At 46.9% G+C, this 137779-nt stretch overlaps 1 protein-coding gene across 12 annotated transcripts; it reads left to right on the top strand.

Annotated features, from left to right (window-relative positions):
• Positions 1-17166: 17166 nt before the first annotated feature.
• Positions 17167-136578, top strand: ST6GAL1 (ST6 beta-galactoside alpha-2,6-sialyltransferase 1). Of its 12 annotated transcripts, XM_040621473.1 has the most exons (11): positions 17167-20120; positions 48062-48200; positions 80582-80684; positions 88851-89340; positions 97071-97195; positions 105666-105801; positions 109524-110159; positions 117005-117102; positions 131833-131931; positions 133028-133202; positions 133658-136578. In XM_040621473.1, exons 7-11 carry the CDS (start codon positions 109574-109576, stop codon positions 133897-133899), a joined length of 1200 nt encoding a protein of 399 aa, XP_040477407.1. In that variant the 5' UTR covers positions 17167-20120; positions 48062-48200; positions 80582-80684; positions 88851-89340; positions 97071-97195; positions 105666-105801; positions 109524-109573; the 3' UTR covers positions 133900-136578. The 12 variants fall into 12 exon arrangements, with proteins under 12 accessions (XP_040477407.1, XP_008703401.1, XP_008703402.1 ...); XM_008705179.2 differs by lacking the exon at positions 88851-89340; XM_008705180.2 differs by lacking the exons at positions 88851-89340; positions 97071-97195 and adding an exon at positions 75081-75395.
• Positions 136579-137779: the final 1201 nt, after the last annotated feature.

The raw sequence follows: 137779 nt of genomic DNA, 5'->3' as shown, positions 1-137779 counted from the left end.
CGGCTTCTTGGGAAGGAAGTATGAGATTATGATGCACGTGGCACCACGTCAGAACTTTTTGTTCCTTTCTTCCTTTGTTTCTTCTTTTTCAATGTTCATGGCATAAAGTGGAACCTCTTTCCTTGTTAGTGGTGGTGGATTTTTAAAAATGCCTTTACTTTACCTCCATTTTGGATATTTTTAATGAATATAGAATTCTTGGCTGTTAAGGGCTTCTTTTTCCTTTCCCATCTGTGGATGTTCCACTGTCTTCTGGTCTCCATTATGTCTAATAAGAATTCAGCAGTGACTCACATGACTCTTCCACTATGTGATGTATCTTCTTCCCCCTGACTCTGGCTGCTTTCCAAAGCTTCTCCTTACTTCAGTTTCCAGCAGTTTGACTAGGATATGCCTCTGTGTGTCTTTATTTACAATTAACGCTGCATGCAGTTCACTGAAGTTCTTAAATCTATAAATGTATGTCTTTCTACAAATTGGGAAAAATTGAAGCCATTATTTCTCCAAATATGTTTTTCTGGCCTCATTCTCTCATTCTTCCACTTTTAGAATTCAAATTACATGTACCTAGATATTGTCACATTATTCTACAGGTCCCTGACTCTGTTCCTATTTTTCAATGTTTTTTCTTTGTGTCATTCAGATAGAAAATTTCTATTGCTCTATCTTCAAGTTCTTAGAAACTACATTTTTTTTTCACATCGCAAATGTTTATTTATTTGTTTATTTATTTATTTTTATAATTTTTATTTTGTTATATTAGTCACCATACAGTACATCCCCAGTTTTTGATGCAATGTTCCATGATTCATTATTTGCATGTAACACCCAGTGCACCATGCAATATGTGCCTTCCTTAATACCCATCACCAGCCTATCCCAATCCCCTACCCCCCCTCCCCTCTGAAGCCCTCAGTTTGTTTCCCAGAGTCCACAGTCTCTCATGGTTCATTCCCCCTTCTGTTTACCCCCCCTTCATTCTTCCCTGCCTTCTCCTACTAATCTTCCTATTTCTTATGTTCCATAAATGAGTGAAATAAGTCAAGCAGAGAAACTACATTTTAAAAGAATCATTGGAAATGCTTGAACTGAAAAATACAATGTTTGAAATTAAAAATTTCTGGATAAACTTAATAAAAAAAAGAGTCAATTTCTCATCTGTGATGTCCTACCTTTCATTCATTAAAAGCATATTGTCCTAGGGGCACCTGGGTGGCTCAGTCAGTTAAGTGTCTAACTCTTGATTTTGGCTCAGGTCATGATTGCAGGATTTGAGATAGACACCCCCCCACCCCCCCACCCCTGCCAGCCATATCAGTCTCTGCATTGGGCAGAGAACCTGCTTAAGATTCTCTCTCTCCCTTCCCCTCTGTCTCTCTCCCACCCCCTGCTCACACAAACATGCTCTCTCTCTCTCTCAAAAATAAAAACATTTATTTTCCTTGACTTCACTGAGCATATTTTTTTTAATTTAAATTCAATTAATTAACATAATGTATTATTCGTTTCAGAGATAGAGGTCAGTGATTCATCAGTCTTATATAATACCCAGTGCTCATTACATCACGTGCCCTCCTTAATGTCCATTACCCAGTTACCCCATCTCCCCATGCTTCTCCCCTCCAGCAGCCCTCAGTTTGTTTCCTATGATTAAAAATCTTTTATGCTTTGTCTCCCTCTCTGATGTCATCTTGTTTTGCTTTTTCCTCTCTTCCCCTGTGATCCTGTGTTTTGTTTCTTAAATTCCACATATCAGTGAGATCATGTGATAATTGTCTTTTTCAGATTGACTTATTTCACTTAGCATAATACCCTCTAGTTCCATCCACGTCATTGCAAATGGCAAGATTTCATTTTTTTGATGGCCGAGTAGTATTCCATTGTATATATACACCACATCTTCTTTATCCATTCATTTGTTGATGGACGTCTGGGCTCTTTCCATAGTTTGGCTAGAGTGGACATTGCTGCATTGGGGTTCAGGTACCCCTTCGGATCACTACATTTGTATCTTTGCGGTAAATACATGGTAGTGCAATTGCTGGGTCGTAGGGTAGCTCTATTTTCAACTTTTTGAGGACCCTCCATACTGTTTGCCAGATTGGCTGCACCAGCTTGCATTCCCACCAACAGTGTGAGAGGGTTCCCCTTTCTCCACATCCTCGCCAACATCTGTCGTTTCCTGACTTGTTAATTTTAGCCATTGACTGGTGTGAGGTGGTATCCCATTGTGGTTTTGATTTGTATTTCCCTGATGCCAAGTGATGTGGAGCATTTTTTCAGTTGTCTGTTGGCCATTTGGATGTCGTCTTTGGAGAGAAATGTCTATTCATGTCTTCTGCCCATTTCTTGATTGGATTATTTGTTTTTTGGGTATTGAGTTTGATAAGTTCTTTATAGATTTTGAATACTAGCCCTTTATCTGATAAGACATTTGCAAGTATCTTCTCTCATTCTGTCAGTTGTCTTTTGTTTTATCAACTCTTTCCTTTGCTGTGCAAAAACTTTTTATCTTGATGAAGTCCCACTAGTTCATTTTTGCCTTTGTTTTCCTTGCCTTTGGAGACGTGTCTAGCAAGAAGTTTCTGTGGCCAAGGTCACAGAGGTTGCTGCCTGTGTTCTCCTCTAGGATTTTGATGGATTTGTCTCACATTTAGGTCTTTCATCCATTTTGAGTCTATTTCTGTGTATGGTGTAAGGAAACGGTCCAGTTTCATTCTTCTGCATGTGGCTGTCCAGTTTTCCCAACACCATTTGTTGGAAAGACTATCCTTTTTCCATTGGATATTCTTCCCTGCTTTGTCGAAGATTAGTTGACCATAGAGTTGAGGGTCCATTTCTGGGCTCTCTATTCTGTTCCATTGATCTATGAGTCTGTTTTTATATCAGTACCATACTGTCTTGATGATTACAGTTTTGTAATAGAGCTTGAAGTCTGGAATTGTGATGCCACCAGCTTTGGTTTTCTTTTTCAACATTCCTTTGGATGTTTGGGGTCTTTTCTGGTTCCATACAAATTGTAGGATTATTTGTTCCAGCTCTGTGAAAAAAGTTGATGGTATTTTGGTAGGGATTGCATTGAATATATAGATTGCTCTAGGTAGCATAGACATTTTAATAATATTTGTTCTTCCAATCCATGAGAATGGAACATTTTTCCATTTCTTTGTGTCTTCCTTAATTCCTTTCATGAGTGTTCTATAATTTTCTGAGTACAGATCCTTTGTCTCTTTGGTTGGGTTAATTCCTAGGTATCTTATGGTTTTTGGTGCAATTGTAAATGGGATCAACTTCTTAATTTCTCTTTATTCTGTCTCATTGTTAATGTATAGAAGTGCAACTGATTTCGGGACATTCACTTTGCTGAATTCCTCTATGAGTTCTAGCAATTTTGGGGTGGAGTCTTTTGGGTTTACCACATAGAGTATCATGTCATCTGTGAAGAGTGAGGGTTTGACTTCTGTGCTGATTGGATGCCTTTTATTTCTTTTTGTTTTCTGATTGCTGAGGCTAGGACTTCTAGTACTAATTTGAATAACGGTGGTGCTAGTGGACATCCCTCCCATGTTCCTGACCTCAGGGGAAAAGCTCTCACGTTTCCACATTGAGAATGATATTTGCTGTGGGCTTTTCATATATTGTTTTGATGATATTGAGGTATGTTACCTCTATCCCTACGCTATGAAGAGTTTTAATCAAGAAAGGATACTGTATGTTGTCAAATGCTTTTTCTGCATCTATTGAGAGGATCATATGGTTCTTGTCTTTTCTTTTTATTAATGTAGTGTATCACATTGATGGATTTGCGGATGTTGAACTACCCTTGCAACCCAGGAATAAATCCCACTTGGTTGTGGTAAATGATCCTTTTAATGTACTGTTGGATCCTATTGGTTAGTATCTTGGTGAGAATTTTAACATCCATGTTCATCAGGAATGTTGGTCTGTAACTCCCCTTCTTGATGGGGTCTTTGTGTGGTTTCAGGATCAAGGTAATGCTGACCTCATAGAAAGAGTTTGGAAGTTTTCTTTCCATTTCTATTTTTTGAAACAGCTTCAGTAGAATAAATATTAATTCTTCTATTAATGTTTGGTAGAAATCCCCTGGGAAGCCATCTGGCCCTAAGCTCTTGTTTGTTGGGAGATTTTTGATTACTACTTCAGTTTCCTTGCTGATTATTGTTCTGTTCAAGATTTCTATTTCTTCCTGTTTCAGTTTTGGTAGTTTATACATCTCTAAGAATGCATCCATTTCTTCCACATTGACTAATTTGTTGGCATATAGTAGCTCATAATATGTTCTTATAGTTGTTTGTATTTCTTTGGTGTTGGTTGTGATCTCTCTTCTTTCATTCATGATTTTATTTATTTGGGTCCTTCCTCTTTTCTTTTTGGTGAGTCTGTCCAGGGGTTTATCAATCTTATTAATTCTTTCAAAGAACCAACTCCTAGTTTCGTTGATCTGTTCTACTGTTCTTTTGTTTCTATTTCATTGATTTCTGCTCTAATCTTTATTAATTTTCTTCTCCTGCTGGGTTTAGGCTTTATTTGCTGTTCTTTCTCCAGCTCCTTTAGATGTAAGGTTAGGTTATGTATTTGAAACCTTTCTTGTTTCTTGAGAAAGGCTTATATTGCTATATACTTTCCTTTTATGACTGCCTTTGCTGCATCCCAAAGGTTTTGAAGAGTTGTGTTTTCATTTTCCTTTGTTTCCATGAGTTTTTTGATTCTCCTTTAATTTCCTGGTACCCATTCTTTAGTAGGATGCTCTTTAGCCTCCATGTATTGGAGTTCTTTCCAAATTTCCTCTTGTGATTGAGTTTCAATTTCAAAGCATTGTGGTCTGAAAATACTCAGGGAATGATCCCAATCTTTTGGTACTGGTTGAGACCTGATTTGTGACCCAGTATGCAATCTATTCTGGAGAATGTTCCACGTGCACTTGAGAAGAATGTGTATTCTGTTGCTTTAGGATGGAATGCTCTAAATATATCTGTGAAGTGCATCTGGTACAGTGTGTCATTCAAAGCCCATATTCCTTTGTTGATCTTCTGCTTAGATAATCTGTCCATTGCAGTGAGTGAGGTGTTAAAGTCCCCTACTATTATTGTATTATTATCGATGTGTTTCTTTACTTTTGTTATTAATTGGTTTACACAATTGGCTGCTCCCATGTTAGGGGCATAAATATTTACAATTGTTAGATCTTCTTGTTAGACCCTTTAATTATGGTATAGTGTCCTTTCTCATCTTTTATTACAGTCTTTGGTTTAAAATCTAATTTGTCTGATATAAGGATTGCTACCACAGCTTTCTTTTGATGTCCATTAGCATGATAAATGGTTTTCCACCCCCTCACTTTAAATCTGGAGGTGTCTTTGGGTCTAAAATGAGTCTCTTGCAGACAGCACATCGATGGGTCTTGCTTTTTCATGCAATGATACACTGTGTCTTTTGACTGGGGCATTTGGCCATTTACATTCAGTGTAACTATTCAAAGATATGAATTTAGTTCTGTTGTATTACCTGTAAAGTCACTATTTCTGTATATGGTCTCTGTTCCTTTCTGCTCTGTTACTTTTGGGCTTGCTCTTTGCTTAAAGGATCCCCTTTAATATTTTTTGCAGGGCTGGTTTAATGATTACAAATTCTTTTAGTTTCTGTTTGTCCTGGGAGCTTTCTATCTTTCCTTCTATTCTGATTGACATCTTTGCTGGATAAAGTATTCTTGGCTGCGTATTTTTCTCATTTAGCAACCTGAATATATCATGCCAGTCCTTTCTGGTCTGCCAGGTCTCTGTGATAGGTCTGCTGCCAATCTGATGTTTCTACCCTTGTAGGTTATGGACCTCTTGTCCCACGCGCTGCTTCCAGGATTTTCTCTTTGACTCTGAGATTTGCAAGTTTCACTATTGTATGTTGAGGTGTTGACCTATTTTTATTGATTTTGAAGGAGGTTCTCTGTGCCTCCTCGACTTGGATGCCTGTTTTCTTCCCCAGATTAGGGAAGTTCTCCACTATAATTTGCTCCAATATACCTTCTGCCCCCCGCTTCTTCTGGGATCTCAATTATTCTAATATCGTTTCACTTTATGGTATCACTTATCTCTTGAATTCTCCCATTGTGATCCAGTAGTTGTTTATCTCTCTTTTTCTCAGCTTCTTTATTCTCCATCATTTTGTCTTCTATATCACTAATTCTCTCTTCTGCCTCATTTATCTAAGAAGTTAGAGCCTCCATTTTTGATTAAATCTCATTAATAGCCTTTTTTATTTCATATTGATTAGATTTTGGTTCTTTTATTTCTCCAGAAAGGGATTGTTTTGCGTCTTCTATGCTTTTTTTGAGCCCAGCTGGTATCTTTATAATCATTATTCTGAACTCTAGTTCTGACATCTTACTTATACCCATACCAAGTAGGTCCCTGGCAGTCAGTACTGCCTCTTGTTCTCTTTTTTTTTTTATGATTTTTTATTATATTATGTTAGTCACCATACAGTACATCCCTGGTTTCCGATGTAAGGCTCAATGATCTTTTTCTCTTTTTTGAGGTGTTTTTCTGTCTTGTCATTCTTGCAGAAAGTGGTTGCTTTTCTACTTGTAGAGTGTTACAGCTGTTCTTTTCTTAGATATCCAGTTAAGTTTGCAGATGTTCAGAATGATTTGATAGCTATCTAGCAGAGTTCCTGGGACCAGACAAAACTAAGGTCTCTTATCTCTCTGCCATCTTGGACTCTCTCCCACTGAGCATAATTGTAATAGCTGCTTGACAATCCTTATCTAATTGCAACATCTGGATCATATTGGGGTTGGTGTCAGTTGATTGTCTTTTCTTTTCAGCCTGAATTATATTCCCTGGTTCTTTGAATGTTGACTCATTTTGAATTCTATCTTAGGCATTAGGAATTTGATGTTATGGAGATTCTATGTCTTATCGTAGTCTTCTGAGAGAGTTGATGTTTTGGTTTAGGAAGCAAATAAACTTAGGTGGATCCAAACTGCAAAGCTGCCCTTTGGGGTGCAACTCAATTCAGCTCATCTCCCCTGTCTTTGGCTTGGTTACACTGAGTCTGCTTAATGCTTGAGTGGTTTGGGATCTGTCAGAAACTTGGTCAGGGTTTACACACAGAATTTGGGGCTCTCTCTCTTTGGATCGTTCCTTTCCCATATTTCCCCTTTCTTCTTGCTTTCCAGCATATTCTATCTTCTGGTTCTTTAGGACAGAAGGACTGTGAACTTTTTAAAATTTAGGTTTTAGCCACCCCACATGGTGCTGACTCCAGCCTATTTGCAGGTGGAAAACTACAAAAATAGGTAGTTCACTCCTCGCCATGACACTCTTCTAAGATTTGATTCCCCTTCAGATTCTGTTTGCTTCTGTTTATTCTCTTGTCCCTTCAGGTTGTTGTTATTCATATTTCATCCAGAGTGTACAGGTGTTATCTGTGGGAGAGCATGGTCTGGTGGGTGCTTATTAGTAGAAATTACTGATAATTTCTTTTGCTGTTTTATGGTTTTTACTTTTGCTGTTTATTGTGTTAAATGTTGGGAGAGAGAGGTGTTCTAATTTAGAGTTACTTTTCCGCCTTTACCCAGAAGTGCTTCTGTGCAAGTGTCTTATTCTTCCTGAGCCTCAGCTCTGTAATCTGTAAAATGGGGGGAACAGTCCCTTTTGTATGGAGTTGTTATAAGGGTTAAATGGGATAGCACAGGTGAAGCTTTTCAGCACAGTGCTTGGCAGTTAATAAGATTATTGCCATTACCTTTGGTGGCAGTATCTCATCCCTAACGTAGTCCCTGGTATATGAAAGAGGTGAAAAATGATCTTTGAGTAAATGAATTAGACTCATGGAAATGGAAGAGGAAGAGAATGGATATAAGAAGTGGTGGGATTGGGGTGCCTGGGTGGCTCAGTCGTTAAGCGTCTGCCTTCGGCTCAGGGCATGATCCCGACGTTCTGGGATCGAGCCCCACATTGGGCTCCTCTGTTGGGAGCCTGCTTCTTCCTCTCCCACTCCCCCTGCTCGTGTTCCCTCTCTCGCTGGCTGTCTCTCTCTCTCTGTCAAATAAATAAATAAAATCTTAAAAAAAAAAAAAAGAAGAAGAAGTGGTGGGATTGTAGGGAAGCTGAGGAGCAACTTCAAGATGAGCCTTTTCCCCTCGGACATGGGCACGCAGCAGACACGCAGGCCTGAGGCCAGGTAGCTCTTCCCTCTGGCCAGGCTTCTCTTTCACAAGGTGTTCTAACTCATGGGTGATTCATTATGCAAGCTGCAGCATGAGGCCAAGCCTTCAGAAGTAGGTGAAGAGGCTCCACATCCCCACTTTGCGTACTTTCCAGGAGGCACAGGGGGACTTTTTGGGATTCTGGAGCCTGAGGGGGGACCCCCCGCCCCCGTCCGATTTGTGAGCACTGGAGGAAATGGCTGGAAGTTGCATTTGTGTGGAACAGTATCGGAGACAAAATGAAGAGACCTGGGGATGGGGGAGGCCGCTCGTTGTCCAGACATGACAAGCCTGTTAACACCCTGACTTTAGGGAGGAATAATTCTCCACACGGGAGGGCCGAAGCGCCAACCCTCAGCAGGCAGTTACATGTTTCAAAATCCTAATGGTGTTTTCCAGGACAAAGGGGTTGGTTGGGGTGCTCGGGCACGAGAAGTGGCCATGTTTCCCCTCGGCATCTGGGGGGCCGCTCTGACAGGATGGCAGTGTGAACAAGGCCCTGGGCCTGGGACTCTTGTTCACCCGAGAAAAATATAAGACTTCAAAAAATATTATTAATTGAACTGGACAGGTAAAAATGGTTAAAATGGCAAATTTTATATTTTACCGCAACTAAAAACAAACACAATTATTAAAATAATACATATCCATTGTAGAATGTTTGTAAAACTAAGAAAGATTTAAAGAAACAAAATTATCCATATCCCTTCTTTCTAACACTTTGATAATTTCGTTTCTTTCTTTTTATAGGCAAATGGTGTTTTTACTTAGTTGAGATTATTCTATGAATAATGTGTGGTGGGTTTTTTTGACTCTTACAATCTGAACATATTTGTTATTCACTATTGTTTGAAAATATCATTTTAATGGATTAAAAGTAATTTATTTTATAGATTTATCAAATTGTTTTTGATTTCCTCAGTGGCTATTTAGGCTGTTTCCAGTATTTTACAAAAAAAAAAAAATTAACACTTTAATAAACATCTTTAGATGTTAAGTCTTTGTCTAAGAGATCTTCTGAAAGTGTAAACATTTTTCTTTTCTTTCTGTTTCATCCTGCTCAGATCCTACACTTTCTTAAATGCCTGGCTCAGGTCTGGCCTCTGCTAGGACACCTTCCCTGAGCACTTCAGCCTGCAAAAATCCCTTCCTTCTCTGACTCCAACTGCATTCATTCACTTCATTCCATCATTCATTCATTTATTCATCAACTATCATTTGATGGCATATCAAGTATGCACACATATATGTATATATATATACTCATCAAATACTAATTTCTTCTGTAATAATGTGATTGTTTAGAATACTAATTATGGTTAATGTCCTTTGAGTATTTACCCTGTGCTGGCACTTTTTAAATACTTTACATGGGTTATCTCATTTCATCTTTATAATACTATGCATGCTTTACTATGGGAAAATTGAAGCACAGAGAGATTAAGTCACTTGCCCAAGATTGCTCAGCTATTCCTTGAGTGACCTGGGATTCAATTCTAGCCCCTGTGGCTCCAGAGTCCATTAACTGCATTAACAATATACGTGCTGCCTCAGTGGAACTATTCTAAGGACGGGGGATGGAACAGTGAACGGAACAAGTATACTTCCTGTACCATGGAGTTTGCCCCACTTAGCTCTGGATCATGAAAGTCTTGAGGTGTCCCGTCATGGCTGTGCCTTTTGCTTCCCCATCCTGTGAACTCCTGCAGGGCTGGGGCCCTGGCTCCCGCTGCCTTGCACCCCTGGGAGCTAGTGTGCAAGGAGTACTCAGTAATGCCTTTAAACTGATGGGCAGAGGGGTGAAAGAAATCTGGTTTTGCCTGGGCAACACAGGAGAGGATTCGCTATCACTCTGCTGCTTGTTTCCTCATGAGGGAAATGAGATAATCTTTGACATTCTACGAATGTAGTAAAATCTCCAGTAACACCTTCGGTTTTTCTCACAGAGGGATGAGTAGCCGCTACTACGAGACCTTCCTGTGGCCTCCAGCTCTCTGATTCAGTCCAAGGCCTGTCATTTTAAGGTTAAATGTGAGAACGTTGTCTCCATGTTGCTTCTTTTTCAAAATGGCAGATATGAGCAGCAATCGTTTAGAAGCTGAAAAGCGGTGCTAATTTTCTCATGGACAAATCTGTTCAGGCTGCTATAACTAAACTACGAGAGGCTGGGTGGCTTACAAAGAACAGAAGTGTATTTGTTGCAGTTTTAGAGGCCAAGCAGTCCACAGCTAAGGCACCGGCAGCCTCAGTGTCTAGCAAGGGTTAGCTTCCTGGTTGACAGATGGTCATCTTTTTTGCTGTGTCCTCATGCGGTGGAAGGGCAAGGGAGCTTTCTCAGGCAGCTTTCACAAGGGCACGAATCCCATTTGTGAGGGCTTCGGCCTCATGACCTCATGACCACCCAAAGGCCCACCTCCTACCATCACCTGGGGCGTTAGGTTTTCAACATGTGAATTTTGGAGGGACACAAACAGGTAATTGAAGTTACAATGTTTAATTTTTAATGGGATTTGGAGAGAAGGAAGAGAAGAAGGAGGCATTTTAGGCAAGACCAAAAGCATTTATCTTTTTTTCTGAATTGGCCCCAGGGAAGTTAGTTGTTTGCCTCCTTTTGATTGGGGGTCACATTTCACAATCGCAATAGCTGTCATCTCTTGAGTACCTATTTGGTGCTCATAATAGCATTATTGCTGATCTTTACCGTGATCTTTCAAACCTTATAGTGTTCCCACTTCATGGGCTCAGAGGGGTTAAGGGTCTTTCCCGAAGCCACCTGGCTAGTAAAAAGCATTGCAGGGGTCACACTCCATTTTGCTTGACCCCAAAGCCCGCTGAAATGCCACTACCACACAGACAGCTCCTGTCTCATGAGTTATTTAGGGAACGAGCTGTGGCACTAGCCTGCTGGAGAGGCACGGCCTTTCTGGAATTTTTTTTAAAGACCTTGGAGAGGCTCAGAGAGGAAAATGTCAGCTAAGAGGAGCAGGTCTGTTTCTTGGCCATGGGTGAAACCAGGAGGGACCCCCCGCTTCCATACCTCTATGATTCTGGGTTCACATCTGGGGGATGGCTTAGAAGAAGATTCTGTACTGAATCAATTCACATCTCTGAATCTGTTAAAGGAAATTTTGTCCTGATTTGTGGATTGATTAATATAGAACAGTGTTTCTATGAAATATCTAATGCATATTTATTTGAAAGTATATAAAAAAACCCAACCTCATTTAGTTTTATATTTCATGAATGAAAAAAAAAAAAAAAACGGCCCTGGGAAATTCTACAAGTGTTTCTAAGACTTTAGAGAAGGAAGAAATGGTTTTGGACTCCAGGCTTCCTGCAGCAGCTCAGGGTTGAATTAGACTTTAGCGGAGGGGTTGTGTTCATGCAGTCAGAGTGAGACGAAGAGGACATTTCAGAGAACTGAAAAGGTAAAAGCGAGCGCTAGCGGCAGAGATAATGGGGAGGTGAGTCAGGCCAACCTCACATCACTTTGCCTCCAAGGAAAAACTGATGATGAGCACGGTGGTTAAAGAGTGGCTTTGAAGTCATGTACACGTTGGTTCAATCCCCGGCTCTGCCAGTTACAAGACACGTGGCCTTTGGCCAATTATTCAAACCCTTTAAGCCTTAGCTATCTCCTTTGTAACTGCTCGTAATGACGCACGCGCACGGGTCTTTGTGAGGATTAACGATGGCATGGTTCCATTGGCGGCTCAGTAATTTGAGGAAGTCATTATTATCTCTCAGATCATCCTGGAATATCCAGATCCTAATCTTAGCACGCTCTGTTTCACCTCAGTAATCAATAACTGAGAATTATTATTTCTTCCAGCTCACGAGATCTCCGAAGCAGGGAGGCCACCTCACCCTCTGCGCCAAAAACGCTGAGGCGAAGGAAATGTACTATCGGGGGTCTAGCCTCACACAAATGATGAGTGACTTCCTTCTTCCCAGCAGAAACAATAACATTCCACCAGGCTTCTGGCCATTCTCTACCATGCCATTAATCGCTTTCTTAGCCCTTTGAAGAGACAGGCTGAAAACCCAGCCTAATGATCCCTGACCGCTCTGAAGAGTTGGAAAATAATGAGCAGGGCCTGATTCCTCTCAGGGGTCTCATTATGGGGGGCTGGCCCACAGCAGTTTCTGCTTTTTAAGCCTCTGGTTCTCTCTATACTTTCCGGGCTGCCCTGTGGCCCCTTATTAGCATCTATAACAGAGTCAGAAGATGTAGGCTCTAGTCCAAACTTTGCCACTTATTAGCTAGGTAATCTTTGCCAGGCCATTTGAGTTTCTAGGCCTCAGCTGATTTATCTGCAAAATAGAGATCAGTTGAAAGATGTACAGCAGAGCACCTTGGGAGTCCTCTAAGTGAGGAACACATTTTAAAGGGGGTAGATTAAAATCAAGTGGGTGCTCTGTGGCCCTTTCTTCTTAACCCAACCTGGGATGAGGCCCAGAGTCTACAAACAAAAATCTCTCCTGTACAGTTAGTTCCCTCTGAATGTGGACTTAGGAACTTTGCATCTATTTGGGGCAAGGAAATGAGTTTCTTACTCTCTGTCCTTTCTGTGAGCTTGAGGAAGTCCTCATAGAGGAACTGCATAGAGAGGTATGATAAATGGTATCCCTTGCTCCCTGCAATTACAGCTCATGTGATAGGACCCCAAGCCGATCTGATACAATAATATTATGGTATCTATTTAATACAAGTGCCTGTACTCCCCCTCCTTCAAACCCTCAGGAACGCACACAAATCTTCGGCCTAAGGGGGCCTGCCCTGGTGTCCCTGACTTTTGGATGGAGTCATTCTGAGGCCTTCAGGTCATGACTCTGCAGTGCTCTGAGCCATTGGAGTTGAGCGATACAGGCTCTTATTCTCATTTTAGACCACCTGCTTGCTAATTGAACTTGACAGTTGAGTACTTTATGTTATCAGCGAAGGAAGACTGTAATGGATAATGTGGCATTGTTCAGGGGCTATTTCCTGCACTGAGCCTTATCAGTGCTCCTCAAATGCCTATCTGATTTTGCACACGCTTAGACCTTAGCAGAGCTCCTTATGGATTAATTCAAATCGCCAGTGCCCACACCAACTCCTGGCAGGGTCACGTTGTAGCTGTACACTCAGGTTTCTCCTGGGAAGTACCAAAGTTTTTGTGTTGTACCCGACACAAGGAGGGTCTAGAAAGCTCATGCTGCTTTCCAGGAGACATTTGACCTTAGGAGCTGTGCCAGTGATGGAGAAATGTGGCCCTTTCCATAGGCTATTGTCCAGCGGTTGGTGGTGCATTAACTATTGGTGATGATTGTCAACAAGAACGTGGCTGAGGCTGTGGCCATGTCTGAGCCATCCAAAGCTCACAGTCCCTTGGCAGAAGGTCCCTCACTCGGGGTGCTATTGAGAGAGAGGGCTCCCGTGGTCATGGAGCACCATGGTGCTTAGGCACGGTTGGTGGCTTTTTATCCTGTTCCTTTGGGACAAGTTAGAAAGAAAGAGCCTTAGGTGAAACCTTGTCGACTCATCTGTCAACCCTGCCCATCATCAGCACTGCCTGGGGACCATGTTAACAATTACAGATACCCAAGTTCTGACCCCCGAACCGCTGAAATGTTGGGGGGAGAAGAGAATTTATTATTTTACATGATTTCTGCATGTGATTTCAAAGGTCTACTCGGTTGAGAAACTACTAATTTAGTCCAACTGCCCTCATTTCAGAGTAGCAAAGGGGAAGTCCCTGATCTGATTTCTGCAGTCTGAATCGTGAATGTTGGGGGTAGAATTCAGGCCTGCTGACTCAGAGATTAGGGCACTCTGTGTGGTGTAGCTTCTCTCATGAAATGCCAGTTCTCTTTGGGGAGAAGCTGGTGAAGGACGATAATCAATGGCGTGATCCTTTGAATGTCTAAACCACCCGAATTCAACCCTGGCTATTGGCTTGCTGTCATTAATCAAATGCCTGGGTTAAGAATCCAGCTTCACCGCTTACTCCTGGTGTGACCCTGGTTAAGTCACTCATTTCTTTGTTTCCTCCTCTCTAAAATATGAATGATAAAGTTGATTGTCTCTCCCTAACAGGGTTGCTGCAAGTGTGCCATGATGGAATGTTTAGAAAGTACTTAACGTAGTACCTGGCACTTGGCAAGTGCTCAGTAAATATCAGCTATTCGTTTTTTGAGTCTCTGCCATGTACCAGACATTAGACTAAGGGCTTCATGAATGCCATCTCTAGTGTCACAACACTTCTGAGAAACAGGCATTTTTTCTTTTTTAAGATTTTATTTATTTGAGAGGGAGAGAGAGAGTGAGCGAGAGAGAGAGAGAGAGCAGGAGCAGGGTGAGAGGTAGAAGAAGCAGGCTCCCCACTGAGCAGGGAGCCCAATGTGGGGCTCGTTCCCAAGACTCCGGGATCATGACCTGAGCCAAAGGCAGATGCTTAATGGACTGAGCCACCCAAGCACCCCAAGAAACAGACATTCTTGATCAAGCCTTCTCAAAGAGGGTGTGAAGGGAGGACTGGCCGAGTTCGTACTCTCTGCTGTATTGTCATTTGAAATGAGGCGTTCTCTAATTCCTGCACACGTAGGTGATAATGCAGAACTATGTCACGGTGGAAATTTACTCCTGGACATAACAGCTGTGACAGTTTCGTAACTGACCAAAGGTCCTGGAGAGTCGGGCCTGTCTCTTGCTTGTCTCGCTGTCCCCTGTTCATCTCGGTGTTTCCTGACCTGGCCTAGACCCTTTCTGGCCCACAGAGCTCAACAGATGTTTGCCACGTACAATTAAATGTCATCTCTTCAAATTGATTGGATGTCTCCTTCCAAGGTGAGTTTTTCTCCTGGGTCGTTTATCCAGAATTTCTTAATTCTTAATGTCTTATCTTGGCACTCAAATGTTTTCACAGCAGAATCTCAATCTACCTTTCCTCCCCTGATGCATGCAGTCAACGGTTTATAAGGCTATTTATAATCGTGGGAGAATTGGAAGCAATGTTAATGTCCAGCTGCCGGAGAATAGTTGAATAATTTATGGTGCAACCACATAACCATATATTGCTAATAGCCACTCCTTAGTGCTTACCATGACATCTACTATTCTAAGCACTTTTCATGTAATTAACTCATTTCATCTTTAGGATCACTTTGTGAAGTAGATACTACTATCCTCGTTTTATAGGTTAGGAGATGGAGCCAGAGAGGTTAATTAACTGGTCCAAGGTCACGCAACTAGGATGTGGCAGAATCAGGATTCAAACCCAGGCAGCCTGACTCCAGAGTCAGTAAGTACTCTTAGTCCCTAAACTGTCTCTTTTCCAACCAACAAATGGTGCAAATACACCAATAACAACTTGACTCAGAATGCTTGCCTTGCATCTAATAAGGGCTGAGGTGAATGAATAAATTTATTATGACATACATACAGGCAATGCTTATGTTATACTCTCCACGGGGGAAAAACCTGGATATCAATGATATAGATTATGATCTCAACTATGGAAAGCTGTAGAAAAATATATAGCAAATAAGCAGAAGAAAATAGGCCAAAAGGTTAATTCTGCCTGTGGCTGATGGGCTGACAATATTTCCCCCTTGCTTCTTTTTTTTTGTTGTTAAAAGATTTTATTTATTTATTTGACAGAGAGAGACAGCCATCGAGAGAGGGAACACAAGCAGGGGGAGTGGGAGAGGAAGAAGCAGGCTCATAGCGGAGGAGCCTGATGTGGGGCTCGATCCCAGAACGCTGGGATCACGCCCTGAGCCGAAGGCAGATGCTTAACCGCTGTGCCACCCAGGCGCCCCAACATTTGTTAATTTCAGAGAGTTTCACTGCCCCTCACACTCTTCTTGCACACAGACTGACCCTTACTGTAGGTCTTCTGAGGGTCATTCTCAGGTAATAAATACACAGGAGGCAGCTTCCAATTTGGTGATTCTTTCCTTGAAAGAAGAAAATTTCCTGGAACTTTTTGAGGGCATTTATTACAAGCATCTTTGATTTCTGAGTCCTTTCGCCCCTGCACTTCCTTCCATTGCTAGTGAGTGAGATCTCCTGAGCACAGCTTCTGAGTCCTGCCCTGGGGCCCCAGGGCAGCAGTTTGGGCAGGCAGCAGTGCGTGAAGTGTTACTGACAGTCTGATGTGCCCCTCCAGGCTTTTGCAGCCCTGGGCCACATGTGGTAGGAAGGAAAGAGGACTTGGTTTCAGGGCATCGCTCAACACGCACTGATGGACTTTAGGCAATTCGCTTTACCTCTGAGCCTCAGTTTTCTCATCTGTAAGTGGGGATGATAAGGAGCCATACTCACCTCCCAGGCTATTGTGAGTCTGCAAAGGGCTCAAATGGGGTAATGTATATGTAAGCCATTTGTAATGTAGAGATCTATATTCACGTGCATTGTCTTTATTTTTCTTGCAGCTTCCCACTCTTTTTCTCATACCTTTTGGAGTTGCAGAGAGAGGCTAGTTCAAATTAAGGAAAACCTCTAGAGGGAAGGACTTGGGAAGTGGGAGGGAGCTGGAGGAGTATCACGGGAGGGTGAGGGATGCTGAGGAGGCAGGTAGAGAAATGTGAGAAGGTGATGTCAGGAGTCGACATCAGAGAAAGGGATGTTGTAAGCAGATATTTAGGAAGCCTTGCATCTTGATGTTTGGTGTGACCCCATTTTGTCTCCTTAAGAAACCTGCAGGAAAGACCTCTCTCCCTTTGTCATGGTCTTGGAATGAGATTTGTAGCCATCCCCTTGCCTCCTGTACATTAATTTCATGCTAAGATTGGCCTTAAGGCAAGAACAGGAGGAGTCATCTAAGAGGACTTAGGTACACCAGGGTTCTAGAACGATACCCCCTCTGCCAAGTGAGGATTAAACGAGAACAGGCACATAGATTGCCTTGCATACAGGAGGTGTTCAGTACATGGCAACTGTTATTATTATGAACCAAAAGATATTTGGCTCAACCATCAATGATTTGAGAATTGAGACTTGGTTTCTGCTCGTATCTCCTAGGACAGGGCTGGACACTGAGGTTGATTGGGCGAAGCGCAGTCCAACGACACCTGTGCCCACAGGATACATCCATTTCTCTGACCACACCTACTCATACTATGCCCATATCACACTCTGAGGTCTTGGTGCTGTACTGCTTGCTGTACTAGGCACGGTCAGGCTAGCCACTTCCCGGTCCTGTGGCTGTGGTCCTCCCCGAGGCCTGTCTCTGGTGTCCAGCCTCTGCCTGTCTCTGGTGTCCAGCCTCTGCCCCCTAGTGTTGTTCTCCTAGAGATGCTGTGACTCTACTTCTATTTTCTGCTTTGGGCTCCATAGACTTAGCTGTGTATAGGTATCTTTATCTTTGAGGCTGAGAGCACCGAGGCCCAGGGTAGGGGGTACAGACCGACCACAGGGTGGTTCCTTTAGCCCTGAGCCCACCCTTATATTGGACAATGGGTGCTGAAGGGGTGCAGAGAAGAACCTCGGGGGCTGTCAAAGATTCTATGTGAGCAGGTAGAGTGGGATAAAGAAGAAGGGTTTGGGAGGATATTTTCAACCCTTTGTGCTTTCTTTATTCCTTGCAAGACTGTGTAATAGCACCACCTCCAATTCAAGAGTGCTATGAAAATACTGTGAGTGGATTGTTGCAAATGAACATTATAAAGTATGGCATTATTTGTATTAGTCGGGAGAGTGCCTAAAAGGATGACCAAGAAAGGCATTACCTAAAATATAATTCATGAGCGGAGACTGAGTTCATGGGGGGGGAGGTGGGGAGCTGGAGATAGTGTCCAGAGCGAAATTAGGTATCTGTACTTCAACGAAAAAGAGCCTGTCAAGGCAGGGGCCCCAGAGAGAATACATGGTAAAGCCTCCTGGACAGGCTGGGGAGGACAGGACCACCCACTTCCTGCCTCTCACTTACAGGTCAGAAGGCCCCAGCTGCAACCCTGAGGGAGTAGCCCCCAAAGGGAATGGCTCCACAGCTGCTCCCACCCTGGACATCTTGCAGGGGCATCTTCCCTACCTGCCCACTCATCTGCCTCATAGCCCCAGAAACTTCTTGGCCGTTTCATGTCATCTCCGGTCATCGGGGTCCTGAGGAAATTCAAAGTCAGCCTCTTCCTTTGTTTTCTCCATAATTCGGCTGTAGTTCTCCTTGTAAAGACTGCTATGGAGCGGGACTGGAGAACCTTCTAGAAAAGCCTCTCCTCTGTTTCTTGTTCTTTCTTTCTTTCTTTATTTATTTATTTTTAGTAATCTCTATACTTGTGGGGCTCGAACTCATTACCCCAGATCAAGAGTCGCATGCTCTTTTGACTGAGCCAGCCAGCTACCCCCTTGTTGTTGGTTCTTAAGTAGTGTTGACACAAAAGTGATACTGAGGGAGGAAATGATTAAGGCTTTCCATTAATGTGGAAGAGGGTTCAAATTCTAGCTCTTCCATTTTCCTTGGTGACTTCAATTTTCTCATCCATACAATGGGGCTAAGGCCATCACATATCTTATGACAAGGAGAGACAATATAATAAGGCGAAACGCCTTTGCTCCCCAAATGGTAGGTTTTATTTGCATGTCTTTTCTTCATTCCTGCTGTCATTGCCTCAGCTCCTGTTATATCTCCCCGGACGGCAGTTTGCAAGCTGGTCTCTATGGTCCATGCTCACAGTCCCTGCTCCTGCCATCCATTTTCCAGTAAGCTATCAGAAAAATCAGTATAAAACACCAGGATGCCTGCCATGCCCCTGCATGAGATCTTTTAAGAGTTTCCGATTTTTTGAGACTAAAGCTTGAAATCTTCAATATGGCATCCTCCCAGAAACAGTCTTATGAGTTTGTCTACTTCCACTCGTTCACTCATACATTTTACTGTTACGAACACCTCTACATGCCAGATAGTAAGCTAAAGGCTTCATAGAGCTTGTTTCACATAATCCTGAAAACAACACTGTCATTAATATCTCCACCATACAGAAGAGGAGAGGTTCAAAGAGACTCAGAGAGGTTGAGGAACTCAAACCAACACACAGCTAGTTGGTCACAGAGATTTGAATTCGCTCTGCTTGGCACCTCATCCCACTGGAGCTCTCTGCACTGAGCAGTAATGCTTCCTCAGCTCCTGGGAAGGGCAGGCAGCATAGCAGGAGGGGTCCAGGATCTGGGAAGGGAGGAAGCAATATTTGGAAGAAGGGTGATGGAGTTGAGATGAGGATGTGAGCTCCTTTTTCTCAAGTGGGTGGTGGCGAGTGGTCACCTCGATTTGGAGAGAGTTCTATGTCTGGGCTTCAAGGACTGGTACTTGCGTCCTCCACATTGTGTCCCCAGAGGACCTAGACTACCTTCCACTCTGCCCTTCCCTCCAAGCACAGAGCCTGGTGCGAAGTGGGTGCTCAAAATACATTCAGGCGATGATTACTGCATTGGTAGTCCCATCCTGTCTATGGGGACCGGAGTGGCAGCCCAAAGCTGCTTCTGGCCTTCCTGTAGGGCGGCTTTCTGTGGTTAGTATACCAATGTGATGCTTGCTCAACCTGCAACCTGCCGTTTCCTCTCGCCTCCCCCTGGAAGCCCCTGATCAGCCTCAGTGAAGGGACGGAATCTCACTCCTTCACCGCCCTACCTGAGGCTTCCGGTCCCCCAGCCTGCAGACAGCTCGGGCCCACACTCCCCTTTTGCATTTGCGGTGTTTGAAAGGCACGTGCCACGCCTGATGCTGGGAGGTTCTGGTCAAACCCCGTGAAAGAGATTTTGTATTTTCATATTCTACATAAGAATAGTTCAGAGAGGCTAAGTGACTTGCTCAGGGTCACGCGGTCAGTCGGTAGCAGAGCCAGGATTTATAGTTCCCCTTGAAAGGCCCGAGAGAGTGTCGGATTCAACCCTCCGGACCTGCGGACCCGGGAGGTGAGCCAGCATTTGGGGATCCCGGCCCAGCCGCGTCGCCCCTCCCCCTGTTCCCCCGTCCGGCCTCCTCAGCAGGAGGCAGGGTCCCAGCATCACGCGTTGCGCTCCCCGGCACCCCTCATCCGGAGGCCCGCTTACTAGAGACCCCCGGAGGGCCACGCCAGGGGGTTTGGGGCACCGTGAAACCGGGGACCCACCCCGTCGGCCCGACAATTTGCATAACGGAGCCCGTCGCTTCCCCCGCCCCTCTGCCGCGCTCTTCTCCCCTCCTTCGCCGTCCCCTCCACCCCTCAGCCCCGGTCCCCCACCCGTCCCCAGCAGACCCTCCCGCCGGGACTTGGCGCCGGGCTCCCAGCGGCCAGGCTCCCCTGCGGCCGCGGGGAGCCGAGTCGGGCGGCACCTGGGGGAGGGGAGTGCAGGGCAGGGCCGGGCCGGGGAAGACGCCTGGGGCACTGCCCGGCGCTAACAAAGGGAGCGGCTGCCGGCCGGCGAGGGCGCGGAGCGGGCGGAGCAGCCGCAGCCCGGGCGGCTGAGCGCGCAGCGAGTGAGTAGGGGTGCGCAGGGCGGCGGCGCGGCCCGGGGTCCGGGCGGAGGCGCGCGAAGGGGCTCGGGAGGGGAGCGGGGCGGCGGGGCCCGGGGCGCGCCGAGCCGGTGCCCTGCGCCGCCTCAGCCGTCTCGCCGGCGGGCCGGCCACCATTTGGGCCGGGGTGTCTGTGTGTCGGTCCCGGCCCGGGGACAGCCCTGGCGTCCCCCGGGCTCCGCGAGCCTGCGGACCCACAACAAACCCACGTGCGCTCGGCCCCCGGGAGCCCCGCTTTCTGCACCGCACCGTCGGGAAGGTGTGGGACGCCTCGCCGACTCCGGCGTCCTGGGGATCCCGACAGCTTGTTCTGCAGACCGGGAGCTGAGGCCTGCGGCGGGGGTGGGGGCTCAGGCACCACAACAAACGCACGTGCGCTCTACCCTGGGATCCCGGCGCCTCGCTGGCCCTGGAAGGGCCGCTCTGCGGAACCTGGCCATTGTCTCGAGCCGCGGGGGAGGGAGCGGCGCGCGGGGCGCCACTTGCCGGAGGAGGACGACAAGAGACATTGAAAAGGTACCACTTGGCCGTCAGACTAAACTGCCAGACTGAAAAACGGGGAAACGAAAAACACGAAAGCGGTTACAAAAAGCTTACCCCAGGCCAAGAGCCTGTCCCCGGCCGTGGTGCATTACTTGATGTGACCAGGACAGCCCCTCACTTCCACCGCACGTCTTAAAGACCCGGTTGAGTTAAGGGTCCATGGGTTCCCCTCCAAAAGAAGACCGTGTCTAGCGCACCATTGTCCCCGCACTCTGGCGACTGCCCCTGCTGGGAGATCGCGAGCGCCTCCCCAGCCTGCAGAAAGAACGGTCCAGTTTAAACAGCGCCCAGCGCTGTCTAGGTCTTCTCGGCCTTTTGCTTGCCTTGTAGGTCCTTTCCCTGTGTCTAGTCAGCCCGGGTGTCGTTGGCTCCGTTTGGCTTGGGGCTTGTTATGTGTTTTTACAAGCAAGGCTAGCCTCTTGTTCTGGGGAGGGACGCTCGTATCTTCAGTTCTATCAGTTTGAGAGAAATTCTGAGGTCCAGAGAGGAGAGGGCGCTTGTTTGTTTTGCTTTTTCTTTGCTCCCGTATGCTCAGCTCAGCTTGGCAGATTTTAGTTGATCAGACCTGTTCCGGCAGTAGTGACGTGGGTGGGAGGGTGAATTGGCCTTACAGGTGATGGTGTTGGCGCAGAGGCAAGCCCCTAAGGTGTGGGAGTGGGTGGTTGGTGTGTGCAGGAATGGGGGCAACCGCTGCCAGAGCGTGTTTGCTGAGCCATCCGGCTGCCAGGACCTATGGAAATTAAACCTGTCCCTGGGGAGAACTGGAGGGCCTTCAGCCCTAAACCCCTGCTACTGAGGATCTAGAGGGAATCTAGTGAACCCTCTTCTTTTACAGGCAGGAAATGGAGGCCTGGAAGGTGCAGCCACTTGTCTGAGTTTAAACCAAGTGAAATTGGAGAGAGCGAGGATTTGAGTCCAGGTCTCCCAACTCCCACACTGCCCCCAGGCCTTGCCAGCAACCAAAGGCAAAACCAGGATGCTGGGTTGGTGTACAAGTCTGTGACCATAGGCAGAACAGAGTTAAACAAAGAAAGTAATTCAGATTGAAAGCTGCACCCTTCCATTATCCCTTTCAAGAGTTCTTTATTCACTTGAGAAACGATAGATTTAGTAATTCTTGACTCTTCTCCTAGCCTTTCAAAAGCTTAGTTATTTTTCTCTCCTCGCTGCCCCTTTCCCCTCAGATTGGAATAGGGCCAGTTGTGGAGACCTAGATGTTTTGCCTCTCATCCCTGTGCCAGGAGGCCTTTGTTTGGGCCTAAGCATTGGGCTGTTGACATCAGCCCCGCAGGGAAGAAAGTGTCTCTAAGCGGGATACTCCTGAGCCACTTGTGGGAGAACAAAGCATTATTTTCATTGATTTTATTTAATTAAATTCTTTTTGAGAGTTCCACGGAAGTAGCTGCCTATTTTTATATTTGGCAGAGGAAAAGTTGGAAAACCAAAAGAACACTTCGAGTCCGGGTTTCCCCAAAGCTAATGTGCTGTTTCGTCCTGTCCTTGTTATCTCCTGGCTACACTTGTTTCTTTTCTTAGGGGTTCTAGAGGGTTTCATTTTTGTGGTAATTCCACAGGGCGCTTTGAGTATAGTTTTCTTATCAGGATGCTCGCCTTAGAAATCCCCTGGCCAGACCCTTCTATTTTCCAGATGGGAACACTGAGGACCTGAAGCCAGGTGTCTGGTTTTAGTGTCTCTTTTTGCGTAAAAGAGTTGTTGTTGGTAACCCAGAGTAAAGTCAAAGTTATGATGGTTTTTATAACAACACCCTTTAAGACAGAGAATGAATTCCTTAAGGATTTAAGTAGGTGTCGGTTATTAAACAAAGCCATGGATCCCAATGGTCGCTATGGTAAGGAGTATTACAGTTATCATCAGGGATCAGTTTTCCGTAGTGTTTACTAAGTGGTTTACTTTCCCCCTGTCCTGGCCTCCTCCACATTCTCCTGTCTATTGCTTGCTTGCCCGTAGGGAGCTGCCTTGAGTATCATCATACAGCAAAAGGCATCAAGAAGCCAGAAGCCAGAGACCCCACTTAGCTTTTTGTGCTACTTACCTTCCTGGGCTGCAGTTTCCTCCCTTGTACAGTGAAAGTCTTTCCTGCCCAGTCTCTGCACAGGCTGTACTAGTGGGATGGGAGATGGTTGGGCCCTGGAATCAGAGGAGCGGGTGTGAGTCAACCCTTCTTTCCTGTGTTCCTTGAGGATATGATTATATAATGTGAAGGGAAGAATGAGTATGTGTGTCCTGGACTTGTTTTGGGTATCAAGTCATGTGACACATGCTTAGGACCACTCAGACCTCTTGGCAGGCTTGGGTGCTCACCCGCTTTTTAAGTGGTAGAGAATGGTGGTGGGAGAGGAACCCCAGAGGGTAAGCCCTCTGCTCAAATTAGGGGACCCTACCTAGTTAGCAAAGAGGTGTAAATGTCTGCCAAACTGTAAAGGGGGCCTTTGAGTAGTTGCGAAGTATGTGTGATTCTAAGGTAAACAAACCTAGTAAAAAACAAATAAAAAACAAAACCATAACATTCACGCCCAAGTTGTGCAATCTAAAGTGATTCCATCCCTTCATTCCCTATTTACTGAGAAGTAGACAGGCTCGGGGTGGCGTCCCATGCTGACCTGGAGTTACAAAGAAGCAGATCCATTCTTTGCCCATCACCCGTGCTCAGAACGCGTTTGGATCTCCCTTTAGAAATTGTCCTCAGAAACCCACAGAAAAGAGATCTAATTTATCTCAATATTGAGCTGGGGGGTGAAGGGTTCCCCTTTTCTTCATGAGTCAAACAAGAGCAGGTGGTAAATGAGCCAGTGGAAGAGGAAAGGCTTCAAAGAGCATGTAGCTCTCTACTATCGTGAGGCTGTGGCTGCTTTAAAACATGACAGGGAGAGTTCATTAATGAAATTCGCAGTAATCTTCTGGAACGTTAGAATACTGAGAATTTGCTTACACCCGGCATCAGTGATTTGTTCAGTAAAAACTGAGTTGGGGCAAAACACCTTTTTTCTTGCTTGTGTGCATGTATACTGAAACGACATGGTGGCATTCTGATTCCAATAGATGGACTTTTTATAGTTTTATCTGTAACAGTAACACAGTAAGCAATGCGGTTTCAAAGTCATTACTAGGGTAGTGGGTAGGGTTCAGAGTAGCCTTCAGAATCCGTTTGCTGATTTAAATTTTATTTACTGTTCTGATTATAAAAATCAAGTATGCCCATTGAGGACGATTTGAAAAGTACAAAAAAGTATAGAGAAACAGAAAAAGATTCCATCATTCAAAGGTAACCACTGTTAACATTTGGTAATTTTCCCTCTGTTTTTTGTTTGTTTGTTTTTGTTTTTTTACTTTTAAATGGATTTGTTTTCTCTAAATGGTTGAGAACATACTGTATGCACAGTTACCTTTTGCCTTTCTTGCTTAACCTTCTCAGATACACGTGTCATGGTTTACATCAGCCATTAAAGTTGCGTCTTTCATTCATCACCCATATCAGCTGCTCAGCATGTCCGAGGTCACTTGGCCCATGGGATCTGATCACTTCAGTGATATTTCAGTGAAGGCCTGTGGGGGAAAGAGCTTTCAGCAGCCTCCCCCTAGCCCAACCTGCCTCAAACGTTCAAACTCGAGCCTTTATTTTTTTTTTTTTTAAGAGAGAGAGAGAGCCGCATGCACACGAGGGTGGAAGGGGAGAGGGAGAGAGAGAATCTTAAGCAGACTCCACGCCCAGCACGGAGCCTGACACAGGGCTCCATCTCATGACCCTGAGAGCGTGACCTGAGCGGAAGCCAAGAGTCAGACGCTTAACTGACTGAGCCACCCAGGCGCTCCTGAGCTCCGGCATTTTTATGTAATTTTTTATTTTAGAAAAAGTTTAAAGTCTAAGATGAAGGGGGAAGGGCCCTGCATGTGTGACCTTGGGTTCTACTCCTGCTCTTGTGACTTCCAACAACTTGAACAGTTTCTGTAGGTATTAAATAAGCAACTCCATAGTCATTTACTAATTCAGTCCTCACATATTCGAGTGCCCACTCTAAACCAAAGACGTGTGAGAAGAGCTCAGCCATTTAAGGAAGCTCACGGTCCAGTGGAGGAGACCGGAGAACAAGAGACTGGTACAGGGTGCCCTGGGAGCACGGAGGAAGGGCAAGCACCCAACACTGGAGCGGGGGGAAGGCTTCTGGGATGGGGGATAACCCAACCACTTCTAATTTGCCCTCTGGTAATTGATGCTGTGATTAACATGTTTTTTTTTTTTTTTTAAAGATTTTATTTATTCATTTGACAGAGAGAGAGAGACAGCCAGCGAGAGAGGGAACACAAGCAGGGGGAGTGGGAGAGGAAGAAGCAGGCTCATAGCAGAGGAGCCTGATGCGGGGCTCGATCCCAGAACGCCGGGATCACGCCCTGAGCCGAAGGCAGACGCTTAACGACTGAGCCACCCAGGCACCCCTGTGATTAACATGTTTGTGAATAAATCTCTGTCTATATTCCAAGTTTCCATAGGATAGAATCCTAAGGTTAAAATGACTGGATCACATTTTAAAGGATATGATCATTTAAAAACTTCGTAGGGGCGTCTGGGTGGCTCAGTCAGTCAAGTATCTGACTTTGGCTCAGGTCATGATCTCGGGGTCCTGGGGTCAAAAGAGCCCCATGCCAGGCACCCCGCTCAGAGGGGAGTCTGCTTGTCCTTCTGCCCCTACCCCCTCTAGTGCTCGCTCTCTCTCAAATAAATAAATAAATAAATAAATAAATAAATAAATAAAATCTTAAAAAAAAAAAAACCCTCATAGATTTGGTCCCAATTACGTATAATGTCTTAAAGTACTGAAGTAGTACCTATTGTGGGAGCAGTGGAAATTAAGAGCACAAGTAATTCAGGATTTGATTTGTTTTGACTGAGGTATAATTGACATAAAACATTATATTAGTTTCAGCTGTACAAGTTAGTGATTTGACATTTGTGTAAATTGTGAAATGATCCCCATAATATGTCTAGTTAAGGGGCACCTGGGTGGCTCAGTTGGTTAAGCATCTGACTTTTGGTTTCGGCTCAGGTCATGATCTTGGGTCGTGAGATGGAGCCCTGCGTCAGACTCTGTGCTGAGCGCGGAGTCTGCTGGTCTCGCTCCCTCTGCTCCTCCCTCTGCACCTGCTCTCTCTCTCTGTCATAAATACACAAACAAACAGACAAAAAATCTTAAAAATAATCCATCACCACACATAGTTACAGAATTCTGTTTTCTTGTGATGAAGGATTTGAATTCTTGCTCATCATTTATCACAGGTGGAGACCTGGACAAGCTGGTTTAAGGTCACTGAACTTCAGTTTCCTTCTCTGTAAAATGGGCAGCACAGCCCTTCCTTCACTGGGCCATTGTAAGGATTAAATGAAACATAGCTAAAGGGGCCAGTACAGTGACAGGTATACAGGCAGCAGTCGCTAAGTGATGGTTCTTATTGTTATAATTGAGATTTTTTTCACAACCTGCAGAAACTTTGCCCCTAATATTTTTTCTTAACATGATAGCAAGCCATTATGTGGCTTTCTGTGCTGAGGGAAGCAGAGAGTTCATTAAAATGGAACGGCCTACCAGGTGCCAGATTGAGACGGAATGATCCACTTGCATGATGCATTATAAAAAATTCTTCCTCTTCCTCTTCTTCCCCTTCTTCTTCCTCTTCTTCTCCCTCCTTTTCCTCCTCCCCTTCTTCTCCTTCTTCTCTTTCTCCTTCTCCTTCCTTCTTCCTTCCTTCTTTCTTCTTTCTTTTTCTTCTTCTTCTTCTTCTTCTTCTTCTTCTTCTTCTTCTTCTTCTTCTTCTTCTTCTTCTTCTTCTTCTCCTTCTTCTTCTTCTTCTCCTTCTCCTTCTCTCCGTGCCCAGTGTGGAGCCCAATGCAGGGTTTGAACTCAACAACCCTGAGATCAAGACCTGAGCAGAGATCAAGAGTGGATGCCTAACTGACTGAACCCCCAAAAGGTCTTCTTAAGGACAATTTCAAACGTACAAAAGTAGAATGAATAATGTAATGAACCCCTGTAAGCAATCACTTATCTTCAGCAGTTGCTAAAATTCATAGCCAATCTGTAGCCCCCACAGTCTGCCCCAGATAACTTGGAAGCACATCCCAGACATCTTATCAGCAAGATGCATATTCGAAACATTGAGTGGTCCTGCGCTTGGAGCCTGTTTCTGCTGTCGCTGTTATAAACCCGTGTGTGTGTGTGTGTGTGTGTGTGTGTGCGTGTGTGTGTGATGGAGGGAGAGGGAGAGAGAGCAAGAGTGCCAACTGGAGAACTTCTTAAGTCTTACAACTCAAGCGAGGAGGCTCGGTGGCATCCCAAACTGACAGGATAGAAGGAGCGCTGAATTTAGAGTCAGGAGCCCTAATTTTGCAGAATGGCCCCACCCTTTACCAGTTGTGTGCTTTTGAGCACATTTATAAAAGTTTGGCATGCATGAGGTCATCCATGTGATAGCCCAAGCAGCTCGACGTTAGGTGGACCTGAGTCAGACTGGACTCCAGGCTTCCCTTCCTGAGAGGCAGAGTTTCCATAGGGAGTTAAGGTCACAGACGACGGCCCCGCCACCCAGGATGCATTCAGGGAGTGTTGTTGCCAGTCTCATTCTGAGAATGTGCTGGAGGCTCAGAGAAGCACCTGGCCCACAGGGCACCCCGTGCCGGTGAGTCTCGCCTTGTCCCCTCTCACTTAGCCTTTCCCTCCGATTTATAGATGAGGGCAAGGAGGGCCTGAGAAGGGAGGGCCTGCCAGCTGTGCCTGAGTGACAGGCCCTGTCTGAGACCCTTTCCCTCCAGGTTCCATGAGCTTGGTTTCTTCTATCAGGCTGTTCACCCAAGTAGGAATTTCTGACTCAACTAAAAGAAGAAAGTTGATTTGTTTTAGTAATTAAGTTGACGCCCTCTCTTTAATCCTCTGGGGGTCCCACTGTGTCGGCACTATGCCCGCACCATGATTTGTGGGCTCCGGCTCTCGCTAGCTAGCGGTGTGTTAGGCAAGATGCGGGCCACCCTGGGCACCCCACCTTAGGGACCCAACTTGTAGCTGTCCAGACCCCTTCCAGCTCTGAGATGATCGATGACAAAGGGGGACATGTTGACCTAAGGTCAGGGGGGCTTCCTCATACACGTAGTAAATGGAGTCTGTTTCAGTATTCAAACAGGGTAAAAAATGAACCCCCTCCCTTTTTGCCATTTTCCCTGATCCCACTTCTCTCTGACATGACTACCGTTTGCACTTTGTGGGTCCTTAAGCCCCTTTGGTGTATACATTTATGTGTGTGTTCATGGTTATATGCAGATACATTTAAAAAATTCAGTAAATAAGAGCACCTGGGTGGCTCAGTGGGTTAAGCGTCTGCCTTCGGCTCAGGTCATGATCTCAGGGTCCCGGGATCGAGCCCCATATCGGGCTCCCTGCTCAGTGGGGAGCCTGCTTCTCCCTCTCCCTCTGCCTGCCACTCCCCTGCTGGTGCTCGCTCTCTCACACATGATCTCTCTCTCTCAAATAAATAAATAAAAGTCTTCAAAAAAAAAAAACCAAAGAAATAAAAACTCAGTAAAAAGATTCCATTTTAACTGCCACTTTACAAACCTGCCCTTTTCACTTTACTATACATATTGGAGATCTTTCCCTGTCAGTGTATGCAGATATTTTTCTCATAGCTGCATTACACTCTATATTATGATCTTTACTTAACCATAAAAATATATTTCCAAGTGTATTTAGACCCTCGACATGGAACAATGGTTGTAAAGGTCAGTGGTTAAATGAAGCCAGTCCATAAAGCTCTGGAAAGGGTGGCGAGGGAATGGAACAGACGGGCACAGGGATGCTGAGGACCACACCCTGGAAAGCTAGAACAGAGGGCTCCTGGGAAATTACTAAGAGGCTGAGTGTTTGGATGGGGTTATTTTTGGAGATAGCCTGCCTGCTGGGGTGCCCTAGGCTGCAAGGGCAAGACACCAAGCTGCGTCATCACCTTCTCCTCCTCCTTGCACTGTCCCGGGCACTGCCAAGTTTGTTTCTGTTCCCAGGGCCTGAGGAGAGACCCAGGGGGAGGCCTGGAACTGGAGGGTGAGGGATGGAGGAGGGAGAAGGGAAGGAGAGGAGTATTTGATGGCAGGCTTGGAGGAGGGAGTGCAGCAGTGCTACTCTGCCCTGTCTGCCTGATCAGACCCATCTGGAGTGTTCTGTTTCCCTGGCTCTGATACAGATCATGGTAACATGCAGCACACCCAGAGATGGGCTACTTGGAACACAGAGGCCAGCCTATTGGAGGTACGATGAATGTGGAAATGGGCTTCTAGCCTGTAGGAGATAAGAAGAGGCACCTTCTTCATGTGAAAAAAGGACCAGAGGCACACTGGGGGTCCTGTGCAGGGGAGAACCAACACAGGTTGGGGGAGACGTGGTGGCAAGGCGGATAAGGAAGAACTTACCCACCAGAACTGCGCAACCGTGGAGCCAGCTGTGTCACCGGGCAGCGAACTCCCCGTCGTGGGAGTATTCCAGCAAGCGTTGCATGTGAACTTGTCTGCCGTTGGAAGATTCCTGCTTTGCAGACCCGTTGACTTAAATGCCTGCGAAGAAGGCCCCTTCCAGCATTGGGAGTCTATGACCGTGACAGGGGAAGCAGAAAGAGGCAAAGTAGGACTGCGGGGTTGGGCCAAGCTTTGGAGGACGTAATGGGAGCAGTTCTCACCTGCTTTGTAAAGGGGGAAAAATGGACGCCTTCAAAGGAGGCTTAAACATTGTTTCCCATGGATCTTGGCAACCCTCCTCCTGTTCTGTCCTTGGCTTCAGCCTGCTTGACTTTATATTCATAAATTATTTCCACAGTAATAAATATATCACATACACTTTAGATGACCAGGAAATCTGGCAACCAGAAAAGAACTACATGTCCCAGGAGGATGATTGTAAATTTTTTTTCATTACGGTCTTTCTAAATCTGCATCCATCTCCTGGTTTCCCTAGCTCAGTGCTGAGATGTCATTCAGCTTTAATTTTAGCAACACTCTACCCTGTGCAACCTCTTGAAGGTCCTCCTGGTTAGAGCTGACAGCACCCACCATGTTTAATGCTTGTCCCTTTCTTTCCTGAGGATGAGGAAGAGCCTCTTGAACTTAAGTGTCAGTCGAGTCTGGGTGAGGGCGACATAGCACGTTTACCATGTTCTGGGCTTTTGCTGTGCTCCCGGCCCTGATGAAGCACCGTGAAGGTTCTCTCATCCAGTCCTCACAGAGACATTCTGTGTCCTGGTATCATTAGCTCCATTTTACAGATGAGAAAACTGAGCTTCAGAGAGGAATAGAGACTCACCCAAAGATTCACTGCTGCTAAGGCCTGAGCCTGGCATGGAGCATAGCTTTTTCTCTGGGTTATGTTACAGGTTTTTCCACTGCTGATAATTCTAAGTCCTTGGAGTCTGAGAAGTGGTTCATTCTTAGTTTCACCGGAGGCTTGGCTGAATTTCTCCCTAGAGGGGCTGATGGAAGTTTTCTATCTTTCCCCTGAGAACATATGAAGGAAAGAATTCATGGGAGAGTCATGTGTGGATAGCATTTGCTCATTCCCCTTTTTGGTAAGAGTTTGTGTCAAGCTTGGTTTGCCCTTTTAAAAACTTTTTTGCTTGCCCTTTAAAGCTGGGATATCCACCTGACTCATTATCTGGTTATGACTGGTCATAAACACTGGTGGTGAGTATGGCCACAGATTGGTGGTTACCACCACTCGGCTCCCTCACATGCCTTTAGCTTATAAATGCAACTCAATGTAGGCATTGTGAAGGGCTTATCTTGCACCTGTGGTTCTGGGCTCTTAAACAGTTTCTTCTCTTTTGAAGTGTACTCAACATTAATTTAGTCATCAAACATTTCTTGAGTGCCTATTATGTGCTAGTCATTGTGCGAGGCATTAGGAATATTTACAGAAAGAGCCCATGTTGTAGATAACACGCACACACGCATTCAGTGTAAGGAGCAGGGCTTTGGAGGTCAGTGGCGACAGACTTCCTGTGTCACCCTCTTCCTCTTCTCAGAGTCCTTGCTTTGTTCATTCATTCAACCAACTTTGAATGTCTGCTGTAGCCTGTGTCCAATGTGCATTTTTAGAACGGAGACCCAAACATTCCCACAGTTCTGTTCTTCAGGAGCTTAGTTGGAGGAGGGCATGCAGATGTTAATGACAATATTGTGTGATAAATATTATGAAGCGGGGAAGAACGTATAGCGAGTTTGAGAAAGCTTTCTGGAGCAGGTGACGCCTAAGCTGGGCCTTGGAGGGCAGTGGCTGGTAGCCTCCAGGGAAAGGGCATTTTTTTTTTTTAAGATTTTATTTATTTATTTGACAGAGAGACAGCCAGCGAGAGAGGGAACACAAGCAGGGGGAGCGGGAGAGGAAGAAGCAGGCTCCCAGTGGAGGAGCCCGATGTGGGGCTCGATCCCAGGACCCTGGGATCATGCCCCGAGCCGAAGGCAGACGCTTAACCACGGAGCCACCCAGGCGCCCCTGGGAAAGGGCATTTGAAGGAGAAGGGGTTGAGGGAGCAAAGGTGTGGGGTGAAAAATGGCTCGCTGCATATGGGGGGGAGCCACTAGCAGGTTGGTGTTTCTGGAAAGGAGCACATAAGGCAGGAAGTGGTGGGGATGGGGCTGGACCATTATGGCATTATCTATAATTTTCATAACTTCCCTACGTGGGATACGTACCTTCCTCATCTCCATTTAGTAGGTGAGGAAGCAAAGGCTGAGGGAGGTTCAGTGACTTGCTCGGAGTCATCCAGGGAGCGAATTGAGGTGCTTGTACTTGGATACAGGCCTAATCAGCTCCCACAGCAGTGCCTGCAGAGGCAGGTTGGGAAGGTCTGGCTTGCTGGCTAAGGTGCTTGTTCCTTCTCTTTTGATCTTTTAAGGGTAATATCCTGCTGAATCTTCTTTCTTCCACGTGCATTATGGTGTTTTCCAACATATATTAAATTGGGACTAGCGGGTGTGGTGGTGAAGGCTTCCTCTGAGTATTGGTTCTAGTTTTTGCCCTCCTTTTCATTTAGAAAATCAGTACTCCAGAAGTCTTCAAAGAAAACCTTGATGTGCCTAACCATGTATGAAAAGGGAGATGAAGATTCATGCCCTTTCTCAAAAGTTCCAGGTTTCCTTAGTAGCCCAACTATCACCTGTGAATGTTTAGTTCAGAGAAACCCCTGGGGACTGGAGAAAGAGCAGTCAGTCTGGGCTAGAAGAGTCTGGAACAGGTGGGTCTTGAGGAAGAATGAGTAGGATCAGGAAGGTGGATGACTCACAGATGACCTAAGAGTAAAATTATTCTGTCTCTCCCAGTGAAAAATGGCATCCCATTGACCTATTCTCCCCACCTCTCAAGCTAATTTCTGGCTTGGAGTGGGCTCTTGGGTTGGAGAGACAGTATCCATTCAAGCATTCAAATAAAGTTTTTTGAAAAGTAATCAATAGAGAGCTCAGAGACAAGATGACTGAACTCTGAAATGAGATAAAGAATAAGGAAACAAATGAGGATACAGACATCACTAGGGAAAAGTTAATAAAGGAACAAAGCAGCACACACTGAAAATGAAATTGTTCAAGAGGGACGGCTTCAGGAGAATCACAGTATATGCTGAGAATGGTAAGGAAATTAATCAGAGAAAACCAGAGATCTAGAAGTCCTCCGGAGGTGATCTCTCAGAACAGTAATTGGGGCCTCCGCAGAGACACACGTCACTTCTGCTCACGGTCTGTTCACCAAAACGTGGACACACCTGTCTGTCAAGGAGTCTGGAAGAACATCTCCAGCTGGGGGCTGGGCACCCTCTGAAAACTCCGGTTTCGAGAAGGCCTTCTATAACAAAAAGGAAGAAGAGGAAAATGGATATTGGGAGCCATTTGTCTCTGCACAGAGAAAAAAGTCCTGTTGGCCTCAGGCTTGATCAGCAGCAGGAGAAACCTTGAGAAGGCGGAGAAGAAATATTCAGGGCTCTGAGGGAAAGGCAGCGTGACTGAGGACTTCTGCCCTGACGTAACTCACTCCACAAGGATAAGGCGGGTGGCCCGTTCTCAAGGTGCAAGAACTCAGGGAATGGAGCACGAAGGAGCCTTTCTTGGGAAAACCTACTTGCCGATGAAAAGGGTGAATCCGGAGGGCCGCTGGGAAGGCATGGTTAAGGGTCGTTTGTGAGCCCCCGCCCTTTTTTTGTTTTTTTTTTTTTTAAGATTATTTATTTTAGAGAAAGAGAGAGAGAGAGAGTGGTGAGCCCTTAATCCACTCAGAGAGAAGTGAAGCAAGGGTGGGCAGGAAGGCTGAGGAATAGAATGTGAGAAGTAGCAAGAAGGTGAGGGAAGTGGAAGCTTGGGGGGAGGACGTGGGAGCCCACGTACGTGCTAACTTTCCCGCTCTCGTACTGTCTAAAGGAAAGGGTCATGGCTCCAACCTTTCAACTCATTCTCTTCTTAAACTTGGAGGGATCTTAAATAATATCTGTTTTGGTGGAGAAACATTTATGAGAAGTCCAGCTTTTTAAAAATTTTACTTTTCTCTAGAATGGAAATAAAATACAATTTAAAAATAAAAAATAGCTATTTTATCAAGCCTTTCCAGCCATCCTCGTTTCATGCATTCTGCCCTCCTCCACGCTTCCATCCACATGTAAATGCAAAGAGTGATACTAATCTATTTTTTTTTTTTCTGGATGGTGGCATCTTGGGTGGCTTTTAGTTCTGTACAATTTTGTGTTAGGTTATCAAAAGGTATTGTTGGGGTGCCTGGGTGGCTCAATTGGTTAAGGATCTGACTCTTGGTTTCAGTTTAGGTCATGATCTCAGGGTCTTGAGATTGAACCCCGTGTGGGACTCCCTGCTCAGCTTCGAGTCTGCTTGTCCCGCTCCATCTGCCCCACCCCCAACTCATGCTCCCTCCCTCCCTCTCTCTCTCTCTCTCACTCTCAAATCAATAAAATCTTTTTTTAAAAAAAGGTATTGTTAAATACTGATGCTCAATGTGTGGAGAGCAGGTGGGAGATACAATGGATGAACAAGACATTCTCGTCGTGGGGAAGTTGGCGGGCCAGTTACGTGAACACTGAACTCTAGGCAGAATGAGCCACTGTAAACCAGGTGACCCAGTGCGTCCTGGGGCCCAGAGGATGAAGGGGAAGGTTTCACCGAGGAGATAGAGTTTGAACGGGATGCTGAAGAATGCAAAGAGTTCTGATGGGTGGAGAATGGGAGAAGGGCATCCCTGGCCTAGCGGGGAGCAATGAAGGTATGGCATGTCTGGGTAGCCGTGAGTAACTGGTGGCGGTTGGAGAACAAAGGATGGGTGAAAGAGTAGCCAGTGTTCATTTCGTGCGCCCAGCGTGCCAGGTATGACGCACCGTATCTCTAAGCTGCCCAACAGCCCTATTATAGAAAGGACATCATTATCCCTGTGGTAGAGATGGGGAAACTTGAAGTTAAGAGAGATTTATTTGCCCGAAGTTGCGCAATGGGAGACTGCGGCTTGAACCCCCCGAGCTGCCATGGTTCTTCTACTGCGCTGTGATTGGTGGCCCGCAGAAGACCTGAAGAGGCCAGCTTTGTGAAACATAAAATATAAAAATACAAATAAATATAAAAATATTTTTTATAGATATACTTTCTAGATAACTATACTTTATGTATTTTACCTACATGAGAGACTTATGAAATCTAAATCTCTTTTCCATGTAAGTTTTAGGTAAATATAAAAGCCTAATTGTGGTCCAGACTGTAGCTGTGTGTAGCCTCAAGCTACTTAATCCTAACCCTAATTTCCTTATCCATAAAAGGGGATAATAATTGTGGGGCTGCCTACCCTCAGATTTGTTTTTATGTTCAAATGAGATCATAGATGTGAAAAGATGACAAAGAATAAAGAGCCACACAGAAGGGTTTGTTATTGCTGGCACACCCCTTGCCCTTCTGAGAACTTACAGACATCTGTTAGAGCACCCACAGGTGTCCATAAAAACTCCCACAGTCACGGATATGCGCTATGATTGGAGCAGCGGAGAGGGAGGGAGGTGGGTCCTCCGTGTGGGTCTTCCCATTGCCAGCAGCGGAGAGGAGCCTCCTGCCTGCCTTCCTGGTTGCTGGCAAAGTCTGGGCCAGAGTTGAGTCGAGACAGCTGTGAACAGCTTGGTGAGTTATCCAGAGCAGAGAAGGGTGTTCCAGACACGCCAGGCTACAGGAAGGAATGTCGGAGCTGCCAGGCGAGCGGGCCCCTGCCATGTCTGTCTGGTAGAGGCTTGTGGTCTGGAAAAGGGACAGGAGGGACAGAGATGCCAGGGGCCTCTGGAGCAGTCTTTACTTTTCAGGAGTGCTGACGAGAACAAGGCAGGGCCCTGGCCTCAGAAAAATTGGTCTCTAACACAATACATCAGGGTGGGCTGACAGCCAGACCTCAGGACTGAGCTAGTGTGGCCTGAGGCAACTCATATTTGCCCCGGGAAGGATTGGGATTGTTCTAGGGTCTGGAGTGGGGCCTACCATGCCCCTGGGGGGGTCCAAAAGCCCTGTTGTGTGTGTTGTATCTGGGGTGATGGGCTGGTTTTAGAGAGAGCCAAGCTACTCCTTACTGTTGAAGAAACCAGTTTCTTCATCCTACTGGTGTCTCTGCGATGCTGACACAGGCCTGTGAGCTCAGCATCAGCTCCGGATGGGCCCCTCCAGTTACTGGCCCCTACAGCAAAGAGAAGACCCTTCATCTTATACACTGTATTTCTGTGTTAGACAGCGGCCCCCTGGATGGCAGGATGCTGCTGGGGTTCTCCACACAGCCCAGGCCCAGCACAGTGCCCGGCCCTCCCTGGGCTTGCCCTCTGCCCGCCGAGACCAGAGTGCAGTCAACCCCAGTGAGCATGAGCGGGTGCTCGCTAGGGAAGGTCAAGGTGCGAGGGCACAGTGGGAGATGCAGGAGCCCAGGGTGGGGAACACGCAGGGCAGTCCTTTTTCACCGGCCACTTCTGGCCTTGGAAGTGAGACCCAAGCAGCAAGATGAAGTAGGAAATATTCTCTGGACTGGTCCGTGGAGCTGAGCCCTAGGGCGGGTGGAGGCAGGTTTAGGACCTTGCTCTTCTTTTTCTCATCCTGTTGGGAACCAGGGTCATGGGAATTTGTCCCAGGTGAGAGGGGGGCAGGGCAGTGAGGGAGCTCTGACAAAAGCAGTTGGGTTGGACCTTCATTTATCCAAGCAGGCAGCCTTTGTCAATTGTGTGATGTTGGGAGGATGCTGGCCCGGGGCCTGAGCTGGGCGTGGTTAATGACAGTATTAGGAATAAATCCCCAGAAGCCGCTTCCTGCCAGACCGCTTGTGGCGGTTCCTTTTTTTGCTCTACACAATGACCATTTTATTCTGGCCTATAAATCGGGAGGAGAGAAAGATCAGGTAAGGAGGAGACGGGTGAAAGGCACCTCCCAGGGACATGCTTCTGCACTGGGAGAGTCTTACTCTTGTCTCCCAGGCCGTCCAGGTGACGCCCAGGGTGGGGGCAGGAGGTGACTCCCTGGCTTCCCCATTACCATCTGCAGGGTCTTCTTTCTCAGACAGTCCTAGCATGCTGTGAAAAACATCACATGCTCTACGGCCAGATAGACTTGGCTTTAATTCCAGATGTGCCTCTTCCTCCTCTTCTTCCTCTTCCTCTCCTTCTCCTCCCCCTCTTCCTTCACTTCCTCCTCCTCCTCCTCCTTCTCCTTCTTTTTTTTGGGGGGCGGCCACTTCTTCACTGTATGAACTCGGAAACTCACCTTCTCTGACCCTCAGTTTCTCATCTGTAATCTGTATTAATCATTGCTACCTCATAGCATTGGTGCGAGTCCTGTGTGTAGGGCCAGCACGTAATTGGTGATAATAAATGGTGGCGATTTTTAATGTCATAGTGATTTTCAGTTATTGGCCACCCAACGGGCCTGACACCCTGCTAGGCACTGTGGATATGAAGCTACGTGAGGTCCAGTCTCTCCCTGGAGGAGCCTCTGTCCAGGAGGAGAAGTGGCTATAGAATCAGGACACAGATGAATGGGAGCTGCAATGGTGGAGCAAGAGGCAGGGGTGGGGCGTGGCGGGGCCAGAGAGGACCAGGTGAGATCGCAGTGAGGGGGGGCGGTTTGCCTGGGCAGTTAGGGTAGGGTGGAAAGAAGTTCACACCCTGGATTTGGCGTGAGATCCACTGATAAGGAGGGGCAGGAGCTGACAGTAGGGGACAGTGGGGGACCAGGAGGGGAGCCCACAGGGCTTCTGCCCTCTGCTGGCATTCAAGCTCTCACAGTTTAGGCTCAGGATGGAGTCTGTAGTCTTTTTCCAGCTGTTGGGTAGACATGGACAGGGTCCTAGCCAAGATTGGCTCGGGGAGGGGCTATTGAGAGGGCACTTTTCACCACAGAGATCTCTCTAGGTTCTGGGCTAAAATCAAGAGTGGACCTTCCCAGAGGGAGTAGCACAGATCACCAGACAGGAATTGCATATATGGAACCCCTGAAATGCAGGCTCTAGGTGGTGTGGACTGGAGATGGGCTGCACAAAAGTTTGGCACAGAACTGTTGTTATCACACTGGGATTCAGGGAGGCTGGGGTGGGAGGGGTGACCAGTGAATTCCAGTGATCTCATATGTAGTGCTCAGTGTCACAAACAGAACCGCAGGACACCTCCTTGATATTTCAGGATATACATTTGTGATTTTAGTTATTTGCAAATGACTTCAAAACCCTGTGATAGATACAAATTGGGTGAATCATTTGGGTGAGCGAAAAACAAAATTGTATTCTGTATTTGCTACAAGAGTAGTTTATGTCACTTTGCTGGTGATAAAAAAAAAACAATAGCTTTCATTTACTGAACTCTTACCATGTGCACCTTATAGGTCTCTCACGTAACCCTGGTTACCTCCAGCTCGCTCTCCCCACCACGCCTGCTGCCCACGGCTGAGTGCCACGGTAGAAAAGCAGAGTGATGTCCTGACTGCTCCCGCTAATTCGCGACCACGATCCTTCAGTGGACGTTAGCGTTGTCAGGTCACCTTTCTCCATTCCCTGGGGCCAGTGGCTCTCAACTCTGGCTTCCATTAGCATTACCTGGGGGAGATCATAAGAGGTACTGCTGCCTGAATGCCTTCTAGAATGAGTGAATTCAAAGTCTTCATGGAGTGGACCTGGACACCAGTACCTTTTTTTTTAAAGATTTTATTTATTTATTTGACAGAGACAGCCAGCGAGAGAGGGAACACAAGCAGGGGAAGGGGGAGAGGAAGAAGCAGGCTCCCAGCAGAGGAGCCTGATGTGGGGCTCGATCCCGGAACGCCGGGATTGCGCCTTGAGCCGAAGGCAGACGCTTAACGACTGAGCCACCCAGGCGCCCCACCAGTACCTTTTTTAAAGCTCGGCTGTTGGTTCCAGTGGGCAGTCTTGGCTGAGCACCACTGCTATTCTCTCTAATCTAGGTGACTGTTCACACCTCTTTCTCGGTCTCCAAACCTTTATCGCCTCCTCTCCCATCCTTACCCTCAGTCAGAACCTTGTTTCCCACTTACCTGAGAAAGTGATGTCAGTCAGAGAACTTTCACACTGTTCTGCCACCAAACGTACACCCATAAGTTCTACTTTCTGCCTGCTACTGTGGATGATGAATTATTTCTTCTCCTATTTAAGACCAGCCCCTCCCCTCGTGTGCTGCATCCTATCCCCTTAATTAAGGACATGACTCCAGTGATAGTCCCTTCTCTTTCCAGTGTTTCTCTCTCTCTGCTGGACCATTCCCATCTGCCCGCCCCATCTGTCTATCTATGGCTGTTGTTTTTCTCCCACTGAAACCCACCCACACGCATATGCACACGCACTTCTTCCCCTGACCTCATCTCCCCCTCCAGCTGCTGCCTCATATCTTTGTTCCTTGAAAGAATCATTTGCTCCCTGTAGTTCCTCTTCTCTCATGATTTAAACCCAGTCGAATCAGTACTTTGCCTCCATCACTCCACAAAAACCACACCTGTCAGGGGCACCAGTGAGCTCCATATTGTCAATCCCAATGGTCAAATGTCAGTCCTTATCTTGATTTATCAGCAGCGTTTGATATGGTTGGTTATTCCATTTCTCTTGAAAAAGTGTTTTCTCTTGGGTTCTGGGATAGCACCCCTTTCGGTTCTCCTTTTCTGTCACTGGCTTCTCCTCAGTTTCTGTTGTTGGCTCATCTTCATTTGTTCACGTTGGAGCACCGCAGGAAGCAGCACTTGGACTTGACCTCTACTCTGTCTCCTCACTCCCTGGTGATCTCCTACCACCCACATGCCAACAACCCTCAAGGTACAGCTCCATCGCAGACCTTTCCCTGAATGATACACTCTTATATTCAGTCACCATGTTTCCTTGGGTGTCGAATAAACATCGCAATGATGACAAAGTCCAAGGCTGAACTGCTTTTCCCTCGAAAACCGCCATCCCCACTTCAGGAGATCTTCTTTCCAGTTGCTAGAGTTTCAAACTATGGAGTCACTCTTGACTCTCCTTTTCTCATGCTGCATCCAGGCTATCAGCAAGTCAGCTGTACTTGCAGAGCAAACTAAGGAACTGACTGCTTGCTGAATCCACTAAATTCACGCTGGTCCAGGACAGTTCGATCTCTGCTTTTAATTTTTAGAATAGCTCTGTAACTGGGTCTTCTACTTACATTCCTCCTCCTATGGTCTCCTCAAAACAGCAACTAGAGCGATCACGTTGAAAGTTGTAGTATCAGTCATTATTCTGCTCAGAAACCAACAAGGGCTTTCCATTTCACTCAGAGCCTTAGCACTCAGAATTCTGAGAAGGGTCTACAAGGTTCTACATGATCCAGGTCCTCACAGACTTCAGCTTCTCCAATTTTCTGCCCCTTCATTCTGTCTTACTTCATGTCTCTTAAACAAAAAATCACATTTAAAAAAAGATTTTTTTTTACTCAGAGCCTCTGCACTGCTGTTCCACTCAGTTGGAACACCCTTCCTTCATAGACGCACATTGTGTTCCCCTTCTTTTCCTTCAGGTTTCTAACTAACTGTCACCTTATTTGAAAGGCCGTTCTGACCAACTTATTTAAGATAATCTGGCGCCAGCCTCCTCCCTCACCCCCGGCTCTCTCCCCTTTGCCCTCTGTTGTTTTAAGTGGCATCTATGGCTGTCTGACGTATTTACTCCGTGTCTCTTCTCACTGGGAAGTTGTTTCTACGAGGGCAGGGACTTTATCTCTTCTGTTCGTAATTATTTTCCTAGGACCCAGAGCAATGCCTTAAGAATAGCGGGCACAATACATAGTTGTTGACTGAATTTAACTTAATCCTCACAAAAACACTTTGGAATTAGTTGGAATTACCCACAATTTATAGATAAGGAAATCGAGGCTCAGGGAGGTTAAGTAACTTTTTCAAAGTAACAGAGCTTGCCAGGATAGAACCGAGACACACACTTTCTTTTTTTTTTTTTTTTTAAAGATTTTATTTATTTATTTGACAGAGACAGCCAGCGAGAGAGGGAACACAAGCAGGGGGAGTGGGAGAGGAAGAAGCAGGCTCATAGCGGAGGAGCCTGATGCGGGGCTCGATCCCACAACGCCGGGATCACGCCCTGAGCCGAAGGCAGACGCTTAATGACTGCGCTACCCAGGCGCCCCTAGACACACACTTTCCAAGTGACTATGCCACTAGACGCTCTCCTGTTGAACCTGGCCTCCCCCAACCCCCGCATTCCAACTTGCCTCATTTTTTCCACCTCTCATTGCAAGCAGGCAGACCCACAGAGTGACAAAATCCCTGTGAAAATGCCCCGAGTGTGACTGGAGGTGTGGGAGGTGCGTACGAAATGCACACGCCATCTCTTATCTGCAATTTCCAAATCCAAAAATCTGTGAAAACCGAGTTTTATTTTTAACCCATTTGGTGGCAAAACCTGTCCTGAACTAATGTGAGGCTATTTATAAATCTTTAACCTACTTAGTATAAACATGCCTTTGTTCTGCTGCAGAAATACTAATCCGTATGGTTACGAAGAGCTGCCCTGCCCCGGGCGCAGGTGGTATGCAAAATATAGAGTGTAGGGGTCACATACCACTTTTCCAAAATATGAAGCACGCCAACACTTAGCAGGCCTCGGAGATGCCTGATAAGTGACTATGGAAGTCTGGCCTTTGAAACTATGCCTGGAAAACAAGTTGTTTTTTATTTTTTCTTCTCCTGGTAACTAAAACTTCTTTTAAGGATCTTTCCAGGAACAAACTCAATTTAAGACCTGATTAGGATCAGGCGCAGCAGGCCAACCTGAGAAGGGCATGCGTGAGATGCCTTTCTAAAACAGAGGGAAGGAGTAAAAGTGTGTATACTGAACAGTGGGACCACCCCTCCCCAACTTTCTTTGTTTGGTGGTTCCCACAGTGCTGGAAGCTAGGGTTATATCCCCTTTTCCCTAGTCGGGAGGTTAGAGGGGTCTCTCTGCATCAACTTAACAGCCCAAGAGGAAAGACCTATAGATACCGATATTTAGAGTTCTTTAAATAAAACGGAGAGATTACTCTTAGCCCTCCTTGGTAGTCACTGGCTGGCAGCTCTGCCTGGGTACATGGAGCTTCTGGTCAGCCTTTAGTGTCTCACTTTTGAATTTAAAAAGACTGCTCAGTATCCCCAGATAGTTGAGAAAAGTTCGAAACATAAAACACAGAAACCAAAAAAAGACAAATGACAACCACATAAAAAGAAACTCAAGAAATAGAGGCAGTGCAGGGAGAGAAGCAAGCATCACACAGACTATAATTACTGGTGTCCTGGAGGCAAGACAAGATAGCACGGTAATAGAATGGAGGCAGTGTGCAACAAAAGGAGTATTCGGAGAATAAGAAAGAACCCTTGGAAATGAAAAGTGTGATAGAAATCAATGAATCAGTAAAGGGTTTGGAATATAAAGTTGACGAAGTCTTGGAGAAAGGCTAGAAACCAAAAAAAAAAAAGGGGCACCTGGGTAGTGCAGTCGTTAAGCATCTGCCTTCGGCTCAGGGCGTGATCCCGGTGTTATGGGATCGAGCCCCACATCAGGCTCCTCCGCTATGAGCCTGCTTCTTCCTCTCCCACTCCCTCTGCTTGTGTTGCCTCTCTCGCTGGCTGTCTCTATCTCTGTCGAATAAATAAATAAAATCTTAAAAAAAAAAAGAGAAGAACCCCCCCCCAAAAAAAGGGGGAGGAGGGGGAGCTATGCAGTGAAAAATAAGAAAGAATCATTCTAAGAAGTTCAACATCTGAATAGGAGGATGAACAAAAAAAAAGAGAATAGAGACAATGGAGGGGAAGATTTATCAAAGAAATAATACAAGTAAAATTCTGAGAACTGAGGAGCACAGGTTTCTAGATGAAAAACCTCACTTGAGTACTCAGTGCTATGAATGAAAAAAAACACACACCAAAGCACATCGTTGTGGAAAAAACCCCGTACAAACCAGGAGCAAAGCTTGAAGACACAAGGAAAAAAAAACCCTAAACTGATTACACAGAAGAAAAAAAAATCTGATTCAACGGCAGCACTGGAAGCTAGAATGCAACGGAGCCATACCTTTAAAGTTCTGAGAGGGATTTATTTCCAACTGAGAATTTATATTCAGATAAATTATTACTCAAATGTGAGGGAAATGATGGCATTTTGAGATATAAGAAATCTCAGTTGCTGTTCCTCCCGTACACCCTTTCTGAGGAAGCTACTCTAGATATGTTCCTTCAAAATTGGGAGGAGTGGCGTAAATTAAGACAGAAGAAAAGGAGTCTTCCTTTAAGCCCAGAGAGCAACAAGCTCAGGTTGGAGTAGGAGGACAGAAGATTCCAGAAGGGAGAGCTTCAAGGGGAAAAAAAAAGTTGGAAAGGTGAGGGCTAAATTAGTGATAGGTATATAGAAGTTGAAGCAAATAAACAAGAGAGATACTACTGGACTCCAGAAATGACAATGAAGGAGTGAAGGAACCATAGCACACCACAGAGCTTGGCTGTGAACAATCACTTATCTGGTCATCATAATGTACACCTAGTGTAGACTTAATAGGAAAAAAGATGGTGTAACTATATTAGGAGAAGTAGAAGTCGTACGTGGGATGGTGGTAAAAGCAAGCGAAATTCTCATTTTCCATAGTAGGAGGTATGGAAGTAGGAAATAGGTAACATTGAAAAAAAAGCCATATAAGTATGGTATTTAGATACATGGAGATCATTCTAGAATTAAATCCAAGAGCCAAAAGTCATTGCATTTGGGTGGCAGAGATTAGGGGTCTGCAGGACTGGGGCAAGGCCTGAAATCATGTGTGTGGAGAAAGGGCTTATGTGTCTCTGTGTATGTCCAGATCGGCAGCTCGAATAGGCCCAGTGGAAACTGAGGGACTGTTTGCTCCCGACAACATGTTAACAGCACAGTCAAAGAAAGCAGGAGTTCCTTTCTTTGGGTGTTTTGCATACGGCGGTGGCAGAAGAGCTTCCTTTTTCTGGTTCTCTGGAAATAAATTCTTTACACCACTTCTTGTCAGAGCCCGTGTATTCAGTGTTGAACTCCTCTTTAATTTCAGCTTTTTTTGAGAGAGCTTGGCGGAGCTCTGTCCTAACAGTGGGGGAAGAAGGCCTTGGGGAGACAGGCCAGCGTGTAGAATTCTGGCTTCGTCACTTCCCAGCTTTGGGCCCTGGCTACTTACTTAGGCCCTTTCCCTTGTCTGAAAATGGAGAAAACACTCCTTGCCTCATAGGATTGTATGGGGAATAAATGAATAATTTAGTATATTAAGTGCCTAGCACACAGTAGTTGCCAAAAACATTTAAATTAAAAAAAAAAAAAAAAAAAGGAACATTGCGGTTAGCCCTTGGTCTGGTACAGAAGCCCTTTAATGTTGGGTCTGGGCCCTACAGATGAACCTTCCAGAAGAAACAAGAGCTTGGAAGGAAGGGGAAAGCAGAAATAATCCAGGAAGTCTTCTGATTTTAGCAGAAATTTTTATCGTATTTTGGGTGCAGTATCTTCTGATTGGACTGTAGAGCTCAGCAAATTTGTAGAGACCCAGACCCTGGAAAGTTTTATGTACAAAGATCGATAAAAGCTCTTAGCTAATTTAGCTTCCATATCCAAACCATCAGCAGCCGCTCACATTCCAGATAATGTGGAATAATGGAATCAGGGCTAACAGGGTTATCTTTTACCCCAAGGCTCCTGTGTGCCTTATGCCGACCGTTCATTTAAGCCAGGGACCTGGGGCCCGAGCCGTACCCCTGGGGATAGGCTGACCCATTCTCTGACTCAAAACCAAGCCCATCAGTAATGGTCCTTGTTTGGGGGATGATTACATCAGGGGATGCTGAGCCATGAAATTCTTATGTGTATGTGCTTGGCTCATTTTATGAACTTCTTTGGGTTCTTTGGTTCTTGGTGGGCTTTCTAAATGCCGGCTGTGGTCTGTGGTCAGCGCCCACCCTTGGATATCTGAAGGAAACACCTACATGAGGCGTGAGGGAGCTAATGAGGCCAAGGCAGCCTCTCATTTATCTGCTTTCCTCCTTAGTGTCTTCTTCTAATGCTTCGGGGGCTGACAGAAGGCCTTAGCTAGGAGGTGCCGGGGGCTGTCAGGTGAGGGCTCCGTGCGGGCAGGAGCGAGGGCAGGAAGTGATGGGGCAGAGAACAGGTCCCAATCATGAGGAAGGCATAGAGTAGAACTTTGGTTGGTTAGACTGCGGGAGACAAGTGGTGAAGCCAAATCCAGATGGCAAGCCAGTGACCCTTGTGGAATTGGAGGGGCGTCAGGGAGCAGAAGACACACAGATTACAGGGGGCCATCAGTTCAGTGGGTGCTGTATTAAAACTGCAAGGAAGCACATGATATGTAGGTGGCTCGGGGGGAAGGGAATGCAAAGGGTCAACTGAATGGGTCACACCGGTGGGGTATTAGGAGGAGTAGGAATAAGCCACTTAATAGCAAAACTGTATAATAGAAAAATCTACCGTCTGTTATTACTGTTCTGTTATTGTTTATTTCTCATGTTTCTGCAAAGTACAAGTTGTACTTGCAACCCAAGACTGTCCTGTCAAATTGCCTCATCTGTCAAAAATCCAGCCATAAACTTGGGAAGGAAGTTAAAAAAAAAGGGTTTTGAGCAGCCACAATGGATGGCCAAAGCCCAACCACAAAGCCGTGCACTGGGTGATGGTGGGAGAGCTCCTCTGCTCTCAGTCCTGGCCCTGGAAGACTTCAGTGAGCTGGAGACAGCTGGGACCCCAGAGCTGCTCTAAACCTAGCTCTTCAGGGGTTTCTAGAAGGGATGCAGGGGATGCTTATAGGAAGAAAAACAAGGAAGTACAGATGAACTTTGCAGTTTCTAGACCATCACCAAGCATCTGCTCTTTCTGGGGCTGCACAGTTTCCTGTCTGCCTCTCCCTGGGCCTCTGCCTTGTTCTCTTTGTGGGCCAGCTTCCTCTCCTTCTGCAGGGCCCTGTGGCCCCATCACTTGGTTTCGTGCCTGGCATTCCTTCTTCTAGCGCCCCTGCTACCTTCCCTTGAAACTCGAGGGTCCACCACTAGCTGACTTTTTTCATAGTTGTAATTTTGAAAGTATCTGACTGGTCCAGCTGCCTTATTTAGGTGAGTTGCTTTTAAGTCCAAGTTCCACCCTTTGTCCATCAGGGGAGGCCCAGGTGTGAGTATGGGTTGGGTAGGAGGGAGACAGGTAGAATGACTTGTCTATTGGAGTCATAGTAGAGGTCTGCAAGCCATCTACCAAAGGGTTTAAAAAGCACGAATAGAACCCCACATTCCCTCAGTGGTCTGCAGATTCCTGCAGCTGGAGTGGAGGGTGCATAGGGTGGAAGTGGTCAGCTGGGAAGGGGCATGAGGCTTGGCTTCCCAGAGTCTTTGCCTGAGTCACAGGGCCACAGAAATCCATGAAGTCTTTAGAAAGATTATGTGGTGAACTACCCATGTCTCACTGAAGGTTTGGCCTGGAGCAAAAGGAGGGATAAGGGAGGCTAGCTAGAGAGAGATGGAGAGAGGGGGCCTCCCTCCTGTTAAGGGGGCAAGTGAGTCTAGTTCCCCCAACCCCAGGAGCACCTTGCGCCTGTTCCCTGGGGAAGGCTGGTTACCGGCATGCTCCCAGGTGGCCACCAGCACTTCACGGAGCTATCTCTTCCCAGCCTGACCCAGTCTCTGCACCACTGTGACTTTGGCTCCTTGTGTCTTGTCGGCATTAATTGTAGACAGCAGCAAAGTGCCCAAATGCTGCAGGTGACTTTTTATTTTCCCCTGTCACCTGATGCCTTTGTCCTTTGCTCTGCTTACCCTGAATCTTTGCAAGACCGTGACATTTCCACCCCCTCAGTGGCTCACTTCATCTTCGCTTTCATCTGGTCGTACTTCCTCTCAGCGTCTGCACTCTCGTGGCCTGACTCTTGTTTCTCATGGCATCTCAGGGTCTCTTCCTCCTGGACGCCACACTTGTGTGTTACCACTCCTCTCTGTTCTGCAGGGCATTTCTCACCTTTTCCTCCTTCCAGTTCCTTCTCCCGCACCTGCTCCCCAAGCGTGATTAGGGGAACTCATGGAGTCATCAGGTCTTATACTAGGGCTGAGCTGAATGTGAACACCGGTGACAACCCAGACAGCTGGCACTGCGCGCTCGTTTGCCCTGGAAATGTTACACGGGGTGAGCGGGGATGTGGGCAGGGGAGGGGCGGGGCCGAGGGGAGGAGCGGCAGAGGCCCCGGCGCCTCTCGCCAGCGCCTGGAGCAGTTTATATGGCACAGGAGTCCTGGAGGCAGCAGGCCAAGACTGAGACATTTAGAAACTCTTTGCCTAGGTCTTAAGGAAATAACCATGGATTTCCCCAAGGATTTAGTTTTAAGGACTTTGTGTAATTAACAAAAACATTGGCGATGGCCAGCCCTTGGGGGGTAGGGTGACAGTTCTGCTCCGGCCACATAGGGGCAGGTTACGTAGTCCCTGCAGAAGACCGCTGATGACATGGCACTAACCCATGCCTCGCTTTATTGCATCTTTGTAAAAACTCCAGATCACCAAATAAAACCAGGAAGGGTGTGTTATCTGTAGTTATCTTGGGGAGGGAAGAATAGGTGATTTTTTTCCTTCTGTTGACTTAACTCTATTTTCTAAAATTTCTAGATCGAACATAAATTTCTTTGACATTCGGAAGCCTAACAGTTACTTTAAAAACAATTGCCATCCACCCAGACAGCTAGAACAATACATGGGTTGAAGATTTAGTTTCCGTTAAAAATGCTCTCCAAATAAATTTAGGAATTAAGTTCACATTTGTAACATTACACACGATATACTGTCGGCCAAAGGGAGACGGGGGAAGGGTGATGTATTTGTTGACTGGAATCAGCTATCCCTAAGCCTTATCTAAACACAAGACTTGGGGCCAGAACTGTAGTTTTCTTTTTCTTGCTTTTCTACTGATAACAGCAAGTAGCGCAGGATTAAGTGACCGTGGTCGAGTTTGCTTTGCTTCATCTCCAGCTCACTGAAATTGTGTAGCCCCCAAAGGGTAGGTCTGGGTGAACAGATGGGCGGCTTGCGTCCTGGGAAAGCTGCCGGCTCTTTCAGGTGGGGCCGGCCTCCTGGAAGGGGCTCTGAAGTGTCAGGAGTGACCAGGGTGGGGCGTGGGAGGAGGAAGGGTGCTAACCCTCCTGCATGAATTAACATACGGGCTTCTGGTGTTCTGTCTACAACTTTTCATTGTGTGCCTGTGGTTTTTTTTTTTTTTTTTTTTTTCTCTGCAGACAAGGTAGAGCCCGTTGTGCAGAGCTCTGCTGCGAGCGGCCCAGACAGGAGCAGTGAAATCCTGGAGCCCAGCTGAAATGAACTGGCCTCCTTGAGCGGGCCCAAGCCCTGGTGCCAGGCCTCTGTCTCAGCACTGAGGTAAGACCACCTGAATCCCAGCTTGGGGGCGAAGAGGGCAGAAGGCCTCCTCTTCCTGGGAAACCTTTTCCTCTAAGGCTCAAGGGAGAAGGAGCAGCTGTTTTCACCATCTGCTTCCACCTCCGCCCATGGGGAGGCAAGGTCATTTGATGGCCAAAGAGGCTTTGATTTTTCAGAGCACGGCTTTTGGAATCTTAACAGGGAGTTGTAGTTTCTCGATGGCTGGTGAGACTTGAACTCCAAAGGGGATGAATTTATTCTCCAGGTAAGACAGCACCAGATTCAGGTGAACTTAGGTGCACCTGCTCTGGTCTGCCAGGGAACTTGAGCTCTTAGGAAACTCCCTCTTTCTCATGCCCAAGGGAGACAGAATGATGGAAATTATGTGGGGAGGTTATTGCAAAACATTCCACTCAGCTCGCTAAAAAAATGACTCATTACCTAGGTATGTTCTGATGGTAAAGGTAACATGTGTTCATAAGATGTTTGGGAAAATACGGACAAGGAAGAGAATGAAACATGCCTGAAATCCAACCCCTGTTAACAATCCTTCAGGTAGGTTTCAGGAAGGTTCCTCTTTCAGCCCCCATAGCACATCGACTCCTCCTGCCAGGAAGTAGAGAGGTGAGGCAGAAAGAACCGTCAATTAGGAGCCAGGAGAATTCGCTTCTAGTCCGGGAGGCTCTCAGAGAGCCCATTTTTAAATATTCAGGAATTTTGCAAACTGCTTATTAAACATTGTTGACAGCCGGAAATTGGCCATGGTGGGGAAGTTTACAGCACAGAAATTAGCCAGTGCTACAAACCAGGGCCTTTTGGTTTTGGAAATTCAGATTACCAGCTTGTACGGCCAACAGTTTGGGAGGCATAGAAGCAAGTCACCTCCCCTGTAGACCCCTCTCCCCCCTCCCCTGTGAAGAGTAGGTACCAATAAGCATTGGTTGAATAGATGGACAAGAGGGAGATTTCTCTTCTTATTACCCCATAAGGCCGTTGTGAGGCTCCTGGCCCACGGGAGGGGGTTTAGTTGATTGGTAAACTTTTGGTTTATCAGTGGAGAGAAGTCAGCTGGCCTTTCCCCGCCTTGGAGCTCGCTTCTTGGGAAATCTGTGAATTACTGACACCCTTTTATAAGGGCAGATAAAAACTCTCCTTTTACTGACAGACATCTGGGGCATATTTCCTTCCTGGAAAAATCAAGGAGTCGGTCAAAGAAGTGTGAAAAGGAAGCCCCAGCACTGCTAGATGTGAGAGCCAGGACTGAAATTAGAGCTTTTGACTCTTAAACTCCACTGGGGGTGAGAGGAGGGAGGAGGGAGGAGGAGAAGGAGCACTTCCTGCCAAATGTGAAATTTAAACAAAAGCCTCTTTCTCCAAGGCCCTGCTGTGGGCAGATTAGAGCTAATTAAATTAGCATAATGGAGCCCCAGCCTCTGCCTTTCTCCCTCTATTTTCAGAGTCCTTGGGCTCCCTGTCCCCCGCCCCCCTTCATGTATGGTGGAGGAGGGGATGGGGAGAAGGTGGGGGCATCAGTTAACCACCGGTTCACCTTGTAGAATTGTAGTTCAGGAAAATTATGAAGGTGGAAAGGACTAGAGGGGCCAGTTGGTCCCACACCCTCATTTTAAGAAGCCAGGTCACACCGCTGGTGACTGTTGGCGGCTGAGGAGGAAGGTACGCTCTCCTGGGCAGGCAGAGGACGAGGCTGGTGGGATGGGACTCTGCTCAGGAACTCTCCTGATCCCTGAGCCCTTGTATGTGACCAGCAAGGGGACGTGGTGACCAGCCCTGCCTCCACGCTTCCCAGACCCCTTCCCCATAGCTGCTGCCCCCTCCCCAGTGAGCTTCAGGCAGTGGTCCCCTGGTGTGCTTGGAATTAAGACCCCTTCCTCATCAGGGGCTTGGTTTTCCAGGTCAGTGAAACCAGCTGGGCAGATCTAATTCTGAGGACTTCTAGGTGTGTGTATGAGGAAGGGCAGGGAAGGGTAGGGAGGGCTTAGTCGTGGCTCTAGGCACTGTGCTTTATGCTCTGCTTGCAGGATCTCACTGAACTCTGCAATGACCTACCAGGGTAGGTTTTTCTATTCTCACGAGGCAGATGTGGAAATGGAGTCCCTTGTAGAGGTAAAGAGACTTGTCCAAGATGGCACAGCCCACAAGCAACAGAGATGTGAGCTGAGCCTGGCTGGGACTCCACAGCTTCTCAGAATTAGTGGGTGTTCTTCACAGCAGGTCGGCACCTCCATGGCGGGGGGTTCCCGAATGCAGTTCCGACAAGCAGGGTCCCTTCCCTCCGGCTACCTCGGTCCATCTCTGCCAGTGCATGGAGTTTCACAAAAGGCCACACTGTTCCTTTCAGACGCCAAGGACTCTTCAGTCGATAGTAAGATAGCGTCAGAGCTGGGAGCATCCATAGACTTCTTTAGCGTAGTCCCCTCACTCATGTGACACCCCGGGAGGGGAGCTGGGGTGCTGCTGGCCCCAGGTCTCTGAGTCATCTGGAAGCAGAGGCCTTCTTGGCCTCTGGACTCCCAGTGCTCTTGCCAGGGGAACATACCGAAATGGATCTGTTTGGTTTTCCTCCATGTTTGGGTAAGTGATTATTCCTCTGTCAAGAAGGATTTAATTCAGCTTCATAGATATTGTGTACCTGGCTACCTATCCTGGCCTGTTTGGGCAAGAGATTCTGGCTCAGCCCTGAGCATACAGGTACGACAAGGGACAAGGGGAGGAGCGCTCCTACATCGCGACTGTACACGACATATATTAGCCCATAACCATACATCATCTCCAGGAATTCCAAGGGAGAAATTGTCTGTGTGTCCCAGGGCTCCCAGAGCCCTAAAAATAGAATTTCCAGTGATCACCCTGCTAAGGAGGGAGCAAAGCAGCAAATGGTGGGTCAGGGTCTTTGGAAGATTGTTGCAGGGGTAGGGCTGGGGGGAGGAGGCAGAGTGGCAGAGGGAGAGATTGGGTTGGCACTGCTAAGGAGGGCAGGTGTCTTTGACTGGGGAGCTGGGGTTGAGGGGGAGCGGGGTGGACGGTTTTCTAGATAATCAAGAATCCTTTTCTTCTCTGGCACCCATCAACTTCAGAAGGAGGAAAAGCTCCCTTCAGTGGGGCACTCGGAATGTGAATCAGGGCTGAAAGAGGTCCTTGGAAAGCTGGTTGGTTGGCCTTCACGTCTTCCATCTAAGGAAATGGAGGCCCAGAAAGGGGAAGGGCCTTGTCTCCGACACAAGTGGAACTAGAGTCTGTTCTCCTGAGTGTCTGGCCAGGGTCCTTCCCACCAAACATAGTAGCTGCACAGGGAAGGGTGTTCCTAGAGGCAGGTACAGTCCGCTTCCTGCCTTGGACTATCTGGCCCAAAACCTGTGATGGGCTGGGTTTGGCCGTTGGAGGAATCTGTGGCAATGGCAACCCAGAAGGGAGAGGGTGTCCTCTCAATGATGTCAGCCCTTCATCCTCCTCTGTTCACATCCTAGAGGTCTTGTTGAGCCATGGGGTATCATTTCTGGCTTCTTCTTCTTCTTTTTTTTTAAAGATTTATTTATTTATTTATTTATTTATTTGACAGAGAGACAGCCAGCGAGAGAGGGAACACAAGCAGGGAGAGTGGGAGAGGAAGAAGCAGGCTCCCAGTGGAGGAGTCTGATGCGGGGCTTGATCCCATAACGCCAGGATCACGCCCTGAGCCGAAGTCAGACGCTCAACGACTGAGCCACCCAGGCGCCCCTCATTTCTGGCTTCTTACTGGAAGTTCAGCATTGTTGGAAGACTGCACAATACACAGACAAGTGCCCCAGCTTTGAGGACATTTGAACTAGGTTTGAGCCTTGCTTGACCATAGTTGCACGACTACCTGGCCTTTCTGACTCAGTTTCCTCATATATAAAATGGGCTGAATAGCCCCTACCTTGAGTGAAGATTAATAATTATTTATATAATGCTCTTCTCACAAAGCAGATGCCTAGCAAATGGTCCCCATTATTTTTTTTTCATAAGCTGTATTGAGGTCTAATTGACAGACAACATACTGAAACCTCACAGCTTGATGAATTCTGATGTGTGTACACACTCATGAAATCCTCCCTGCAGTCAAGTTCGTGAAATAACCATTACCACCCCAAAGTTTCCTCCATCACTTTATCCTTCCCTCCTCCCATCCTGCGTCCCATGTCCTGTCCCCCATGCCCAGGCAAACCCTAATCTGCTTTCTATCACTAGAGACTAGCTTGCATTTTCTAGAACTTTATGTAAATGGCATAATACAGCACACGCTTTTCTTACTCTCAGCATAATTTTTAATTTTTTAATTTTTATTTTTTTAACAGTTTGTATTTAAATTTCAGTTAGTTAACATGCAGTGTAATATTAGTTTCAGGTGTACAATACAGTGATTCAACACTTCCATATGTGACCTGGTGCTCATCACAACAAGAATACCCCTTAATTATCTGACATTCATCCCTGTTGTGTGGATAAGTAGTTTATTACTTTATTGCTGAATAGCACCCTACTGTAAGGACATACCACTATCTGCTTATCCATTTATCTATTAACAGATGTTTGGGTTGTTCCCAATTTTTGGCTATTAAAAGAAAGCCAATGTAAGCATTTGTGAAAAAAAATTTTTGTGGGGACCAGTGAATTCTTTTTCCTTCCTCAACACCTAAGAGTACAATGGCCAGGTCCTATGGTGGGGGTTTCACATTTTAAGAAATGTTATGTTTATGTTTCACATTTTAAGAAACCGCCAAATTGTTTTCTAGAGTGGTTGTACCATTTTACATTGGCCCCAGCACTCAATGAGAGTTCCAGTTGCTCCTCCTCCTTGCCAACCCTTGGTATGGTCAACCTTGTAAATTTTAGCATTTTAATAGGTCTGTGGTGATCGCTTGTGAATTTATTTGCATTTCCTTAAAGAAATGCTCATTTAAAAAATTAGATTTATCTTCTTCGGATTGAGTTGGGTTCTTTATCTATTCTACAAACAAGTCCTTAACCAGAGAAGTTTGAAAATATATTTTCCAATTCCGAGGCTTGCATGTGGTGAGAGATAATGGCACATAAACTAATAATCACAATTCAGTTGAGAAAGTATGTATATGTACAGGGAAGTACAAAGAAAAATCAGTACTCTTTTTTTTTTTAAGATTTATTTATTTATTGGAGAGAGAGAGAGAGAGTGTGCGAGCATGAGAGAGCATGCAGGGGGGGCACAGAGGGAGGGAGAATCCCAAGCAGACTCTGTGCGGGGAGCCGGATGCGGGGCTTGATCTCACAACTGCGAGATCATGACCTGAGCCAAAACCAAGACTTGGACACTCAACCAACTATGCCACCCATGTGCCCTGAAAGATCAGTAATCTTAGCACAGGTTGTCAGGGGAGCTTCTAGGAGGTGAAGGTATGTGAATTGGGTTGTAAAGGAAATGAAAAGTTAGCTAGGTGGAGGGAGGGCAGCCTGGGTAGAAGTCTGTACGTGCAGCGGCATGGCAGTTTGCAATACCATGCTGCCTGTGAAATTATAGTAATCTAATTGGAGGACTACGATTTTGGAGAAAGGTGTAGGCTGGAATCCCAGCTGCCCTGCTGATGGCCTGTGCACTTCTTTATTTTTCTCATGTTTTATTTTGAAACAGTTGTAGATTCACTGGGACTTGCAAAGATAGTACAGAGATGTCCAGGGCATCCTTCGTCTAGTTTGTTCCAATGGCTTCTTCTTACATAATTATAGTACAGTATCAAAGCCAGGAATGTGAGATTGGTACAATGTATATTTCTATGTCATTTTCTCACATGGGTGGATTAGCAGAGCCAGTACTGCGATCCAGAGATTGACTGTTCCATCACCAGAAAGAGCTCCCTCCCGCCACCCTTTCATTGTCACACTGCTGCTGCCCCTCCCTTCTGTGTTGCATCTCTATAATTTTGTCATTTTGAGAATGTTCTGTAAATAGAGACCTACCATATGCACCTTCTGAGACTGGCTTGTTTTCCGTCATCATCGTACACTTCGGGTCCATCCAGGTAGTTGAATGTATCAATAGTTGGCTCTTTTTTGTTGTTGAGTGGCATTTCACGGTATGGATGCATTAGTTTCACTATTCACCTTTTTTGAAGGATGTTTTGGTTGTTTCCAGTTTTTGACTATTACAAATAAAGCCGCTATGAACAATTTTGTACAGGTTTTTGTGCGGACATAAATTTTTGTTTTCCCGGGATAAATGCCCAGCCGTGCAATTGCTGAGTTGTATGGCAAGTGTAGTTTTAACTTTTTAAGAAACTGCCAAACTGTTTTTTAGAGTAGCTGTACCATTGAATACTCCCACTGGAAGTGGGAGTGGGAGAGATCCACTTTGTCCATCTACTTGCCAGCATTTGGTGGGGTCATATTTTCGTGTTAGCTGTCCTGATAGGTAGGCGGTGGTGTCTCATTATGGTCTTAATTTGCATTTCTCTGATGGCTGGTTGTGTGACTTACCGTTTGTGCTCCTTCGGGTCTGGCTGCATGAATCTAGACCCCAGCCTTTTAAGTGTGAGAAGCAAGAGGACCTTGTGATGATAACCACCCCCCACCTCCCCACCCCCCGCATTTCTGCAGCTACCCTGAAGTCTGACTTCTTTGTCCTTTGACCCAGTTAGCCAGTTCTAGGAGATCCTTCTTCATTGTTCTGGGTGGCTCCAGGAAAGTGATATTTTCTAGACCTGCGTATTTTTCCAGGGAAGTTTTTTTTTTTTTCCCTTTACCACAGATGAGCAAATAACCTGTGAGTGGTTTTTTTTTTGTTTGTTTGTTTGTTTTTACTGTGCTGTGGGGTAAATTCTCTCTCTCCACCCTGTCCCTCCCTGGTGCCAGTATGCCAGCATCTGTACTTAGTGTCAGCTGAGATAAAGAAGCCTCTGGAGTTAGGCCAGGATGGCTATTTTCTCAGTGTTTGGAGGCCTGAAATGCCAAGGGAATCTGCCATGGCCTCAGGCCTTCCCTATGCTCAGCATCTTCTGTTCCTTCCTTTATAGACAGAGCCATAATGTGCTGGGAAAAATCATCATGGTAGCTAAAAATTCTGTAGCATTTCTTCTGTGCCGGGGACCGAGGGCTTTCTATGTATGAACTCATTTAATGCCCACAACAACCCTAAAGTTTAAGTACTCTTAAGACCCAACTTGGCAAATGGGGAAACTAGGGCCTGGAATGTCTCCTAGCCAGTACGTGGTGAGTAAGTTGGGACTTGAACCCAGATGGTTTGACACCCACATCCATCCTCATGGTCATTGTGCTTCCTATCTCTGTGCGAGGGCAGGTAGCATCTTGTGCCGTGCGCACCTTGCTGTCTGAAACTGCGGCCTCAGGCTCTCTTGAAAATGGGGGGGGGGCAGGAGGACATGCCGTGGTGTTCTCTGGGGTGTCAGCACTTCATGAGGTGGGAAATGGAAGAGCTGGGAAGTGCTTTCCCAGGGGAAAAGGGGAGTTCCTTGGAGGCCTGCACTGGGCATGGGCTGCTGTCCAGGTATGAGTGAGGCCCAGGCTCTGTGCCACGGTCTTGTGAAGACATGATTCTGTTCCGTGAGCCTGCTGTGCACCCAGGACTGGCTCACGCATACTGTGGGCAGAGGCTGGAGGAGGATGACGGCAAGGCCCTGACCTGGGGCAAATCACCCACCTCACTGGCCCTCACACTCTCAGCTACCTGCCTGTGCCGTGATAACCTTGAGCTTGGACAGAAGGGACTCGCCACCCCAGAGATGACTGGGAAAGAGCTTGGCTTTTCTGACCCCGGTGCTGGTTGCAAAAACTCCATTTCCATCTATAAACAGGAGAATAACCGTATCTAATGTCTAGATTGTGATGAAGCTAAGTGGGGACAGTGTCGTGATTGCCCTGGAGAATGTTGGTTCCTTCTTCTCCTCTCCATGGAGCCCTTTCCAGTCTTAACTATCCAGCTGCATGGCAGTGCTGCCCTGAAAGAAAACGGATGTGTGTCCCTTGTCCTAATTTAGTCAGTGAAGAGTGTCCATTCACTCATTCAGCGTTCAGTCAACTTTTTATTTTTTTTAATATTTTATTTTTTTAGATTTTATTTATGTATTTGACAGAGAGAAAGAGCACGAGCAGGGGAAGCAGCAGGCAGAGGGAGAGGGAGAAGCAGGCTCCCGGCAGAGCAAGGGAGCCCGATGGTGGGGCTGGATCCCAGGACCCTGACATCATGACCTGAGGCAAAGGCAGTTGCTTAACTGACTAAGCCACCCAGGTGCCCTCAGTCAACCCTTTAATGACCCCCTACCATGGGCTTGCTTCTGTAATAGGCCCTGGGAGCCTAAGAGCTGGATCCTTGACCTCACATAGCCTATGGTGTACAGAGAGAGACAAATATTAGTTAAATAATAGCCCAGCTGAGTGTGACATCACGAACTGTGGAATTCCTGAGGAAGAAGTTCACGGGTACCGTGTGAGTGAGCCGCAGTCGAGGCCGGAGGACTCTTCCTCAGGGGAGCAGTTCTGATCTGGGTCGGATTCTCTACCCTTGACCCACTGAAGAGGCCCCTGTGGAATGTTCTGTAGGATCATTTCATTTGACACCACCCAAAGCCTGGCCACCCTGGTGTTCTCCCCACCCCAGCAAGCCACACTGCTCTGGGAGGTTCCCCAGACCCAACCGCTGACAGCTGCTGCCGACCCACGGGGGCTCACCCTGAAGTCAGAGCCACACCTTGCAGGCTGGGTTACGTGTTTGTTGTTGAATGTGCTCATGACTCAGTTTATTACTCAGCCGAATGTGGCACGCCACCGTGAACTCACATAGCGTTTTTTAAAACAACTTTACTGAGTACAATTTATATTTCATGAAATTAAGTGTAAATTTAAGGACTTCTAGTAAATGTACCGAGTTGTGCCACCATCATGACAATCCAGCTTTAGAACATTTTTTATCATTGGAGGGGTCGTTCGTCTTCACATGGAAAAGGCAAGAAGATTATTTTTGTATGGAAATCGTCCCATAATGACTTTTTCTGGAATTAGTTCTGTGCTCCCAGTGGGAGGATCTCATTCATTAATTCAATTAGTATTTACGGAGTGCCTGCTGGAGCCCACGGCGGGGCTAGGTGCAAAGGGGAAGCGAGAAATGGTGGAGAGGGCAGTTTTCCTGGGGTCGACAAGCTTCCTACTGAATTCGCACTGTTCAGTGTAGCCTGTCTGCAGGCATGGGTCTCAGCAGGCCAGGTGTTTGCTTTCCACCCTGTGGCTCGTCACTGAGGACGAGGCAAGGGCCTCGCTTTTGCAATATTGACATATTGAAAATACTGGCTGAGCAGAGAGAGGAAGTGCACTCTCCAACATCTGCAAACAGCTCCAGGCGTTGGCTAGCCTGAACGCAGGACCCGCGAAGAGAGGAGAGTGGCTGTGCTGTTTACAGGGCAACGATTCCACTGGTGGAACTGGGGTGAGCGGTGAGGGTGCCTGGAGGAAAAAAGGACCGGGAGCCAAGTCAGGGCAGGGAACTGAGGCGAATTCAGGGAGTAGTAGTGCGGTAGGTCCCCTATAGCTTAGGGGCGCATTAGCATTTGGTGGACTGTTGCTTGGAGGCTTGGGGGTGAAGTGGGGGTGAGGAGTTTGGGCTTAGTGGAGGGAACATGGAAGATGCCATAACTGAGCATAACTGTTCAGAGCTGGACTTGGGGCACAGTCTGGCATGGAGAGAGAGATGGGAGGCAGCTACGGCTAAGGAGGCTACTGTGAGGGCCCTAATATCAGGCTGACTTTGGCTGGGCCAGTGGGGTGAGGAAGGAAGAAGTGGATGGGAGAGGAGACTCTGTCAGGGGAGAGAACATCTCCCTGTTCCAACTGCTTCCCTTGGGGTCCAGACCTACTTTGCCCACCTGCCTCTTGCTCTTCAACTAACCCCTCACACTCAGCTTGTTCACGGCCAGGCCCGACAGCCCCTCCGCACGTGGTCTTCTCCTTGCCTGCCATGCTTTTCTCCCCTCCACTTCTCTATCCCATTCTTCTTGCCCAGAAGGAAGGAGAGGAGCCAGAAAGCAGACATGTCTACCCCCAGAAGGCAGTGCCATAGAAGGTAATGGTGAGAGATTTCCAGAGAGGGAAGTGCCAAACACCAAAGATGGGCACTGAAGAAGGGCTGGGGACTCAGGGCTGGTAGTGGCCAGGCAAGCCAGGTGCCTCAGGCACCGAATTTAAGGAGGCACACTCGGATCCCAACCCTGTACTCACGTGACCCTGAGGGTGTGGGCCTGCCTTGCCTTACCCTAGTCCTGGACTAGGTTCCTGGAGAGAACTTGTCTTTGGGAGGACACTGGTGATCTTGGACAAAGCATTGACTTTCAGCGGACTCAGGATGGAGTGTGGAACTGTTTCTTCAGAAGGAAGCCTTCTGTGGGAAGCTTCCTGAAGCTGTGTGAGGGCCTACGTGTCACTCTCCTCCCCACCCCCAAGACAGCTCCTCAGGATCTCCATGGACTCTCTAGGATTCCTGGAGCACAGTTTGAAGAGCACCAGTCAACTCCAGCCCCCATCTTACCACAGAAAGCTCCGAGACCCACAGAAATACGTGACTTTCCAAGACCACACAGGCAGGTGTGACCTCAGTGGTCTGTCTTTACTTTCCTTTGGTTCATCATCTTCAGTTTTACATTCTCTTTTTATTGCCCCCAGTCTCCACCCCCCATAAGAATTAGAAATAGTTGATACTGAAGGTCTCAAGATATTTGAAGACTGTAGTCTGAGAAGTCCATTTATTGAGCGCCTGCTACCTACCAAGCACTATTTTAGGGGCTTTTACATTCATTAGTTTAATTCTTTAAGAACCTTTCCAAGTATGTGTCATCATCCCATTTACTTGACGTGGAGACTGAGGCTCAGAGAGAACAAGAACTTGCTTAAATTCTCAGTTACTGACAGGTGCTCCTGTGTCCAAAGCCTGTGTTCTTTCTTCATACCGTGTCTTTCTTCAGTCGTTCAGACTGACCAAGCCTTGCTACCAGGCCCTGGTTTGGGTGCCTCATCCCCCTGCTCTCAAGGGGTGGTGGGCCGGCTCTTTAAAAGGTCTTCTGTCACAGGTGTCCCTGGGCTGCCTGTGGTGGTTGCAGTGATTTCTGGCTGTTGTGGAGATGAAATCCATGGCCCCATTCACTCCCCAGCCTGGAAGTCCCCTGGGCTCCTTTCTCTGTGCCCTTGGGATTCTGGAACATTCCACTGACACAGCGTTCAGGCAGTATAGGCGGTTTGTTCTGCAACTACATTTCTTGGCATTTATCACCAGTGGTTTCCTTCGGCTCCCACCCCCCAGCAGAGCTCTGATTTACTTCCATGATTTAGCCCTGATAAAGGCAAGTTATTTTGGCCTCTTCAGCCCTCAGCCCCGGTGAGAATTTGGACCCAGTGTTTTCACTTGTCACTTCAGAATGTTTGCCAGAGTTTGCGGAAAAAGGCCTATATTATTCATGTCCTTGCCAGGAACAGCTGCGCCCTGCCAGCTTGTCATGTGAGCCCTCTGAGCCGCCCGGCTGCACGGCCCACAGCCCTCCGGGGCCCGCTGGCTCGGGTGGGAAATGCGATCCGCTCGGACAGAAACAGCAAACAGTCAAGGAGGGCAGAAAGCAACTTGGAAGGGACTGATTAGGGCCTCCCCTAGGAATTCACCACGGCCCAGCGCGTGTCGGCGGGGCCGATTCCATCCTGTGCTCCGTGGGGCCCATTCTATTTGAAGTCTTTTCATCTGACGTCTCCCTCCTCCACAAGATAAGAGTGAGGCTGTGCACCAGTTCAGTAGTACCTAGAGGTCCCTCGTTCCTCACAGAGAACACGACCTGGCCACTCGAAACAAACGCTCAGAACCAGTCTCTGAGGTGGGGCTCATCTCCATTGAATGGATGAGAAAACAGCCTCAGAGAGATCAAGTGCATGACCTGAGGTCACGCAGGCACTGAGGGGTAAAGGGGGGATCTGAACCCAGGTCTGTCAGGCTCCTTTCAGGATGCTGTGAGCCACCAGACACAAAAGGACATCTCCCGGGCCCAGCTGCAGGCTCACCTACGGCCGGTCCCAACTGTGTCTCTTACCTTCCTCTCTTTCCATCTCCCTGTAAACATGGAAATCCAATTTCTGGAGCTTGGTGTTCCCGCAGGCCTTGACTAGAGTTTAGGACCCGCCAGGTCAGTGGTTGGTGGGACCGAAGGTCAGACCAGGGGTGAAGAAAGATGGTCCCTGGCACCTTCTCCTCTCTCAACTGAAATGGCTCCTCTTCACACCCCATCAAAGCCCATTTTAGTGCCAGGAGCTCAACACTGAGTTTAGAGAAAATCGTAATATCCCTTGCTTGCTTAGAAAGCCTCCACCAGGGGCGCCTGGGTGACTCAGTCATTAAGCGTCTGCCTTTGGCTCAGGGCGTGATCCCAGGGTCCTGGGATCGAGCCCCGCATCGGGCTCCCTGCTCTGCTGGGAGCCTGCTTCTTCCTCTCCCACTCCCCCTGCCTGTGTTCCTCTCTCACTGGCTATCTCTCTCTCTGTCAAATAAGTAAATAAAAATCTTAAAAAAAAAAAAAAGCCTCCACCAGTCCCAGTTTCTTGTAGGATGAATTGGGGCTAAACACACTTACATCTGGAGCAGATAACCCTGTTGAATCCCATTTCCCATCACTGCAGCCCTCATACCCTCACCCCTCATAGCTTCTCACCATTCCTTGACTACAACGGGTCCTCTTTCATGGCTAAGCCTTCGGTCTACCATTATCTCTGTTGGGTATGCCTTTTACTGCCTGTTAAACTTCTATTCATCCTTCAGAACCCAGGAGGAACATTACCTTTCCTGACTTCCTCTAGTGGAGTTGGTACCACCGCAACCTTTAGTTCTGAACGCCTTACATGGCTTTACACCCATCATTTTATGGGTCTTTCTCTTCCTCTAAGGCCCCAGGAGCAGGGGCTTAGCACCTGTACTTGGTGCATATTTGTGTGACCAAATGAATGGGGGCTCATTAATGAACTGCGTGCTAATATGTGAGTCACACGTGGTTCCACTTGCAGTACAAGGTTGCAGGACTTCAGTGAGAGATGATGGGCCAAGGCTGTGGTGCTGTTGATGAGTTGACAGGTGAACCAGGTACTGAGAGCGCTATGGTAGATGAGCCCTGCAGCAGAGAGGAGGTCTCCCAGGGGTGAAGAGACATCGCAAAGCTTGGAAGTTGTGGAGTGAAGCAAAGCCTGCCCTGTTCCCCAGGCCAGCCTCTCCAGCTCTATACCCAGCCTGCCTCCCAAGAGGGGAGCTCCTTAGGGCTGGGCTGGGTGCAGACCTGGAGCAAGAGTGGGGATACTGGATCGTCCCCAAGGGAAGAGGAACGGGGTGGTACTGAGGAGAGGAACAGAAGCAGAGGCAGGAGGACGTACAAGGCCAACTTCGTTTCCTTACTGTGATGCTGGGGGCATCTTGCTGGCCAGAGCTCCTGCCTGATGGCTGCTCCAGAGGATGGAGTATGAGCCAGGTCCAGGCAAGAATTGGGAGCCAGATCTGGATATATAGGCCATTCTGTGACCCTAAACCTCCTGCCTATTTAATTAACCTCCTTCCCCTACTCCTGGGGGTAGGCACTTAGGCTTTACCCATGATAAGATCTGAGTTTAAATCCTGGTCTCAGACACTTTTAACTGTGAATTGTGTAGCAATGAGCAAAAATACTAGGGTTGCTGTTTTTTATTTGTTTAATTTTTAAACTTTAAAAAAATTTTACTTCCAGTATTGTTAACATACCGTGTTATTAGTTTCAGGTTTACAATATAGCGATTCAACAGTTCTCTGCATGACTCAGTGCTCAACACGATCAGTGTACTCTTAACCCCCATCACCTATTTCCCCCATTGCCCCCACCCACCTCCGCCCTGATAACCATCAGTTTGTTCCCCATAGTTAAGACTCTGTTTCTTGGTTTTTCTCTTTTAGATTTGTTCGTTTGTTCTGTTTCTTAAATTCCACACATGAGTGAAATCACATGGTACTTGTCTTTCTCCGACTGATTTCACTTAGCATGATACCCTCTGGGTCCATTAGGGTTGCAGTTTTATAGGGTCATTAGGACGAGTGATGACGCCACTATGGGGAGGCTGTGTGCTAAGACATCTAATTTATTCCTCTGCATATCCTGCAGGTAGGTATATGCTGTTCTCATTGCAAAATCACAGATCCTTAACTGAGGTTCAGAGAGGCTCCACAAGCTGCCCAAGGTCCCATAGTGAGTAAACGATAGAATCAGATAGTGGACCCAGGTGTCCTACACCTGATCCACTCCATCACCAGTCTCCGATCTGTGTGATCATAAGAATCACCTGGGGCTCTTGTTCAAGGAACAGTTCCCAGGCTCTGTATCAGATTTTGATTCAGCCCGCTTTGTTGGCGTGGGGGTGGGGGTGGGGCGGGGGGGCGCTGCTGGGAAGCAGAGGCTGTAACAGGTGCCCAGGATGACGTTAGGATCTGGCAAGTTTAGGAAACATAGTATTGTACTTTCCTGCCTGTAAGGAGTGGCACCTGGCTGGCCCTCAATAAATATTGGCTGTATTATGACATGAATTGCTGGAAAGGATATAGTACTGTGAAGAGCTTTTCATCTTTTAAAAGCTCATTAGTCCTATAATTAAATCTTAGAGATAGAAGTTAAGAGAAGTAGATCCTGGGTCAGTGAGCCTGCATTCTAAAACTCTAAACTCAGAACTATCTGCAAATGGAATGAGCTGCCTTCAGAGGTCCCTGTTGTTCATGATCAAGCAATCAGTGACAGTGTGCGTCAAGCATGCTGGTCGAGAAGTCAGCTCTTTGAGGACCCGGTGCCCGGTCGGCGTCTGCCCTGTGCAGGCACGCACCGAGGAGTTGCTCCTGGCTTTGGCGTGTGGCTATTCCGGGGGAGGTGAGGTGGTGCAGCTATTGAAAGTTCAGGAAGGATCCCAACTCCAGGAGGGAAAGCAGGAAGGCAGGGATGGCAGAGGCCAGAGTATCTCGGGGCCATCACTCCCTGCTTTGTGTCCCGGGAAACCTGTCCTGCAATTTTCTGTGTAGCTTCTGCGTCTCCAAACTCTCAGTCCCCTGCCGCGAGGGCACAGAATACTTTCATTTTCTTAGGGATTAATGGTGAACTGAGGTCTATCTCTTCTCCAAAGGTCTGGATCTTGCCTTTGTTTTTAAGTTCTTAAGGCCCATCTTGTGGGCATCTAAATTATAGAACATAGGGAATATTGTCCCATCAGAGCCTGGAGAAAAGCTTGACCTCTATCCTGTTTTCCACCTCGGCCTCGATGTCACAACTCAGCAACGGCTTTCCTAGAGACCAAGAGCATTTCTAAAACTCTGCTAAAACCTGATGGAAACCTACCGAATAATTGCCTTGGATACTTTCCTTCCTAAGAGCCATGATCATAGCTGCCACTTTGACCACTGGTCCTGTGTTGGTGCTTTATATGTCTTTTTTCATTTAATCCTTGCAGCAGTCCTGTGATACGGGTAACTCCGCCCCTGTTTTACAGGAGAATAAATGAGACTCAGAGAAGTCAGCTGAGTTGCCCTGGGTGACAGTTGGTAAGCAATGGGCTGGGACTTCAGACCGAAGTCTGTGTGACTCACAAATTAGAGCTGACTATGCCTACACCATTTGGTCTCTTTGGAATGATCAGAAGGTTTGCTTCTCTCCACGAGGAGGTAGTTAGGGGTTGGTTACCCTCACCGGTGGTAGAGCACAAAGCTACATTCAGAGTGCATCAAAGGGATGGCTGATCCCTACATTCATGTTTGAAGTCATCCCCAACCTTTATGGATGTGGAGATGACCTTCCTCTAGTCATATCTTGGTGGTGGCAGCAGATTTCCGGTCCTTCATGACCCTCCGGGAGGCTCCATCCCTGCCGGGGTTGTTGGGAGTGTGTGTCTGCACACTGCTGGGCTCTGGGGCAAGAATGTTGAGGGCCAGGAATCTGATGGCTCATGAGCGATGACAGCTGGAAGATGAAGTGAGAGGAAGGGAGCATGAGCTGTGCATCTTTGAATCAACCTGGAGCTTGAGACCAGGGGATACCTGTGTGTATTAACTTGGCTAAGGAGACCATCTGAGCCCCCATCTCTGTCTGCCAAACAGGAGATTGCCTCTTCTAGTATAGAGAGCTGATGTGTTGGAGAAACAAAAATCCCCCAAGAGAGGTGAGGAATTTGAGGGCTTTCTCCAACTCAAGCTCTGTTTTCCTTGAACAGATTGTACTTTTTGGCTCTACGTCATGTGCATACTGCTGTCAAGGTGGAGGGCTTCCACCCCACTCCCCCTTTTGACTGCCTATCGGCCATCTTTTCTTCCAGCAGCTCCTTTGGCCTCCATCTTGAGGTGGGTGCTCTCCCTCACTGCCCCTTTGCTCTTCTGTTATCTCTCTGACCACTGATGAAGCCCCCAGTGGCTGGCCTCACTTCCCCGCCTTCTATTTAAAAACCCTGTGCCCATCTTTCCTTTTTGAAGGGTTCTGGCTAAAGCCAGCCATTCCAATAATAGTCTCTGTCTTCATTTCTAATCTAGCCAAGGTGGTGTCTTTTTCTTGGAGTTCCTTATGTCAATAAAGTCCATATTAGACAGCTTGCCCTCTTATTATAGTGGTCTCATTGCATTTATTCAGCTGTTTTATTTTCTGCCTCAGGTATCCCAAGTTTGTCTCTCAAAACTCCTTATGGGCAGGGACTGTAGTTTAAGGGGAAGTAGTGATGATTGTATTTTAATTTCAGGGTTTAACAGGTAATAGTAGCCAATAAAATTATTTTTTCATTTGATCAACTGATGTTTATTGGATAGTTACCATGGGGTGTGCACTGGACAGAAGGAACCAGGGATATGGAGCTAATTATGACTTAGTGGTTGAAATGCTTACAGTTTTAAGGGAAGAGAGACACAGAAGCAAACTAAAACTATATTTTAATTTGATTTGAGCTGTAATTGAGGTATAGTAAAATTTATTGAGAGCTCAGATGAGAAATAATGGGAAGAGAGAGATGGAGACAGATTTAAGAAGTGTTTTGAGAATAGAAATAGAACTTTGTTTCCTAATTAGTTTGATTCAGTACCATTTAAGGGCTTGTTCTAGGGGCAGGGAGGTACCAGGACGAGCAAGTAATCCAGGAGCACTTGGGGAGGTGAATGGATTGAATATGCGGTAAAAAAGAAGGAAAAGCCAAAGATCCTTGGCTTAGGGAGAGAGTGAGAGCTGGAAAGAGTGAGGGAGAGGGTTACAACTGCTAACGTATCTTGCCTGCTGATTAGTGTGTGTGTGTGTCGGGGGGGGGGGCGGTTAGTTAACATGAATTGCCTCGTTTTTCATCCATAAAACCCCTGAAGAGGTAGATACGTTCATTTTCTCCATTTTACAGGTGAGGAGACGCGCTCAGAGCAGGGCAGTAGCTTGTTGAAGATCACACAGCTGAAAAGTGCTGAAGTCAGGTTTAAACCCAGGCACTCTTGCTTCGGAGCAAACACCCTAGAACAACTCAACCAACTGCTCCAGAACCTCCAAAGGGCCCTCAGTGCCCATCGCTCCCAAATTCATACATCCAGCCTGGACCTTTCCCCTGACCTCTGACTCTGCTTGGGATGCCTATTTACCCTCACTTGATGGTCTAATTGCAAACTCAGGATACCCCAAACTTCTGCTCTTCCCTCTTCTCCCCTTTTCTCCTCAGAGCAGCACCATCCTTCCGACTGCTTCAATCCCAAACCTTGGCCTCACCCTTGACCTTTCTCTCACCCACATCCAATCCATCAGACTTGAGTTTCAGAGCACACCTGGAATATATTCCTTCTCACTACCGCCACCGCAACTTCCCGCTATGGGCATCTGGCACTGGGGTCTCTCCAGGGATCTCCTGATGGTCTGTCTGCTTTTACCCTTGACCCCCCTCCCTGTCCCTACATGGCAGCCTGAGCAGTCCTGGCATCATCGAGTCACATCAGGTTGCTTTTTCGCCAAACCCTTGCAGTGCTTCTCACTTTTACTTAGAATAACAGCCACAGTCCTTACCATGACCCATAAAGCACTAGCCAATCTCTTCCATCCCCCTATCCAGTTGTCTCTGTCCCTCTGGGATCCCCTCCTTCTGTCCCCTGCCCCTTGTACCTTGTCTTTTGGCCAGTGCGCACCCATGCACTCCTGCCTTGGGGCTCTGCCTCAAACACTCTTCCTGACATATTGCGGGGCTCACTCCTTCACTACCTGGAATTCTTTGGGGAATGTTCTCTTCTTAATGAAGCCTACTCTGATCTTTTTAAAATGGAAACTTGCCTCAACCCCGCACTTCTGATCCTCCCCTTCCCATACTCTGCTCTGCTTTGTTTCCCATAGCACTTAGTATCCTCTAAGATACTAAATAATTTATTACACTTATGGGGTTTTGTGTGTGTGTGTGTGTGTGTGTGTGTGTGTGTGTGTTTCACTCTGCCCTCTAAGGGCAGTGATCTTCATCTGGTTTATTCCCTGTTGGGTCCTAAGGCACGAAGATTTTTGCTGAGGACATAGTGGCTCACGCATTTAAGAGGAGTAACCGTAGAGTGCAAAGTTTCTGTCCAGGTGTTCAGTTTAAAAATGGTTATTAAAAGTTGTGGTCTGGAGTCCAACGGAGATGCCAGAGGGGGCTGGCCACATGGATGTAGGAATTGTCTGTAAGGGGGTATAGAGTGAGCGGAACCCCTGCTGAGGCTGGACCCCTGGGGATGTGGGCGTTTCAGGACTGCTCTGGAAGCCGCTCACCAGAGGAGGCTGAGATGGGAAGGGAGGAGGGAAATGGGAGGTGTGCCTGTTAGACTTTAGAAGGAGGGCGTTTGAAGAAGGAGACCCAGAGAGGCCTCACAAGGTGGGCACTGGAGAAGAACCTTCAGATTTCGCAATTAGAAATGCAGTTTCAGTGGAGTGATGTGCGCCAACTTCAGTTATTTGAGGAACAAGTGGAAAGCGGGGAAGTGTAAGTAACTCAGTAGCCCTGCTATGAGGAAGGAGAGATTAGGTGATTGTTTGAGGAAGTGATTTGTTTGAAGGACTTGTTCTTAGCTGTAAAAAACAAATCTTTTGGGTGTGGGTGGGTGAGTGGATGAGGAAGTGACATACAGTAAGCTAATAACTTCCAGACCGACAGACAGAACATAGTGCAAATTATACCTTGTCCTTGTGAGAGAGCCGCTACTCAATCCGGCCCCCTGGCACCCTGCCCGGCCCGCAGTGGGTCCGCAATAAATATTCACTGAATACAATGTGAACTACTGTAGACCTTCATGACCCGTCCCTGTATCAGCAGCAGCAGCAACAAAATCACAAGAATGTCTAATGTAGGGAGATGCTTTTTGACCCAGTGACTGTTGGCTCGTGGCATTTCTCTCTCCCCCAAGCTACACCCTCCTTAGCACTTTGAGCAGCTCTCTTTGGTTATACGTTGGGTTCCTTTACCGCACAGGGGTTGTGTTTTTAAGAAGTAAATCTTCAAGTGACTCATTTGAGTCACGAGAATGACAAGTTAGCAGTTCCACATGGATGTAAAGGATACAATGGTGTCTTCGTCCATTCAGGCTGCTGTAACAAAATACCAGACTGGGAGGCTTAAACCACAGAAACTTATTTTTCACAGCTCTGGAGGCAGGAAGTGAGAGATCAAGGCGCCAGCATGGTGACATTCCAGTGAGAGCTCACTTCCATGCTGGCGACATTCCAGTGAGCACTCACTTCCTGGTTCAAAGCTGGCGCCTTCTCGCTGTGTCCTCACGTGGTGGAGGGGGCAGTGGAGCTCTCTGGGGGCCTCTTTTATAAGAGCACTAATCTCATTCATGAAGGCTCCACCCCCATGACCTCATCACCTCTTAATACCTTGGCCTCTGGGGGTTGAGATTTCAACATATGAATTTGAGTGTGTGTGTTGCGGGGAGGTGGACGCAAATACTCAGACCAAAGCTGATGGCAAGTCCTATGAAATAAGAGGAACAAAAGGATTGGCCGGGGGTGGCAGAAAGAGCTGTTGACTGTTGGTCAGAGCCTGCCCCTGAACCAGCTTCATCTCGCACCACGTTGTGCCACCTCGCTGAGGTTCGATGTCAGTGCTCTGAGTTTGCTTCCTTGGGATTTTATAAAAAGAATAGTGTCAGGAAAGGAACACGACTTGAAATATAGCCACAACCAAAGTCTTTCTTCTTCTTTTTTCTCCTTTTAAAAATGTGACACGCAGAGCATGCCGGCTTAATTCCCTCATGGTGGCAAATGACCTAAAGTTCAGAGATGTCCTGGGAGAGAGGAGAATGGTTTGATTCCTCTTGAACTCCTATCTTCTCTGAAGAGAGACAGATTGGCAGGCTGCATAGGAAGGAATGAAAGAAAGAAAAAATCCCTAATGTTTATTACATATCCTATGTGCCTGGAGCTATGCTAGCCCCATGTGCACCTTACATCCGTCCTCATTAGGTGAAGGGCATTAAATCAGTATTTTTCATAACCTACCTGAGGTCTCACAGCCAACAAAGGGGAGAGAGGATAGAACAAGCCCCATGGAAATTGAAGCCTGCAGCTAAAAAGAGACCAGTGTAAGAAATGTAGCTGCTTGAAGTCAGCCAGAGTCTCTAATGCCCAGCCCAGTGTCTAATTCTCAGGAAAATCTTGAGAAATATTCATCAAAGGGGTGGTTAGTCGGCTGAATGAATTACCAGGGCCCTGAGAAAACTCATATATAGTTTTGCTGAAGTGCTATTGGAAGTCTTCATTGTCTTCTAGAGAATGGGAAAAACCAAGGGAGAGAGAAATAGAATTTAAATTTTCAAAAGGCATAATTACGAACCGTGAGCATCAGGCAATAACTGAAATATCCTATGTACACACACAGCATATGGTAGTACTTGTTAAGTGATCACTATGATACTTAAGGGAATTATTAATTATTAAATAAATCTAGCCCACTGCTTCTTCTCGCTCTGGGACATGAGGCATAGAGTTCCATGACTTTAGACTTTTCAATTTGGGGCTCATATTGGAAAGCACTGTAGCTTCTCTCTATCTATAATGTCCTGTTACAAAAGATAATCTCTTTCCCATGTGGCAGTCCCGCACAACCTCTTGTACCTTAGTTTAGCTGCTCTTTGTGGTGTCTGCACCATGAAACTTGTGTGTGGTCCCATAACCTACATTTTAAAGACCATCCGAAGTATCCCCTCAAGGGCAGCTGTGTGAGGTCATATCAAAAGACAGGATGATTATGATGATAGTAAACTTAGAACTCGTCCATCCGACAATAAGCATCTTTGCATCCTCCATAAAGGGGGGGCTTATATTCTCAGGAATAAGAAGGAAGATGTGGATTGCATGGTGTTTCAGTTGGCTCAGAGGTACTGCTTCTATGGCCGTCACTAGTGAATGCTAATTGGTGTCAGGAGGATAGTGTCTGTCTTCAATCCTAAGCTGTGATTTAGAGGAATACATAGGGCTTGCTGATTTATGGATGATTTATACCCATCATTTGTAGTAGCAAATGTTGTATGTGCCAGGGTCAAAGTTCTGGATAAGCTTCACAGGCTAGGAGAGGAGCTAGTGTAGAGACAAAGGAGGCACCAGGGTAAACGGAGGATCGTGTGTGAGCTCCAAATACCAATGGCACAAGTAACGCAGCCCAACTCTGTGTGGCTGGAGAGGAGGACTTGGAAAAAGGGCAATGAGCTTGATTTCAGTGCCACTCAACTGAGGGTCATTAGCATGAGACTGCTAAAAACTAACCAGAAATTCTTAATATTTGCATTGTATAGGGGTAGTCAGTTTCCTGTTCTATACTAGTTGGGCCACACCTGGAAACTGTGTTTAGTTCTATTCGGGATGATGTGGACAAATGAGAGTGGGCCCCAAGGCGGTAAGTGGAAATGCTCAGAGTTCAGAGGCCATGTTATTGAAGGAATGGTTTAAAGAAGGAGACTCTTTAGCCTGAACAAGAGAAGATTTAGAGGAGTTTAAAAGCTTAAAGGATTTCCCTATGGAACAAAGAACAGACTTGTGTTTTCCTCTAGAGAATAGAATTAGAACGAGCAGGTGGAAGGTAAGAGGTGTGAAGAGGAGTGCAGCCCAATGTAAGTAAAAAGTTTTTCAGAATTAATATTTGGCTATCTGCAGGTGGGCTGCCTTGGAAGAAGAGATTATCATAATGATAGGTACGAAAGAAGATGCTGGCCGGCCATCCATCTTTTGTTGCTATTGAGGGGGGAGTTTGTTCCTCAGGGGGCAGGTTGACCAGCTGACTGTCCACTGAGGTCATTTTTAACTGTGATGATGTGCTGTAGGCCACAGAGAACATTTAGGCTCCATACACTGTGTTTGTAACGGTGTTGGTGATTTGATAGGCAGAGGTAGTGTAGAACGCTTGAGCTTTTGATGAAGAGCTAATGACTGAAATCTTCCTGTATGTACTTGACTTCCTCTGTGATGAATAAAAATTAGAATCCCAAAGTGCCCATTGGGTAGCATTCACTATTTGAAAAATAGTAGCATGATTGCAAGGCACTTGAATTTGAGCATTTTCTCTCACAGGATCTCAGGGACCATCAGGACCTCCTGGGTGTCCTTCCAGCACTGTTCTAGCTGTCTGCATCCTACACACCCTTCCAGGGCCAACCTTATTTCTTCACAGGAAACCTTCCCTTCTCTACCTTTGTTTGTAGGGGTGGTCTTTCTTCTGTGTGCCCTAAACATGGGCTTTGGAGTTGCGTTTGAATTCTAGCCTTGTTCTAGCTGCATGCGTGACCTTGGGCAAAGGGCTTAGCTCTTCCTGTAAAGATACTCATCTATGAATGTAGGTGACTTACATTTGCCTTGCAGGGTCATAATGATAATTGGAGAGAGACAAACTGCCTCGTACAGCACCTGGCACATAATTCACGTTCAGTCAGTGGTGTTGATATTTAGGATGATGTATTTTTTTTTTTAAAGATTTATGTATTTATTTGAGAGAGAAAGAGTGTGAGTGGGAGGGAGGGGCAGAGGGAGAGAGAGGGAGAGAGAATCTCAAGCAGATGCCACACTGAGCATGGAACCCAACACGGGGCTCTATCCCAGGGCCCTGAGATCGTGACCTGAGCCAAAATCAAGTCAGCCACCCAACCCACGGAGCTACCCCGACACCCCTATGTTGATGTATTGTTTGGCATCAGGATTGACCATTATATTCCACTACCCTGTGAGTGGCCACTTAGAATGAAGAACCAAGTCCCTTTCTCTTAAACCATTGCAGTCCTTTCCCACAGCTTGGTCTTTGCTGATTTCCTCTAAAAACTCCAGTAATACAAACTGAGTCCTGGCTTTATCTGGAACCAGCTGACTCGGGTACTTGACCCACTGAGTTCTCCATCACTGCCTGTCATGGTTGCCTGCCTCCACACCTTCTCTGCCCCTGCTTTTAGGTCATCTGCAAATAGCTGGGCAGGGTTTCACAGTATTTGTATGAATCTCCACGCCAGGCTCCTATCCTGTGCACCTGGTTGTAACTGACTAATTCTCCTTTTTTTTTTTTTTTCATGTGATCTAGACCTTTCCATCGAAACTGTTAGTTTATAATATGGGAGAGGCAGGTAGGATCTAGTTGGTTGCCCTTTCCTGGACTTGTTTTGATTTGGCTTTTCAGTCAGATCAGGCCTTTATTTTCTCTTGGGTGGAGTGTGATTCTCCTATAGGTACCTCAGTCACAGGTCATGCATTCAGAGTACGCAGAAGTCACTGCCTAGGACCCAGTCTGGACCTAGCGGTGTGGTGAGGTCTCGAATGGTTTCTGTGCTCTGGAAGGTCACACCCTGGCAGAGAAGTTGGACACAGAAACCATGAGAAGGGTGCTGTGGGACATGAGGGAGGGGCTCCTAACTCAGACTGGGGGTCAGGGAGACTTTGGCTCCTGTACTAAATTTCCTCATATTCAGCATGCTCTTTACATCAGACCCACTGGTTCTTCCCACACGTTAAGTCAAAGAACACCTGTGACTCCTCCCTGGGTGGCCTGATAGAGACCTGGGATTATCTCCTCAGTCCTTCCCAGGCTTCACTTGTGAAGGTGTGTGTTCTTGTGATCAGGGTCCCTTGGAAGCATGAGTTACTTGCCTGATGGCCTCATCCCATCCTGGGCAGGGGTACGTGCTGCCCTGGTGCCTTCTGTGATGAGCCATATTCATCTTGCTGCCTTTGCTCCCATGATTCCACTGCTCCCAGGGTTGGGGGGCATTGAGTTTATAGGCAGAAATGAGTTCCACTGAGTCACAGAGCTTGGCTTCTGCTCACAATAGAAGCCAGAGGGGGCTTCTGTACCCAGCCGCCTCCCCTCCCTTCTGAGGACAGAGGGTGGCCTGCCCATAATCTTTTAGGATATCAGTGGTCCCCACCCTTTGAGAGGCCTTGTGGGTATCATTCTATCTTCTGCCTCATCTCCAGCTGACCCCTGATATGGCCAAGTCAATTCTGAGGGCAGGAATCTAGTTCCTCAAACTGAGACTTTCAGAATCTGCTGCAGCACCTGAGAACAGTTTCAATATCCAAACATAAATATCTTTTAACATTCTGAATATAGTGCCTGACCACGATCAGAAAACCCACAACAAACATTTGGGGCCTACTTTTGTGAAAATACAAAGGCAAATTAGACATGGTCTTTGCCCTTAAGGCACCCACAGTCCACTATTACTCTCTGTTGGATGGTTCTCATTGCTGGTCAGCACTTGTGAGACAAATCCTTTACTAACCTCTCCAAAACCACCCATCCCTCTAATCTCTTGGGGATGGCAAAGGATAGGCTCCTATGACAGCAGATGGCTGTTTGACCCCATACCCTCTCCCCATGATGCCTGGAGCTACCTATGGGCTGAGACTCTGACTTGAGTGTCCATGTACCCCACAAGCCTTCCCTGCCTGGCATGGGCATCAACCTTGTAGGCACTTGATAAACTCCTGCATGAAGAATTGCGGTAGCAAGTTCATAGATGGATCTGTTCTGGGGTCAAACTCCCTGTGGGGTGCCTAAGTCACTGCTTGGCTGGCCTTTGGACAGGGGATGTCTTTTGTCAGTTCACTTTCATGACTGGCCAGTCTGACTCGGTAATTAAGTCGCCACGACAACCCAGTGGATCTGAAGTTTAAAGAAAAAGAAAATCATCAGAAGGGAAATGTTTTTTTGAGGTGGGGGGGCATTCTGGGATCACCTGAATGTCTATCATTCCAAACAAAAGAATCATTTCCTGTTCTGTTCTCTTAAATGTGTCAGGTGGACCCAAGGGAAGACATAATGGCAGCCAAAGAAATTGGAAGTGAGACTAAACAGGGCCATAAATATGCAGAAGTCATCCTGTGGATCAGAGAGTGAAGTTTTCTCTGCTTTTCAGTTTGACAACTCAACAGGACTTTGTTTCTGTTTTTGTTTTTTCTTTTTAAAATGGTTTAGAAAATAAAGGGTCTAGTTAAAGAGCTGTGCTCAAAGGCCTCGTGTGTGTGCAGGGTAGCACTGTGCTAGAAAGGGCTAGGCTTGGGAGCAGGACTCGAGTCTTGGTTATGTCCCCTTCTAGCTGGGTGGCCTTTGGGAAATCACCCACTTGCATGAGCTTCAGCTTCCTCACCTGTAAAATAACCCACAGAGTTTTTCAGAAGATTGAAGACAAAATGGAAAGCACCTGGCGTAGAATAGGGCTTCAGTGATACAATGATGATCGTGACATGATAATCACAATTGAGTGCTAGGCTCTCTGCTTGCCGTGTTGCTACATACAGCAAGACATGGCTGTGCTGTCTCACCAAGGACTGTGTCACCTGGACACGGCATGCTCCTCACTGTCCCTATATTTCTATGTGTTTAGATGTGATTATCTGCTTTTCCTAAGCAGCAACCTCAGAGACACAACATACAGGCATGCAGACTGGCATTTCGGTGTCACCCTATCCACTCAGCACATTCTTAAAAAGGGAGAGAGTCAAAAAGAAAGAATAATTGAAATTGTGCCCACTGTTCTGATAGCCGCCCAGTCATATGAATCTACGGCCTGCACAAGGGCAGGGCAGGAGCCGCGAACCCGCCTTCCCCTTGGTCTCTACAGAGCGAGCATCTTTGTGGCCGGTCTGATCCCACTGTCTTTCTCGTGCTACGTGGAGCTAAACTGAAGATTATTACGTCTCTCTTACCCAAAGGAAAAAACCGTCATCTGCTCCAGGACAGGATGATAAGCCCGCTGTGCTGGGTTCCCTGAGCGAACTTCAGTGTGAGCATTCAGGGTTGTGTAAGCAGACTGTGTGTTTTATTTTATGGGTGATTAAAAGTAGCAGCACTTTTCATTTAACTTTCATTCACAGCATGTGATTATCCACACAAAATAAGATCTTATTTTACCTGACTTCTAATTCAGCTGTTTATTTTTTCATTTATCTGAATAAATATATGTTTCAGTGTAGGTTTAAAAGATCCCTGGGGACATTTTAGGGGCATCTGGCTCAGTACATAGAGCCTGTGACTCTTGATCTCAGGGTCATGAGTTTGAGCCCCATGTTAGGTGTAGAGATTACTTAAAAAAAAAAAAAAAAAACAGTTTATTCAAATCAGGATCCAAATATAGTCCTTATAGTGCTGTAGGTTGATATGACTTCTAAAATTCCTAAAATGCTTGTAATCCGTAGTTTCCCGAGGAAGGAGGATTTGGGGCCTTGGTGCTGATTTTGTAAGCAGCCATTGGTAAGGTGTGGCTCCACTATCCATATAAGCACAGGTGGACCCTGAGCCCACCCATGCCACCTCCTCAGGGGCCTTATCTCCTCTCACTGCTCAACCGTCCCTCTCAGAGTCACCCACTTCCTGATCTTTGGTCTTTTTATTCTTGACTGAAAATAGGATCATTCGAGCTTCTTTGCTTTTTGAAATATTTGAATACCAAGCTGAAGGACAAGTTCCGCTTCGGAAATGTCAACTTGAGATCTTCACCCCAGAAGCTTCATGTGTCTGCTTGAACTGGGCCATGCAGGCGGAACATTGTGTTGTGGATAGACTTTGCAGCCTGGCTTCACTAGAAAGAAGCTGGATCTCATTTGGGAACTAGGAAGAAACATGTGATAACGCAGAGAAGCCCACCCCGCCAGCCATAGGACGGTGTAGATTTGTGCCTTTCACACTCGGTGGCCCTCGGAGGAGGTGGCTAGAGCGTCGATGGTAAGGAGGTGTTTCCTGGCTGAAAATAGGAACAGGATGTTTTGAGACAGGGGCTTTTGCTCTCCTAAACCTCAGTGCACAAAGCCGAAGTTTATGCCGTTGCCACAGGTGGTGGTTCAGCTCCTCATAGCAGATCGCCTAGGTCCCAGAGTGGCCGGTGGGGTGAGCAGGGAGAAGCCGAAGTAGCGAGGTCAGAAAGGCAGCCGTGTTCCGTCTGCAGGAAGGACCTCTTAATTGGGGGCCTCCCGTGATAAGATTTATATTGTTAGGCGGCCCATTGTGCATCATATGCTGATGTTTACTTTGGATTAAATGCCATAGCCTGCCGTGCTCATTCATGCTTTCGTCCCCTTCTGTTTTGCGCATGTCAGAAAGAGTCCTTCCTGTTGGCCATTTCCTACATCTCCCCGCCACCATGCTTCTCTGCTTCTCCCACGTGTTCTGCTTCTCCCAGAGTAAGGGGCACCCTGCTCTCTGTCCCTGGTGCCCTTAGAGTTACTGGATTCCTCCCTTCCAAGCACGGTCCATGTGGCATCGTCAGGTTTCCTGCAAGGCCATCCCCACCACGACGCTTGATGCCTGGTGCACAGGGCACACTCCGTTTGTGTGCAGGTCTGAAGGGGTCTCCATATAGCACTCTGCTTTTGTTATGTTGGGGGACTTGGGAGAAGAAGGAGGCGTGTTCATGGGGACACTTGTTTTTAGAGACAAGAGACATGGAAAATAGTTAAGTGATAGTACAAAATGGAAGGCAGAGACTATCAGAGGAGGAAGGCAGGGCCACCCCACCTCCTTGCTTCTGTGCCAATTATACTACTTAACCCTGACCTCTGCAGTCCCTGACAGTTTATCGAGCACCTTCCACCTGCATTCTCTCATGCCGTGAACATGATATCGTTACCCTATGTTTTGTAAATGACAAAACTGTGGCTCTGTGGAGTGAAATGGCATGCTGAGGGCTACTAATTAGTAATGGTAGAGCCAGGACCGGAGCTCCGTTTTCTGATACTAAAGCTAGTTTCCTTTCTACTTTTTGTCACCTGTCTCAGGTTGGTGACCTGGAGCCTGGGAAGGAGAAAGGACTCCACCTGGAACTAAAGATGTGATTAATGACTTTAGACAAGACCGGGCATGAGCCTCTGTGTGGCCAGTGAATGGGGAGGAGAAGTAGAGAAAGGACTAACATCAAACAGTTACCATGTTCCGTGCAAACAGAAAGCAAGCCACAAACATGGACTACATATGTCATTTTAAATTACATAATAGTCACATTACAAAAGTAAAAATAAAAGATGAAGTTAAATTTTTTTTAAAGATTTTATTTATTTATTTGAGAGAGAGAGCACAAGCACAGGGAGCGGCAGGCAGAGGGAGAAGCAGGCTCCTCGCTGAGCAAGGAGCCCGATGCAGGACTAGATCCCAGGAACCCGGGATCACGACCTAAGCCGAAGGCAGACGCCCAACGAACTGAGCCACCCAGGTGTCTCTGAAGTTGATTTTAATATATTTCATTTAGCCTAATATCTACAAAATATTATTTACTTTATTATGCATTCGACATAAAAATTATCAACCCAACATTCTTACATTCTGTTTTTCTGTATAGTTTACATTTACGGCACATCTCAGTATGGCTTAGTCACACTGCTAGGGCTCCATAGTCACGTGTGCCTCGTGACTCCTGTACCAGGTGAAGTTGCGTTTTACCTATTTCGTATATTACAGCAATTACATGAAGCATTTCTTTTTTTTTTTTTTTTTAAGATTTTATTTATTTATTTGACAGAGAGAGAGACAGCCAGAGAGAGAGGGAACACAAGCAGGGGGAGTGGGAGAGGAAGAAGCAGGCTCATAGCGGAGGAGCCTGATGTGGGGCTCGATCCCATAACACCGGGATCACGCCCTGAGCCGAAGGCAGACGCTTAACCGCTGTGCCACCCAGGCGCCCCTACATGAAGCATTTCTGACAGTCCCACCTAATGGCTGAGGAAATGAGTCCAGAGAGGTTGCATAACTTGCCTGGGGTCACAAAGCTGGAAAGTGAGAGCTGGGTTGTGACCCAGGTCTGTCCCTCCTCTTCCCTGTGCTTGATCTGAGCCTGGAAGGATGGTGGAATTGAATAGGTGGAAATGAGCAATGGCCTTGATGTGGTGACATTACCCCTGAGGGTTTGCCTTGCTGCTGGTGTTGATAGTATTGTGTGCGGTGGACAAGGGGGGGTGTAGAGCAGGGGTAACCAATTTCCAAACCATTGTTAGACTTGCTTCTAAGGAGGTGGCTGGGAGTAAAGGGAACTGTTGTCTTCAAACACGAAGAGCAGAAGTTGAGGGAGTCCTTTCACTGCGTGGCGAGCCTGTTATGGGAAGATTTGGGTTATAACTCACAGAGAGAGCTCAGCTAGGGCCACGCTGTGATGTGCCAAGCAAATGGGTTTGCCCTCCCTGTGCTAAGATAAGAGAGCCTGTGTTTTATCTGAGTTTTATGCCTTTCCTGGAAGACTACGATAGTCTAACAGAGGGGAAACTGGGTTAGGAGGGCCATGTGCCTGCTCGTGGGTAACCTAGTGGGTTCTAAGTTTGTTTTTCTTATTTTATTCACAAACATTATAATAGTAGTAATGATACACTTTTTAATTCCTGGCGTTCTGGCACATTAGTGCTCATTTCACAGTGTTCTTCTGCCATCATCCATTTTTCCATTTGTGGGGGAAAAAAAAGGTTTTTACTATAATTATAATTTTAGCGTGGATGGTGTTTATTTTGTTTCTCCCTTTACCATAAACATTTTTCTGTCTTTACAGTGCATGTGGTATGTTAATGGCCTCAGAGGATATTACCAAATTCTATATATAATTTGCCTGTTTCTATGGCTGGATATTGAGATTGTTTCAAAATTGACATATTTAATGCTCTAGCCTGCTACCTCATGCCTAGGTTTCTTTTCTATCTTTTGTAATTAGATTATAAAATCAGATCACTACGATTTACAAATATATTTATGAATTATTATTACATTTAAATGTAATATAATTAAATATAATTGTTTATAAATAATAAGTATAAGTTTAAAACTTTCCTTAAATATTTATTTATTCATTTATTTATTTGAGAGGGAAAGAGAGTACGAGTACAAGCAGGAGGGGCAGAGGGAACAGGAGAGAGACAATCCCACGCAGACTCAGGCTAAGCGTGGAGCCCAACACCGGGCTTGATCCCATGACCCTGCTCACGACCTGAGCTGAAACGAAGAGTCAGACTCTTAACTGACCGCACCACCCAGGTGCCCCCAAAACTGTATCTTTGTAATAAATACCCCAGCCTTTGAATTCTAAACCAGAAAGCTGCATCTTAAAATGTGTTGGTTGTTCTGAGATCTTGCTTCCATTTTCTCGAAATATTACTTCTGTTTTTTCCCCTACCAGTTTTGAGATATAACGGACAGACAGCACTGTGTAAGTTTAAGGTAGATAGCACGTGTTTCCACAGTCCCAGCAACTGTTCCATGAACTCACCATTTTTGCCACAAAATCCCGAGCACTGACGATGAAAATTTCCTCAGAGCTTTGCCGAATTTAACAAAGGTAAACATGTGCCAAGTGCTTGTGTGTGCTGACTTCCTCACATGCCTCTTGGAACACCACTGACGTCACTGACCAGAGGGACAGGCAAGGCCACCATCAGTGCTGGGGGGCCTTCCTCGAGGAAGGTTAGTGAAATAGTTTCCTTTGCAGACTGGTGGTGAGGGCCAAGCCCCAATACCCACCACCTTCAATTCTGGACACAGCACTCCCCAAAATTCAGCCTCAGTTTCCCACAGGGGAACAAAAGGAGAATGGAGATCCATCGTGAACTGGATGTAGCCTGTGGAAAGGGCCGACCTTCCTGCTTCCCTCCACACCTCCTGTTGCCTGTGGATCTGTCACAGGCTTTGGAAGCAGAGAGATGTGCGGGGGTGGGCACGTTATTTAATTGGCTCATTTTTCCTCTAAAATGGGGACAATGGCAGTCTCCCTATAAGGTTGCCGGGAGGGTGAACTATGTTAATCCTTGAAAAGTACTAAGAACAGTGCTTGGCATTAATAATTAGTACTCGGTGAAGCTTGGACATGTGGGTTTGAATCTCAGTCCCAACACTTTCTAGATGCCTACTTTGGACAAATCACTTAACCCTTCTCTTCTTGAGCCGCTTCTTCCGTAAAATGGCATGACAGCCCCCCCCCGCACAGAGGGGGTCGGGGGTTTTGGTGAGCTGGTGTAGAGCACAGAGCTTGGCACATAAAAGCCCCTGCCTCAAGGGAGCCCAAAGAAAAGCACTGTTTTTTAATTTTTATTTTCTACTCTGCAGAAGGGAGAGCTTTATCCTCTTACACTGGTCTAGGCAGCTGTTCTGTCGTAATGAGCTCTTGGATTTTGACCATGTGTGTTATGAGGGTGCATTTTTATGTCTACGTTGTAGGTAGGAGCAAAGCACCATTGTCATGTCCCTGAAACTTTTTAACAGGTTTTAATAAAATCTTCTTTTTAAGGTTAACAAGTACCTAATTTCACAAAGAGAGGGTGATACTTCATATAGTTATTAATTTAGTGGCTTCTCTCCACAGTTGGCATCAAAAGAAACTGTCAGATTTATGGAAGGTAGCAAGTGTTTCGTTGTGTTCAGATGAAATTTGTCTGAATGAAAAGGTAAAAGGCACATTCCTTTCTTTTTTTTTTAAGATTTTATTTATTTATTTGACAGAGAGAGAGGCAGTGAGAGGGAACACCAGCAGGGGGAGTGGGAGAGGGAGAAGCAGGCCTCCCACTGAGCAGGGAGCACGATGCGATGCGGGGTTCCATCCTAGAACACTGGGATCACGCCCTGAGCCGAAGGCAGATGCTTAACGACTGAGCCACCCAGACACCCCTAAAAGGGACATTCTTTACAAAAAGCAAAGAAATGACCAAAGGGGCCCTTGAGCACAGCCCACCCACCCATCCCCTGCTCCTGTCTGTCCAGTTCCTCCTCCTCTCCCTGTTGAGTTGAAACGTCTCCCCTAGGCAGCCTCCCTGCGCCATCCGGACTGGGTGACTGGACTGTCCTCATGGTAGCCTGCTGGGCAGCTGTGATTCTTTCTTACCCGTCTTTCTCCCTCGGAGGCAGAGACCCACTGTAGTCACCCTTGTGTCATTGTTATCCTCGTTACCTAGCACTGAGCCTGAGTCACCGTTGGATCCTTATTACCTGGCACTGGGCCTGAGTCCCCATTGGATCCATGTCACCTACCACGGGGCCTGAAGAGCATAGCACTCTGTAAGTATTTGTTGGCTGAATGCATGAACTTGCAAAAATCTGCCCATGATGCTAGAAGGTGTGTGTGTGTGTGTGTGTGTGTGTGTGTGTGTGTGTGAAATGGCAGATGGATTTGTAAAGTAAGGCAAGCAGAAGCTTAAGTGCCATTTTCTGCTTGGGCAGAGGACAAATGAATGCAGTCCTGTTTGTTGGGAAAAACCTGGAATTTCTTTTTGCTTATGCAGCCTCATACTTTATGAGGCATTGGTTTGTTCCTGCATCCCAGCTGTTTCTCATCTCTAAGCAGCCTCTTTCTTTCAGCATCTCACCAGTTGCCATCTGTGCCATCGACCTGTGCCAGAGATTTGGGGTGAGGCTAGTTCTGTGCTGTGTTCTTGTCCGGTTTGTTAGCCTTCCTACTTCTTGGGTAGAATCTGAACTCAGGGCATATCATGGAAAGGGTGAATGTTTCCTTCTTCAATCCTCATGGCTGGTGAGTTAGAGAAGAGCCCGAGTGAGCCTCATTGGCTTTCTTGGAGCAGCAGTAGCCGGTGGAATGGGGTGCCAGGCAGGTGTAGGACCAATCTTGGTGTGAAATGCGCTTTGCCTAGAAGTGTTGGCTGTGTTCTGCTTTGTCACTGCTCATCTGGGAAATCCAATCTAATGGAACAACAGTATTCTCTACTGAACACCTGTCGCGTGTGGGGGCAGTGTCCTGGGAGCGTCACAGAGAGCGTCTCAGGTCTTCACGTTTAAGGCCTAATGCGAATCCCCTACATCTCCCATGAAGCCTGGCTGGATACTGAGGTCAGCAGCATGACACAGTGATAAGAGGAGCCTTTGAGAGGGAGCCAAGAAATCTGAGTTCCCGTTTGGCTCTGCCGCCGATCAGTGATGTGGCCTCCTCCATGCCAGCGGGCCTGTTTTCTCATCTCGAAAAATGAGATGGGGAGAAGCAATGAGAGGCTTTCTCAGTTCCCTTCTGTTTCTGTCCTCAATGTGTCTACTCCACCCCAACCTGCTCGCTTCTTCGCCTGAGTTAGTGTAGATTGCAGGTCGGAATTACATAGTTTAGTAGCACTGTACGTTCTGAGTGGGTCTTATCTCCTAGCGATACTCTGATCTGCCCGTGACAAAGACCTTCTCTTGTTCTCTTAAATGCTTCTTAACTCCGGGCCTACCTCACTGGTGAAACATAACACACACGCTGTTACCCTTGTGCGAGGCCCTGGAACATCTTGGGTACATGTTGTCCTGAGATGGTTGTTTCTGGGCCTCTTCAGCCTTTTTCACATTAAGAACTGAGGTTAGCTGTCAGGGCCATTTTCAAATAAATTGGACTTTAAATGTGATGGACTTCTATCTAACCGTTATTTTTCCTTTTGTTATTTAGTGCCTTTTGTGCCCTAAGGCATCTTTATCTGCTCCAAGTTCATGAAGATATTTTCCTGTAATTTGCTCCTAGAAGTGTTATTGTTCGAACTTTCACATACAGATCTAAGATCCTTCTCTAATTAATTGTATGGATAAAGTGAAGTAGAGGTCAAAGGTCAATTTTTTTTTCCTGCTTAGATATCCAGACATTTCGAAACAATTTATTGAGAAGATTTTCCTTTCTCCATTAAATTTCTTTGGTACCACTGTAAAATAATTGTTACTCTATATGTGTGGGCCCATTGAGGGATTTTGTGTTTTTTTCCTTGATCTAGTTGTCTGTCCTTATACCAATAACACATTGTCTTGATTACTGTGGTTTCATAACAAGCCTGGTAATGTAAGTCCTTTAACTGTTCTCCTAAGATGGCTTTTGCAATTCTAGGTTCTTTGGATTTCCTTATAAATATTAGACTTCACTTGTCAGTGTCTACAAAATAACAGTGGGGATTTTGACTGAGAATGCATTGAGGCTGTATCAATGTGTTTCAGTTCTCCAGAGAAATAGAACTTTCTCTCTCTCTCTCTCTCTCACACACACACACACAGTTAATTCTATTTTTAAAAAGCTAGTAGTGATGCTCTGACTTGATTTTGAGACCAACTCATGTAAAATACATATTTTTGATAAACACTGGTGCAGTGAGGGAGAGAAGGACCTATAAAATAAGTGATTACCATCTGCTGGAAAGTGCTACCAGGGTGTGTACGGAGAGTCTAGGACACAAGGGAGGGAGAGCCAAACCCAGCAGTGTCCTGGAGAGTCTGGGAAAACTTCTCAGAAGTCCTTGAGGAGTTGACATAGAAAAGGAGGCATTTAACATATTTGACAAGAGGGTAGGGAGAGGTATTTGAGCTCAAGGATGACAGCAGTGGTGCAAGTGGGAAATGATGAGGTGGGATGGGTAAACTTCAATTAGTTTAGTCCAGCTGGAATGTGAGGGCTGTGAGGGAGTGGCAGAAGATGAGGTCACAGATAACGACGGCAGCAGTAAAAATCTCAAAAGCTCTGTGGCGACAGTCTAAAAAATTTTGATTTTATGATGAGTGTATCAGGAAGGCATTGGAGGGTAAATTAAGAAATTTGCCTTTTTGCCTTTTACAAATGTTGACTCAATCAGCCATGTGCAGGTAGACCAGTTTCTACCCTGTGTACCCATGGTTTAGAACAGAAAAGCCAGACCCAAAGGAGATCCGGTTCTGGAAGCCAGATTTCCTAACCCACCTTAGGCAATTATCCTTTCATTCTACCATGGGGCTTTCCAGAAGATTCACCCAGATGCTCAAATTGTGCTCTTTTAATCATTTACCGAAATAATTATCGTCCCTTTCAGGGCATAGTAAGAGGTGGTGATAGAGCTCATTCTGTCTGTTCTTTCTTATTCCCTGTGTAGGGTTACGTCATCTGCAGAACAAAGTTATGGGAACCTGTGAGAGAGTGATATCTTTTATACCTACAGCACGGCATTATTCTAGGTGCTTTCTAACTATTAACCTAATTGATCTTCCTAACAATTCTCTGTGGTATTATTATTTCCATTCCGTAGATGAGGAAGCTGAGGTACATAGAATTAAGTGACCTGCCTAAAGTTACACATGCAGCAATTAGCAAAGCTGGGTTTTAGGTGAAATCTATTCTCCTAACCACCGCGAGCCTTCATGGTTGGGTTTGATTTCATTAAAGCCATGTCCTTGAACCCAGATCTTTGAACAAAGGTGGTCATGAAAAGATTTGGCTGTGAGTCTCAATATTGCCAAATCTGAATCTTCCCTAATACAGAGGAAGAGGAAAGTTTTTCTAGCTGGGAGAAGAAGGATGGCTTCTTGGAAGGAAATGGTATTTTAATGGAGCTTTGGAGAGATGAGTGAAATTTTGAGAAGTAAAAATTGCTGAGAAGGAAGGGCAGCGGTACCAGCCAAGATGATGTAATCCAACTATCACCTCCCTCTGTTTACAACTAAAAAACTGGACAGAATGCAAAAGCAACTACGCGAGAGCCCCGAGAGTGATAGGATGCAGATAAGATACTGGACCTGAAACTTGAATGATGACCCATAATGGCCTTTGTCACATGGAATTGCACCATGGTGTGGAAGGCTAAAACTCTGAGATAGCCCCATCTTTCCAGCCAGAAGAACCCGGCAAAGGAGCCAGCAGGGAGTGGGAGGAAATCCCTGAGAGCTGAGAGCTGGACAAAGGGTCCCACTCACTCTGTGCATGGACTAATATAAGTCATGGGCATGTGCCAAGGTGTGTGTGCATGGAATAGACCCAAAGAAGCACAGCAAAGGTTTGGAGTACTTGACCATGACATTAACATTACCCAGGTCCTGGATGAACCCTGAGTTGCCTATGTGACAGGCAGACCCAGCTAGCCTAGCAAAGGCTTTGAAACCCAAACTGGCAGCAAAGCTACCAGTTACAAAAGATGCGACAGAATTTTCAATCTGAAACTAAGTGGGTTAATTGTCCATTAAATAAATAAACAAAAGTATCAACATTTTTTTTCCAGAGAATTTTAGCAGGATTCAGTTTCATAATGTATTATTCAAAAGTCCAGGATACAATCCAAATTTTCTCAAATAAAAAGAGCCAGGAAAATCTGAATAATACTCAAGGGAAAAGACCATCATAGGTGCTAACCCTGAGATGACTCAGATGTTGGAATTATGAGACAGATGTACAGTAGCTGTTATAACCGTTCTTTACTCTTGAAATGAATGAAAAGATAGAAATTATCAGCAGAAAAATAGAAACGATACAAAATAAGCCAATGGAAATTTTAGAACTGAAAAGATGACATCTGAAGTAATAAATTCATTGCATGGGCTTAGTGACAGAAAAGAGATGACAGAGAAAAAAAAATCTGTGAACCTGAAGATAGATCAATAGAAATAATGCAGTATTTTATATTTGTAAATATACATTTATTTTACTGGGAAAAAATGGACAGCATCTCAGGATACCATAGGACAACATCAACAAGGAAAATTCATGTTATTGGAGTCCCATCCCAGAAGGTGAAAAGAAAAGGTATTGGTGCAGAAAAATTTGAAGAGGGAATGGCTAAAAATGTGACAAATTTGGGGAAAGACATAAACTTGCAAATTAAAGAATCTCAGGGAGGGACGCCTGGGTGGCTCACTCAGTTAAGCATCTGAGTCTTGGTTTCTGCTCAGGTCATAATCTCAGGGTCTTAGGATCAAGACTTTTGTTGGGCTCTGTGCTCAGCAGGGAGTCTGCTTGAGATTCTCTCTCTCCCTCTGCCCCTCCCCCACTTGTGCACACTCTCTCTGATAAATAAATAAATCTTTAAAAAAATAAGAATCTCAGTGAATCCTAAATAGGATAAACTCGGTGACAACTACTCAGCCACATCATAACCAAGCTGCTGAACATGAAAGATAAAAACTATGAGAGCAGCCAGGGAAATAAGACACGTTTTCTATTTAATAGTCAAGCCTTTTAAAACAACTGCAGGCTTCTCATTTCTAACCATGTGGGCCAGGGACAGGGGAATAACATCTTGAAAGTACTCGAAGAAAAGACCTGTCACCTCAGAATTTTAAATCCAGAAAAAATATCCTGTAGGAGTGAAGGAAAAATAAAGATCTTCTCAGATGAAGGAAAATCAAGAAACTTCATTTTAGCAGCCCTACTCTTAACTGCTAACGGAAGTTTCTCGGGCTGAAGGGAAATGACACCAGTGGGAAACTTTGCACTTATATGAAAGAAGAATAAGAGAAACGATAAATAGGTATCTAACACCATAGATTCCTGTTAGTGAAACTAGAGACACAAATACAAAAGTAAACAAAAATCCTCTCTAAGGTCATGACACAGGGGTAACTGTATACTACTGACAATATTTTGGATATGGTTCCTTTTAAGTTATTTTCTCTTTGAATAGCATTTCTTTTTCTCTTCCCTGCCTCCCCCTCTCTTTCTTTCAACTAAAATTATAGCATATATGGTTTTATAATATTCTTTATCAATTCACATTGTATTATAAACACTTTTTTTTGTTTGGAAACCTTAATTACTGAAAGTTCTGTTAGGCTTGATAATGGTATTTTAGTTGTGTTTTTAAAACGAATACATTTTAGAAATACGTACTGACATGTTTATGGATGCAGTGCTATGGTGTCAGCAGTTTGTTTCTCAAAGCCAAGGTGGGGGCTTGGTGGATATGAATGAGATAAGATTGGCCATAAATTGGGGCACCTGGGTGACTCAGTCGGTTAAGTGTCCAACTCTTGGTTTTGGCTCAGGTCATGATCTCATGGGTCATGAGATCGAGCCCTGTGGGAGGCTCCGCGCTCAGTGGAAAGTCTGCTTGGAGATTCTCTCCCTCTGCCCCTCCCACAACTCATGCTTGTGCTCTCTCTCTCAAATAAATAAGTAAATCTTAAAAAACAAAACCACAAAATTCTCCAAAAAACGTTGGCCATAAATTGATCATTACAGATGCTGGGTAATGGTTACATGATGGTTCAGTTTACTGCTTTCTGTAGTTTTCTGTATGTATGCAATTATTCACAAAAAAGCTTTAAGAAATCTTCACGGATGTGATTTTTTAATTATTTGATCATATCCCATCCTGTGGACATTCTGTAACATTTAGGTATTCCTCTATTGTCATAAATTGAGGTTGTTTTAGGTTACCTGTGGGCTCAGATGGAACTATAATCTTTGACAACTTCTCTGATTGTTAACTTTTTGGAGATATGACTGAGTTGAAAGAGAATGGATATTCTCATGCTTTGATACATTTTGTCAAATCATCCTTCAGAAGAAATGTTGTATGTAATTTCCATACAAGAGGTATGTAAGAGTGCTCTTGTCAGCTCTATGTTATATATATTTTCAGCCTCTATTAATTTGATAAAGGGGGAAGGTGGTATCTTACTGTTTTCATGTGTCTTTCTTTGGTTTCCAGTGACATTGAATTTCCCAGCCTGACACTGAATTGTGTCAGAGAGGGAGCAGGTTGGGGGAGAGAGTAGAAAAAAAGAAGACATTTGTTGCCCCTTCCCCATTCCCCACCTTGAAGATGAGAGGGGAACAGACACAGGGAGCCCTGGGTTCAAATCCTGGCTCTGTCACTTACTAGCTCCTGACTGTACAACCTCAGCCTCTCTGTGTCTCGGATGTCTTCAGGGAAGAACTAGAGCAGTCCTGCCGGCCTCCATGAGGGCGAAGTAACAGAGATTCACAGGGGCCAGCCTGATGCACAGTGTCCATCGGTCATTGTCCTTGGGAAGCTGAGGATTAGGATATAATAAAAGGACTTCCTGCTGTCCCATACAGAGGCAGCAAGGAGCTCAGAACTTGGTGTCCCCCTCCGCCCCCCCGTGCTCTTTGTACAGAGGAGGCCCCCGCAGGAACTTCTGTTCACATTTGTGTCACTGCCTATTTACCTTCTGTTCTTTGCAGTTTCCCTGGTCTTTCAGTCGTGGCTGAGAGATGGAGGCAGTTATCATAAGCCAGGAAATCCATGTTGGGGAGTTGGGTGAAGTTGGAGGCAGGAATTCTGACTGACTGCTAATAGTATTTATCTGGGTCAGTGGAAATGCACGTTGCGGTGCTTGGCTCAAAGGCTTGGGGTGAACTTCAGGTGGGTGTGTTTGGCAGTCTCTCACCTTACTCTTTGGAACAGAATTCAGACCTGGAATGTGATCTTTCCAGGGTGGTCCAGCCAAGTGGGGGTCTCTGCCTCAACTCACTGCCCCCTCCCCAGCCCTTCATCCTCATCACACTGTTTCTCTATACCCAGGCCCAGAGCCCCTAAATTGGACTTGTTCTTGCTACACACACACACACACACACACACACACACACACACACACACATCCCTTCCAGAAGGTTGAGAACAGCTGAAACAGAAATGAGGACTGTGGCTGTAAATAACCCGTCTGTTCACAGACTAAGAGAGAACCCAGTGTATTCTTTCTCTATTTACAGCTTTTGATTGGTGGGAGGTGGGGGTGGTGAGAGCCCTTTAGGTTATTTCAACACCAAGCAAGAAGGCCAGAACACCCTACAACACTCAGCTCAGAGCATGGATGCAGCTGACCGGGCAGAGAAGCATTTCTCTTGAAATCAGGGTTGGGTGCCCAGACCTCAGTACTCCCCAGCTACCCTGGTTTCACTCTGGGACCACTTGACTGACTTCCTCTTTTCTTCTCAGGGCCCAGTACCTAAGGGTAAGGTTGGGAGGGGGAGTGAGTTTGGACTATTTTCTGAATTGAGGGAAAATCCAGAGATAGGGGTTTCTTGTGAGAATTTGGGTCTACTGGCTTTTCCTGCCCTGGGCAGTGAGCCCTCTGCTCCATGGAAATCAAAGCAGAACTTCCCCACCCCACCCCCTTCCTGCTAGCACCCTCCTCCCCTCAAGGGTCTGCAGAGGGCTCTGGGGGACAAACTCTGAGGGCATTGAACAGCTTTATCTTTCATGCGTACAATCACAGAGATGTGATTCTTCTTACAGTTATAAGTCACCTCCATTCATAATCAAAGGATGCTTTAATCGAGGAAGAAATCTTCAGTGTCTTAAGTTGGTATTCCTTAAGCAGCGTTTCTTTTTCCTCTCTGAAATGGGCAGGTGCTTTACCTACAAGCTTTATTTCCAATGGCTTTCTAGAGGCGATGAAGTTACATCATGGTCTTAGAGAAACTTAAAATACTAATAGTTTCATCTGTGTGCTGGAAAGTTCCTTCTCCTCTGTTTTCTCCCTTGGGCTTCACTGTAGCCCTGCGAAGTAAGGATTGTTCGGCTCCTTTCCTTGTGAGCAGCAGAGGCTCGAGAGGATACGTGACTTGCAAGGACACACAGTGATTTGGGTGGACAGCGAGGGACCACCCGGCTGGGACCTGGTTTCAGAGTTTGCCAGGAGGTCAGGCTTCCGGCACCCCTCCCTTGGTTCTGACTTCCTGAGGATGCTTAAATCAGCTGCTCTTGACTGTGCGGCAGTGTTTGAAGGAGTTAACGCTGAGAGCAGCAGATGTTGGCTTTGTCGAGATGAACATCGAGGTCCTGTATTTAGCCAAAGACAAATATTGACTCATGACACTCCCAGAAAGTTCATCTCCTCTCGCAAATGAAGACTTCCTCCAGCCACGGCAGCCAAGCCAGACCACCACCTCCCGTGCCCTGTCCCCTGCTCCCGCCTGTGCAGGTTTACAAGGCACCAGTTATTAAGCATGGTCCTTACTTCCAGCCCTTTGCAGCAGTCTCGTGAGGTAGGTGGTTTTGCATACATTTTACAGGGGAGGGCACTGAGACCTGGAGCACTCATGTCACATTTGCCTAAGATCACACAGGGATGAGTAATGCAGCTGGGGTCCAAGTCTAGATTCGTCTGACTACAAAGCTGGGTTCCCATGAAATTTTGCACCACTCTCCCAAACGGGCTCCCATTTGAGTGTCTTCCTCATCTCAGGCTTGGTCCTCGTCTTGTCTGCACTGGGGGCTGCACCCAGGTTTTCCTGGCCTGTGGGCCTTGAGTCAAATCTGAGTTGAGACCCTGGCTCTGCCTCCTAACAGTAGGATGCTTGTGGGTATGTCTCTCACCCCCTCTGAGCCTCAGTTTCTGCATCCCACAGTTACCTGCCTTGGGGGTTATTTTGAAGATTCAGCAGGTGTTTGGCTCAGACCTGGCATGTGGTAGGTGGCCAAGAAGCCGCTGCTGTTACTAGTTTGTTGGCTGCTTACTTTCAGGGAGTGGACTGGGGATGTTCAGAGCTGCCGTACCCTCCTCCTGCTGACTTTAGATAGTCTCTGCAGGCTCATCACTTCCCTCCCCTGCTCTGAAACTTTTTATTTGCTCTCCACTATGTGCCTGATAATCTCCAGACTCTTCCATGGTGACTCACGGTGCCGCAGGCTGAAGTCCCAGTCTCCCTTTCAGGGTCCCCTCCCGCTGCTCAGCTTTATGCACCTGCTTGGGCCAACTTGACCCTCTCTCTGTGCCCTGGTGCCTGCCCACGCCCACCTCCATGCTGTTTCTCTCCTGTCCTCCAGGCTTTCCCCATCCATGGATGCTCTGATCCCAGGTTGGATGTAGGCCCCTAGTCCTGAGCTAAGATTCTTGAGCACCTTTTTTGCAAGAAGAAAATGTTCACTTATTTGGCACATGAAGCCAAGCCACAGGCACTGACCTTGGCCCTGGCAACATTGAGATAACTAGCTGGTTCAGGGGCTCACTGCCTGGGACTGTTGTGTGTGGGCGGGGGGCAGACAAAGTAAATAGTGCATTAGGTATTTGGGTCCCTGTCTGATTTCTCATGGTATTTAGGACTGTTAGCATCTTGAGAGCAGGGGAGTGGCAGTTGCCTGTAGGCCTACTGTTCTGAGCTCAGAGTTACCAGCATCCTGGCCGAATTGATTGATCCAAACAGATGTGGTCCAAAGGTAAGCTCGCAGCTTTGCCATGCCCAGGCCAGCAGTGGTTGGGGGCGGGAGGGACGGTGAGGAGTCCAGGCACAGCTCTCTCCCTTCACCCGCCCTCTTCCTTTCCCCTCCATCCTCCCAAGTCACATTCGTTGATTGGGTCAGCATGCAGCAGTGGACAACTTTTTTGCTGACTTGTCAGTGGGCTGTAGGGAGTAAAGCTCACAGGCTTTAGGGCCAGACATTGGCTGGGCAGGTTACATGACTCCCCCAGCCTCACATTCCTCTTCTATAAAGTGTCTCAACAGTAGATTAGACATTCATGAGGGTGTTCTGTTGAGATCTTTGAGAACTGGCTCTTTTTTTTTTTAAAGATATTTATGTATTTATTTAGAAAGAGAGAGAGAGTGGGGGGGGGAATGCTAGGTGGTGCAGAGGGAGAGGGAGAGAATCTCAAGCAGACTTGGTGCTGAGCATGGAGCCTGACCCGGGGCTCAATCCCACCACCCTGAGATCATGCCCTGAGCTGAAATCAAGAGTCAATGCTCAACTGACTGAGCCACCCCTGTGCCCCAAGAGATCTTTGAGAATTCTTAATCAACATCCTCTTCGTCACTGTGACCAAGTTCTCATTTATTGACAGCAGCCCTAGGTGAGGCATTCATTCTCATCTGACAGATAAGGGACTCATGCACATGCGGCCAGAGCACAAAATTTCCCCATATATGCAGTCACACATAATTGAACAATTAAACGATTTCTGTCTCTTACGATTTCATGAGTACAGGGCTATAGGCATTTATAAATCTATTAGCAGAAATTCATCATAGAGTGTAAACTTTCCTTCACAAGGACTAGCAGCCTTATTCCTTTAGGAACCATAGTTCACAAGGAGCTGTTTGTATCACGTTCTGGTGCATGGAGGGCACAGAGCCCACCCCCCTGTGCCCTGGGTCATGGCCTGGGGATGAGCTCTCTCACATCCTAAGGGATCAGCTCCTGCCAGCTTTCTGTGCACACACTTCATATTCATGAGCAAAATCAGCCTGTTTTATATTTAGGACCTTTGGGGTTGTTCTCCGATAGTTACAGTGTCAAATGTTGACTCTGTAAATGCCAAGGGTCCACTGCCATAACAGCAACTATCCAGGGCTGCTGAAAGGTCCAGTTCACCATATCAAGTATCTAGCATCCTAAGTGTGTGCTGGGCTTTGAACTCAATACTCTTGGTTTCCTTATAACTGAAACCATTTGCTTCCAGGGTGAGGTGGGCACAGCTCTGGCTGAGAGAGTCACAGGTCAAACAAGATGGCCACTAGAGCACAGGCTTTAAGAACGTGGTCTTTAGATTCAGACAGTGTTTGGGTCCAGTTTTGGCCCTTCCATTTACTAGTCAAAGCCCTTCAACCTCTTTAAAATTCAGCTTCCTTATCTGGGAAATGAAAGTGATAACCATGCCAACCTCAGAGGATGGCAGTTAGGGTTGAATGAACTCTTCCGTGTACAGGTTTAGTACAGCACCTGGCATGTAGGAAGCCCCTAGAAGGAGCCACAGTGACTTCTCTCTCCCTCTTTCTCTGTGCAGGGACACACACCCAGTAGGTGCTTCATGTTCATTGATGATTTTGGTTCAAGTCTGAAATCATTGCCCTATTTAAAAATTAACCACCTTCCCCCGCTCCCCCAAAATACATATTACAAGCACCGGTGGTGGGCCCCAGTCCGATATTGAGTACCACTTGTATACCTTGTGCTTGGAGTACTGAAGCAGCAGAATGGGTGTTGGTGAACTCTATCATCATAGAGCCTTATCTGATTGGAAGAATAAGATCCCCACCCTTCCACAGCACCTGAAGGAGCCTGAAAAGAATAGTCACTTAGGTCAGGAGTGTGGTGGGAGTCCACACAGGAGGACGGCTCTACCCTGGAGAGTCTAGGAAGTTTCCTCTGTGGAGATGGGCTGGTAACGGGTGTGCCCTTGGATCCCTGAAATGAAGGGAGGGAATGATGAGGAGGGAGATTTGAGGGTATGATGAATGAGTGAATGCTGAGATCTGTGCATCTGGCCCCTGAAGAAAAATATCCAAGCCTTCTACTGGTCAGCACGCTCCATTAGGCACCAACTAGGAGCAGATATCAAGTGGTCTTTGTGTAGGGGTGGTGAGGAGGGAAGTGAATGTAGAAAACCTCAGAAAACCAGCCCTTGCCCTCTAGGGGAGCAGGACCATCGGCCAGGAGTGGGAGTTGAGTGCGAGTCCGTCTGGGACTGCCCTGGATGGAGCACACTCTTGCACCCACAGGATTAATCTTCAGTCACGTTGTTGCCTGTGTCATCTGGTGACCAAAGTCAGGATCACAGCCGAGGGGAGAGAAAGGTGAAAGACGCACGTTGATGCAAGGGCGGTTAGCACTCTCTCTGGTAGTCCTGAACCCCCTGACCTCACAACAGACGTGAATTGTTCACATCTCCTCTTGGAGCGAGCGGCCCAGAATTGACAAGTTTGGCCTGAAATTCTCAAAGACTTGGACTGAGGCAGAGGCCCTGCTACCTCCTCAGGAACTCTGGGCCATGAAGGGGCATCGGACGCCCCGGCTAGTGGAGGAGCCTGTGCTAAGCAAGGACTTCACGTGCTTGAGGCCATGTTGTCAACTCACCATCCCCGTTCACCCTAGGCTGAGCCAACATGGCCTCCTCTCACTCTGCCTGAAGCCACCCTCCTGTGAATGTTCACATTCCTCAATGACTCTACCGTTTATTGGTTTAGAGCAATTAGATCAGAAGCTACTGAGGACAGTGCTGGCCATCTATATTTTTAGATGCTTCCTAGGCGTTGTTAATGCCCAGGTACTATAGAGAAGTAGTGGGAGCCCAAGTGGTTCCTTTCACCTACACTGACCTTTATGGCTGTGGGACTAGGGGAAGGGTGGTCCTCTGAGGACAGACTTGATCAAAACCTTTCTCCTCTACATTCTCTGCCCGTTTCTCTTTGTATGGTGTCCCAGTTGGCCTTGGGCTGGACCTAGGGAAGAGATCAGTTTGCTAAGGTGTGTAAGGTAAACAGTCGTCACTTTGGTGGCCTTAAGCAGTGGCAGGCTCACATCAGTGATTTTGACCTTTGGGAAATATAAAGAACTCTGGCCTGACATCCTCTTGTCCAGTCAGGTAAAAATCAAGATGGAAGGGAAGAACAAACAGTCCTTGGCACGATCTCCAGCCCAGGAATTCCTGGAGAAAATTATGGTTAAGACAACATTAGCAGACATCCTTGTTCTCATTAAAGACACAGTTAAACTGGGTTTGAAGAGCCATGTAGGTCATCAGACCCTCATTATCAGGATTTAAGAGAAAATTTTGAATCTTCGATCTTTCAGTAGAGCTCTTTCCCCCCTGTGTTGTCATTTGGTCTTCCTCTGCTCTTCATGGAGAATTCTGGACCCCGTAGTTTTACTCTGCTGGGCTGTAACAGCTCTGCTGTTCTGTCCCAGATTGGGGGCGTCTTTCTGATGTAACTGCAGCCTGCTTCAGCGCGGAGCCCTGAGATGATGGGCGGGGCACCTGTATCTGTTTGATTTGGCAGTCAAAAAAATTCTGCCTTCATATTGCTGTGCTCCTGAGCTCTACACACTTGGGGGCCAGATTCTCTTCCAGATAAGAATGCCTTAATCCTGCCTAGTTGGGGGCAGTTGTGGGTAGTTTTTTTAAGCACCCTACATATCTAGCCAACCAGTAAAACCTGTTTTTCAGGAGGCCAGCTGGAATCAGAAAGTTATGATTTTACTGGGGGTAAGTTTCGGGCCATACAAACCAGAATTCCTTGCCCAGGCTCTCTAGAGACCCATCACACGCTTGGAGTATTTCAAAAAGCCAGATGGCAGAAGCACATTTATTAAAAAAAGAAAAAGAAAGAAAAAAGAAACCTGTACAGGCCAAGGAAATTATGTAGTTTCTTTGTATCGCGCTGGAATTTTACCAACAGATTGTGATAACAATGACAATCTCCTGCTGATCAGAATCTCTTATTGGCAGCAGTATCTCCGTTCATTTGATAACAAATAAGAACTCAAATTCTTAATCAAATTTTGCTGATAGCATCTTTTAAAACCTGGCCTGGCCATCACGGCAGGGGGGAACAAATACAAGAGGCACTCGGTGTGGAAGAATTCAGGAACCTGGCTTGGACTAAATTAGGGGGAGCTCCTGTTACTTCCCTGTGCTAGGGAAGTGCTGGGATGAGGAGAGATCTGTGTGGATGATGGAGGAATTTACTGCTGAGAATTCTGCTGATGTTCCTAGCCTAGTAGAAATAAAAATTCAGGAAGTCTCTACTCACAAGCTCTGTTGGGGTAATGCTAGCTGCATTTGCTATTTTTGCTCACTTTTCATAGTCCACTGGTCTCACCTAGATGCAGGGTGTGCGTGCGTGTGCACTTCCTGGAAAACGTAATCCCTGGCGGGGCCACCACTTTCGATCACACTCTATAATGGCAGAAGGATCACACGAGAGACATGGACTCTGGGAAACAAACTGCGGGCTTCAGAGGGGAGGGGGTGGGGGATGGGATAGACCAGTGATGGGTAGTAAGGAGGGCACGTATTGCAGGGTGCACTGGGTGTTATACGCAACTAATGAATCATCGAACTTTACATCAAAAACCAGGGATGTACTGTATAGTGACTAACATAATATAATAAAAAAACATTAAAAAAAAAAAAAGAAGGATCAAAAAAGAAGTTTTGGTGGGGCAGCCAGCCATCCTTGACATGAGAAACAGGAAGTGGAGTCATTATGGGATTAAGTGGCAGCCCAGACGGCACGAATTAAGAAAGGCAAAGGCGAGCCCCTCATGGTGAAGGCTTCCGGAAGCCAGGACGAGGGGACTGCTTCTCAGAGGCATTGTGGTTAGCTAAGGTACCCTCTGGGGGCAGAAGGGAATCAGGGTCTCTAGGGACGATCAATTTAGGTTCTAAGGTACCGAGGATGAGGTTTGCACACTGAGGGGTTAAGGAGACGGTGACCAGGGCAGCATAAAGAGGTGTCACCAGAAGGTCCAAGGTGGTGACCAGCCACGGCCGTTGATCTGACCTGGTAAAGCATCCAGGCTCTTAGGAGCCCTTTGAAGCGCCCTTAGTAGAGAGATATATGTTGGATTACACAAGCAGTTCGGGGGGTTAGAATCATCTAGTTTGACCATCGGCAATGACATCTTGAGCGAAAGGCTTAAACTCTTGGAGCTTCCTTTTTGTTTATAAAAGAGGATTCTTAGTAGCCCACCCCATAGGGTGCTGGTAAGGATTAAGTTGGGTAACATCTCTAAGTTGCTAGCGCCCTGGAAGGAGCTTGGCAGGTGGCTCACGGGCCTTTTTCTCCTGGATTATTGCAATAGCCTTTTGAAAGCTCTTCCTTTTTCTTTTTCTTTTTTCTTTTTTTTTTTTTTTACCTCCCGCAACCTGCTGTGTACGCACTTGATTCTCAGTGCAGCAGCCAGAATGATCCCTTTCAGACCTAAGTCAGCCAAGTCTTCTTCGGAGTGAAAGCTAGAATCCTACACCAGTCTAAGGCCCTAGGTGATCTGGCTCCCAACACTTCCTGACCCCATCTTCTGCTACCCTTCTCCTTACCTGCTCTGTTCCTGGCCTCGGTGCTGTTCTTGAAACAGGTCACGCCTGCCCCTGCCCAGGGATTTTGCTGTTCCATCCACCTGAAATCCCCTTCCTTCCCGAAATCTGCATGACCCCTCTTTCACCTCCCTCCAGTCTTTGCTCAAATACCTTCTTCTCAGTGAGGCTTTCCGACTATCGAATTTAACACTGATCTCCCCCCTTCCCCCCTGCACCCTGCTGTCCCTATTCCATCTTCCCTGCTTTAATTTTCCGCATGGCAGTTATCCACTTCCAGAGCATCAAATACGTATTTATCTTGTTTTACTCTTTCACTGTTCCCCTCACTGGAGGGCAAGCTCTGGGCGGTGTGGGATTTCTGGCTGATTTCTGCACAGCCGTATCTCTGGTTGCATCGCGATAGGCAATGATCATTGGCAGCGTGAACAAGCCTCTCTGTAAGTATTTGTGTGGGTTGTTCTCATGGACTCTGGGGCTGCTGCAAAGCAGAAGAGCTCAGGCCTCTCTGCTCCTGGCCCTTACCTTGAACTCCCCTAGACAACTATGACTTAGACCCTCCTACATACAGAAAACTTGGGAGAACCATTCAACTTGAAACCACTGAATCTCATCAAGCCTTGGAATCTAACACTCCGTTTACAGGAAACACGGAGCAGAGAGGAGTAAGTTCAACAATACCATAAGGAGGTCCTCATCCAGATTCAGTACTGCGCACATTCCATGGGTCAGATGACTTCGTTTTCTCCACAAATATATGTCCTAAAAAAGGAAAATAAGGGCGTGAAGAACTACCATAAATTCAAAGAGAGTTGAGGGTGGTGTATCATTCACACAAAATGTTTGGATCCTCATTGAAGGAATTTAGTGTAAAAGATACTTTTGGGAGAACTGGTAAAAATGGGAAAGTGGATTGGGAATTGATGGCACTGTGGTTCTATATATATCCTCATATATTCTCAGGCAGAGCCCAGGGTGTGTGTCGCATATTATAGAGACTGAAGCTCCGTGGAATATTATTTGAGGGCCTCTGGTCCCACGTCTCCCAGGGAGGGCACACAGCTAATACCATCCTGGATGCCAGTGAGGTAAGTTCATTTAGGACATAAATGGATGTCATTGGGCATTAGGGCTTCCTTTTCTCACGGAACGCCAACGGAGAAGAGCTGGTGTCAGAGACCGATTCGAGGGCTGACATTTGTTTTAAATTACTCCAGAGGAAAAAGAGGGGGAGGGGACCAGATCAAGTTGGCAAGTTGTTGGTTCTCTTTGGAGCTGGGTTCTGAAAACAGGCTCATTGTGTTACTCCCTATACCGACTTGTATGTACAAAAACGTCTATCATATAAACGTCATTCTTTTTTAAATATTAGGAGGAGGTGAAACAGACCCACCTCCTGAGGAGGAGAGAGGCCCATTTTCTCTTCTCTCTGCTTCTGTTGGGTGTGGGTTGAAGGAAAAAGGGGTGGGCCTGTTGCTTGGGAGGCGTGCAGTGCTTACTCAACCCCCCTTTAGGCCCTCCTGCTCCTTCTTTCTTGGCCGGACTCTGACTGGTGGAGTGGAGTGCACGGTGGTTCGCGGTGTGGTAAGACTGGGCAAGATGCCAGCTGGGGCAGGGGCTCTGAGCACTTGTACTGGGCAGTGGGCATCGTCCAGAGAGGGAGCCGATGGGGCGTGAAGTGTCTCCTTTCAGCCAGATACCTGTCAAATGGGAAGGCAAATATTTCTACAAATATACAACTATCGAAGGCTGCAGACAGTAGCCAATGGCCCGTGATTTCCCTCTGCCGTGGCTCTGTGCATCCTGAGTTCAGAGCTCTCCTTACCTCTTGAGTGGCCGGCTCTGGTCAGAAACCACAGAGCGGCTGCACTGTCTGTGGTGGGGACTCACCCCCCACCAAGTTCTGTTCTCATGTTTTTCGAAAACCTCAGGGAGATGTACTCAGGCCTTCCTTCTCCATCAGTGCCTGCCTGGCTGGGAAAAGATCTAATCTCTGTCAAGAGACACTTTTTGCAGCCTGGGTCTGGAACAGTNCAGGAATGAAAGCCCCTTTATCTTCAGGGGCTTTGATCTGGGCAGGGTTTCCCTCTCCCCCACCATTAGCTCGGAGGCCGGGCTTGCCTTCAGGTAAACACCGGCAAACACAGCTGCCCAGACACTGAAACTTCTCCTGGCTTCGTTTCACTCTCCCTGCAGATTGATTAACTACAAGTTGGTTTCCTGTTGCTTAATGTGTTTCTAACTTGAGGAAAATTGTGGCTTGTCAGAAATATTTTGACATAGCTATTAGTTTTTTCACCTATGCTAGCTTCCACTGATAGAACTCAGGGGCTGGGGCTGAGAGTGAGTCGCCAGCCTGGACCACCTCTCTGGGGACTGTGGAAGCAGGTGATAGCGGAACCTGCCTCAGGCTCTCGTTGCTGCAGGAATTAAACGAGGTTCGCTGAATTATAGGAGCTTTACCGTATGGAAAGCACTTAGCACACGGTAAAATCTCAATAATTATTAGCTGCAACAAAGTGATAAAGTCTGTCATTAAATTGTCACCACAACCCTGCAGGGGCAAATTTTAAAGTATTATTATCCATCCTTTACAGATGAAGACACCAGGCTTATAGAAGTTGACGAACTGGCCTATCCTCCTATAACGGACAGATAGAAAAGCCAGGATTTGAATCTGGGCTTTTGAGATGACAGAGCCAGGGCTTCTCAAACTGTCCGTGAAGAATCAGGTTTTTCCCCCCAACCTGTCACACATCAGTAATTTCTAAAATACAATGAAAAGGATTTACTGAAATAGTGAAACGAAGGACCTTTATAATACAAGCCTTATTTTTAAAGTGATTATTAGATTCCATAGGCATACAATTACTCTTTCAAATCATTTTGGATCTTGAGAAAGCTTTCTCAAACTAGCCCCAAACTGCAGACCTCACCTTGAGGAATGGTGCCCTCTGTTTCCCAGAGCGTCGGTCGCAGAGGGGACGACTTACATGAGAGGCACCTGGGTGCTTGCTACCTGCCCACTCTGAGCCCCATCCCACACTGCTTGGATCAGAACCACGGAGGGAGAATTCAGGAATCTGCAGTTCAACAAGTCATTTGATGATCGCAACGTGCTCACAGTCTGACCATCAGTGCTCTGTGCCGGGCTGCTTCCCCTCATGGGTAATAGATGATAGGGAGATGGTCCAGTGAGTATAGTGTTTTAGTCTATACTCCCATCCCCACCGGGGGGGAGGGGTTGTTGTTTCTAAATCCTTCAGAAGTTCCTTTCCGTAGAAACTCACTGACAGAACCGGCTTTCTCAACTCATTCCAGTGCATGTTGGCAAACGCGCATTGAGTACAAATGACAGGCTGGGTAGAGGGGGAACAGACCACAAGGTCCTCAAACCTGTAGACGATGAGTGTCGATAGAGCAGAGGACAAAATCCAGGGCCACTTCGGGGTGCAGAGACAGGGTGGGGGGGGTGAGGAGGAATGAGCAATGGAGACTACTGAGGGATGACCAGTAAGGTGGGGGGGAAACCAGGAGAGTGAGTGCAGGTTTTGGAATCCAGAAGGAGGAAATGACCAACTTGGTAAAATACTGCCGGTGAGCTGAACAAGATGAAGATTGAGCCTTGACCATTTACTGAGCAACACGGGAGCGGGAAGGTCTTTGGCGACGTACACAAGAGCAGTTTCCTGGAGATGGGGGAGGTCTGCTGGGTGCATTCAAGTGCTACTGGGAAGAGGGAAATCGGAAACACGTACGCAGTTCTTTCAAGGAGTTTTACCGCCAAGGAAAGAAGGCAGGAGCTGGGAGGTGAGATGAGGTCAAGAAGTTGCACAGGAGGGACAGGGAAATGAAGGTTATTTAGAACTCGTGCCATGGCTAAATCTGTTTCTGTTGTAAAGTCCTATATCTTTTTCAATGAATTCCTTCAGTAAAACAGAAAAACTGTCTCCTATACTTACTTTTCAAGCTCTTTCAAACTCTACCCACTCGCAAATGATATTGTCTAAAAAGAGTCTGCCAATCACTCTTATTCCTGACATAGCCTAATTTGAACACATTTTTTTTTCATATGACATTGCATTTTTTCATATTTGCTTCATCTATATTTTGGCTGAAGTGTTCTAAAGTAGATTTCATCTCTACTTCACCTGCAGAGGACTTAAAAAAAAACAACCCATAACCATACTATGTAATCATAATAAAATAATACTTACTGTTATACCTAACAAAATTAACAATGACTTCTTAATATCTTATAATACCAAACCTATATGCAGATATACCCATGTGTCCTCAGTGGTGTTTTGTTCAAAGCAAGACTCAAGCAAAGTCTGCACATTGCATATGATATTTTTGTCTTTGAAGCCATTTGTTTTTCCTGCCCATTGACCTGTTGATGAAACTAGTTCCGTTGTTCTGTAGAATGCCCTGCTTTCTGGATTTGTCTGATAGCTTCTCCGTGGTGTCATGTAACTTGCTCTTCTTTCTCCTGTGTTTTCTAAAAACTGAGATTACATATAAAGGCTTGATTGTATACAGATTAAACATTTCGGGTGAGAATTTTTCAGAGATGGCGCCGTGTGCTTCCTGTGGCTTCACATCAGAAGGCGTGTACTGCTTGGGTGTCCCACTCTTGGTGACGCTAAGACCGAACAGGGTCATGGGGTGGTTGCCTTAATCAAGAGAGGTTTTGTTTTGTTTTGTTTTAAGATAGGAGACACAATAGCATGTCTGTGTGGTGATAAGCATGATCTTTGAGAGAGGGCTACATATGATGTGGAAGAAAAAGGGGAGATTTTATAGAAGAATATCCTTAGGTGGACAGGAGTATACAGGACCTAGTGGAACGAATGTTGGGTATCCCAAGTGTAGCGTGCAGCCAATTCATCCATAGCAACAAGAGATCATTTGGGCATAAATGCAAGTAAGGTGAGTAGCTGTGGTACAAAGGTGTGTTGTGTGTGTGGTAATTATATTCTGGTAGCTTCCTTTTTCTCTATGAATAAGTCGCAAGTTCACTGATGGAAGGGGAGGATAAGGGGGATTTTCATGGGGAGTAATCAGATAGTCCTCTAGGAGACTGGCCGGTGAATTGACCAGAAAAGTAACATGTGATTGCTAGGAAGCATGAAGGAGCTACTTGCAGTTAGTGATCATGAACTTGAAGTGAAATCCATAAGTAGTATTTTGTGATTTTCTTTAGCCATGCGGCTGCACGCCTACAGCTGTGGAGGAAGACAGAGAGCTGGATTTAACCAGGTTTGGGTTTTATCCAACATTGTGTGATGAGAGAGACCAGTTGAATGACTGACCATGCAGTTGAAGCTGGATGGGAGGTGAAGTGAGGATATGAAGGAAGTGAGAGACAGTGAGTGAGAAGGTGGCAGGAGCAACCACAGGGAGACAGCTGGAGGTCGGTACTAGTATGATTAAGCTACAAAGATAGGAGCAGTGATTGGGGTGGTGGTGTCTGAAATAAAGACTATGGAGCATTTTTTGAAAGTGGTAAGATCAGAGATATGACGTTGGGGGTGAGTGGCATCTTTAGAATAGAGGAGATGAAAGAACTGAGAGACCAGGGGACTAGAATGGTTCCGAAGGTGGATGTTGGTATCCCTAAGAGGCAGGGCAGAAAGAGCATGGGGAGGATTACTGTGAGCCAGTTGCGAAAATATTCAAGGAATGAAGAGTGTCCTGGTGGAGGGGAAATGACTTCACCAAGGTGGGTAGCAGGTGGCGTGGTCTGCACGGGGTTGTGTAAGGATGAAATGAGTTGGTGCATGTGAAGTTCGCAGCACTGAGCACAGGCTCTGCGTGTCTCAGTGCTTAACCCACTGGATTTATTTTTACCGGGATGGTGGGGGGAGAGTTCTCTTCATTTTAAGACCTTCTAAGAAGCAAAGCTGTTCACATAACTCTGCCCCCAGGAGATGGTAAATTCCCTGTCACTCAGTGTATCCAGTAGACCAAATGAATGTCTGCAGCGACAGTGCTGCCAAGGGGATTCTAGCAACTGACGGCGATGGGTGGGTGAGTAAGTGTGGGTCTAGCAGTCGAAGGAATGGGGGATGGGGAAGGGTGGTATCAGAGCTAGCTAGCTTCATTCTTTCTTTCTGATGCGACCGAGCACGTCCCACTTCTGGCTCAGAACCTGGCTAGATGTGGAGCGGCCAGAAATAAACCTTAAAGGAACCCTCAGTCTGGGTGGGCTGTCCCATCTGCTAACAGATAAATGTCACATAGTCTCCTAGGAACCAGAACAGGCACAGTGGAGTCATGTTGATCTCTGTGGGCTCAAGAAAGTCTTCAGAGTCCAGAGGCACTTAAGCTGGTGCTGGGGACAGTGAGTGGGTGTGACCTCGTGAGAACAGGGTAGGAAAGATCATTTCGTCAGAAGGAACTTTTCTTGCAGGGCAGCAAAGGGCAAAAGAGGACAGGGCATTTGGAGTGCCATAATTGAGTTAACTCTGAGAAGATCACTCCTCTTCTCTATTTCAGTTTCTCTATTTGTAATTTGGGACGGTACTGGTACTCACAGGGTAGGGCATGGTGAGAAGTACGTGAAATGATGCGTGTAATCTTTGTCGCAAGCCCTTTGGTTGTATTACCTTAACTTGCTTATTTAAACAATCCTACAAGATCGGCTCTTTTATTATTATTCCCATTTTACAGATACAGAAGCTGAGTCTTAGAGGGTTGAGTAGCTTGCTGGAGGTCATGTAATGGTGAAAGACAGTTTGGACTCTTGCCCCAATCTGTTTAATCCCAGAGCTCTGACCCTCAACCCCTAAGCTAGTCAGTGCTGAGCACATAGCTAGTACTAAATAAATGGTAGCTATTATGGTCATGATTGCTAACATTTCTCACCCAGAGGACTGAGGACTCTGTTACGACTTCGGCAGCTGGTTGAAGTTCACCAGGGCTGCAATCTCATGAGCCGGGAGTGGTTGTTACCTCCTAGGAGGGCAAGTTGCTCTGAGCAGATGTGACTGATAGGGGGAGGCAGGTCTGCGTTAGCTGCACTCCTCTGCTCTCTGGGCACTGAATTCAAACCAAAGTGGCACGCCCCAGCAGCTTACTTACGGGGGCAATGGCAGCAAACCAGCATTCATAAGCAAGAGGTGTCCTCTCAAGGGCAGCAGGCTGCCCGAGGTGTTCCTTGTGAGGGTGCCAAGAAAGAGCCTTTTCCATCAGTGATGCCTGAGGAAAGCACACACCTCGAAAGAGCTGGCGATCCTTCATTCATTCGATGAATAATTACTGAGCACTTACCACGTGCCATATACTCATCTAGGCACTGAAGGTGGTAGCGAAGGAGGCCGGCGAGGTTTCTACTGAAGGAGTTTCCATTTTTCGTAGAGGAGGCGGATGGTAATCAAATAATAATATGAACGCATGCATAATTACGCACTCGTGCCACAAAGGCAACATACCTGACATGAAAAGGGGAAGGGCTAGCAGGGGTATTTTGGGACTCTCCCAGGACGTCTGCCCGGGAGCCAGTTCTTCAAACTGGTAAGGAGAGCCCTGAGATTTTGACAAAGGTCACCGAACACCTCTCCCTGTGGCCCTGGTGATGAGTAAACCCAGGGCCCGCCCACACATGCCCACCTGCCAGTCTGAACCCCAGAACTGCTGGGCGGAGGCCTCCCCCTAGGTCATGGGAGGGAGCCAGTTGTGGCCACTGTGGCTTCCTCTGAGCTCTGTTCACGCTGCATCTTCCAGGATGGGCTTCGAGATTGCTCCGTAGTGGGTATGGAGTTGATAGACAAGGTATTTTCAATATTGTCCCTAACAGTTTTGCCTTAATTACTCCACTAACATAATAAGCATAATAAAGGAAGTCAGACTGAGAGAGGAGAATTCAGCTCTCAGGTTGCTCCTCAACTGTTTTCAGGTCTGAATCATGTACATTTTTCCTAGATATTTGGACATGAGTAACTTTTCGTCACCATGGTACATGCACAGATAACATTCTCTATTTCACTTTTTTTGTTTAATATTTAAAGAATGTTTCTCCGAATTGCTACATAAATCCACGTACAATTATTTATATGTATTATATGTTATTACATCTTACCTTATATATGTTAAATTAATTAATATTGTTCTATAGTCTTTCTATCAGGTGGAGGTACCCTAGTAACTATTTCCCTTTTGCTGAAACCTTGGTTGTTAACCTTAGATTTTCACCATTAGAAATCACTTTCAAATTGCAAACTATTTTTCTTCTTGCACGTACCTATTGCTTTATAAAACTCTTCCACCAGTCCTCTTCCAAACCTCACCACAACTATGGAAGGTAGGGAGTCATTTACTTGCAAGGAAACCCAAATATGTCATCTTTTTCTCCTTTTAATTCTTTATTGTCTTATTTCCTGCAAGTATGATAACTTGGTTGATAGTTATAAGCTCTTAATTCTATGACCTGGTTACTTTTCTAAAAAGATTGAGTTAATTTCTACTGCTCCCTGAAAATATGCCAATTCTATTATAACTGTTTCAGTAATGAATATTATCATTTTGAAAACTGCTGTCTAGTATTAAATCTATAAACTGGCCTCTTAACATGCCAGTTGTCCCTTTTGGGTTTCTCTCAAGATTCGTCAGAATTTTATATGCTTGTTAATTATGTTTTCTATTTTGTGATTTGTCCATTCACGTGGAGTGCCTGTTTATTTTGAGAAGCTTTGACTCTCTTTACCCTTAGCACAGCTGGACTCTTTTTTTCCTTTTAATTACAGCATTTTCTTGGAGACAAGTGGGAGTTTTCATGCAAGTGACTCTATCAAAGTTTTCTCTTATTATTTTTCTACATTCTGTCAGAAGAAAGAGCTGACAAATATAGAATTCTGTTTTTAGCTTTCTAAAATTATATTTTTATAATATTTTTCCCAACACTAAGAGTAATGCATATACATTTTAGAAATTATGGAATATACAAAAAATTATAAAACATGAAAGCATTCATTATGCTACCATCCAGGGTTACTTTACTGTGTTTTGTTTCTAGTCCTTTCTCTTTTCACATGTACATTAAAGAACATTTTTTGGGGGATTTGATTAGCATATCATACACAGTTTTGCAACCTATTTTTTCCAGCTAGCATTATACTGATTGAAATTTCACATATCATCAGGAGTTCTTTGATAATAAATAATTGTCTAGAGTATATTTAGGGATGATCCGAATCTTCTCTCCCCAAATTAACTATTTATGTAACCAGTAAGTGAACAATCCTTTCTTCCTAGATTGGTCTGTGGTGCTTGCTTTCTCCTCCTAGCATGTTCTTATCTAGTATCGGTCTATTTCTATGCCTTCTCTGCTAGTCACGACCCTGCGCACAGCACCTATAATGGGCTCTTGTCTCTGCGTTTCTTTTTCTGAGCTCTCCAGGCTTCCTGGATTGAGCTGTAGTGGAGGCCAGGAGACTAGTGGAGGGGCCTGTCCTCCTTGTTAATCTTTAACCCTGCCCCTGCTGGAAACCAGCTCTTACCTCCTCTTTGTTTTTTTTTTTTTTGTTTTTTTGTTTTTTTCTTTTTTGGCCTTTGCAGATGTTTTTTGATCATCCAGAGAAAAATGAGCCTTGGCCTCCAGACCCAATAAAGCAAACATTCCTCCCATGGAGAATAGCACTGGTTCCTAAGGATCCAAAGGGCCTGCAGCCCCAAGGGGATTAGCCAACAGCAGGTAAGGAATGCCTGGAGGCATGGCTGTGGGGGCAGCAAAAGGGTACATTCCTAATTAAAGAATGGGGTGGTGGAGTGTGCTGGCCAGGAGTCCCAGAGTCCCAATGTCTGACTACGGCTTCGCTGTTGTCTTCATGAATTTGTTTAGTTCTCATTCGGTGAGGGCTGGGATAGGTGGTTTGCCTGTATCTGTAAATGATTTGAAGTTATTCTGTGATTCAGTCCACCCTTTGTGAGCACCTACTTTGTGCCAAGCCCTGCCTTTGGTACTGGGCATGTGGTGATGAGTAAACCAGGGCAGGAACCTTACTTTGAGAATTTTTTTTTCTGTTGCTTCAGGGTTAGCTTGTTCTTTATAGGTGACAATGTGGGTTGTTACTGGATTCTTCTAGAAGCCTGGTGGGGGTAGTAAGGATCTATCGATATAGTCGCATCAGTTTGGTAATGCTTTATTGAGTTCCCAGTCAATTTCAGGGACTGTGCTGGACACTGGGGTTCCAGGCATGAGCCAGGATGAGTTCTCCTCTAGCAGGGGGGTCATCAGGAAAAGTGAGCATTGCTAAACACTAGAAATGAATGGGAGGGGGCTCCATGGGAGGTTGGAAGCAGAAAGGTAACCCTGTCTGGTTGCCGGGCAAGTGGACAAGAGACAGACTACAGCAGTGCAAAGGCCCAGAGGCTAAGACATCTGGAAAACCCAAAGCTTGATGTGTTTTCCCAAAGAATCAAGGGAGAAAAATTTACTACTCCTTCCCTTCAGTTTGGGCTGCTTAGAGGGAACTGCCTCAGTCCCTGTCTCTTTAGAGCAGCCGGAGAGGGGAGAGAGGGTCTTGAAGCTCTCTGTGTCTCTGAACAGAAGCTCTAGCCAGCCAGTGGACTTGGAGCCGCAACAGAGGGTGGTGTCAGGACACCGGGGGAGCCCCGAGGTGAGCTTTTAGAGAAGTATCCTGGGGCCATGACCCTGAAGGCTAAGGCTTGTCTTAAAGTGGCAGGACTCCTGTGCCGGGCTCTTTGGAGGAGCTTTTCTATTCTGGGACCCTCAACCTTGGGGTGTAGGTGCTGTCAGGAAGGTGACCACCATCCCCTCCCGAGCCTTAGTTCCTGGACAGTGAATCAGGTCCCGCCTCCCTACCTCCTGTCTCATTTCACTCATACACAGAAAAGTTGAGTCCCGAGTCTTAACTGCAACCACTTCCAAATCACTCTTGCAACTTTGGAGAGTAAATCAATAAATAATAAATCAATATATATATAAAACTTCAGTTTTTTTCAACTATAAATGCAGCCCATGCAATATGCTCTGCTTACATGACAGGGTTAGTCTGGGTTTCATAAGCCTAATGACCATGAAGGGGCTGCCTGAGGGGAGAGCAGTGTACCCAGGTGAGGGCTGGGGCATGCCCATGGCCAAGGGGGTTTTTCTGGGATTGTCTGGCCAATTGACTTGTCCCTGTAGAGCCCCTGATTTCTGAGTCCTGTTTGGTCAACACTGACTTTTCACTGTCTTTTTAATACGGATGCCTCTCTTTTAGTGCAAAGACCATGAACTTTTAGAGTCAGACAGACCTGGGTTGGAATCCCGGTTCTGGCAATGACTACCTGTTGACTTTGGAGAAGCCCTGTAAGTCTGCTAAGCCTCAGTGTTTTCATTTTCTCCAATGGGGCTGTGGATACCTATGCCATTGTGTCACAGTGAATATTGACTTAGACATTGCACTAAAGTGCCTACCATATTGCAGGCACTTCTCAAAGGCTCCATTCCCTTCTTCTTGAGTTCTTTAGCTCTCAGAGTAGTGGGGTCAGCTGTGCTGAGTATCTGAGGAAATGGAGTTCCTTCATTTTCTGACCTGCCACAAGCCCCCTCCCCTATTTCATAACCACACGCTTGAATTTTTCTCCCTTTGTGTACATTCTGTCACTTCCCACACTTCCGCAGCTCAAGGCAAGAGCCCATTCTCCCCAGAGCCACCTGTTCCCGAAGTCTGGGGTGGTGGGAAGCACGGTTTGGTCGGTACTGCCCATGGATTCCAGGAACGGTCTGGATGCCACTTAAAGAGTCTCAGATGAGGATGTGAGCTCGGGTCGATGAGTCATGACCAGTGTTCCACTCTGCCGTCTCTCCCTGTCCCGCACGACCTCCACATGGCCTCCAGCCAAGGGGCTGCTCTCTGGTCTCTGTTCAGAACACTTCCTGTGCCTTTGCAATGACCTAGTTCAAATACCATTTCTGCTGGTGCTCCCAGCACTCCGTGAGTGAGAGAGAGATTATTCTACAGAAAACCTAAGTAAAGACAGATTTAGTGACTTGTCCAAAGTCACCGAGAATGCAAGGGACCCCAGGATTTGTGAATACCTAGTCCAGTACTCCTACCCCTTGTCCCAGATATCCTATACCCAGATAGGAACTATGGATCCCTAGCGTGTTAGCAAAATGCCAGGGGTGACTGCTTAGACTCATTACGGTAAATAAACCCAGTTATTTAGGAAAGAATTTAATGTTTTCCAAGAGATACAGACATTGTTTGAGTTCAAAGTACTTCCATCTTCCATTCAGTTACACAATAAATTCTGGGAAAACAAAGTAGGGCTTTACCCAGATACAAAGGGGACTGTGAGGCTCTATTTTTGTAATAAAATCCATTTGCCAGAACTTTCAGCAGTTCTGCGCATGTTTATGCTGAAAAGGACATGGATTATGGAATCAAGTGCTCTTGGATTTGGACTTCGGTGCTACCATTTACTCAGCTTAGTGATCCGAGGTCCTTCTCTTAGCCTCTCAGAGCCTCAGGCTGCTAGTCTGTAGATACGGAGATTGTAACAGCTTCCTGGCTAGAGATGGTCAGGGCCTCCCTGCACAGCTCGGGATGCCCTCCCTACCGGACTATCATGTAGGTGGTACTGGCTGGAGCCGTACATGACAGGGCCCCGGTCTACAGTGAAATTAGGTGAAATAATGTCTTATATGCTTGACACATCTTCGTTTTTATCTCCTTAATTGGTCACGTGTTACCAAGATTTCCTCTCCTTGACCATGAGGTGAGGCAGCTTCCTGCCGCTTGATAGTACTCTCGCAGAGCAATCTGAAGCTGGTGTTATGCTGTCAGCTAACCACTGGTCTTCTCAAGCAGGAGTCCAACACGGCAGCCCTTAGAGCGATGTGTCACGGGCCTATGGCACTGTCTGTGGACAGAGGTCTGGCAATTTTAAGACGATGCTGGGCCCCTTTCGATTTTAGGGAGTTTGGATTCTTGTGAGGTAGACCAGTCATCCTGCTCTTCCTTTTTTCTCCTAGATTTTCAAGCACACATGCCTTCATTGAACAGACAGCATAAGGCCCCAGGAGCCCAGTGATGTGTAAGCTGTGGTTCCTGACCTCACCAAGCTCAGAGTGCAGTCAGGGAGCTAGACCAAGACAACACAAACCTAAGAGTCAGGGTGTAAAAAGGAATGGCAGGAGAATACAGAAAGTGTTCATGGCTCAGAGAGGAAAAAGGGAACGTCTGAGGACTGCTGTCTACATTCAAAGCCCAAACTGAGGCCGAATATTTACTTCCAGTTGTTGCAGGCTGCAGGCCTGCTGGGAGTAGACCAAAGGCTGGAAGTGAGTCTCCTCTCTCTGAGCCCGTTGCCCAGCTCGTCACCCCACCTCTTGCCTGTCGCTACTTTTAGATTTTATTCACATTGGTTTTGTTTGTTGTTTTTGCCTCGTCTTACCTTTTCTAGGCTTGTTTTCTGCTCAGAACAGAGTGGCTGCCCTGAATACATCTTTCATTATGATTCACACCAACCTGAAGAAAAAGTTCAGCTGCTGTGTGCTGGCCTTTCTCCTGTTTGCAGTCATCTGTGTGTGGAAGGAGAAGAAGAAAGGCAGTTACTATGATTCCCTGAAGTTGCAAACCAAGGAATTCCAGCGGTTGAGAGGTGTGGAGAAACAGGCTGCGACTTCAAGCAGCACCCAGAAGCCCCCCAGGGGCAACCAGGCCCTCAGCAGTCCCCGGGGCCCAGACAAAGCCAAGCCAGAGGCCTCCTTCCAGGTGTGGAACAAGGACAGCTCTTCCAAGAACCTCATCCCCAGGCTGCAGAAGATCTGGAGGAATTATCTGAATATGAACAAGTACAAAGTGTCCTATAAGGGGCCAGGGCCAGGTGTCAAGTTCAGCGCAGAGGCCCTGCACTGTCACCTCCGGGACCACGTGAACGTCTCCATGGTGGAGGCCACAGATTTTCCCTTCAACACCTCCGAATGGGAGGGTTTCCTGCCCAAGGAGAACATCAGGACCAAGGCTGGGCCATGGGGCAGGTGTGCTGTTGTCTCATCAGCCGGATCACTGAAGTCCTCCCAGCTGGGCCGAGAAATAGGTGGGTTGTGGGGTGTTAGGGCTGCTCCTGTGGAGCTGGACATGTGGACGGGACTGGAGAGGAGGGGCCCAAGTACGGCCTGTGACTAGCACACCGGCCCGCTGCGCTCTTTTGCAGCCTTCTCGCGTGACTCAGAGGCACCCCGGGGGCAGCCGGAAGGGTGGCGATCCATCCAGCCTCCCGGCATGGTTATCAATGAGAGTGGCTTTGCTTTTCTCTGTTCTAAATAGTGCTGTTCTACAGAAAATATTGTTGGAAAAGTGAGTTAGAGTGTAGGAAAGCACTCCACTGTAATTGACTTTTGAAAATAACAGAAGCGCTGGTTTCTCCTGTCTCTTCAGATCCTGAAATTCTGTAATTTTATTGGCTAGTTAAGGACTAATTGTCTCTTTTGGCTTCAACCTGAGTAATTTTCGGCCTTTCTGTTTGAGGATCATTAATTAGAGTAGGAATTCTTCACTTGGGGACTGTGGACCAGCTTTAGGGTGTTCACGAATCCCTAAAGCCGTGTGCAAAAATGCCTGTGGATTTAGGTGTGCATAAAGTACGTGTGTGTGGTCAGTCTGTACATTTTTCAAGAGAAAAAGTCCATCGCTTCCAGTCGATTATTCTGAGGTGTCTGTGACCCAAAAAAAGGCTGAAAGTCACTGGTCAGAATATATCAACTTGCTTTTTTTTTTTTTTTTTTAAATCCATCACAGTTAATAAAGATGGAAAGTCTGTCCGTGTTTGTCAACATGTGTACAACACCAAGGGATGGATTTGCTTAAGGCTCCCCAGTTCCCTTATTTTGAGAGAATGTGTTTTCCATTATTGTGAAATGAATCAGGCTAAAGGAAGTAGAGCACAGGAAGCCTTGCTCTTCTCTCAGGCTCTGGAAGGTACTGGAGCAGGTGAGGTCATACGTCTCCTGTTTTATTCCCTTCCTGTGACTGCCAGGAAAACTGGTCTGAAACCAAGCACAGGCTCTCAAAGGAAGAAAAGTAGACCCAAATTGGATTCTCTGGAGCAGGAAGAAGTGGTGAGATCACCTTTTGTGCCTCCCCAAACAGGCGGCACTCACTAATAAAGGCTGCCAAGATTACCGGCCCCGCCCCAACTTTTGCTTTTTGCCTTTTTGGTTTCTTTTGGACTTTGTTTTCCAGAAGCTCAATGTGATCAGTTTTTGTTCATCCATAATAGAACTGAATTCCTTTCTTTCTTCCTGATTTTTGCTCTATAACGGTCATGTTTAGAATATTCCAGGTGCTAGCGGATCTTCTCCATGTTAACTCATCACTGACGGCCCGGCCAGAACTGGGTTATGGTTTCTGGCAGAGACCGATACTTCTATGAATTGGAACGACAATCTTTACGTGCTCCGTGAAAGTATGGAGTGATTTACATACACAGTAAAATCATCTTTTTCTGTAGACTACAGTTTGAATTTCAAGTATGTGTTGCCCTGGAAAGACTTTGCTCTTGAGAGGTACCGAACATTGCGGGCTGGACTTCCAGTGTTCTGCCCTTCAATAGGGCCTTCCCCTGGGCATTCAGTCTAACAAATGTTTTAAGGAATTCATTCATTCTTGTCTTCATTCACGGATCTTTCAACCACACAGAGCAGGAGCTTAGAATACAAAGAAGAGACGGGGAAGGCCCTTTGCTGAAGGCCTGGGAGTATCAGGCAGGGTGCCAGGCCCACGGCCTTTCCACTGTACCTGGAATTTGTCCCGTTTATTGTGGACTATTGAGCGTATTCGATGGTTTCAAATTGTTTGCTCTTACAAATTGTACTGCTAACAGGGTTTTTGTGCAGATGACTAAAGTGCCTAAAGGGGAAATATCCACAGCCGTGGGGCTAGAAGACCAAAGTAAGAGAAGATTTGTGGCTCTTTTTTGTCCATTGTAAAATTGTTTATGGAAGGGATTGTAATAACGTACTGTGTCTCCAGCAGTCCCTCAAAACAGCCAACGGTGGGCATGGCCATTTTCAATTATCTTTGGAAGATGTACCCTTAAGGTATCTTAGATTTGTTTGCGTTTTCATTTCGAACAATAGAGTATTTGTAAAACATTGTAACCAACAGGGGTAATGCTGTCGTGCACCTGCTGTGCGCCCAGTATGCCTCGCTTTTTAATCTTGCCGGGAATCCTGTGATGTGGGGACAATTATTGTTCCCATCGAACTGACAAGCTAAGTGTGGACGCTCAGAGATTACACAGCTGGTAAACAGTGGACTGGGACTTGAAACCGGATCCTTCGACTCCAAGGCCAGCCCACTCATCCCCTCTGCTCTTGCGCCTGCAGTGGTTGTGGCTTTATGATGAAATTTCTGGTGTGATGAATCCCTTGTCAGGTTAAAAAAATCCCATGATATTCTTGCTTCCTTGCCCTCCTACAGGAAAGGAGAAGCGCATTCTGAGTTGAGGCAAAAGCAAGCAAAGGCTACATGGGGAAAAGTGCGGAGTCTGTTGGGCTGGGATGTGGGGTTCTGCAGGGTGAAGGGGGCTGGGGAATGAAGCCGGAAAGGTAGGCAGGCCTCAGCTCCTATGGAATGTTGATGGTCACGATCTAGACTTTGGGTTTCATTCTTTGAGCCACAGAGTTCTAGAAGTGTTTTGAGCGAGCAAGTGATGGGATCATGTGGATTTTGGAGAGATTTCTCATCTCTCTGAATACCCTTGTCTATGGGGACTGCTCTGTAATCAAGTATTAGGGATTACTGCCACTTCCGGGTGAGAAGTGCCAGGCCTGTTCGAGCCGTGATCGTGGTGGTGGAAAGAACGGGTCTGATTTGAGAAGAGACAGAAATTGGTATCTAACTAGAAATGACCTTGAGCGACAGGCAGGAGCCAGGGTTTCTAGCCTGGAAGTGGGCGATCTTGGATCAGAGGGGAGCATGCTTCTGGAGGAGGACAGGTGCTGTCTCGGAGGGGCTGAATCAGAGGTATTTGTGGATTTCCCTGAGTAGATATCTATGCGGTTGGGTATTTGATTCCGGGGAAGGGTCAGGTGGGGGGAGATCAGATTGAAGAATCATTTGTCCCAAGGTGACCATTGTAGTCCAGGAGAGAGGGCTGAGGAGAAAACCTGGGGAGAGTGTACACTTAAGAGACAGGGAAAAGAACAGGGAAGGCAGAGACATTCAGAAGGCCGGTGAGAAGGACCAGGGGAAGCAGGTGTATGCCATATGGTGGACGGCAAGGGGAGTGGAGTTTGGGCAGGTTTGGGGCAGATGGAGTTCTTGTGCAGAGTGAGGACTGAGAAGACATCGTTGGATTGTGGAGTTCAGAAAATATGGTTGTTTCTATCAGGGGTCAGCAAACGTTTCCCATGAAGGGCCGGACAGCAAATATTTGTGGTTTTGAGGCCACATAGTGTCTCTTGCCTCAGCTCTGCTGTTGTGAATAGGCCTGGCTACGTTCCAGTAAAACTTCATTTACAAAAATGGAGAATGGGCTGGCTTGGCCTTCAGGCCATAATTTCCCAGCCCTGATCTCTATTATATCAAGTTTTCCTCACCAGGACAAGAATATAGCCTTCCAAATACGATTATATGATTCATTGAGCTACTTTGAAAATATAAAAAAAGCTTGGTCTAAATTGTGATACAATTTCTTTCCTTCTAATTCCCAGCTATTTTGAGTTTCTGTACCTGGAGGCAGTGGGTTTGTATTGAACTGACTAAGGAGCCGATTCTGGGGGACAGTCCAGGCCTGCAGTTCTATCTGGGCGTACAGTGGTGCATTTATTTCTGCGTTTTCTAACTTGTGTCTTTTCCTGTCCTCTAAGTCGAAGTTCAACTGAAGTCGTGGCCTCTGTTTTCTGCAGCCCTCCCCTTGCAAAGCCTCGTTTGTTGGGTTCCAGGAGCTGCGGATTTCTCCTGGTGATTTCCTGGAGGCCTATTTGATTTCAAAACTTCCTCAGCCTTCGAAAGCAAGGGACAGTTTGGCCAACAAGGATGCTCTCCTCTTTCTCTATGAGGCCAACTTAGTGGCCTGTTTGAAAATTTTCTTCTTCGATTGATTATTTTTTTCTTAGAAGAAAGTCCAAACTTCCTACCCGGCCTCCCCAGGCTGTGTGGCCTGGTTCCTGCTAGCTTCCTTAGCAGCAAATTTGCTTTTTCTTCCCCTCACTCACTTGTCTCCAGTGGAGTCCTTGTTCTCCTTGGGGTCCCAGCCGTGCTGCACGCTCGGGCTGGTCTGGAAGGTACTTCCCTGGACTCTTCCCGCGCTCGGCGCTCCTTTGGGCTCATCTCTGAGGCGTGTCCTGAATCCTCACTCTCTCCAAAGGAGATTCCCTCAGTGTCTCTGTCACACTGCTTAATTTATCTGTGCCATCGCATCAGTCACAGTCTGTCATTATCTCAAGTGTGGGTGGTTAGATTTCTTGGCTCCCCTCTGTGCTATAGATTGCAAGATCTCGGAGAGCAAGGACCCTGTCTTTTTTGTTCACGGCCATTGTCTCCAGCACCTAGAACTGTGCCCGACAGAGAAGAGGTGTTTCTTTTTTTTTTAAAGATTTTATTTATTTATTTGACAGAGATAGAGACAGCCAGCGAGAGAGGGAACACAGGCAGGGGGAGTGGGAGAGGAAGAAACAGGCTCCCAGCGGAGGAGCCTGATGCGGGGCTCGATCCCATAGTGCCGGGATCACGCCCTGAGCCGAAGGCAGACACTTAATGTCTGAGCCACCCAGGCACCCTGAGAAGAGGTGTTTCATCTGTATTTGTTGAGTGAACAAGAACATTTTCTTCTCTTATGGTCAATACCAAGGACGGACCGTAAGCCTCCTATGCTGGGTGTTCTCCACTTAGCCCTCCAAACCCACGCTTCTCCCTTTTCTGCCTGACTCTGTGCCCTGGGAGATTGAATTCGGGACTGTGTCAATGGGGCTTTATTTCCCTCTGGCTTTTATTTGGGGCTGGCCAATAGAAGCGCTGCACCAAATCTGAGAAGGAGGAGAGTGAAGTTGGGGTGTCTGTCCCCCAGCTCTCTCCTTGCAGAATACCCAAGGGCTGCTGCTTTCTCTCGGCTCCAAGTTCCACCCCTTTCAAGCAGCCTCTCTGTCTGAGGCCTGCTCTCTCTCTCTATCTCTCTTTTCCTTCAGGCCGAGCAGTCAGAGGGAAGGAGGAAAGAGGATGGGGGTGTTGATTCCCTTCTTGCCGGCTGGACCTTAGCAGGAGCTGTGCTCCCCTGAAGGCCAGTACGCCCGACAGGTGGCTATCTTTGGTTCAGGGCCCCTGCTCTTCTGCCCACATCAGATGCGGGGGGTAGCAGTGGCCGCCACTGCAGCCGACCCTGGGATAGTGGCCATTCCTTGTTGATTTCTTGAAATCTGACCTACAATGTTGTAAATAGTCCTTTTATTCAATGACTTTTCTTCTCAGTGCCTCCATCTGAGTTTGTCATGTCTTGGTCCGGGGAGCTCACATTAATGATTTGCTCACCTGTGAAATGGGAAGCTGACCGAGTGAAGTTTCTGATGTATCTGCGTATCTGATGTGATTAGTTCTAGTCACTTTTGAAGCCAGTGACTGATACGGACAAATGTGTTGCAATCTGAGTTGTGTAAAGGTGTGCCTTCTGCCCTATTTGAAGTTCTGGGTGCCTGCCCTGTAAGCTGATAAAGTTTGGACTGTGTACATCTCCTGTAACTTTCAAACCATTTTGATGAAATTTGTCCTAGGATTGAGAAAATTGTCCTACGGTTGTTTTCGTGACTAGATGTAGACTTCTGAGGTTTAACACATGTGTCAGAAATGAAACTAAGAGGGAGGCTTTCATCCCTTAATTCTGTGGGTATTCTCTTTTCAGCTCATCTTGTATTGAGCCAGATCTCCCCCCCACCTTCTGATGTCACCTTTGTGGATGAAGAACCACCCCGAATCAGTTTCCCACAGGGAGGGAAATAGAACAACAGAAAATTGGGCTGACCTCCAAACCTTGTGCAGATTTCAGTGGTGAGCCCCAAACTTGCTTGATCAAGTAAGGTTGGGATGAGCTCAGAGGAGGTTGGCTCAGGGTTGGGATAGATCTTAAAAGTCATTTGTTCTCTCTCCCAGAAGATTGGCCGGTGCCACACAGAGAAACTTCTCCAAGTCTTCTCTGCTGAAACAGCTACTAGAGCCAGGGAGTGAATGGGTTTTTAAAAACATGGTCGGTTTGAACTTGCCTGGATTTAAGACATTGTTTCTGACCAAGAGTTTTTCTTTTTCACTAGAAAATGTGGGATTCAGTTTTGATCTATGTCCTCCTATTCCATCTCTGCCACCACCCAGACTTGTGACCCTTCCGGGGGCCTCAGGTTCCTAATGGTGCACCTGGGGAGTTGTCTTGGAAACCACGGTAAATCCCTCTGATTTGCTGAGCACCGCGAGCTTCTCAGAGCGCACTGAGGACTTTGCACTTGTGGGTGACACTGAGCTTATGGGAGCATCTTCATTTTTCTGACAAGGAGGGAAGTATGACCTACTGGAATACCAAGAGAATGTTCGGTTGGCTTCTTTGGTGACTGGGATAGTGATTCCACATGAGGTAGCACACAGGCCCTGGTCACCTCTCTGCCGTGCGCGGGCGCACTGGAGTCATGGCAGGGATTTCAGGGAGGCCCGATATGAGCCTCGTTAGCTTCTGCAGTGACCAGACCGGCGAGTGGTCATCTCTGTCTACAAACTGTGCCAGATTGCCCCATATGAATATGATCCTTTTCCCCTGTGAGGGGACTCACGATGGGATAAAGACTGGGAAGTACGCTTCTCTTGCCCTCCCCTTCTTCCTGCCCTCTTTCCTTCCAGACCTTCCTCTGTTTCTGCATGTTGCCGGTGCTCACCACCTCTTTTCTGTTTCCTTGTGGTTTATAGATGATCATGACGCAGTCCTGAGGTTTAATGGGGCGCCCACAGCCAGTTTCCAACAAGATGTGGGCACGAAAACCACCATTCGCCTGATGAACTCTCAGGTAAACTTTCTTCTGTGCAGATCTGGAGTGAGGGAAGGACCGCAGTGTGGGCCCTTATATAGACCCCACCTGCTGGGAGCACATCAGAGCTGCCAAGTTAATTAAGTCCTGTGACCTTCCTGAGTTCTGGAGTCTAAGACCCAGCCTGGTGATGTGTTCATGAAAAAGCCCCTGTGGCATTCGCTGGCATTAACAGAGGTGTCCAGTGCTCCAAGAAAGGAGAGTTCTGCTGTCCCAGTAGCTGCCAGGTTTTATCTGGAGTATTGCGCAAGGGACAACATGGCAGAGAATATCAGAGTGAGGGATGCTGGGAAAAGTAAGTGAAGCAATGAATGTGGGCATGTTCGATAAGCTATAAAATAGTATACAAGTATTGTAAGACGTGATCACCAGATGACGATGTGTTACATGGCACTCGAATTCACGTATTGCTTCATGAATTCCCCTAAAGGATTAGTTTCCTGAGGTATTTCCAGGTAGCATATGCTGATTTCTCAAAACCGATGGGGTCTTGAGAAATACTCTTGCCACAAAGTTCTGTTAATAGATTTAATTGGTGGTTAAAAAACAAAAAACAAAAAACCCAAAGAACAAAACTGGATGACACATATCTCAAAAGTAGCATGAGAGGTCTGCAAACCCATTCACCTCACTCACGACCATTGATGTTTATTGTTTTCTGTGTAAACATGTAAACCTGGGGTGTTTTTATGTCAATGTGTAGACTCTGTACATTGCCTAGGATTCTGTGGACATGGAGCACATCCAGGGAGTGATCTTAAGTGCCCTTTCCGTACTGTTCCAATACACCTGCATTTCTCCACTCTTCTGCCTCAAGGCTCCACTTCCGTTTCTCTCAGGCAGTGATCTCTTCACTGCCTGCCCTTCAGGAATTCACCAGCTGGGCAGAAGCTGCTTCTTGCATGGCCCGCTTTCCATCTGAGGCCCACAGTCCTAGGAACCTTTGTATGAAGAGACTTGGATTGATGAACTTCACTTCTTTGCCAGTGGCTGCCATCTTGTTTTCTGTCCTTTCTCAAATCCCTTGATGATGATATCACTTTCTGTCCCTGTAATATCCTCAGTAGACTCTATGTGTTTTCATTTCCTATTTATTATTCAACCTTTTATTTTGGGCTTTTATATTACTTTTATTATAAACTATAAGAAGGCAGATTAAAAGAAATAGATTGGTCAGCAAGAGACTTTCTGGAGCACATGGCACCAGAGCTAGTCTTTGAAATATGGGCAGGATTTGGAAGAATCGTAATAGAAAGGCATTCTAAGAAGTGCTTTTGGCAGGACAGAGGCACCATAGGAAATGAGGGAGACATCCAAACAGGTCTGGCTGGCGTGGGGGTGGGGATGGATTTGCGTTGCGCAATAGAGGGAGGTGAGCCTGCAGCTTCATGGCTGCTTGGACTCTGGCAAGTCTTGAAAACCAGGCAGAGGAGGTGGGATGAGTTTTCCCTTCTTTCTCCTTTTCCTTCTCGTGCCCCAGTCAAAGAAATCCTGGAGCTAGAGAGCACCTCAGGAAGTGCTACAGCTTAACCTCTACTTCTGTGTAAGGTGGTACCCGACTACCCACCTTTGCCTCCCCCCACCTCCCCCCACTTGACAAATATGGATAGAACCGAGTAGAATGTGGTGGTCAGTACGTAGATCTGCAGTCGGCCTGCCTGGGGCGGAAACCCTGGCTCTGCCTCTTAATGGCTAAATGATGGTGGGTAAGTATTGACAGCTTCATTTGTTCATGCGGAGAGGGGAGAAGAGCAGCACTCCTTCATAGCACAAGGTTGTTAGGAGGAGGCAGCGAGGAGACCACGCAGAGTCCCTGGGACCCGGCATGTACATCAGTGGAGAAGAGCTACTCTTACGTTCGTGTGGGCCCATGCTGAGATGGGTTCACGGGCCGCCTACGGCTACAACCAATCATCGTGCAGAGAGATGGGTGGTGGCACCAGAGAACTCCGGAGGAGAGGCTCAAGGTGCTCCCAGAGCCGCCGCAGGGAAATCTTCCGTGGTCAGGGACGTCAGGAGCCTTGAGGAGGCGAGACAGCTGGGTGGGCATGGAGGGCGAGTAGGGTAGGGCCTAGGTGAGGCCACGTGTGGGAGGGGGCAGGGCAAGGCCAGGGCCCCAGGAGGAGGGGAGTGCATGTGGGAGTGTGGTGAGGCCAGAGGCTGAAGGTAAGGAGGCGCCACGTCCTGGCGCCGCGGTCAGGAGTGTTCTCCGTGGCCTGACCAGACTTGCACTCCGCACACGTGGCCGGTGTCCATCAGCGCAGAGGCCGTGCGGCGCACGGAGAGACAGTTAGGAGGCTCCTGCAGGGAAATGTAGCAGTTGCTGCAGAGGAGAAATGAGGGTGACTGTGAGGATGGAAGGGATTCGAGAGCTATTTGGCTTGTGTGGGCCAGAGGTGTTCGTGGGTCTGCGGCGAGGGGTGAAGGGAGAGGAGCTGCCGGCGCTACTGGGTTTCTGGCTCGTGTGGCTGGCCGGCTGAAGTCACTGGGATTGCAAGTGCTTGCAGACGTTTTGGGTTGTGTGGGGGTCAGACAGGAGGGCAGGATAAAAACTGTGGTTCTGGAGGGGGTTGATCTGAGCTGCCTCGGAGATGCCTGTGAAGAGATGTCACGTAGGCAGCTGTACAGAGGGGGCTGGAGGTGCGAATTTGCCAGGCGTCTTTATCTGCGAGGCAACGAAACGGTGGGGCCGAATGAGAGCGCGAGGGACAGGGTGTAGACGGAAGTTCTACGCAGGGGCTTTGAGTAACAAAACCGGGAAGAGGGGTTAGTCAGTACTGTCCGATGCTGCTGAGGCCCACCGAGGTGAGGCCTGAGAAGCACTGTTGTCTGTTTGGCAGCACGGAGGCCACCGGTGGCCTTTAGCAATAGCTGTCTGGGAGAGCGATGAAGCCAGAAGCCACGTCGGGGCATAGGGTCAGGAGTGAGTGGGGAAGGCCAGTGCGGAGGGTTCTTTCAAGAAGGCCAGCTCTGAAGGGCAGAGGAGAAGTAGGGCAAGAGCCGTAGAGAGTCGAGAGTTCCAGGGCCCGTTTCTGTTCTTTTCATGTTTTTAGATTGGAGAGAGTTGAGTACGTTTAAAAGTCAGTGGGAAGACAGTCACGAGGGCACATGCTGTACGGGGTACCCACATGAGGTTCCTGGAATAGTCCAATTCGTAGAGACAGAAAGTAGAACGGTGGTTTCCGGGGCTGGGGGTGGCGAGGAATTATTGTTTAATGGGTAGAGAGTTTCAGTTTGGGTAGATGAGGAAGTGCTGGAGATGGATGGTGGTGATGGTTGTGGAACAGCCTGAATACACTTAATGCCGCTGGGCTGACACTTCAAGACCCTGGAAATGGCACAGTTTATGTTATGTATATTTTACCACCGTAAGATTTCTTTTGAGTCAATGAGGAGAAACCAGTTGACAGAGGGAGAAGCTGAATATACTGAAGAGAGGGGGCAGTAAGTAAGGGATGGGGAGGACGGATTGATCCAAAGCCCCGCTGAAGATCAAGCCCCGCAGGAGGGAGTCAGAAGGGAAGAAGGCTAAGAAAGGTAGCTGGAGGCCATTTGTCGTGGAAGGATGAAAGGGCTGCTGTATTCCCCACAAAGTAGGATATGAGAAAGGGAGGCTGAGGGGAAGAAGGGTTTCTGGAGAGGAGGTTTGAGCAAAGAAGGCTTGGCGTGAGGAGAGCAGAGGAAGGAGCCAGCCAGAGGAGTGGCGCAGGATCTCCAGGCCTTGCTGGCCACTTTGGGCCTGGAGAGCGTGACTTCAGAGAGAATGGGTACGACCTCCAGATTGGTAGGGGCAGCGATCGAGAAGAAGGAGCATGGAGAAGCCCTGAAAAGTCTCTTGGGTTTGGAAGGCTACCCCCTTCTTAGGCATTTCTTCCAGGTGGTGAGTGAAGGGGTAAATCTCCATCCTGCAAAGATTTCATTTAAGGCTATGGTAGGTCTGCCTACGAAGCTCTCTTCCAGGTTGGGGAGAGGAGGCCCACGTTCCCTGCATGGCAACGGGATGTCCTGATTGGACTTCAACCAGGACATTCTCGGGTCACTCACTGGGGCTTATCCTGAGACCATAGCTGGTGCCACTTATTCAGTGGTTCTTCTGTCTGAGGCCCATACGTATCTTATCTCACGGGACCTTTAGCACAGTGCTGCGAAGTGTGATCATAACCTACCACTTTATGTAAGGACACCAAGGTTCAAAGAATCTGAGTGGGTTGCTCAAGGGAGGACAGAACGGATGTGAAAGAGGTAGGATCTGGATGGAGGTTGGTTTGTCAATTTTCTGGAAGAGTTTGTATAGAATTGGTGTTTTTCCTCTTTTTTGAATGTTTGGTAGATTTTGCCGGTAAAGCCATCTGGGCCTATAATTTACCTTGTGGGAAGTTTTTAAACTACAAATTCAATTTCTTTAATAGATTTAGGGCTGTTCGTGTTACCTGTTCCATCTTGGCTGAGCTTTGGAAGTTTGTGTCTTTCAAGGAATTTGTTTATTTCTTCTAAGTCATTGAATTTATTGGCATAAAGTTCTTCGTAATATTCCCTTGTTATCTTTTCGTAAAAGATTTATTTCCCTCGTTATCCTTTTAATGTCTGCTATGATAGGACGTCCTTTGCGGTGATTCAAGTGGTATTGGAATTCACAGAGCTTAAAAGGACTTTGAAGATCAACAAGCCATGAATTCATTCCAGAAGTTCTTATTGGATCGCCTGCCCTGTGCCAGCCTCTATGTCGGGAGCTGGAGTTCAGCAGCCCACAACAGCAGTAAAACAGAGACAGACATGCTCCCTGCCCCTGTGGAGCCCAGGGTCTTGTCAGGTCATTTCAGTTTCCAAAGGAGACCACCCAGGCCAGGGAAGAGAAGGTGGCCCTCACTACACACAGAGGGTAATGGCAGGCCCCGGGGCAGGATGAAGGCCTCCTCACAGCTGGGTCAGGCTCCTCCCTGGCCCTCTGCTGGCACTTTCCCAGTCCATGCCTCTCGCTCCCCTCACCCTAGTTGCCCGTCTCACTTATTGCCAAGTTCTGCCACCATGACGTTCGGTCTCGGAGAGGAGGCTTGTTTGTCTGTTTTGCTCACTCGTATACCAAGTGCCAGGATCAGAGCCCATTACATGGTAGATGTGCAATAAATATTTGTTGAATGAAGTAGAGTCTAGAGAACTTTCTGCTCACTCAGTGGACTGCCTCCAAACTTCTCCAAATTCTTTAAAAATTTTTTTTGAACTTGTTATTTGGAAATACTTTAAAACTTTCAGAAAAGTTGCAGTAATATGTCTAATATGAAGAATGCCTGTATATTCTTTATCCAGATGCATTTTTTCATTTTATCCTACAGTTGTATCATCTGCTCTATTCATTCTTCATAATATTTTTTCATTTGAAAGTAAGTTGTATATATTGTAGACATTAATTCCTAAATACTTATTATGGGCAGAAAGTGTATGTCCCCCCCACCCTCAATTCATATATTGAAGCTGTAACCTTCAATGCGATTGTATTTGGAAATGGGATCTTTGGGAGAGAAATATATTTAGATGAGGTCTTGAATGTGAGCGCCCCTGTGATGTGTCTGCCACGTGAGGAAGGTGGTCGTCTACAAGCCAAGATGGGCACCCACACCAGGAACCAAGGTACTGGCCCCTTGACCTTGGACTTCCCAGCCTCCAGAACCGTAAGAAGCAAATGTCTGCTGTTTAAGCCACCCAGTCTATGCTACTTTGTCATAGTGGCCTGAGCTAAGATCTTTTGGTTCTGAGAGGAGGAGTCTTCTTATGACAAAAACCTAACAATGTGGAGTGGTTTTGGAACTGGGTGATTGGTAGAAGCTGGAGGAGTTTTGAGGGACATGCTAGAAATATAGACGCTAAGGGAAATTCTGGTGAGGACTCAAAGAGAGTAGAGGAGAGCTGGAGAGAGAGCTTCTGTCTTTTTCGAGAGTATGTAAATAATCGTGAACAGAATGTTGGTGGAAATATGGATAATAAAGGCCCTTCTAGTGAGGTCTCAGATGGAAATGAGAAACATGTTCTCGAACAATGGGGAAAGAGTGACCCTTCTTATGAAGTGACAGAGATTTCAGCTGAACCGGGTTCTAGCGCTTTGTAGGGGGTAGAACTTGTGAGCAAAGAAATTGGATGATGCACCTGAGGTGATTTCTAAGCAAAGCGCTGAGCGACTGGCCTGGTTTCTCCTGACTGCGTTTAGTGAGATGTGAGAAGAGAGAAATGAATTAAAAAAGGAATCGCTTAGCAAAAAGGAAACAGAACTTAAAGATTTGGAAAATTCTTGGCTTATCTATATGCCAAAAAATCGAGAAAGCTTGTTCTGAAGAGAAAACAAAGGGGTGGCCCCAAAACCATTTGATAAGGAGATGAGCAAGGGTGTGAACCACGGGTCTACTCAGCTCCCCCAGCAGAAACGCTGCCAGCTTGAGCTGACGGAGATGGATACAGGACAAAGTGGAGGAAGGCCGTGGGCCTCTTAGGTCCAACAGGATGGGACTAGAGAGCACTTGGGCTGTGAATGGCATTTTTCTTCGTGACAGGAAAAGCATGATCCCAAAGGTGATTTAGAAATCATCGAGGCTGCATCCTTAGTTTCAGAGGTGGGAGTGGGCCTTGATTTTCAGAGGCCAGATGGTAGCTGCTCAGAGCCTTAGGGGTGTGACTGCGGCGTGGCCGAGCCACAGAGGTGGGACCACTGCCCTGTGGGTCCATAGGGCACAGCATTGAACCAAAGAGGATTCTTCTCAAGCCTTAACTTCTAGGGGTATTTACTTTGCTAGGTTTTGGACTTTCTTGGGTCCTGCCACCTCTTTCTTCCTTCTGATTTCTCCCTTTTAGAATGGGAATGTCTAGCCTATGCCATCCCACCACTGTACTTTGGAAGTATATAACTTAGCTGGTTTCATAGGTTCACAGCTGGAGAAGAGTTTTGCTTCAGAATGAACGATCTCACTCTTGTCTGATTTAGGTAATAGTCACGTGAGACAAGACTTTAGACTCTCAAGTTGATGCTGGGATGAGTTGAGACATCTGGCAGGTTGGGTGCAATGAATCTATTTTGCATGTGAGAAAGATATGATTTTGGAGGATCCAGGGCAGACTCTTATGGACTGAATGTGTCTCCCCGAATTCATATGCTGAAGCCCTAACCTCCAGTGCAGTGGTATTTGGCGACGGGGCCTTTGGGAAATGACTAGATGTAGGAGAGGTTTCGAGGGTGCCCTCGTAAGAAGAGAGAAAGAGACCAGAGCTCACTTTCTCTCATGAGACACAGAGAAGACAGTCATCTGTAAGCCAGGAGGGGGGCTCTCACTGGGGAGCCAAGTATGCTGGTGCCTTGATCTTGGACTTTCCAGCCTCCAGAACTACGAGAAATAAATGTCTGCTATACAAGGCACTCAGTTTCTGGTGTTTTGTTATAGCCCCTGAATGGACTGAGTTAATACACACCTTAGGCTGTATTTCCTAGGAATTTCCAAGAATATTGTCTTATGCAACCAGAGTACAGTTATCAACGTCATATATTTATGCTGATAACATAGTTTAATCTGTCTGAATTCCAGACTGATCTGTTTGCTTATTGACCTAATAATATCTTTTATGGCATGTATTTTTTTTTCCCCCTTCGGTACAAGATCTAGTCCAGATTCAGGCAGTGCATTTAGTTCTTGTGCCCCTCTCGTCTCCCTTAATCTGGAATATTTTCATAGCCTTTCTTCGTCTTTTAGGGCACTGGCATTTTTGAAGAATAAAGTCCTTCTTCAAAGATATAAATTATTTGGGGTTTGTCCAGTGCTTTCTCAATATTAGATTCAGTTCATACACTCCTGGCTGGAAAACTACATAAGTGATGTTGGGTCCTCCTAAGAGCGTCACATCAGGGGGCATCCGATGTCTGTCTGCCCCTCAGCTGATTTTAATTTTGATCACCTGGATAAGGTATTGTCTGATTTCTCCGCTTTTATAGCTGTTATCTTTCCCTTGTAGTCTATGGGTGAGCACTTCACTACCTGCGCCACTGTTCTGCTCCTGATCAAAATTTCCTCCTCTATTTAGCATTCACGGCTCACTTCTGCCTGTACCAGTCTTTACTATGATGGTTGCAAAATGGTAGTCTTCTCACTATAGGTCTGCCTGTTCTGCATCATTGGGTTGGCGCTCAGAATTCTACTGTAAGTGACAGCCCTCCCTCCCTCCCCTCATTTCCTCCCTCCCTCCTCTCCTTTCTTTCTCTATTTATTATTGGTAAGAACTCACGGATTTTTTTTTATTGGTAAGAACTCACGGATTCCTATTTTTTCAATGGTTTGTAACTCATCACTATTCTGAATTACTTTGATGTTCAAATTGTCTTAGAATTGGCCGGTGGGAGTTCCTTGAAGCTGGCTCTTGTTTCCCTGCCACACGCATGCCCTCACCATTTTTTTTTTTTAATACTTTGGTGTCTTCTGGCATAACAAGATATTCCAATTAATTTTTTTCTTATCTGTCTCGTTTTAAAGGTTTCGTCTTTATTAGTTTTATCCAGAATGTATGTATGCACAGTGTTCTGGGTCAGAGACAGATTTCTTATTTAACACTTTACAGTAGATAAGGAGTGTACTAGTCCCTCTGTGTCCAAGCTCCTACTCCCAGGGCAATGCAGTGATCCCACCTGACTAGCCAAATACCCCATAGGCAAGGCACAAAAAGGAAGTGATCCCCCCTCCCCGACACACACACCGCTTATAAAAGGCAGGAGGTGGCTGTCCTCTGCCCTTCCTAAAAGGGGCCCCTTCTTACTCCAGCCCCTTAGAATATAAACACACTCAGATGTGAAACTGGAGATGTCTGTAAGTTCCTGGGCTTCTTTCCTCCTGCACTGGTCTCCTTGGCCTCTTAGGATATCTCTATATTAACCTCGAGATGTCATCTGGGCTATAACCATTTGGCTTCTTGGGAAGATAAGAGAAGTTTTATTTGGTTTTGAACCAGAGCAGAGCAATTAACTAGACAAACAGCTACAGAGTTTATTCTGATAGGTATGTGAAGCGTTTAGGAGTCTAGGGCTGTTTGCAGGAGCACTGAGATAGCCAGGAAAGTTTTATTTCCTCCTCCTAACCTACCTTAACTCTGGGATATGACATTTTTTCCAAGGAGTCTTGGCTCTTTTAAGTAAAAATTGATTGTCCTGGGGTCCTGGGATCGAGCCCCGGGTCAGGCTCCTTGCTCAGCGGAGAGCCTGCTTCTCCCTCTCCCTCTGCCTACCACTCCCCCCCCCACTTGTGCTTCCTCACTTTCTCTCTCTCTTTAAAAAAATAATAAAATAAAATAAAAAATGGATATTAGAAACCAAGATCTGGGTGCTAGGTGGCTCATGCCTACTGAGGTATCTTGGTTTCTTGGCCCTTACGGCCGGGCGAGCTAGGAAATAGAGCACGTATACACACGTATGTGTACCTGCACACACACAGTGCACGTGCACGTGCTTTCATATACTTACTGTATACTTACACATACCTGCGTGTGTGCACGGACACATCCGCGTAGACATGCGTGTACATGACCCCGACTGACTTCAGCCTACCACAGAAGGTGTCCCTTGCCTTCCCCATTCTATATTTGCACCCCCCCTCCTGCTTCTAACACATTCGCCTGCTTATTTGCTCACAATTGATAAGACCCCTAAGGGAGTTTGAGAATTGCTTTGCACATCTCTCTGTACTGCAAACCTCCCGGAGAGCATTCAGGCTGGGCTCGCAGTTTTCTTCCACACCCTGCCCGAGACTGAGGTCACATAGTCACGTGATGTACACCTGCCTTACCTGGGTTCGTCCTTGTCTTTCTCTGAACTGAGACTGTTGAATTTATTTGAAATTCAGTTGTATGCATTTTGTTTCAGTTTTGGGGTTTTCTTTTCCTCCTTCTTTTTAAATTATGCAGAATATTAACATACTCCCCAAATTCAAAACTCCCCAGAAAGGTATAGTCAGAGAATTCTAACTCCCTCCCAAATTCCTGCCAGCCGGCTCCAGCACCACGCTTGCTAGGGAGCCACCCATACTGTGCTCTGATCTGTCCTTCTGTATGTGTGTTTGTCGAGACAAACAAATGTATGTATGCTTCCTTAATCCCCCTGGCTTCTCGCACGGAACGTAGTGCAGGGGGTCCTAGATGCTCTTTTACACTGTTTCCCCCAGTATCTTCTCAAAATCCCTCCATATCAGCTCCTCGAGATCTTCCTCCTCTTTGTCATAGCCGGATAGTACTCCTTGGGGGCTCCATTCCGTGGCTTATTCTCATAACCTCTTCTGCTTGGACATTTAAGTACTTTCCAACATTACTTCTTCTTATCCTTAATGGTTCTTTTGATGACTTCCTAGGCTGCGGGGTAGAATTACAGGCCCCTCTGATTTGGGGTTTGTGGTGGCTTTCCACTTGAGGTGCCCTTCTCCCTGTTAGAGCACCTGCTTCCCGTCTAGGTCTGGTTTACCATAGTCAGGCCTTTGTTTTTCATATCTACTCAGGACCTCAGCCACCCCTTGGTTTGTCTTCCTGTGGCACTAACTGGCTTTGTAACTCTGGCAAGGTTGCAAGTCTGGCAGCTAGAACACAGACTGTTGCATCATCCCTTGCTGTTTTGAATGAAGGTTGTCTGGTGCAGTGGAAAGAGACCAGACAGGCCTTGATTGGTGTCCTAGCTCTTTCCCTTCCTTGCTATGTGATCCTGGGCCAGTTATGTAGCTTCTTAGAGCTTCCTTTTCATGCCCCTTTTGGGGCTGGGAAATATTGTGAGGGATATGTGAGAAGACATGGACTTTGTTGTCTGAGTTTAACAAAACAACTAAGTCTAGACTCTGTAGTTAAGATATCAGTACACACACACACACACACACACACACACACACACACACACACACTGTATTAGTTTCTTAGGCCTACCATAACAAACTACCACGGATGGGATGGCTCATACAGAGATCTATTTTCTCCCAATTCTGGAGGCCAGAGGTACAAGACCAATGTGCCATCAAGGTTGGTTACTGGTAAGGGCTCTCTCCTCGCTCTGTGGATACCACCTTCTCTCTGCATCTTCACATAGTCTTTCCTCCATGCTCCTGTGGAGAGAGAGATCTTTGGTGTCTCTTCCCTTTCTTATAAGGATATCAATCTTATCAGATTAGGGACCCATCCTTGTGACTTCATTTAACCTTAATTATCTCTCTGAAGGCCCTATCTCCAATATAGTCGCATAGGGGGCTAGGGTTTCAGCGTAGGAATTTTGGTGGGGAAAGGGGGCACAGTTCAGCCCATAACTGTGAGGGAAAAAAGATTTGGGAAGAAAAAAGACCAACATATTCATAAGGCAATATCTGAAGAATGCAATGATTGATGGTTGTTTTCTTATTCATATATATATATATATATATATATATACAGGTGTGTGTATTTTTGTCTCTTCTAACTTTCCGCAGTGAGCATTTCTTGCTTTGTGATTGGAGAGGACTTGAAACAGGTTTCTCTAACAGCCCCACCCCATCTCCCTGGTGTAGCCTTTTCCTGGCAGGTGTTCCTTGGGGCTCCGTTGCTGTGGCAATGACTTACTTTCCTCATCACGAGGCTCCTGGGATCCCTGAACTCAGGTCAGACTCTGCACGAGGTTAAGTGCAGGGGCATTTGAGAAGACCTTGATCTCTCCGCGGTGCCTTGCGCTGCAGTTGGGGGAAATGGGAGTCTGAGATGCTGTCCAGTCATGGCCGGCTGCCCAGGCAGGGCCTCACAGGGTGGTCCTGTCCTATAAATAAGGCACCTGAGCCTGGAGACGGGAAGCAGCCCTCCTAAGACCACAGAGCGAGTCAGACACGGAGCACTGCCCACTTCCGCGAGCAGTTTTGAGGCTGTCTTGTGTTTGAGGAAATCTTGACCTCTCACGTAAGGGCGACCAGAATGAGTATGTAAGTTCAGAGCCGTGTCCATTTAAGCTTGAGAAGTGCTTGCTAGCTTCTCCCCTGGCCCCGTGCAGGTCCCAGCTGCGGTCACTTTCTCTTCCTCCTCGGGATAAACTAGCCCTTACCTTCACCTCTTCTCGGTTTCGTGCTTTGTCATTCGCCTCATCAAGTAGCTGGAGTGAACAGCCACTTCCCCACTGTGTATGGTGAGAACCGAGGGTGACGCAGGCCCCGCAGCGTGCTCGCTGTTCAAATGCCTCATGGTTTATCAATACAGCCCTGTGGGGAAAGAAAGAACACTCGGGGAGCAGCCAGCCTCTAGACTCTGGTTCTGGCTCTGTGCCGAGCTCACGTGGAAGCCTGGGACAAGTCTAAGTTTATGGACCTTAGTTTACCCATCTGAAAATGACAGACTTGGGTCCAGGCCCTTGAGGATCTTCCAGCTGTGACTTGCTATGACTCAGGTAAGAAGCAACATTCTCGTGACATGTCCGTCTCCCTCATCAGCTGCTTTCTTCGGCGTCTCCTCCCCAGACCCGTGGCTGACCCACCCTACCCTCTTTGTGCGAGGCAGTGCAGGACGTAGGTCAGAAGTGTGGACTCTGGAGTCAGACCAAAGGGAAGAAACTAGTGAGTTTCTTAGCATCTCTGAGTTTATTTCCTTAGTTATATGACGAGCATATTTATAATGACCTCCTGGGACGGTTCCGAAGGTGAGCTGAGACACCGTATGAACGTACCTGGCTTGGAATAAACGTCACCAGATGGCATCTCCTGGTACCATTGTTGTTCTCCTTTGTCGGAATGGAGAAGACTTTTGAGCAGCTCTCTTGGGATTTCCGAGGACCGTGAAGCCACAGATGCTGGGAGAGTCTTAGGGTGCCAGAACTTGCTGCTACTGGCCTCCTTCTTGTGTGCTTACTGGAGAGGAGCAGGAGATGTTCAAACAACTCCGGTTCTCTCTGATCCTCGCAAGTGCGCGTACATCACCGGCGACGGTCCTCTGCGGAGAAAGAAGCGAGGCTCAAGAAAAGACTGGGGCTCTCAGTGCACCAGCTGCTTTGAGGGGGAAGGAGTGGGATGGGAATAGGGAATGAAGCTGTAGAATTCGGTCTCAGAAGACACGTATAGAATAGTGGGAGGTCGCCCACGGCTCCCTGGGCCTCCCTGTCACCAGCTCAATCGTGTCTGTCTCGCAAAGCCCCATCTGCCGGGATGTGTATTCTGCCTTTGGACCGCAGCCCTGAATGCCTGTGCCGGGAGTTACAGTGCTCCCCACGGACAGAGGGTCACACTTGAAGTCAGAAGACGGTCCTCGATCCCGTGGCCCCGCAGCTGTGTCTCAACCTTGAACTTCAGATCCCCACCTCACCTCCATAGGCACATAACAGTTGCCTTTCTTTCCACATTCTCATTTTAGGAAATGGCCTGAGGTGTTGGAGCCACTTTTAACCCCCTTTGCTTCGCTCTCAACGCCCAGTGGGTCTGCAGGTCTGCAGCTGACGGTCGGAGCTTCTGGTCTTCGTTCCTTCTCCGTCATTTCTTCGGCCGCAACGGCCGCTTCTACCTGGTCTCCCTTTCTCTCAAACTTTAGAGATTCCAGAACGCTGGTCAGTTTACATCCTTCTCACTTAAAAGCCTTCACCAGCCCCATAATCTACTGAAAAGACTCTAAGCTCCCTGGCATGGCCCCTGCCTACATTTTTCTAACACCTTCCAGCTCTCCCTCTGTATCCTAGCTGCCCTGCCCAACCTGCAATTCCCAGACAAGCTCCTCACAGTACTAAGTAGAATTAGGTTTGGCTGTTAGTGACAGCAACACTCTGCCCACCCCTCAACACAAGGTTAACAAGATAAAAATGTATTTCTGTCTCATGTAAAAGAAGTCCAAGGAGGGACATTCCAGAGCTGCTATGGTGTTCCAGTGTGTCAGGAACCAGGGCTCCTACTACCTTGTGCATTTGCTGTTCAATCATGTGACTTCAACTTCATGGTCCAAGATGACTGCTCCAGCTCCAGCCATCACATCCACTTTCAGTGAGCAGGAAGGAGGAATGAACAAGGAAAGGCATGACTCTGCCTCTAAGGATACTTCCTGCAAGTCGCACTTGCTCACACGCCCTTGGCCAGAATTTTATCACGTGGCCAGGCTTAGCTGTAAGAGAGGCTGTGAAATTTTTATTTCCAGTAATCTTCATTTTAGATGGCCATGTGTTGAGGTAAACAGAAATGTTTGCCTCACTCACCTCATGGCCATACTCATGCTGGCACCCTGTGGCTCCCTGGGGACTCCTTAGCACCCAGTCCGACCACATGATCCCTGGCCAAGGTGGGCCCACCACCAATAGTTTTTGTCTCAAAGATATACTGAGGAGGTGGGACTATATTCTTCAGGCTTCCAAGGCCTTCCTGCCCTTGGGGGAGGGGACGGAGTAGCTCAGAGGCTCGTGGCAAGTTGCTGCTCTCTGGGTTGTACGTAGTCATTCTTGAGGTATTACAGTGACGCTGATTACGTCTCCACCTCGTGATGGTGAGTGGTCGAGGTGGGGAGCGATTATTGTGATTCTTGCTTTTATCTTAAGGTAGTGCTTGATTCGGTTTCTGCCACTTGTCTCTCTGTTTCCCCCTGGGCAACATGTGCTTTTTAAGGTGAGCGTCTGCCAGCTGGTCTCATGGATCACTGACATGAATTACCTCGATGGTACTTGCCACCTGTCAGTTATTTCTCAACACAGAACGTTGACAGGTCCACATTCAGGTGACAGTTTGTTTCTTCCTGCAGTTGGTCACCACTGAAGGGCGCTTCCTCAAAGACAGTCTGTACAACGAGGGAATCCTAATTGTGTGGGACCCGTCTGTTTACCATTCAGATATCCCAAAGGTAAGTGGGTGTCCATGGGAAATAGGGAGTGAGTCTTCTGTTTGCCTATCCAGTTCCCGAGTTCCTGGGTTTGGAAAGTCATGGCTGACCTGGGCCACCCCTGAGGACTGGCTCTTTCCGCTGGAGGGAACGCACTTCAGTCCGGACTAGCAGCGCAGAAGTATCCCTGTCCGATACCAGCGCTCTCTGTGCTCTGCCCCGCAGGGCCATCTTAATGATGGTAGGGGTCAGGAGTAACAGTGGCTGGATTTCTCACCGTCTGGGGTGGGGTTGTGTCCGTCTCATGCAGTTATTTCTGAGGCAGAGCAGCAGGAATAGACAGTGGCTACTCATTCCTAGGACAGAATCATCATGCTTGACCTACTTCCGGTTTCCAGAATTCTTCCCAATTCACTCATAACAGCATAGGGAAGTAGATAGAGGCATGGCTGTTTCCCTTTTCCAGAATGGGGAGAGGGAAAGTGTCCTGTCCCAGGACTTGGGTTTACTAAGCGGAGGGCTCTCTTCCAGGAAGAGGACAGAGTCTCAGGCCTGCTTGCCCCGCAGCCTCTCTGGAATGGTGCTCTTGGTTTTGGCGTGCGTGTCAGCCGGCCTTTCCCTGATGTGGCTGCAGTGCCACAGGGGAATGGCGTCAGGGTGGAAGGACACAGCGTGCCATCTTGAGGTCACTGGATTCTGAAGTCAGACCCACTAGGAGCTGACAGGCACTGGTGATCCCTGGCACCCTCACCCCCTCAGCCTCCACACTTTTGCTCGGATCTCACTTAGAACTGAGGTGTGCCTGGGGCAGGACAAGGGCTCCCAACCCGCAGATGCGACACGCCGCAGCCCAGTTTTCAGCCCTTTAAGAATGAGAGGTGGGATTAGATGGTGCCAAGGGCCCCTCTGAGCTCTGATGGCATTCCCAGAGTCCATGATCCCAGAGTCTGAAGCTGTTCCAGGGTAGCCAAGCTCAAAATTCCCTGTGAGCATAGGCCGCAGGCTGGGTCCCCTGTGCTAGCAAGCGAGAGCTGTGATGGGCAGTCTGGAATCCGCTCTGAGGAAGGGGCTCCAAGTCATCTCCCTCTCCTTGAGAAGACCATTTCCTTCTCTTCAGTGGTACCAGAGCCCCGACTACAGCTTCTTCGAGAACTATAAGAGCTACCGCAAGCTGCATCCAGACCAGCCCTTTTACATCCTCAAGCCCCAGATGCCTTGGGAGCTGTGGGACATCATTCAAGAAGTCTCCCCAGAGGAGATTCAGCCCAACCCTCCATCCTCTGGGATGCTTGGTGAGTCAGTATCTGGGGAAAGATCTCTTGTGTTTGTTTCTAGAAGAGATTAGAGAATGGGATTTCATTCATTCATTCATTCATTCATTCATTCACTCATTCCTTTGTTAACCAACAACTGCTAGGTTTTTGCTGTATTTCTACGCTGTGCCAAGTTCTAGCTAAGAGCCAGAGATCAATAAGATAGAATCCTTCTCCTGTAGGGCTTTTGGTGGGGGAGTTCAGTCAGGTGTCCGAAGCCAGGAGAGAGCAGCGCTCCTGGGGGTGCTGTCAGAGAGCTCAGTGGAGGAGCAGCATTGGGCCAGGCCTGCGTGAGGGGCAGATTTGGCTTAGGGAGGGGGACGTAGGAAAACAGGAAGAGCAGGCTGGGATTTGAAAGATGAGGCAAGGGAGGCACTTGCCTCAGGTGTACCATTTAAGGGGACACCAAAAAATTGATCCGCTCTCCTCCTCAGGTATCATCATCATGATGACCCTGTGCGACCAGGTGGATATCTACGAGTTCCTCCCGTCCAAGCGCAAGACCGACGTGTGCTACTACTACCAGAAGTTCTTCGACAGCGCCTGCACGATGGGCGCCTACCACCCACTCCTCTTTGAGAAGAATCTGGTGAAGCACCTCAACCAGGGCACAGACGAGGACATTTACCTGCTGGGGAAAGCTACACTGCCTGGCTTCCGGAAAATTCGCTGCTGAGCATGGGCTCCCCAGTCAGGTCCCCTCGCCCTTCTCCACCAAGTCCGGGCAGATCACGTTCCCGAACAATCACAACCCGCACGGTGGGCCTTCTGCCAACGAGAGCCTCAGGCTGCAGGAGTCCCAACAGCAAGCAGCCGGGTCCAGCCTGCCCCGGAGCCGCAGAGCTGTGCGAGCCCAGCGCCTCCCGCCACACACGTGTCCACACACCCCAAGCATTGTTTCCACACCACCTATCCCCCCCCCAGGGCTGCCGACGCTGGGCTGTTTCCCCATCGGAATGATGTTAATCTCACAAACCAGAGCTCTCTCTTGCTCGAAATCTGTACCTAGACATGGATTTCATGTGTAAAAGAAATTCTCCCAAATTATGATTGTGCCCGGGTATAGGGTGGCTCTGGGGAACCAGTAAGTGGTACAGGGCATAGGAAACATGCTCGATTCCTCCAGAACAAAGTTGCTCCCGAGGTCCATGCCCCTGGGAGAGGTGGCATTCCTATCACTCTAGCCGGTTTGGCGGGTCCTTAGCCTGGGTGCTTATGCACAATGGGTCTCAATGAAGCCACATCCTCTCCATATGGAGAAGAGAGGCCCGGGAGGGCACGGTCTCCATCCTCCGGAGGCTCACGGTGCAGTGGAGGAGAGACGGAAGATTCGGTGTGCTCCGGGCACGGGGGTTGGTGGCGAGGCAGACTCGCCGTGCTGTGGGCTTGCATGCGCCAAGGGGCCACGCATTTGCTGTGTCTATGGGTCAGAGAGGGCTTCGCCGAGCTGGGCTGTGGAGGTTTTAGAGGAAGAGGAGAAATGCATCAAGCAGATGCTTGAGTCATTTGAGTTGTGTTTTCCTTTCTGCGCTTATTGCCCATTTATTCTCTAAGGGCCACCTGAACTTTGAGGCCCAAGTGATTTTCCGAGGAAACTGCTTCCCCTGAGGGCAGACACCTGGCAAGCCCGATGCCAAAACCTGACTGGTCCGTGCTCGGCCTAGCGGACCCTTCACTGCTGCTGGGTTCGCACACTGTGTCCGCTGCTTCCCCATGAATGCCCACCCCACCCCTCCTGGCTGCCATCTCATTTTCCCCCTTAAAGCAGATTTTTTTTTTTCCTCTCTCAAATTACTTTTAAGCATTTTGTACTTTAAAAGTATCCTGATCTGATGATTGCTTTCACCTTCATGGGCCTTTTGCAGAATGTCTCTCAGGGAGTGGGGATGTGGTTCCCTAGAATTTAAAGTTGCTCTCAGAAGTCAGAACCTTAGCGATCATAACGGATTCTCACAGGGGTTATCGGACGGCCGTGCGCTCCACCCCTCCAGCAAGGTGCAACGTCAGAGTCTCCAGAGAGAGGCCCTCCCACCGTGGTGTGCAAACATGCTTCCCGGGTAGTTTTGCTACCCCCTTCTCCAGTGGAGAACCACGCTGGACTGGTCTGGGCCCTGGTGAGGAGAAGGTAAAGGACTTGCTCAGGGACACAAAGTAATGCTGCAGAGCCAGGGCTCCTAACCCATGTGCTCAAGGGCCTCTTAAGCTTAAGCCCTAGAAGAGTCGTCTGGGAGCTGACGCGCTCACGGGCTGCCAAAGCCTTGGCTTGTATAGGCAGCGGCAGGAGCCCTGGAGGGAGAAGCCTTGGGCTTTCCAACTGATGCTCCCCTACACACTAGCCATGCCACCATGAGCGAATTTTCCTAAGACTCTGTTTCCACATCTGTAAAATGAGGGTGATGAGTCTACCTCACAGCGCTGTTGTAAGGGTTACACGAAACACCTGTCCCGGCTCTGTACCTGGCACATAGCAGGTGCTCAGTACATGGGGGCTTCCTTCCTCCTGCCCTCCCTTCCTCCCTTTACTAAGGACCTGCTCCAAGCTCACACCTGGGCATGACCTTGCTTTGAGGGAGGTCAGAGAGGGGGTCCAGTCATCAGGGAATTAACTATTCTACTGGGAGACAACTACCCTGCCTGGAACACCCAGGAAACCATCCGAGGACATGGGGGAGTGCAGGTGCAGAAGTGTCCCTCCTCCCCTTCCTCTTCCTCCCCCTCCTCTCCCTCCCCCACCCGCCATCTCCTTGCAGCTCTGGCCTTTCTGCTTCGGAATGGGCCGAGCACTTGGGCTGCTTCCTGCTGTGGGGAGGGAGTCTTTCCCACCTGTCTGGGCCCATGAATCCCCAGCTTGCTTTAGGTTCTGATTTGATGCACTCATTGCAATCTTTGAATCATACACAGTGAGAGGAAGGTGGCAGGAGACAGGCGTTGGTGTGGACACCGAGACTACACTGGGTAGATGCTAGCTTTTAATTACTATAAGGGATCGGATTAATTTAAGTGTGATTCTGGATCTACAGGACTTTTAATTCTGTGTTCTCTCTATATGGAGACTAGTAAAATGCAAATAAGACAGGGGTATTATTGTTGGTCTGGTGAGAGGTTTCATAATTGTGACATAATTTAAAAATGGTGATTCTGTGCTGCAGGGAAGTCCCCGTCTCGAGGGGTTGTGTCTTTGTCAGTAGCTATCTCTTCATCCTATATCATGAGGTCCCCCAATCCTTCAATCACATAAGCTATTCACCTTGGTTTGGAGACCTCGATCTCAGAAGTGTCTGGAAACATGACTAATCGAATTCTGAATTACCCAAAGATGATGTAAAATTTTAAAATAAATGTGTTTTTAAAAAGCTTCTCCCTCTCTTCTTACTTGCTAAGGGAATGACTGATGCTTCTCAACTTTTATCTCCAAGGAAGATGCAACTGGAATCCCAAAGTCACGAATCCTCCCACTAGCTTCTCCTCAGTACTCCAGGAAGAAGGTCACTTAGGTGGCAGATAGCATCTCTGACATATTGACCGATTGACTGGGTTTTCTTCCTTTTGCTCTTGCTTAGATTCAAATGACTAAGCTGTTTGTCCAACACCTCAGGGAAGGGGTACAGGAGGGCAGAAAGCAGAACGGAAGGAAGGTCTTTACCTTGGTTTCCAAAAGCCTAAATCCATTAAGGGAATGACATCCTAAGGGAACAGCCAAAATGTTTGGATAAGAATTCCGAGAAGCAGGAATAAGGAGAGAAAGGAGAATTCCTTTTCTCTGTGAACTGCATACCTCCCAGTATGGCTTGAATACGTCCCCCTAAGCCACACTACACTACATTGTAGGCTGAATGTGCGATAGTATTGTGTCTACAAAAACTATGTACATACCTTAATCAAAAAATATTTTATGGTTAAAGGATGCTGCCCGTCACCTGAGCTTTCAGTGAGTCACAAGTGCAGGGTCTTGCCTGGATGTTTCTGGCTGCTGGCTGATCAGGCTGGTGGTTCCTGAAGGTTGGGGTGACTGCAGCAATTTCTTAAAATAAGACAACGATGTGGGGGGCTTGGGTGGCTACATCGGTTAAGTGTCTGACTCTTGATTTCAGCTCGGGTCATGATCTCAGGGTCGTGGGATCGAGCCCCGCATCAGGCTCTGGGCTCCTGCTCAGCACAGAGTCTGCTTAAGATTCTCTCCCTCTCCCTCTGACTACCACCCCCACACCCTCACTCTCTCTCTCAAAAAAAAAAAAAAAAAAAGACAATGATGAAGTTTGCCACATTGATTGACTCTTGCAGGAACAATTTCTCTATAGCATGCAATCTGTTTGATACATTTTACCCACAAAACTTCTTTCAAATTTGGAGTCAACCCCCTCAAACCCTCCCACTGCTGGGTCAACTATGTTGATGTAATATTCTGAAGGCTTTGTTGTCATCTCAACAGTTTTCACGGCGTCTTCACCAGGAGGGGATTCCAGCTCAAGCAACCACTTTCTTTGCTCCTCCATGAGAAGTAACTCCTGTTCCATTCAAGTTTTATCATGAAATCGCAGCAATTCAAAAATAAGCAT

The sequence above is a fragment of the Ursus maritimus genome, unplaced genomic scaffold (assembly GCF_017311325.1).
Source record: "Ursus maritimus isolate PB19 unplaced genomic scaffold, ASM1731132v1 scaffold_4, whole genome shotgun sequence".
Taxonomy (NCBI): domain Eukaryota; kingdom Metazoa; phylum Chordata; class Mammalia; order Carnivora; family Ursidae; genus Ursus; species Ursus maritimus.
This window is presented reverse-complemented; position numbering and strand designations above follow the sequence as displayed.

Coding starts and splice junctions, on each gene's coding strand:
- ST6GAL1 (XM_008705182.2), top strand. CDS start 109,574: ATGATTCACACCAACCTGAAGAAAAAGTTCAGCTGCTGTGTGCTGGCC. Junction 110,160..117,004: donor CCAGCTGGGCCGAGAAATAG/GTGGGTTGTGGG, acceptor TGTGGTTTATAG/ATGATCATGACGCAGTCCTG. Junction 131,932..133,027: donor ACCATTCAGATATCCCAAAG/GTAAGTGGGTGT, acceptor CCTTCTCTTCAG/TGGTACCAGAGCCCCGACTA.